The following is a 142,143-nucleotide window of genomic DNA, read 5'->3' as shown; positions in this document are numbered from 1 at the left end:
CCCTGGATCTGCAAATAATAATTAAAATAATCAGGGGGTTAAAAAGTCACTCAACCAAAACTTGGATATGTTAAACATATCAAGACTTTTTTTTTTTTGCTTACAATACTATTGGTATTTGCAGCCTGGTGACCTCTTATAGCCTACTTCTCCCTCTCAGAGAGCCTGGCAAGGTACCGAGAGCATCCTGCCCACACAGCAGAGCCTTGAAAGCTCCCCGTGGCATATTTGATATGCAAAATACAGTAACAATGATGGGTCTCATTCCCCTTACCGTGAAAGAGCCTCCAATGCGGCACCGCTGGGAAGAACAAGTAAAGAGAGGCTGCTAAAATCTCAGGGCTAGGATGAATGGAGACATTACTGGCGCCCACTCGAGAAAATCAATAATCAGTGGGATGACAGTGATACAGTGATACAATACTATTAATAATGGTTTCTCGTGGACATAATTCCAACACCACACTCATCACCAGTGTAGCCATCTCCCTCCCCTGAGGGCCACCCCACCCTTCTCATCAGACCCTCAACTCAATTGTGTGTGTCAGTTCCTCTCTTATGTAGCGTTTGGCTCTTTGGTGTTACCTCTCTGTATATTGATTTTTCTTTTGGGGGCCACAGCTTGTGATGTTCAAGGGTTACTCCTGGCTCTGCATTCAGGAATTACTCCTGTCAGTGCTTGGGGACCATATGGGATGCTGGGGATCGAACCCAGGCTGGCTGTGTGCAAGGCAAATGCCCTACCCACTGTACTTTGGCTCTCTGTGTATCTTTAAATCCCATGAGAGGGATTGTTTTGTACCTGTCCCTTCATTCTGGAGGACATTACTCAGCATGATAGCCTCTAATTCTGCATATCCAGACTCTTTTTGACTCTTAGCACTTGGGAAATTGCAAGGGTGTGAGGCCCACTATGCTAGAAATGAAAATGGAGACCAAATATATGTTGCTAACACAAATCACAGTTCAACAGCCCTCTACACCTCTTCCTTCCAATATGGACTGAGCACCTCTAGCGGTGGGGTTCCCTGGTAGATAAAACACAGCCCTGAACACAAACATCTTGAGATCTGGTGAAAAAACAGACCAATGAAAAAGTCACTTTCACACGGTTTGCGGCAAACCAGTGCATGGTGGACCAGAAGGGAATTCAGCCGAGGGCAAGGATAACCAATTTCTCCCCACAACCTCTTTGTATCCCTTCGGTCTCCTCTAAATGATTGCTGTGGGGGCTGGAGGATGGTTCAGCGGGTAGGGTGCTTGCCTTGCACGCTGTCAGCCCAGCTTCAGTTCCTGGCACTGCATTTTGTTCCAATCCCCGCTTGGGGTGGTCCTGGAGCATAGAGCCAGGAGCAAGTCCTGAGCACTGCCAGTGTGCCCGGCCGTCCCCCACCCCATAGAAATAAATAAATAAAAATAAGGAAAAAAATTGAAGAATTTGGAGGTTGGAAGCATACCTGGCAGTGCTCAGGGGACATTCCTGCCTGTGCACTCAGGTGTAATCCCTGGTGGTGCTCAGGAGACCATATTCAGTGCCGGGTATTAAACTAGGGTCAACCACGTGCAAGGCAAAAAACCTTAACTCCTGTACTTTCTCCTTAGCTGCATATTCCTCCCTCTTGAGCTGGCCGGAAATCTCAGGAAACATGGGGAGGGGGAGGGAGATGGTTCAGCGGGCTGGAGCACATGATTTACACATGTGTCCTGGGTAGAATCCCTGGCAGTGGCACCACAAGGTCTACTGAGTGTCCCTGGGCATGGCCCCCACCTCCAAACAGTAAATACCTTCCTATGGGAAGGGCCAGAGCAGGGTCCCAGACCTGTGATACCTCCTGGGAGATTGACAGGAGGCTGGACATGCTGGTCCTGCGGCCACCACAGAGGGAGCAGCGGGTTCCAGGCCGACACTGCACGAGTGTGCCAGCTTGATCATCGGTCATGCCAGGCAGCTGTCTCTCAAGGGGCAGCTCTACCATTCTAGGCCGTGTGTGTCTGTGGCCAGGAGGCTCTTCTGTGTGCAGTCACCTTCTTTTGATTGTGTGAGCCTCCGCCTAGCTTGGCTGCTGCTTGTCCCTGGGCCACATTCTGTGCTGAAGCACTGAGCTTTACCAGGGAACACCAGCGTCCTAGTGCCGTGCTATCATTTCGGTCCTCCCAGAGTCTCTTGAGGCTAGTTGTGACTATCTGTTTTAATTCTGACCAATAGGATATAAAGACAAGAGTGGCATGGTAGATTCTAGTAGTTGTTCTAAATAAACAGCATGTGTATACCGCCCGTATCTGCTTGGAGTGTACCCTCGGAGGCCCATTGTAGAACAGGAGAATGAGGACCATCCTAGGCAGGGAGCAACATGGAGTTAACAGCTTGGTTTCTTGAGGATTTCAGAGGATGGAGTTCATATATGAGCTTGAGATAATCTATCTCCCCATTTGTGTGTGTTTGGGGTGGGGTCGGGATGGGGTGTTTAGAGCCGCACCCAGCACTGCTCAGGGCTTACTCCTGGCTCAGTACCCAGGAATCACTCCTGGTGGTGCTCAGGGTACATATACAGTATCAGGGATTGAACCAGGTCAACAGCAAACAAGGCAAAGACCTTACCCACAATACTATCCCTCTATCCCAGTTAATTTTTTTTCTTTAATCTAAAAACCATGATTTATGTAGTTGTTTAAAATGGGTTTTCACTTCCTCTCTCCCTCCTTTTCTGTCTGTGGGTGTCTCTCTCCCCCCTCCCACCCCTGCCTCTTTCTGTCTCCTTATTTTTTGAGCAGTGCGCAGGGCTTGCTCCTGGCTCTGCGCTCAGGGTTTTTATTTTTTATCTTTTTATCAGTCTTTATATATATATATATATATATATTTAAAAGTATAAATAAAGAAATAAAAAAATTAAAATGGGTTTTCAGGGGCTGGAGCAATAGCACAGCGAGTAGGGCGTTTGCCTTGCATGTGGCCGACCCAGGTTCAATTCCCAGCATCCCATATGGTCCCCTGAGCACCGCCAGGAGTAATTCCTGAGTGTAAAGCCAGGAGGTAACCCCTGTGCATTGCCGGGTGTGACCCAAAAAGCAAATGTTTCACTGTATCACTGTCATCCCATTGTTCATCTATTTGCTCGAGCAGGCACCAGTAACATCTCCATTGTGAGACTTGTTGTTACTGTTTTTGGCATATCGAATATACCACGGGCAGCTTGCCAGGCTCTGCCATGAGGGCCAGATACTCTCGGTAGCTTGCTGGGCTCTCTGAGAGGGGCGGAGGAATGGGTTTTCAGGCATACAATGTCCTTACCTCCAATTCTACCACCCTATATCCTCATCCCTCCATTGTTCATGTTCCCTCCACCCTCAACCTGTCTCCCTGACAGTTTTTAAGTTGATTTCTTGATTTTTTTTTGGTGGAGGCCACACCCTGCAGTGCTCAGGGCTACTCCTGGTTCTACACTTAGGCATCACTCCTGGCAGGCTCTGAGGACCATATGGGGTGTCAGGGATTGAACCCAGATTGGCCATGTATACAGCAAACGCCCTACCCGGTGCACTCTTTCTCCAGCTCTGTGTTCCTAATTTTTTTTTCTTTTTGGGTTACACCTGGAGATGCACAGGGGTTACTCCTAGTTCATGCACTAAGGAATTACTCCCGGCAGTGCTCAGGGGACCATATGGGATGCTGGGAATCGAACTCGGGTCGGCGGCATGCAAGGCAAACACCCTACCCACTGTGCTATCTCTCCAGCCCCTGTTTTTCTAATTTTTAACAAAAGATTTGTTGCTTTATCGTTTTTGTTTTAGGGACGTACCAGGTAATGCTCAGGGGTTATTCCTGGCTTCGCATTCAGGAATTACTCCTGCTAGTACTCAGGGAACCATATGGGGTGCTGGGGATCAAACCCAGATCAGTTTGCATACAAGGCAAATGCTCTACCCACTGTACTATCTCCCCAGACAATTAAAGGCACCATCTTGCCTGCCTTTTAGACCTTTTTTTCTGGCATTGCCCAGGTTAAATCTTTCCTTGTAAGTCTTGGGGGTGACTTTGCTGAAGTGTGAGAGGAGACATGGTGCCTCAGAAGGGAGTCTAGGGGCCTCGGGGCTTTGAGGGCGTTTGTCCAGCATGTGGGAGACCGGGTTCTATTCCCAGCATTCCATATGGTCCCCCAGCACTGCCAGGAGTAATTTCTGAGTGCAGAGCCAGAAGTAACTCCTGAGCATTGCCGGTTGTGGACCCCTCTCCCCCCACAATAAAAGGGAGTCGACCCAGCTTGGTCGCATGGGGAACGGCTTGGGAAGTTTGTGCTTAAGAGAGTTCTCTAGAGCACCTGCATGGTGTGGCAGGCAGGGGTGGAGTGAGGGACGTGGGGTCAGGATGGGGGGCTTGTTAAAAAAAATACTGTCTGGAACCTAAACCAGCCCAAAGGAATGAAGGAAGACCTTTGCTTCTGGACCCATCTCAGGAGCCCAGTCTTGAAAACCTCTGAGATGCAGAACTGGTGGGAAATTGGTGGGGGAAGCAACACCCCAGAGGAGAGCAAAGGCCACAGTAAGAATATCAAAAGACCCTCCAGCGCTCCAGTGACTACCCTAACAACAGACTTGGTGGTGCAGTTTGGGAAACTGAATACAAGCTAACTTGGCTAACAGGGGTGCATTTGCCCACACCTCTTCCTGAGACTGGTATTTCTTTTCTTTTCCCTAAGGCCTCTTTGGCCCGCCTCTCCCCTTAAAACTTGTGCTTTCTAATATTAGGATGCATTTCCCCATTGTGGGGAAACGGCCCACACCTCCCTGCTTGGGATGTGTACTTCGCTCTTTCCATTCGGAGAAGCTTGTGTTCAATCTCTCTCTCTCTCTCTCTCTCTCTCCCTTCCTCCTTCCCCCTCTCTTTCTTTCTCTGTCTCTGTCTGTCTCTCTGTCTCTCTCTGTCTCTGTCTCTCTGTCTCTGTCTCTCTGTCTCTCTCTGTCTCTGTCTCTCTCTATCTCTGTCTCTCTCTGTCTCTCTGTCTCTCTCTCTCTCTGTCTCTCTGTCTGTCTGTCTGTCTGTCTGTCTCTCTCTCTCTCTCTCTCTCTCAGATTTCCTCTGCAGTTTTCAGGCCTTACTCCTGGGCCTACGCATAGTGGCATAGTGGAAGAGGAAGCCTCAGTTTCCCCTTGCCGGGGAGAGAGGAAGCCACAGTTTTCTCCTTCCAGATGTTCCATCTCTCCCCTATCAGCATGACACACTTTCCACCCCCATGGTTCTGTCTCTGCATTCCCCGGGCTGCCCAGGAACATTAAACTCTCCTCTGGAGCCTGGGCTGACAGGGAAATCAAGAGATTGAGACCAGCTGGAGAGATTGAGAGCAGCCAGACATCCCTGCAATTTTCTGGCATCTTTTGTAAATGCTTGTCAACCAATAAGGAATGCAAGGAGCCTTTAAAAGGGAGCACACAAAACTCCCTTTTAACTTAGTCCTAAAGAAGTTCCTCCCCCACTCAGGGAGCTTCTTTTCTCTTCTACTTTCCAATAAACTTTCCTACATTCCAACTGTGAGTCTGAGCATCTTTATTACTCAATATTTTCATTCTTGAAAAGTTTGAAGATCCTGGGAACCGCGGCTGCCTCTGACTCACCTGCATCAATAGTGATCATTCCTGGCAGGCTCAGAGGACCATATGGGGTGCCAAGGATTGAACCCGGGTTGGCTTCATACAAGGCAAGTGATAGCAAAGCAGATAGGACATTTGCCTTGCACGCAGCCAATCTGGGTTCAATCCCCGGCATCCCTTATGGTCCCCCAGGCATTGCCAGGAGTAATTCCTGAGTGCAGAGCCAGGAGTAACCCCTGAGGTGTGACCCAAAAAGACAGAAAAAAAAAACACATAAAAGAAAAAAAAATTACATAAAAGGAAAGCAGAACTGAATGTGTTTGAAAATTCTCAGCCTCACCAGTTAGTACATTATGTTAAAATTAAGAAATTACTGGGGGCCGGAGCGATAGCACAGCGGGTAGGGCATTTGCCTTGCACGCGGCCGCCCCGGGTTCAATCCCCGGCATCCCATATGGTCCCCCAAGCACTGCCAGGAGTAATTCCTGAGTGAAAAGCCAGGAGTAACCCCTGTGCATCGCTGGGTGTGACCCAAAAAGCAAAAAAAAAAAAAAATTAAGAAATTACTGGGACCACCAGAGAGAGTACAGAAGTTAAGACATTTATCTTGTGTGAAAAATCACAAGGGCGATTAGTCTTTCTAACCCCAGCAGAGTCCAAGTCTCGTCGTTACTTTTGGATCATGACAACATTTGTCTATGACCATGCTCTCAACTTATAGTTGAGTATTGTAGAGCTTTGGCCTGGCCCATTTCGATGTCAGGGTAGCTCACAGCTTGCCCTGGGTCCATTCCATCCCTCATCGGAACTCTGCTTTTGTTAATTTTTTTTTTTTTTTTTTGCTTTTTGGGTCACACCTGGTGATGCACAGGGGTTACTCCTGGCTCTGCACTCAGGAATCACCCCCGGTGGTGCTCAGGGGACCATATGGGATGCTGGGAATCGAACCCGGGTCGGCCGTGTGCAAGGCAAACGCCCTACCCGCTGTGCTATTGCTCCAGCCCCATCGGGACTCTGCTTTTAGGGTGCTAGGAACTAAGGGCAACTGAGTTGAGAAAGCAGATGCCCAGGAGTAAATATTATTGGAGTCAATCAGCTCCCAAGTTACAAAGCATATTATTAACTCTCTTTCTGTGTCCATACAGAAAGGACATTGCTTTATGGTAAACTAAGTTACCTGCGGCAAGGCTAAAAGGACAAACTCCATGTTATCCTACAATCCTGCATGTAGCCAACCCCAGTTCTATCTCCAGTACCACATAAAGCCCCCAGCCTTTGCCAGGAGTGACCCCAGAGTGAGGAGTAAGCCCTGAAGGGAGTAACCATAAAAATCAAAACCAAAGAAGAGGGACTGGAGCCATAGCACAGCAGGTAGGGCATTTGCCTTGCACGTGGCCGACCCGGGTTCGATTCCCAGCATCCCATATGGTCCCTTGAGCACCACCGGGAGTGATTCCTGGGTGCAGAGCCAGGAGTAACCCCTGTGCATTGCCAGGTGTGACCCCAAAAGCAAAACAAAACAAAACAAATCAAAACAAAGAAGAAAAAAGGAAGGAAAAAATTAATCACAGGTAAACATGCGTCTTCCAGCTAGATTATCCAATTCAGTAACTGAATTTTCTGTTTTTTTTTTAATTATTAAACCAAGTAAAACATAACAAAGCCTCTTCCTTCCTTCCTTCCTTCCTTCCTTCCTTCCTTCCTTCCTTCCTTCCTTCCTTCCTTCCTTCCTTCCTTCCTTCCTTCCTTCCTTCCTTCCCCTTTCTATCCTCTCCACCTTCTTTTCTTCTTTTTCTCAATCTTTCTTTCCCATAGCTTCCGACGTTCAGGGGTTACTCCTCACTCTGCACTCAGGAATTACTCCTGGCAGTGCTTGGAGGACTATATGTGATATCATACGGATTTAAACCTGGATCAGCCCCATGCAAGGCAAACACCTTACCTGCTGTAATATAGTTCTAGTCTCTTTATTCCAGTTTCTATTAAGATTTTTATGATTTGTGCCTGAGAGATAATACAGCAGGTATGGCGCTTGCTTTGTACAACATGGCTGATGAGTTCAATCCCCAACATCCTATATGGTACTCTGAGTACCACTAGGAGTAAGCCCTGGTGCCAAACAAAACCCAAAACCAATAGCTCCCCTAGAAAAAAATTATGATTTCCCCCTAAATCCTCACATTTAGTGTGATCATGAGACTTTGGTTCTACGACTACTTGAAAGCCAACCAAATGAGTACCCAGTCATGAGAAAGGGTTTACTCCTTGCTCAGTGCTCAGCAATCACTCCTGGCAGACTCAGGGAACCATATGGTGTTTGGAAATAAAACCCAGGCCAGCCATGTACAAGGCAAAACACCCTGCCTGCTATACTATTACAATTATTACTTTAATGCTGGCAGGTTTAAAGACAGTGGATTCATGTCCTCAAAGCAACCAGCTTGTGCCAGAGACATAGTACAGCAGATGAGTGGTTGAGGTGCTTACAACCACCTTGGGTTCAATTCCGGCACTACATATGGTACCTCAAGCATCACCAGGAATGATCATCCGGGAGGAAGCCCTGAGCTGGTTGTGGCCCACAACCTTCCAACCCCCCCCCCCAAAAAAAAAGCCACTTAATTGTCTTGTCTGCATGGCCATAACAATGAGATTTTCATAGGAAAAGGACAGAGAAGAGTGGGCTGTGGACATGAAGAACAGCACTGGCTGCACAATGAATAATCAAATTCCCCGGGAACTAGCCCCCCGAGATCCACTCTGTCTTATCTACAAACCTAAAGAGAGCAAAGGGTTCGGATTTGGGGGTAAACAGTACACTGAGGATAAGCTGTCCTTATCCTTAGACATTGGGGTATTTACCTAATCATGATTTTTGGCTCAGTTTCAGCAGCACCTTAAGGTCCATGAGAACTTACGTTTTGGAAGGCTCAAGGTTTCCCTTACACTTATGTCACTTTCATCCTTGTACAGTTCCAAAACCACATTTGAAAGTGTTTTTGCTGGGGGGAGGCTAGAGAGATGTTCCAGTGGGTAGAGCAGTTGCCTTTCATGCAGCTGATCCAGGTTCGATCCTTGGCATCCCACATAGTCCCTGAGCACCACCAGGAGTAATTCCTGAGTGCAGAGCCAGGAGTAACCTCCTGAACACTGCTGGGTATGGCCCCAGAACCAAAAATTTAAAAATTAAAAAAAAAGTTTTTTTGTTGGGCTGCAGAGATACTACAGCATGAAGGGAACTTACCTTGCATGCAGCAGACCCAGTTTCTATCCTCAACACCACCCCTACACCCCAAGCCCTGCCAGAGGTGACCCCCCCCCCCCAACACAGAGCCAGGAGTAAGTCCTGAGTACTGCTGGGTATGATTCCAAAACAAAAAAAAAAACAAGAAAATGTTTTGTAAAGGACTTGGAGAAAGAGTACATCTGGTAGGGCACTTGCTTTGCTCATGGGCGACCTAGGTTCAATACCCAGAACCCCAGATGATCCCTGAGACCTGCCAGAGTGATCTCTGAGCAGTCAGGAGTAAGACCTGAGTACAGCTGGGTAGGATCTAAAACAAAAACAAACAACAACAAATAATTTTATGTGTGTGTGTGTGTGTGTGTACAGTGTGTGAGATATTTGTCTTGCACAGTGCCAACCTGGGCTCAATCCCTGACACCACATATTTATCTCTGAGCCCTGCCAGGAGTGATCCCAGAGCACAGAGTAAGTCCTGAGCACCTAAGTAGCAAGTTTAGGTGATACACTATGTATAAGCTATCTGCTGCTGCATAACAAATTAGCGCCCCCCCCCTGCAATTTAATGTCTTAAAATAAACCTTAATTACCTCACAAGATCCCTGAAAGTCCAGGATCTGGCTGATACTGGGTCATGAAAGCCTAGTTTGTCCAGATGTTTCTTGGGGCCCTAATTGGTGGAAAGCTGACCTGGGACTGGAAGACCTACTCCAAGATGGGGCACTCAAAGCTGTTGGGAGAAAGTCTCAGTTCTTTTCCACTTGGCAGAAAACTTTTCCCAGAGCAACCGATGCAAGAAAGAATAAGCAAAAAGCTTCCATACCTTTGATCACCTAGACTAGGCAGCCATACATCTTCATTACTTCTTCATTCTATTCCTTGGAGGCAAGTCTTGGTTAGCTTCCACTCTTGAGGGGTGAATTAGGACACACATCTTGAAGGAAACCATGTTAAAGACTATGTCACTGTCACTGTCATCCCATTGCTCATCTATTTGCTCGAGCGAGCACCAGTAACGTCTCCATTGGGAGACTTGCTGTTACTGTTTTTGGCATATCGAATACGCCACGGGTAGCTTGCCAGGCTCTGCCATGCGGGCAAGATACTCTCGTAGCTTGCCGGGCTCTCCGAGAGGGGCGGAGGAATCGAACCTGGGTTGGCCGCATATGAGACAAACACCCTACCTGCTGCGCTATCACTCCAGCCCAAAGACTATGTAGGTATTTAAAAACTGCCACACCTAATATAGCTCTATTCGTCTCCTTCCTTCCTTCCTTCCTTCCTTCCTTCCTTCCTTCCTTCCTTCCTTCCTTCCTTCCTTCCTTCCTTCCTTCCTTCCTTCCTTCCTTCCTTCCTTTCTTCCTTCCTTTCTTCCTTCCCTTCTCCCTTTCTCCCTTCCCCCCTTCCCCCCTTTCTTTCTTTTACTTCCTTTTTGGTTTTTCACTTTTTGGGCCACCTGGCCTGCTCAGGGCTTACTCCTGCCTCTGCACTCATGAATCATTCCTGGACGTGTATGGGCGACCATGTGGGATGCCATCAACCATGTGAAAAGCAAGTGCCCTACGATTGTACAGAGCTGACAGATCTGTACAGTCTCAATGGAGATAACAAAGTTACCATTTTCCCCTACCCAGTAGATATTACTCAGATTTTTTTTTAACTTTAGGGTCACACCTGATGATGCTCAGGGGTTATGCCTTTCTGGCTCTGCACTCAGGAATCAGTCCTGATGGTGCTCAGGGGATGAGATGGGATGCCAGGAACTGACCCCGGTCAGGTGCTTGCAAGGCAAGTGCCCTACACAATGTACTATCTCTCTGGCTCCAGGTAGTTCTCAGATCTTGATCTTCCTGAGCTTACAATTTCAGTCACTATTATTTCTCCTTTACATTCAATACCCCTCTTTTTTTTGGGGGGGGTCACACCCGGCAATGCACAGGGATTACTCCTGGCTCTGCACTCAGGAATTACTCCTGGCGATGCTCAGGGGACCATATGAGATGCTGGGATTCAAACCCGGGTTTGCCGAGTGCAAGGCAAACACCCTATTCGTTGTGCTATCACTCCAGCCCCTCAATACCCCTCTTATCTTCACATCTTCCGTCAAAATTTAAGGACTTAAAAAAAAAGGTTTTTTACCTACCTTTCTACTAATTCTCTCTTTGCCCATAGTAGCTTTAAACCATGGCCTCAATTTCTTCGACATATTCCTTACTAGGAGAAGCTAGTACAGGGATGTAGCTCAGTGGTAGAGCACATACTTCAAATGTACGAGCCCTCGGGTCTGACCCCTCGAGGCCATGCTCAATATGCAGGAGGCCCAGGTTCAGTCCCTTTCTCCTAAAAGGTTCCATGAGCACTGCCAGGCGTGGTTCCTAAACAAAAATAAATAGATCCAGGCAGCAAGATCAAGAGATAGATCACATGCCTGACATGTTTGAAGCCCTGCATTCAATCCCTAGTACTGGATGCCTTGGCCCCACATAGCAAGGCTATAATCTCATGGCCCCTCAGCACATCAGATGTGTGCCTATTAAAAAACAAATAGATGGGGCCAGAGTGATAGTACAGCAGGGAGGGTGTTTGCCTTGCATGTGACCCACCTGGGTTTGATCCTCAGCATCCCATATGGTATCCTGAGCACTGCCAGGAGTAATTTCTGGCTGCTGAGCCAGGAGGAACCCCTGAGCATGACTGGGTGTGTACTCAAAACAAAAACAAACAAAAAGAGACAGGAGTGATAGTACAGCAAGTAGGGCATTTGCCTTGCATGTGGCGGACCATGTTTGATCCTGGCACTCCTGGTAGTTCCCTGAACCTACCTGGAGTGATCCCTGAATGCTGTGCCAAGAGAAACCCCTAAGCACTGCAAGGTATGGTTCCAAAACCACACACACACACACACACACACACACACACACACAAACACACACAGGACCACCCAGCTCCCTCCTACTTCTCTCTGAATACTCTCTGGGCATGTTCTCTATATAGACGGTTCTTTCTTGCAGAACCCAGACTGCAAGAGACTGACTGGCCATGTATATCTAGATTATGGCTGAGCCTGATCTTTAAGTGATCCCAACCTTGGTACCAGGCCTTTGAGGGAAGAAACTTCCAGATGATTCCTTTTCCCAGCAATTCAAGAACCCCTACTTCACCCCATTCCCTCAGTCACTTGAGCATTTGAGTCTTCCCAGCTGAGGCTCCAGACATGGTAAAACAGAGATGCGACCTGTCACATTATTGACCTATGGAGCACATGGGCAAACTAGAATATGTAACTTTGAGTTAGTTTGTTACACAGCTATAATAACTAAGACACTTCCTTTGCAAGAAAATCTCCAAAGAGTAGCTGAATAATGTTCTCTGAAGTTGTTACTATCTAATTTGTTAATTTGTTAAATCTAAGGAGCATTTTCTTCTAAGGCTATTAAGAGAACTTTTTATACTAGTCTCAAACTCCCCACTTTTTTTGTTTTGGGCCACACTCAGACTCAAGAGTCATTCCTGGCGGTGCCTGGGAGACCATATGCAGGATCCGGGGTCAGACCAGGTCAGCCGTTGCAAGTTAACATCTTAACTCATGTATTAGCTTTACCCACCCCCAACAATCCCTTTTGTATTTTTTTCTTCTATTTTCCTTTTCTTCACTTTCTTATTTTGGCTTTTCGGCCATGCCTGTATTGGAATTCATACCAGAGTTAGGGTCACAGCCACATGCTGGGCAAGTTTCTTTTTTTGGGCTTTTTGGGTCACACCTGGATATGCTCAGAGGTTACTCCTGGCTCTGCACTCAGGAATTACTCCTAGCGGTGCTTGGGGGACCATATGGGATGCTGGGAATCGAACCTGGATCAGCAAGGTAAACACCCTATCTGCTGCACTATTGCTTCAGTCCCATGGGCAAGTTTCTTAATTTTTGACTGTCTCTCTGGTCCCTACCTGGTTTTCATCAGCATCATCCTATCCCGGGTCCCTTTCTTACTCTCTGGCCATTTTTTAGTTTCATTTGCAATTTTACCTTTCTCCATCACAGAGTTGGGAACAGTCCCTGAACAACACCAGGTATGGCCCAAAATATGAAAACAAAATAAAATAAAGAAGTTTTGAGGGGGCTGGAGAAACAATGTGGGAGTAAGGCATTTGTCTTACATGTGGCCAATCCTGGCTGGATCCCCTTCAGTCCCCATAACAATGCCAAGTGATTCCTGAGCACAGAACCAGGAGTAAAGCCTGAGCACTGCAAGGTGTAGCACCACCAACAAAAACAGTGTTGACCATGACCATTATCACTGCTATGGGAGATTGGTAAAGCAAGTTCTCTACATTTCCTGATTTGATTGCAGAACGTATTCCTCCCTCCCCACCCCCAATTTTTGTCCACACCCTGTGATTCTCAGGGGTTACTTCTTGCTTGAGGGGACAATGTGGGGTGCCGGGGATCGAACCCAAGTCAGCTGCATTAAGGCAAGCGCCCTACACTCTATACTTTTTCTCCAGCCCCATAGCAGACATTTTCTGCTTTCCACCAATTAATCATAAGGTAAGACATTCAACAACTGCATAAAGGAGTTTTAGAAGCTAGGAGGGAGCATCTGAGGGGAAGAAATCCCATTACTTCTTCTATGCAACAAAGAGTTTATTACCCATCTGATGTGCTCTCTTAACGAATAGGTTTGTAAAACTGTTTTGCATATTTTAATTAACTAAGGCTAAAATAAAACATTGTGCCACAACAATGTCCAGGTTTCTGGGAGAATTCTCAATGGGGATGCTAATAGCAGTTTGAGTTCATTCAACACCTCCTTATACCTAATGGATTTTACACACATTTCCATTTAGCTGTTCAGAAAGTGAGGAAAGGCAACCAGCAAAAAAAGAGCAAAACATTTCTAACGTAATACAGAAGTGACTGTATGAATCGGTGGGGAATGTTTTGTATCCTTACAGAATATGATTCTCAAAACCCACACCTAAGATTAGAGGAAACCAAACTAAAAAAACTTTTTCCAATATGGCTTATTATGGGCTGGAGCAGTAGCACAGCGGTAGGGCGTTCACCTTTCACGCGGCCGATCCGAGTTCGATTTCTCCTCCCCTCTCGGAGAGCCTGGCAAGCTACAGAGAGTATCGAGCTGATGTGGCAGAGCCTGGCAAGCTACCCGTGCATATTGGAGATGCCAAAAACAGTAACAATAAGTCTCTCAATGAGAGATGTTACTGGTGCCCGCTCGAACAAATCAATGAGCAACGGGATGACAGTGGCTTATTATGACACTTATTATGGAGAGGAATCTATTTAAAAACTAAATAGTGGGGTGGAGAAATAGGCAGCAGGTAAGGGGCTTGCTTTATATGCTGCTGACAGGGATTCGATCCCCAGCACCTCATATGGTCCCCTGAGCCCCACCAGGAGTGATCCCTGAGAGCAGAGCTAGGAGTAAGTCCTGAGTACCTCAGGGTATAGCTCCCAAACAAAAAACAAAGCAAAAACCTAAATGGTGGTACGCAGCATTGCCTTGCATGAGTGACACCCTGGGATCTCCTGGTAGCACTGTAGTCCCGTTGTTCATCGATTTGCTTGAGCAGGCACCAGTAATGCCTCCATTGTGAGACTTGTTGTTACTATTTCTGGCATATCAAATACACCACAGGGAGCTTGCCAGGCAGGAGCTTGCCACAGGGAGCTTGCCACAAGGATACTCAGGGAGCTTGCCACAGGGTGCTTGCCAGGCGGGATACTCTCGGTAGCTTGTGGGGCTCCCTGAGAGGGATGGAGGAATCGAACCTGGGTTGGTCGTGTACAAGGCAAACACCCTACCTGCTGGGCTATCGCTCTCTCCTGGTACCAAACTAAAAATAAACGGTTTGAATAATTGGTGAACAACAGGATGACAATGATACTATGATTTATTCTAACAGTGAAAGTTCCGTGATTTAATACTTCAGCAAATACTCGTTTAATTTGAACTTAATATTAGTGTGTTTTGGTTTTGGGGCTACATCAGGCAGTGCTCAGGGCTTACTCCTGGCTTAGTGCTCAGGGATTACTTCAGGCAGGGTTCAGGAGACCATATGGGGAGCCAGGGATCTAAACCAGACACGCAGGAGCAAGGCAAACACCCTACGGGCTGTGCTTTCACTCAGACCCTTATGTAGGTTGATTTTAATTCTCTAAATTTATCAGAAGGGCTGATGTACAGTATTTATATTTGAAAACATAGAAACAAACTGGAACGATAGTACAGCAGGTAGATCAACCCGGGGTTTGATCCCCAACATCCCATGTGGTCCCCTGAGCACTACTAGGAGCAATTCTTGAGTGCAGAGCCAGGACTTGAACATCGCCGGGTGTGACGCAAAAAAAAAAAAAAAGAGAGAGAGAGAGAGAGAGAGAGAGAGAGAGAGAGAGAGAGAGAGAGAGAGAGAGAGAGAGAGAGAAAAGAAAGAAAGAAAAGAAAACACAAAACCTAGATTTTCCTTTTTTCTTTTTTACAATTTTGTATTTTCGCTAAACTTAGAATTTTCTCTGATTCAGCCTCTCCAAATCAAGTGCTATGACTTGTTGAGGTTTAAAAACGGTTATTTCCGACTGCAATAACGTTTCCATAAAGGCGGAAAAAACATCTATGGAAGTCTCTTACAGTTGACTGCTAAACTTCAGCACAATAATGTCACATGTACAGTAATTGCGGGCACGCCTAAGTCCCTCCCTCTCTCCTAAGCCAAATTCCCCAGATCCTAGAAATCCAGCCCTTCTGCCCTCCGGAGGCGCCTTTCCGCGCGTAAAGCACAATTTTAGATTTGAAGCTCGGGACTCAATAATGATCCCACAGCCCACTGCGAGGGAAGCCGGGCACCCCAGGGCCTGTGGAGGGTGCAGCGGGCTGTAGGCAAGGGCAGGGGGAGTGGGCCACGCTGCTGGTTGGTGCCTGAAATCTGTGCGTTGCCCCTTTAATTGTGTCCCCAGCCCGCGGGCGTTTCTGTCCAACGCCCACGTCAGCAAATACCTTTTGTTTCTCTCACGTTGGGGCTACTTGTTTTAGGGCGCCAAGGCACGGCCCCGGAAGGGGGCTCTTCCCCCCGCCGAGCGCCCAGGAACCTGCCCCCGGCCCGAGCGCGCGACCCGCCGGTGCTCGGCGGCCCGCGGTAAGTGGCAGCGCGCGGCGCGGGCGGCGGGCGGGCGGGGAGGGCGTCGGGGCCGCCCGGGACGGGCCCGCGAGCCGCGGCGAGCCGCGGGCGGGGGGGCGGGCGGGAGGCGCCCGGAGGGTCTCGGCGGCCGCGGCGCCCCTGCACGTCGCCGGCCGGGAGGCGGCGGGAGGCGCAGCGGCGAGCGGGCGCCATTTGCAGCCCCGGGCGCAGCGGCGGCGGCGGCGGCGGCTCCGAGGGGCTGGAGCGGGTCACCCGGGAGGCCGGAGCCGGGCCCGGGAGGGGCTGCGGGACAAAGGCGCGGCCCGCCCCGGCCCCGCGCCCGCCGCCCGCCCGTCCGCCGCGCGCCCGCCCGCTGGCCCGCCCGGGCGCGCCGGGCCGGGCGCGGGGAAGGACGCGGAGGAGCCCGCGCGGGCGGCGCCGGCCGAGCCGGGCGTGTCCGGAGCCGTCGGGCGCCGCGACGCGGGCTGCGCGCCCAGTGGGGCCCGCGCCCGGCTGCCCGCCCGGGACCCCGTGTCCGCCGCGGCGACGGGCGCGTCGTCGGCGAGGGGCTCCAGGGCGCCGGCCCGAGGTGGTGGTCGGGCTGGCTCCGCCCTTGGGTTTTCTCTCCCGACGCGGCACATGCCGGCTCCGAGTCGAAGGCTCGCGCCGCACCCGCGCGCGACGGGAGCTCCGGGGACGCGGCGGCCGCCCCGCGCGCGCGTGTCGCCGGCGCCCCGCGGCCCCTGCCCTGCCCGCGCGCTCGGGGTCCGCGCTGCGTACCGGCCGCCCGACTCCACCGCTTCCCGAGACGCGCCGGCGCTTTTTCTGTCCCTTCCATGAATTGACGTGGAATCGACACGGGACGCGTTTGGAACGCCGCAGATTTCGCTTTGAGCGACGCGCGGCAGTGTGCGTAAAAAGCATTTTTTAATTTGTAGAACTTTAGTGAATGGTGTATTTTCATGGGTATGAATGATTACACTGATTTTTTTTTTTCTTAACAACAGAAAACCATCACTCAAGCAGCCAGATAGGGTTGATTTCCACTTTCTAGAAGAGGAAACGCGGTAGGCAGCCTTCTCTAAACCGGGAAGCGAAGGATGGCAGCTCCCCTCCCATCGCTTCCAGTTCTAGCTCTGCATTTACCATTAAGAACAGTTTCAGAGTTTTCGGCAGAGCAAGTTGTTTCAGCAAAGTTCAGTTGTTCTCCTGCTTTAAAACCTTAACTTACTACTAATAAAAGAAAAAAAAAACCCAGAACCCCAGGTTCAAAGTTCCTTTCCTGTCTTGCCTCCCCAAGCTTGGGAGGATGGGTGTGTTTGTGGCCCCCTGAACAGCCCTGCACTGTTGACCAGGTGTCTTTATTCTTGGCCACACAACGTGGTCTAACCTGTGCCCTTAGCCAGCTGCACAGTGTGACAAGGCTAGGGCACCAGGAGGCTTTCTGAGTATCTGAGCTCTTTCCAGGTATGTAAAATCCAACTCCATAAAAGAGGGTACCCTGTCAGAATTATCTCATGGCTTCGAAACTCCCAGCCCTGATTTAGGCCATCAAAAACATTTTGTTTTATTTTGTTTTGTTTTTATTTTGGGGCCATGTCTGGCAATACTCAGAGGTCACTTCTGGCTCTGCGCTCAGAAACCTCAGGAGAACTTATGGGATGCTGGGGGTTGAAGCTGGGTTGGCCACGTGCAAGGCAAATCCCCAACCTGCTGTACTATTGATCTGGCCACTTTCTTGGCTACACTTGTCTGTCCTGAGGCTTACTCCTGACGCTGTGCTCAGGGATAATTCCTGGTGGACTTGGAGGACTGTAGCGAGTGCGGGGGATCCAACCAGGGTCAGCCTCCTGAAGGGAGGTGCCCTGCCTGCTGTATTATCACTCCAGCCCATCACCGCCCAGCAGAACCTTTCTAAGCTAAGGGTTAGGCTTTGATTTTCGCATATTTCAGATCTTTTTTTTTTATTGTTGTTGTGGTGGTGGTGGTGGGAGGGGCGGGCAATATCCGGCGATGCTCAGTGCTTTACTCCTGACTTTGCATTCTGGGATCACTCCTGGTAGGGTACCCGGGACTATATGGGGTACCAGGACTGACCCTGATCGACTGTGCAGAGTGAGTGTCCTAAGTATCTGGTGTAAAAAGCTCATGATTTTAAATAGCTAAGGCACAAGAACGGTTGGGTTGGAGCGGAAGCACAGTGGGTAGGGCATTTGCCTTGCATGCGTCTGACCAGGGTTCGATTCCTCCACCCTTCTCGGGAGCCCGGCGAGCTACTGAGAGTATCTCGCCCACATGGCAGAGCCTGGTAAGCTCCCCGTGGCGTATTCGATATGCCAAAAACAGTAACAAGAAGTCTCACAGTGGAGACGTTACTGGTTCCTGCTCGAGCAAATCGATGAGCAGCAGGATGACAGTGATGCAGTGATTCCCTCTCATAGGCTTATCCTAGTGACTTAGTTTTATGCTTGGCATATAGGAAGGATTTATGCTTGGCATATAGGAAGGATTTGATATGTTTATTTTTCTCCTGTAGGAAAGTTTTTGCTACTTCTTTTAAGTCAGTGATTCCCAGTCTTTCTCAGATTAAAACACATTGACACCAGCATGTACCACTGGTGGCTCATGCTTGAACGTTGCTTAGTTAACACAAATTGCAGAGTGCCAATATCAGTATGTTAAAAGCTAGAACCTCCCCCTCAAGAAAAAAAAAAAAGGAAAAAACCCTAAAACACCCAAACAAAAAAAGCTTAAATCCCCCTTGCCTCCCGCTCCTTCGGATACCCTACAAGGCCCTACAAGCTCAGTTTCCATAATGTCCTGCTTGTGTTTCCTTTCTTTCGGGGGCCACACCTGGCAGTGCTCAGGGCTTACTCCTGGTTCTGCACTCAGGGATCACTCCTAGCAGGGCTCAGGGGAACCATGTGCGGTGGTGGGAATCAAACCCAGATTTGCCACATCTCTGGCCCCTGCACTTCCTTGCTTATTCTGTACCCCATCCAATACCCCATTCTTTCCATATCCTCCCAGAAGCCTGCAGTTTCCAATGTTCTTCCTTAGCGTCTCCACATGTGCTGTAACATCTGCCTGAACACTTTCCCGTCAGACCACCAAATGACTCACCTTCACCCGGCTACTTAAATGCTGTCCTTTCAGTGAGATTATCCCAAGTATGCTTTTGATACTCAACCATTTTTACACTCAGTTATTACTGTTTTGTTCGTTTCTGGTTCACACCAGGTGGTGTTTAGGGTTTACTCCTGCCTCTGAGCTCAGGGATCCCTCCTGGTGGGGCTCTAGGGACCATTTGTGGTGCTGGGGATCAAACAGGGCAGGCATCTTAACCTCTACTGTCTCTTCATTCTCCTTCCCTCTTAAAGTGTGAATTCTCCCACTTCAGCTCTGAGAGACCTGTTTTCACTAGAGGATTTTTGCTTTTTTTGCCGGGGGCCGGTGGGGAGAGGGGTGTCACACTGGTGATACTCGGGTTACTCCTGGCTCTGCACTCAGAAGTTACTCCTGGCTGTGCTCAGGGGACCATATGGGATGCTGGGAACCAAACCTGGATAGGCTGCATACAAGGCAAGCGCAGCCAATAATAGCCCACTGTATTATCCCTCCGGCCCCAAGGACTTTTACTTTCATGACAAAGGCAAAAGAGAAAGTACTGTGTGTCCTGTGTTCCAGGGCAGCCCTAATAGAGGCAACACGCATGAGGCAGTAGACAATCTCCGCAAGCTCCTTCCTCGAAGAACATTTTACAAATACATCCTGGAAGATTAAGTTCCACTGCCCTTCCAGGAACAATCAACAGAGGTGGTGTTAAGGTCAATGAAGCTTTATTGGTAAAGGTTAATAAAACTATTTGTAATACAATGGCAAACTCATCTCCTCAAAACAGCTTTTTGTTTTGTTTTGTTTTCGGGGCCACACCCAGCAATGATCAGGGCTTACTACTCACTCTGCACTTAGGAATCATTCCTAAGGTGCTCAGGAGACCATCTGGGATATTGGGAATCGAACCTGGGTCAGCTGTGTACAAAAGGCAAATTCCTTACCTGCTGTACTGTCTTTCCCACCCCCAAAACAGCCATCTCATCTTCATGCACAGAGAATGGGTTTTTACTGGGAAAGAACAGTGAGCTGTTAAACCTCTGAGTGCAGAATGAACAATTACTGTGGTCATCTCCCCCCGCCACCCCTCACCCCTCCCGGAGCTGGTATCTGAGGCATACTCTTGTCTGCAAACTTAAAGTAAAAGTTTTTTGGGTTGTTTTTTTTTTTTTTTTTTGGATCACACCCTGTGATGCACAGGGGTTACTCCTGGCTCTGCACTCAGGAATTACCCCTGGCGGTGCTCAGGGGACCATATGGGATGCTGGGAATCGAACCCGGGTCAGCCGCGTGCAAGGCAAACGCCCTACCCGCTGTGGTATTGCTCCAGCCCCTGCAAACTTAAAGTTTTGGGGAGCAGGATAAATTGAGAACAAGCTGGCTTTGGTGCATGGACAGTGTTTACTGTCTAATTGATCTTTCTGTTTTGTTTTTGGGCCACACCCAACTGTGCTGAGGGCATACCTCAGTTTTTGGCTCCGGGATCACTCTTTAAGGTGCTTGGGACTATGGGGTACCAGGAATCAAACCCGGCCAGCCATATGCAAGGCAAGAACCCTGCCTGCTAGACTCTCTCCACCCCTCTAACCGATCTTTGGCCCTTGTGTTCTGAGCTGTGTATTTATCATATCAACCCTGTTTTTCCTCTATAATAGTGCTATTTTAGGGCTTCTTTGTTACTGGGTATGGCATTTTATTAGTAGGGTATTTTGGGGATCTGGGAATGCTCACGAAATTTCCATGGGCCTAAGAGATAGTTCAATGGGCAGCATCACGTGCCTTCCACGCTCACTTTTGCTCCCTGGCTCTGAATGGACCCCTGCAGAAGGACCTGGAGTAGCCTCTGAGCGCCACTAGGTATGCCCCAAAACAAATCCAGAAAAGTAATTGTTTTCTTCACAAGAGTTCATGGTAATTGTTTCTTGGCCTCGAGTATGCCTGTTATGGTTAGGGAAGGTTTTACTGGGAAGTTCTATTTTGAAACTGATTCTAGAGCTATTTGGTATTCTTCAAGAATTCTGCTCCTCCTGACTTGGTGATTCTTCCTTCTCCTTAAACTTTTTTTTTTGGGGGGGGGTCATACCTGGCGATGCTCAGGGGTTACTCCTGGCTCTGCACTCAGGAATTACTACTAATTCCATATGGGGGACCATATGGAATGCCAGGGATTGAATCCCAGTCGACCGCATGCAAGACTAACACCCTACCTACTATACTATTGCTCTGGCATCTTTCTGCTTAAACTTTGAGGCAAGTGACGTATTATGTCATCTGGATCCAGTTGAAGGAAAAAGAAAAACTCTGGGGCTGGGCCGATAGTACAGTGGATAGGGCATTTGCCTTGTTCGAAGGTGACCTGGGTTCGATTCTCAGCGTCCCATATGGTCCCCTGAGCACTGCGAGGAGTAATTCCTGAGTGCAGAGCCAGGAGTAACCCCTGTGCATCACCAGGTGTGACTCAAAGAGAAAAAAAATAAAAAGAAAAAGAAAAAGAAAGAAAGAACTTTAGTGTTCTGTTTACTTATTTTAATTTTAAAGAAAGAAAGAAAGAAAGAAAGAAAGAAAGAAAGAAAGAAAGAAAGAAAGAAAGAAAGAAACAACTTTAGTGTTCTGTTTACTTACTTTAATTTTATTGTTTTATTTGCCACACCCAGCAGTGCTTAAGAGCTACTCTTAGCTCTGTTCTTCAGGAGTCATGCCATGTTGGGAGTCAAACCCAGGTCTCTTGAATGCAAAGCATGTGCTCAAACTGTTTCATTATTTCTCCAGCCCCTACACTAGTATTTTAATTCTTTTCTGTGTGTTGGGGATGTGGGTGAGGCCCACACCTGTCAGTGCTCTGGGGTTATTTCTTGCTTTGTGCTCAGGAATTACTTCTGGTAGTGGTCGGGGGACTATATGGGAATGCCAGAAATCTAGTGTTTTAATTATTTAACCTGTCGAATTTGAATGCTTACAAAATCAGTGGAGAGGCCAGTGGCTAAAACATGGCCAGGAGTAATTTCTGAGCACAGAGCCAGGAGTAACCCACGAGCATTACCGGGTGTGGCCCTGAAACAAAAATAGATCAGTGAAAGGGGCCAGAGGAGTGACTTAAGAAATGATTCTGGGGTGCTGGAGAGGCTGGAGGACTGGGGTGCTGTTGCCTTTGCAGGCAGGAGCCCTGGGCTCAGTCCCAGTGCTGCACGGTCTCCTGAGCCCACCGTGAGCCGTCCCTTTGGATAGAGCCAGGCAGAGCTTCTATGCTCCACTGGGTGGGGCCTAAAGCACAAATAAAAGCGGTCTCAGTAACGTCTCCATTCGTCCTAGCCCTGAGATTTTAACAGCCTCTCTTTACTTGTCCTTCCCAACGATGCCACATTGGAGGCTCTTTCAGGGTCAGGGGAATGAGACCCAGCATTGTTACTGGTTTTGGCATATGAATACACCACGGGGAGCTTGCAAGGCTCTCCCATGTGGGCAGGAAACTCTCAATAGCTTGCCAGGTTCTCTGAGAAGAAGAACTAGGCTATAAGATGTTGCACGGCCGCAAAGCAGCCGCGCTTCCAGGAGCTTGGTTTTAAGTCTCTGGATGCTGGCCATTGGTCGGATTACACGGCTCCGGGGGCAATCCCTGGGTGTGACTGCCTAGCTACTGGAAAATGGGAAATCTGGGCGGAAGAGGCCCAGTCCCGATCTGAGCAGGCTTGGAGATCTCAGCCCCAGGTCCCACACACCTGGGTTCCTCTGCTGGTTCCTTCATGCGTGAGGCTCGTCTGCATGTGTGGAGAGGGGCCTCGGGCATGGCTGTGGCTAGGCTCCGGAGGTCTTCGGCCGCGGGAGCTCTGCTTGGGGTGGGGAGAGAAACTGAAGCCCACCCCTTCCGAGGGGCCCCGGGGAAGACAGCCAGGCGCGCGGGCAAGAGACTCTCTGAAAACAAAATAAATACCTAAAATTATTTCCAGGACCACACATAGGATGGCTGAGTTCCAGATGTCATGATTCGTTGTCATTTAGTGATCAAGAAATTCCCACCACGCAGCCACCCCTCAGCACTCACCAACTAGTGATGGCTGTCTGCACCCAGCTCCACAGCCCTCACGCTGCTCCCAAAGCCCCGCGTTTCCCTGATGTGGCCAATGTTCGCAGTCCAAACAGCAGAAAGATGGCGCCCGCCTCCTGTCTTCCCAAATCCCCCAGAGCACCAGATCACTGAAGCCAGTTCCACAGGGAGTAACCCAACTTGTAAATACGTCTGCAAAACACAGTTTCCACATTTTATTTTATTTTCGTTTTGGGGCCACACATCATGCTCAGGGGTTACTCCTGGAGGTGCTCAGGGGACCGTATGTGGTGCTGGGGATTAAACCAGGGTCAACTGTGTGCAAGGCAGTGCCTTAACATGTTCTGTCTCCTCAGTCCCAAATATAATTTTTTAATTTTCCAGAGGGAAGCTACATGTTAATGTACAAATCTTCTCTAGCTAGTATAGTCTAGGGAGGAATATGGTGGTTATCTCTGAAAATGACATTGTCACTTAAATACAAAAACTGTTGCCCAAAAATAAAACAAAACACGGTTTAGAGGACCATAGAGCACAGCAGGTAGGGTGCTTGCCTTGCACATGGTTGACTTGGGTTTGTTCCCTGGCACTGCATATGGTTCCCTAAGCCTCACCAAGAGTTATTCTTGTTTTTGCTTTTTGGGTCACACCCGGCAATGCACAGGGGTTACTCCTGGCTTTGCACTCAGGAATCACTCCTGGCTATGCTCAGGGGACCATGCAGGGAATCAAGCCCGGATTGGTTGTGTGCAAGGCAAATGCTCTACCCGCTGTACTGTCGCTCCAGCCTCCCAAGAGTTATTCTTCTTTTTTTTTTTTTTGCTTTTTTTTTTTGGGTCACACCCAGCGATGCTCAGGGGTTACTCCTGGCTTTGCACTCAGGAATTGCTCCTGGCAGTGCTTGGGGGACCATATGGGATGCCGGGGATCGAACCCGGGTCAGCCGCGTGCAAGGCAAACGCCCTACCCGCTGTGCTATCGCTCCGGCCCCCAAGAGTTATTCTTGAATGCAGAACTAGGAGTAAACCCTGAGCACTGCTGGATGTGGCCCCCAAACAAATTTAAGAAAAAATACAAAACTGGGGCTGGAGAGATAGTAGTGGGGAGGGCATTTGCCTTGCACATGGCCAAACTGGGTTTAATTCCCAGCATACCTTATGGTCCCCTGAAGACCCTCAGGTGATTCCTGAGTGCAGAGCCCGGAGTTAACATCTGAGAACCACTGGGTGTGGCCACCCCTCGCCCCCCAAACAAATAAAGGAAGAAATTATGTAAAATATAATGAACATACAATATGGTGTGCTTTTACTTTCTTAGGGAAGTAATTAGAGGGACTGGAGAGATAGCTCTGGTCAGGGACACATGCCTTGGATGTACAAGAATCCGAGTTTGTTTTCAGGCCTTTTCCCATCTTCTGTTTTGTTTCCTGCATCTCATCTTGGAGCTTCTTGATTTTGCCTCAGCTGCTGATATTTTGCTGCTTCGACCTCCTGTTGAGTTTTTTATATCACCTACCGTGCTCTTCAACTCTATCATTTCTGAATGTAGTTTTCTCGTTGCTTTCTTGTGCTTTGCTGGTAATCTATGCCATTGTTTCTTTACGCTCATTAAGCCTGTCACTCTAGTGTCACTAAAGTCATTCTCTGAGGATTTACCGAGCTGGCGGGTGTGGGTTGAGCCTTCTGTCACCGTTTTCCCTCGCTGAGCATGGTGGGCTTCTAGGCGACTTCCCCGTAGTGTTTGCTGTGCTTGTGCTGTCCTGAAGGTGGATCTTTGTAGTCAGCCTCGCTGGGAGTCTCTGAGGCATTTGTCAGTTTGCTTCTTTCCTTCCTTGCAGGTCTGCTCCAGGGATAGGAAGTGTAACTGAGCAGTGTGAGATTTGCTGAGTGGAGCTGTGGGGAGAGGTGGCACTGTGCCTGTCGATAAGATGGAGGTCGGGCATGGAGGTTGCTGATACCTAGCTGGAAGAGAAAGGATGCCACCTTGGTTGCGAAAGGCCCCAGAGGTATCAGCCAGGGATTGCTCTCACCTGGAAGGATGAAGAGCAAGCAGAGGAGACTGTGTTCCCTTTAAAAGTCACAGAGGTGCAGGCCAGAGAGTTCAGGGGTTAAGGCACTTGCCTTGTATCCTGCTGACCCCAGTTCTAACACCTGGCGCCACATGTGGTTCCCCCAGGCTCCATCAGGGGTCCCTCCTAAGCACAGCCCTCCTGCATGTGCTTCCTCCCCTCCCCCCGCCCCTGCTAAAACAAAGTCACAAATTGTCCCGGAGGGCATAGTGCCAGAGGTGAGGTGCTTGCCTTGCATGCAGCTGACCTCAGTTTCATCCTCAGCAAGTTTTATGATCCCCCGTTGTTTGCAGTCCAAACAGCAGAAAGATGGTGCCCATCTCCTGTTCTCCCAAATCTCCCAGAGCATCAGATCACTGAAGCCAGTTCTACAGGGAGTAATCCAATTTGTAAATAAGTCTCGGAATTGGGCCCAGAAAACTAGTGTAGTGGGTCTGCTTAGAGTCTTCGCTTTGCAGACCCCACATGTGCGGAGTTGAAGGTCTCATTGCTCCCTAGCACCCACATGTGAGTTCCAAGAATCCAGAGTGGCTCTGGTAGCACCCAACATTGCTGGGCCTAAGAAGTCCCAAAGCCACCCCCACTAAAACAATGATTCCACAGAGCAGTGATCACTAAGTCAGTGACAGATGGAGGGATAGTTCGGGGTGGGAGATGTGTGCTGAAAGTAGATAAAGGACCAAATATAATAGCCTCTCAGTATCTGTATTACAAACATAATGCCCCAAAGTAGAGAGTATGGGGGAAATTGGGACTGGAGTGATATTGGGACTGGAGTGATAGCACAGCGGGTAGGGTGTTTGCCTTGCATGCAGATAACCTGGGTTTGATTCCTCTGCCCCTCTCAGAGAGCCTGTCAAGCTGCCCAGAATATCCCGCCTGCACGGCAGAGCCTGGCAAGCTACCTGCGGTGTATTCGATATGCCAAAAACAGTAACAACAAGTCTCCCAATGGAGACGTTACTGGTGCCTACTCAAGCAAATCGATGAACAACGGGATGACAGTGCGACAGTGCTACAGTGCTGTGGGGGAAATTGTCTGCCATAGAGGCGGGGCGAGGGGTGGGATAGGGTGGGGGAATACTGGGGACATTGGTGGTGGAAAATGTGCACTGTTCCATCATTGTATGATTGAAACTCAAACATGAAAGCTTTGTAGCTGTATCTCATGGTGATTCAATTAAAAAAAAAAAGACTCCATTTTGGTGAGATTCTTAGTGTATTACATTGTTGTTAAAAATTGTGGTTAATGGGGCTGGAGAGATAGCACAGCGGGTAGGGCGTTTGCCTTGCATGCGGCCGACCCGGGTTCAAATCCCAGCATCCCGTATGGTCCCCTGAGCACGGCCAGGGGTAATTCCTGAGTGCAGAGCCAGGAGTGACCCAAAAAGCAAAAAAAAAAAAAAATTGTGGTTAAGGGGCTGGAATGATAGCACAGTGGGTAGGACATTTGTCTTGCATGTGGCCGACTCGGGTTCTATTCCCAGCATCCCTTATGGTCCCCCGAGCACAGCCAGGAGTAATCCCTGAGTGCAGAGCCAAGAATAACCCCTGTGCATCACAAAAAACAAAAATTGTGGTTAAATTGGGGAGGGAGGATTGGTGGGAAACTGGGGACATTGATGCTGGGAAATTATACTGGTGGAGGCTTGAGTGTTGGAACATTGTATGACTGAAACCCAATCCTGAACAGCTTTGTGATGCTCTGTCTTATGGTGATTCAATAAAAGAAAGAAGGAAAGAAAGAAAGAGAGAGGGAGGAGGGAGGGAGGAAGGGAAATTGTGGTTAACTGGTGCAAATTGTGAAAGTTATATTTGAACCATATGTAGACTCACATATAGGGGCCAGAGAATACTGAGGTGTAGGGCCATACCGCAGAGGCTGGAGCTCGTGCCCTGCATGCAGACCTGGGTTTCAGTCTTTGCACTACATGCTTCCTCGAGCACTGCCAGAAGCCCCGAGGACCGCCAGGTGTGCACTGAACACCAAAAGTAAAAAAGCTTTATAAACCCTGTATAAAGCAACTTTATAACCCCCCCGCAAAACTTTCCTCTTAGCCTATTTCTCTCTCTCTCTCTCTCTCTCTCTCTGTCTCTCTCTCTCTCTCTCTCTCTCTCCCCCTCCCTCTCTCCCACCCTCTCTCCCTCTCCCCTCCTAACAATGCTCAGGGTGCTGCCTTGAGGGACTCCCCAGCAGTACTTGGCCCGCTGGGCTGATGGGACTCAGTGCTAGAGTCTGGCAATCAGATGTTGCTAGAAGTGCTTTGAGGACCATGAGGTGCTGGGAACCAAACTCAGGTCTAGTCTTGTGAGGTCTGGCTCTTTAAATATACAGTTTTAGGATATCTTAACTTTTTCAAGTTGAATCTTTTAAGGATTTAAAGTTAAATCTTTAGGGACTAGAGAGATAGTACAGGAGGTAAGACACTGACCTTGCATACCACTATGGTAACCCTGACCCTGGTTCAAATGTCCCACACCACAAATGCTCATCACTCCCAAACCAGAGCCTGCCGGGTAAAAAGTGAAAATACAGTTAAATCTCGAAGGCTGTTCTATTTGGTTTGCTTACAAATCATATTGATGCCACCTGCAGGAAAAGGGCATTTGGTATCTTAGGTATCTCACTTGCTTACCTCGCTTTTAATAACTATTCTCTTAAGAATCGTTTTTTTTCAATATGGACGATTCTCAAAAAACTAGAGGTTGAGCTCCCATTTGACCCAGCAATACCACTGCTGGGAATATATCCCAGAGGAGCAAAAAAGTATAGTCGAAATGGCATCTGCACTTATATGTTCATCGCAGCACTGTTTACAATAGCCAGAATCTGGAAAAAACCCGAGTGCCCAAAACAGATGACTGGTTGAAGAAACTTTGGTACATCTAGACAGTGGAATACTATGCAGCTGTTAGAAAAAATGAGGTCATGAAGTTTGCATATAAGTGGATCAGCATGGACAGTATCATGCTAAGTGAAATGAGTCAGAAAGACAGAGACAGACATAGAAAGATTGCACTCATCTGTGGAATATAGAATAATAGGCTAGGATTCTAACACCCAAGAATAGTAGAAATAAGTACCAGAAGATTGACTCCATAGCTTGGAGGCTGGTCTCTCATTCTGGGCAACTCAGAGAAGGGAACACCAAGTAAAGTGGTCGGAGGTCATGCGAGGGAAGGGTGATGCGTGCCAAATGTAACTGGAGACTGAACACAATGGCCACTCAGCACCTTTATTGCAAACCACAACACCTAATCAGAGAGAGAGAACAAAAGGGAATACCCTGCCATAGTGGCAGTGTGGGGTGGGGGGAGATGGGACTGGGGAGGGTGGGAGGGATGCTGGGTTTACTGGTGGTAGAGAATGGGCACTGGTGAAGGGATGGGTTCTCGAACATTGTATGGGGGGAAACATGAGCACAAAAATGTATAAATCTGTAACTGTACCCTCACGATGATTCACTAATTAAAAATTAAAAAAAAAAAGAAAAAATAAGAATCTTTTTCTTTTTTTTTTTTTGTATTTGGGTCACAACCAGCAGTACTCAGGGTTTACTCCTGCCTCTGTGCTCAGGGATCGTTTCTGGTGGGCTTGGGGGACCATATGTGGTTCTGGGAGTTGAACCCTAGTTGGCCGCATGCAAGGCAAGCACCCTGCCTGCTGCTCTATCACTCCAGGCTCACAAGAAATTAAATTTTGTTGTTGTTTGTGCTTGCGCCGGACCCAGCTGTGTTAAGGGGTCTCTCCTTGGTGCTTGGGAGACTGAGTGGGGTGCCAGGGCCTGACAGGGTCAGCCACATCCAAAGAAAGTACCTTAACCCCTCGACTATACTCCAGATGATTTGTTTTCATTTTTATTAAATGACACCGGTGGTGTCGGTGTCCTTGTCAACATGAACTTGGCCATGAGTATTGATTCATTCGAATGCCTAACAACTCGAATTGGACAATTACACTTGAATAGATGTGGCTCACTGCCTGCAGTTTCTATCTTGGTCGTCTGTGCACCAACATCCAACTACGATGAAGAAGAAATTGAGAGGTTCTACATGGAACTGGAGAAGTTCTATAAAGAATACCACACCTTCTACAAGATCATTGTTGGTGATTTTAATGCCAAGATAGGTCCAAGAAGGTTGTCTGAAGAACTCCACATTGGGAGTGGAACTCCACCCATGGCCTAGAATGGAACAATCAGGGTGAGAGACTGTCTGAGTTCATCATGTCGACCAAGACCATCCATGGTAACTCACAGTTCCACAAGGCCAAATCTAAACTTTGGACATGGGAGTCTCCTGGTGGACAGTTCCACAATGAAATTGACCACATCATATTCAATCAAAGGTTTTGCCTGGCCGATGTCGCTGTTGTCCCAAAATTCCAAACGGGATCGGACCACCGTCTCCTTTGTGCAAAATTCTACTTCACAGAGTGGGGAGAAAGGTCTGCAAAATTTAAGTCTAAGAAGGCAACTCCCAGAATGACCACCAACTGGTTGCTCTTTGGCACTATTGCAGCAATGTGGAAAGATGCCGTCGTTGACAACATCGACGAGGAATATGATCGACTGGTTCAGCACCTCCATGACTGTGCAAAGAATGCAGAGAGTGAGAAAGCCACAGACGCCTGTCTTCGGAAACTCTCGAGCTCATTTGTCAACGTGGTTTGGCTCGAGCCTCAGGCAACCACAAGCTAACGTCCGAACTCACAAAGCTGTGCAGAGATGCGATAAAGGAAGACCTCAAAGAGAGAAGAGCAGCAGTGTTGGCCGATGAGGCAGAAGCCAGGAAAAGTATTCGCAATGCTCGCCTATACTTCACCAACTACAAGACCAAGATGACTGCCTTCCGACATCCTGATGGATCTATCACATCTTCCAGAAAGGCAATGGAGAGGATTATTCACGACTTCTACTTGGATCTCTTTGACAACCATGTCCACCTGCCCATATACCAAATTCCGCAGGATGGATATATTGTTCCCAATGTCCTCCCTTCCAAAATCCAACATGCCATTTTGTTGGTAAAGACACGTACAGCACCTGGTCTGGACAAGGTCAGACCCAACATCTGAAGAATCTGCCGCCAGTACTCATCAATACACTGGCTCGGCTCTTTACACGCTACCTGTCTGAATGCAAAGTTCCATCTCAGTGGAAAATCAGTAGGACCATTCTGTTGTACAAGAAGGGAGACATCCACAACATTGGCAACTCGCTCAATCTGCCTGCTGTCTGTCATCTACAAGTTGTTCACTCATGTCATCCTGAATAGGATAGGCAGAACACTAGACGAAGGACAACCACGCGAGCAAGCCAGGTTCCGAAGGGGATTCAGCATGATAGACCATATCCACACAGTGACCAAACTCATTGAAGTTTCGTGAGAGTTCAAGATGCCGCTCTGTCTAACGTTCATCGACTTAAAGAAGGCCTTCGATTCTGTTGAGATTGAAGCAGTCATCGAAGCCCTGGCCAAACACGGCGTTCAAACTCAGTATATCAAAATTCTCCGCGAGCTGTATTGTGGATTCACCACCAGGATCTCACCATTCTACAAGGAAGTGATCATTGATGTAAAGAGAGGGGTGCGGCAGGGTGATACCATTTCACCAAAATTCTTCAGTGCCACCCTGGAGAACATCATACGACAACTGGAATGGGAAGGAATGGGAGTGAAGATAGATGGTTGGCAATTATTCCACCTCTGCTTCACTGATGACATTGTTCTCATAACACCAAACATTAGCCAAGCGGTACAAATGCTGGCCGACTTTGACCACGAGTGTGGAAAGGTCGGATTGCATCTGAACAAGACGATACTCATGAAAAACGAACTAGTACCCGAAGCTCCATTTGCTTTCAATGGAACGAATGCAGCAGCTCTGTGTACCTGGGTCGAGAAATTAACATGATGAACAACTTGGCGCCAGAACTGCGCAGGAGGAAGAGAGCAGCGTAGAATGCCTTCAAGAGCATCAAAGAAGTGGTTAAGAGGACAAAGAAACTCTGACTCTGGACGATTCCACCGTTCTTCCTGCACTAACATACGCCTCGGAGACCTGGGCCCTATGTAAACAGGATGAGAACGCTATTCGGGTATCCCAAGGAGTAATTGAAAGAGCTATGCTGGGAATATCACATTTCAAGTGAGAGAAGGAATCCGGAGTTCTTACCTCCGTCAACGGTCAAGAATCAGGACGCTGTCTTGTTTGCCAAGGCATCAAAAATCAGATGGGCTGGTCATGTAATGCGATTCAGAGCTGTTCCGGGCTGGATTTCACGGGACGTCAGAAGACCGAGTGGCTGCCTACCAACTAGATGGTCAGATTTCTTTGTCAAATCCCTGAATGAACAATTTGAGGCTCTTTCTGTTCCTTGAGCAAGCAGGTATCATTGGGCTGCTCTAGCACGTGACAGGGACAAATGGCAACGTTACTGGCACCTGCTTGAGCAAATCGAAGATCAACAGGACGACGAGTGATACGAGTGATTATTATTGTTTCCTCTCCTTCCATTCTTACTGCTGCCATTGCAGTTGCCTGCAGCCATGTGCTTGGGGTGCTCGCACACTGGGCTGACGTTTGCACTGGGGGTTACACACTTCAGCGTGATTCTCACACATGCTCGCCAGGAGAAGGTTTTTTTGGTTTGTTTTTGTTTTTGCTTCTGGGTCACATGCAGCAGTGCTCAGGGGACTGTACAGTGACAGGGATTGATCCAGCTGGGATCCCACATTCAAAGCATGTGCTCAGGGTCTGAGAGATCGCACAGAGGCAGGACACTTGCCTGGTACGTGGCTGACCCAGGTTCAGTCCGCAGCACCCTGGATGGACCCCTGAGCCTGCCAAGGAGTGATCCCTGAACGCAGAGCCAGGAGTAAGTCCTAAGCACAGCTGGGTGAGGCCAAAAACAAAAACCAAAACAATAGCGTGTTTTGAATCCCCTCAGCCATAGACTGTACTTGCTGTACCTGCCTGTGTCCAGGAGACCTAAACTCAGTTGTGGGTCAGGAGTCCTGGACAGCAGAGCTGTTGGGGACTGAGGTACAGTGGCCAGCAGGCACCAGTCAAACCCATGGCCTCAGGCCTGTGAGGCTGCTCTCTCCTCTGAGTTTCTTATTTATTTTTACATGCTAAAAAAATGGTGCCTGATAAATGCTTCCATATAATTTACTTAAAGTGCATTGTAAATGTCTATTTTCTCTCCCTATAGGACAATCCTTCACACAGAGATTTGTGTTTGAATTGAAATTGCCTCCTTTCTACTTCAATCAACTCAGGATTTCAAGAGCAGCTTCATACATTTCCAGGTATGAAAAATTTAAATTTTGATCTGATTACCATAAGTAAGTCTTTAAAAAGTAGAATTTTGCCACTTTAGTTATATATTGTATATCACAAATTCTTTTTTGTTACTTTGGATTTGTTATTTGAATATTATCTGCATAGAGGCTTGAGAGACAGTACAGCAGGTATGTGCATTTGCCTTGCATGTGGCCAACTTGAGTTCTATCCCTGGCATTGCATATGATCTCCTGAGAACTGCCAGGAGTGATCCCTGAGCACAGAGTGAGGAGTAAACTCTGATCATCACCAGGTGTGGCCCCAAAACAAAGAAACTTCTTTGCATAAAATTTGCATAAATATTCTTTCAGTCTTTTTTTCCAAGTTTCTCCGATTATCATTAAGTACTTACCTCATTGCCTTTCTGATATCTTTGTCTTCCATTCTTTGTTAATCAAAGGCTCTATTACATACAAGCTGGAAATGATCTAAAATTAAGACTTGAGGGCTGGAGAGATAGCACAGCGGGTAGGGCGTTTGCCTTGCACGCGGCCGACCCGGGTTCAAATCCCAGCATCCCATATGGTCCCCTGAGCACGGCCAGGGGTAATTCCTGAGTGCAGAGCCAGGAGTAACCCCTGTGCATCGCCAGGTGTGACCCAAAAAGCAAAAAAAATATAAATAAATAAATAAATAAATAAAATAAAATAAAATTAAGACTTGAGAGGAGGAAATTAAGCATAGGGAGGTAAAGTGACTTGTCCAGTGACATCTTGCTGGTTTGATGGTCAGACTGTCAGAACTCAGATCTCCCTGCGTGCCCCACAGCAGTGGTGAAGGCGTTTTCATAGCAGTTACATTCTGGCAACTGTAGCGACTATCTGGGTTCATACATTTCTGAAATGTAGGGAACAATGTTTCATTTGCTCATTGAATGAATACAGGAGTTAAGGCATTTGCTTTGTATTTGGCCCACCGTACTTTAAACCCTGGCATTGCATGTGGTCCGCTGAGCACTGCCGGGGGTGATGCCGGAGCACTGAGCCAGCAGCAAGCCCTGACCATAGCTAGGTATGGCCCCCAAACCCAAAGTCAAAATAATGATGATGGTGCTGATGATACCTCGTAGCTGGCAGCTTGTTGCATTTGAGGATGAATGAATTGCTTCACAGTGCTCTCCGATTCTCCTCGCCCCCGCCATATCTCCTGGTGCTCTCCTGATGCTCCCAGTATGCCCGTGTGGAACTGACTTCTCTGCATCCTGCTCCACGGTCTCAGGCAGTCCTGCAGGTGTTAAGCTCAGCCTGTGTATTCTCTGCGCCCCCTCCTTTGCTTTTGCAGATATCTCCACACCTTTCTCTGCGAGTTTGACTTCCCATCTAAGCTTCAGGTCAGCATTCCTGTGCCCACGTGGGCGTTTCTACTTGTTCTCACACAGACTTCAGTATACTGAAAACCAGTCATTGTGGTGTGGTGGAGCATCAGTTAGAGATCCCAACTCAGGTATGTACAGTTTCCCTGACCCCAGCAAACTTGAGCATCAACTTGTGTTGGTCATGGGGCCGGAGGGATAGTACAGTGGGCAGGGGCCTTGCCTTGCACATGACCAGCCTGGATTCAATCTCCAACACACCAGATGGTTCCCGTTGAACTCAGGAGTGATCCCTGAGCCCAGAGCCAGGAGTGTGCGGCATCTGGGGTCCCCAGAAGGGAGGTTACCCTGTGGTGCACATTTTGGCATACTATTTATCTCCTGGACCTGATTTCTAGTCTATTAATCTAATGTAAACTCCTTCTCCCTTGTTAACATTCTTCTCTGTGGTATTTTTTTTTTTCCTTTTTGGGTCACATGCTTTGATGCTCAGGGGTTACTCCTGGCTCTGCACTCAGGAATTACTCCTGGTGGCACTTGGGGGACTGTATGGGATGCTGGGAATCGAACTCGGCCGCATGCAAGGCAAACGCCCTACCCGCTGTACTATCACTCTGGCCCCTCTTTGTGGTAATTTTGCAGTTGATTCTCTGCATATTCAAGGTATGTTATCCTGCAAGTGATGATAATTTGGCTTTCTACCTTCCAGCATCCTGTCTCACATTTCCTTCTTAGTCTTCCTTTTCTTTTTTTTTTTTTTGTACCACATCCAGTGATACTTAGAGCTTCTGGCTCTGTATTCAGTGATCACTGCTGCCTATGCTTGGAGGTGCCATATGTGATGCTGAGGATTGAACGCTGTGTGCAAGGCAAGCACCTTGCCCACTTTACTATCTCTCCAGCCCCTCTTAAGTTTTATTACATTGGCTAATGCCTCCAGAAAAGTTAAATTATAACGATAATAGTAATTATCTGACCATTCAGATAGTAATTATTCAGACCTGAATGTTCTGTGGGTGACTTTATTGAATTACTACCTCTATTCAGACGCTAGATTTTGGGCTAAAATAGATCTATTTTATCCAGTGAGTTTTGCTGAGCACAGGTAATAGATCAGACTCTGTCATAAAATGTGATTAAGCACTGACTAGTTTTTCTTTCTGTCTTTCTTTTTTTTTTTTTTTTTGCCTTTTGGGTCATACCCAGCAGTGCTCAGGGGTTACTCTTGGCTCTGCACTCAGGAATTACTCCTGGCTGAGCTTGGAGAACATATGAGATGCCAGGTCGGCCATGTGCAAGGCAAACACCTTACCCACTGTACTATCACTCCAGCCCCTGACTAGATTTTCAAACCCATGTCTTACCTTGAACACATATTTTTGCTTCTTTTTCCACTGTAGAGAAACCCATGTTCTTTCTTGAATACATACTTCCTCCTTTTCTTTCCCCTGACATCTTTCTTTTTTCCTTTTTCTTAGGGGTGGGCTTGGGCCGTACGCAGTGGTGCTCAGGGCTTACTCCCGGCTTTGTGCTCAGGGATCACTCCTGGCAGGCTCAGGAAATCACATGGAGGGTCAGGGATCAAACCAAGGTAGGCTGCGTGCAAGGCAAGCTCTCTACTCGCTGTATTATTGCTCTGGCTTTTCCCCTGACATATTTCTAATTAAGTTTAGTTCAACTAAAACTATGTTTTTGGGTTTTTTTGGGGCGGGGAAAGGATGTTCACACCTGGTGGTATTCAGGAGTTTCTCCTGTCTCTGCTCAGGGATCACTCCTAGCAGTCTCAGGAGGCCATGTGTGGCGCAGGGGATGTGACCTGGGTTAGCCGTGTGCAAGCACCCCTTCCAGGCCCTGCCAATAAAAAGTTTCTTGCTTCACTGGGAAAAAAAAAGTAACTAAATAAAGATGAGTATGATTGTCTTCAAAGAGATGTGGAAAAGCCAACACAAAAATTAGTATTGTAGCTTTCACAATAGTAAACAATGGAATCACAAAGAAGGGTGATAGCTAATCAGCTAGAGCCCTGGGTCAAGATAAAATTCCAGAGGACAACATACTCAAACCTTAGTTTGCCGTTGAAATGTTTTCATTTAATTAATTATAGGACAAGGACATCCTGGGCATGAGAGGCAAGATAGAAAAAGCCATATGAAGACCCTGTGTTCAGTAAGGACAGGTCAAGTTTCTGTGGATTAGATGTTTTATTTATTTATTTATTTATTTATTTATTTATTTGCGTCACACCTGGCGATGCTCAGGGGTTCCTCCTGGCTCTGTACTCAGGAATCACTCCTGGCGGTGCTTGGGGGACCATTCGGGATCCTGGGAATCGAACCTGGGTCGGCCGCGTGCAAGGCAAACACTCTACCCGCTGTGCTATCACTCCAGCCCCTGTTTTGTTTTATTTTTGAAAAATTATTTATGATTACTTTATTGGGGCTGGAGCGATAGCACTGCAGTTGGGCTTTCGCCTTTTACGCGGCCAACCCGTGTTCGATTCCTTTGCCCCTCTCGGAGAGCCCAGCAAGCTACTGAGAGTATGGAGCCCGCACGGCAGAGCCTGGCAAGCTACCCGTGCCTATTGCATATGCCAAAAACAGTAACAATAAGTCTCTCAATGAGAGACGTTACTGGTGCCTGCTCGAACAAATCAATGAGCAGCGGTGCTTTAGGAGTGAGCCCTAGCAGTGCTGGGTGACTGTATGTGATGCTGAGTACTTGAACCAGGATTGGTGGCATAGGGCCATGCATCTTACCTCTGTATTTTCTCTCCTGCCCTGGCAGGTGTTCTACTGAGCCACATCCCCTATCCTGAAGATTTTTGTTTTTTTTAAAGTAATTTTTTTTTTTTTTGTATTTTGGGTAACACCCAGTATTGCTCAGGACTTACTCTTTGCTCAGGGATCAGTCCTGGCGGGGGACCGTACGGGATACTGGGGATCGAACATGGATTGGCTGCATGCAAGGCAAGTTCTCTACCTGCTATCTTATTGCTCTGGCCCTGAAGATATTTACTGAATTCCTTGAGCATACAACATTAAACTAAGGCTGGGCAGACACTTAGACATGGTCTATATTAATATGATGCAGATAAATATACAATAAAACGAAGTGAAAAGACATACATTAAAGAAACAATAAAATGCTATCCAGCAGTCTCGAGGGTACCTTTCTCAGGTATAGTGGATAGAACAAATGGCAGTTAGCATCACCTCAGGAAAATCAAGGAAAGTTTCCCAGGGATGCCCTCCCTATTTCAGCTGATTCTGAAGGAAGAGTAAGAGTCGAGTTACTCATGTCAGGGGCCAGAGTGATAGTACTACACACAACAACCGGTTTGATCCCCAGCACCTCATATGGTCCCCTGAGCACTTCCAGGAGTAATTCCTAAGTACAGAGCCAGCAATAACCCCTGAGCATCACCAGGTGTGGCCCCCAAGCCAAACAAACTAATAAATGAATTACTCATATTGGAAGCTGGAGAGAGCAAGTACAGTGGATAGGCAGTTAGGGCACTTGCCTTGTGCATGACTGGCCTGGGTTCGATCCCCAACATCCCATATGGTCCCCTGAGTCCCATCAGGAGTGATCCCTGAGCACCAATGGGTGTGCTCCCCTCCTGAAAAAAAATTTTAAAGTTAACTTATATTAGCAAGGGTGGTTTTATTTTAGAACAGAGACAATATGTACAAATCTGTACAGAATCTTGGTCGCAGGAAGGACATAGTGTTCCAGGAAGTGCCATGTGGAATAAGAATGGGAGGTGAGGGCTGGGCAGGAAGATAATACATGGCACGAGGCACTTGCCTTGCATGTGGCCCTGTCACTCGTATTATACCACTTACATCTAGTGAGGTTGGCAAACCATAGCTCTCTGGCTAAAATTGATCTCTGCCTCCTTTTAAAAAAATGTTTCAGGGGGCCAGAGAGATAGTATAGCTGGTAAAGCACTTACCTTGTAAGCAGCTGACCATTATATGGCACCATTATATGGTCCCCTGAGAAGCTCCAAGAGTGATTGCTGAGTACAAAGCTATGAGTAAGCCCTGAGCATCACAGGGTGTGACTGCAAAACAAAAACAAACCAGAAAAATAAAGAGGAGGGGGTGTATGTCTGGAGAGATTGTACAGTGGCTAGGTCACTTGCTTTGCACCTCAGTTTTATCCTTGACACTACATACAGTTCCATGTACCCCAAAGCCCTGAGTACCTCTTGGTGTAACCCCACTCCCCCTCCCTAATAGACTTTTTTTGAAAAGGGCTGCACTTGATGGAGTTCGGCGCTTACTCCTGTGATGCTCTGAGGGGTGTGTGTGTTGGGGGGGTGGTTTGGGGTGCCAGGGATCAAACCCAGATTGGTCATATGCAAAGCAAGCAGCTTACCCCCTATACTGTCTCTCTGCCCACCTCCCAATTCATTTTCAAAAGAAATGGGGGTGTGGCAGAGTGGAAGGTGTTCATCCCATTTATAGAGAAAAAGGACTTGATCCTGTACTGTATCAGGACTGAGCTGAGCTCTTAAGAATTTGGAATGAGGGACTAGAGTGATAGCACAGTGGGTAGGGCATTTGCCTTTCATGCGGCCGACCCAGGTTTGATTCCCAGCATCCCATATGGTCCCCTGAGCATTGCCAGAGGTGGTTCCTGAGTGCAAAGCCAGGAGCAACTCCTGTGCATTGCCGGGTGTGACCCAAAAAGAAAAAAAACAAAAACAATTTGGAATGAAATCCACCCTGGAGCCATAGCACAGCAGGTAGGGCATTTGCCTTTCACACGGCCGATCCGGGTTCGATTCCCAGCATCCCATATGGTCCCCGAGCCAGGAGTAGGCCCTGAGCATCACCGAGTGTGACCCAAAAAAAAAAAAAAAAGCAAAAAAAGAATTTGGAATGAAATCCTGGAAAGACATGGACACCAGTTAAATATTTTATTGTATTGTTCCAAATATCCTTTACAGTGACATTTAATGTCTTTATAATACTTTTTTTGTTTTTATTAATTTTTTTATTAAATTACCATGAGATACAGTTACAAAGCTTTCATGATTGAGTTTCAGTCATACAATGATCGAACACCCATCCCTCCACCAGTGTACATTTTCCAGCCCCAATGCCACCAATGTCCCCAGTATCCCTCTCATCCTGCCTACCCCACCCCACCCGGGCCTCTGTGGCAGGCACTTTCCTTCTTACTCTCTCTAATTTTGGACATCATGGCTTGCAATACAGATACTGAGAGGCCATCATGTTTAGTCCTTTGTCTACTTCAGCACACATCTCCCATCCCAAGCGATCCCTCCGACCATCATTGACATAGTGGTCCCTTCTCTATCCCAGCTGCCTTCTCCCCCAGCATGAGGCAGGCTTCGAACCGTAGAGCAATCCTCCTGACCCTTGTCTGTATTGTCCTTGGGTGTTAGTCTCATACTATTGTTATTTTATATCCCACAAATGAATGCAGTTATGCTATGTGTGTCCCTCTCTTTCTGACTCATTTCACTCGGCATGATTCATAGTACTTCTAAGAGGACAAATTATCTTGTCCCTGCAAGTTAATGCCAGAAAAAGCTTTTTTCTATTAGATAAATGATGTAAGTACTATATACATTGTTAATATTTCTCTTGGTTTGTCTTGGATTCCAGGACATATAGTGTTAAATGTAAAAGTATAGGAACTGTCTCGTCTCCTAAATAACTCGTGGGGGAAGGGGAGTTTGCCGAACCAGAAGAGTTCAGAAGCTACTCCTGGCTGTGCACTCAGGAGTGACCACTGGTGTCTTGAGAGACCATACGGAATTGAACCGAGGTTATGTACAAGGGAAGTGTTTCACCTACTTCCTGTGCTCTTGGGCTCCCAATTCTCTTTTTTTTTGGGGGGAGGGGTGCAGGTGTGGGGGTTTGGGCCACACTTGGTGGGGCTCGGGCTTATTTCTGGTTTTCTGCTCAGGAGTTACTCCTGCTTTGCTCAGAAATCACTCTTGGTGGTGCTTGGGGACCATGTATGGTGCTGGGGATCAAACCCAGGCTGTCGCATACAAGGCTGGTTGTCTGAACCCTTATACTATCTCTCTGACTCCAACGACCTAGTTTTTAAGTGGGGGCACAGGCATTTTCCATGGTTCTCACCCCGCCCGCCAGCTCAGCACAGAGATGCAGGCAAACCCCATCTTTATCTCTCCCTGGAAGGAATTTGATTGTTTATGTTCCCCTCCAGTGCCTGCATTCTGCTTGGCCTGTATGTGGGTGCCAGCTGGGTCCTTCCAGGAGCCCAACGGATGTGAATATGTGTTATAATATTCATGTGTAACAGTTACCTTATAAACAAAATATAGAATTTTTTATTATCTAAAATTTTGGTTTTTTCTTTCTGAATAAAAAGCTCCAGCAGTGCTCAGTGGCTCTTCCTGCTACAGTGCTCAGGCATCACTCCCAGCTTGGAGGACCATATGGTTCTGGGATCGAACCTGGGGTTGCTACTTGCAGAGCATGCACTCCAGGGGCCAGAGAGATAGTACAACAGATAGGCCTTCACCTTGCACATGGCTGACCTGGGTTTGATCCCCAGCATCCCTTATAGCCCCGTGAGCCCTGCCAGTAGTAATTCCTGAGTGTAGAGCCAGGAGTAACCCCTGAGCATCGCTAGGTGTACCCAAAAGGCCAAAACCAAAAAAGTAAATATTTTGTGGAAGGGGCTGGAGAGATAGTATAGCTGGTAGGGTATTTGCCCTGCATTTGGCTGACACAGGCTAGATCTTTGGCATCCCATATGGTCCCTCAGGCACCACCAAGAATAATTCCTGCATTCAGAGCCAAGAGTAATCTCGGAGTATCGCTGGGTGTGGCTCCAAAGCAAAACAAAACCTGCTTGTAACTGGAATCACACATTATTGTTCATGTTATTGTGTGCCAGGGATTTCCTCCCTCCCTCCCTCCCTCCCTCCCTCCCTCCCTCCCTCCCTCCCTCCCTCCCTCCCTTCCTTCCTTCCTTCCTTCCTTCCTTCCTTCCTTCCTTCCTTCCTTCCTTCCTTCCTTCCTTCCTTCCTTCCTTCCTTTTTTTTTTTCTTTTTGGGTCACACCCGGTGATGCTCAGGGGTTACTCCTGACTTTGCACTCAGGAATTACTCCTGGCAGTGCTCAGGGAACCATATGGAATGCTGGGAATCAAACACAGGTCGACCGTGTGCAAGGCAAACGCCCTGCCCGCTGTGCTATTGCTCCAGCCCCTTTCCTTTCTTTTGTTCATTTGTTCTTTCTTTCTCCCTTTCTTTCCTTTTTTTTCGCGGGGGGGGTGGGCTTTTGAGTCACACCCAGCAATGCTCAGAGCTGACTCCTGGCTCTGCACTCAGGAATCACTCCTGACGGTGCTCAGGGGACCATATGGGATGCTGGGAATCGAACCCGGGTCGGCCGCATGCAAAGCAAATGCCCTACCCACTGTACTATTGCTCTAACCTCTCTTTCCTTTTTTTGGCGGGTCGTGGGCTGGTCACACCCAATGGTGCTCAGGGCTTACTCCTGCCTCTGCACCCAGGGATCGTGCCTGGCTGGGCTCAGGGAACTCTATGGGTGCCAGGGGTTGTACAAGGCAAGTGCCCTGCATGCTGTACTATCTCTGGCCCCCGAGGTTTGTTCCTTTCTGTTGTTAAATATTCTGTGGTATAGTTGTACAAGTAGTTTTGTGATTCTGTTTTTGTTTTCCTTGGGCATAAAGTCGCTTAACTACATTAGAAATGCTAAACAGTTTTCCAAAGTAATTGTACCACGTGGCATTCCCACCAGCAATGTTTAAAATCTAGCTTTTCTGAATCCTTGTAGTCTTAGTTACTATTTTGGGAGGGGGGGTTGGGGCCACACTGGCTGAGCTCAGGGCTTGCTCCTGGCTCTTTGCTCAGGGATTACTCCTGGTGGTGTTTGGGGCACCAGACGTCTATTGCATCATGGTCTATTTTGCATCTCCTGTTGAATAATGGTAGAATTTTCATGTGTTGATTTGTATATCTTTTGTGCAATGTCTTTTCTAATCAACTGCCAATGGTTGTTTGTTCTATTACTAAGTATTCTGTTGTTTGAGTTTTATAGTTTGGATATGTCTGTTCTATATATTCAAATATATATATGTATTGATTTTTTTAAATTCTTTTTTAATTTTATTGAATCACTGTGAGATAGTTACAAGCTTTCATGTTTGTTTAATTAAAGAACCAGGATTTACAAAGTAACTGATAGCTAAATTTTAGGCTTATATATTTCAACACCAATCCCACCACCAGTGTCAACTTCCCTCCACTAGTGTCCCCATATTCTCTCCCCACCCCCAACCTGCACCCATTTCCGCCTGTCAACTTGACAGGCACATTACATAGTTTCAATGGTTGCAGCTTAAATCTCATGTTTTCTATGTTGTCGACTCTCTGTCTTGGATATATGGCCCATATCACTAGTATAACTGAAGCCCTGATTCCTGTTCACCCCACATGATTTCTTTTCCTTCTCTGTCCTACTCCTTTCTAAACACTGGGGTCACGTGACCTAAGCATCCCCCCCCCCCGTTTACTACATTATATTTCCTCATCCAGTATTCTATATTCCACAGATAATGTGGAATATGATATGTATTGATATTTTATATATAAATGTATTATATACATTTTGTTTGTATGTCTTGGCGACACAAAGTGCTGGTTGTACTCAGCACTTCTGGCTCTGCACTTAGGGATCGCTCCTGGCAGGGCTCAGAGGTTCATACGGCATGCCAGGGATGGAACCCAGGTCAGCAGTGTGCAAGGCAAGCACCTTACCCACTGTGCTGTCTCTCTAGACCTATACTTTATTTATTTATTTTTGGTTTGGAGGCCACATCTGGCTGAGCTCAGGGTTTACTCCTGGTAGTAGGCCATACAGGGTGCCGGGATCGAACCTGGGTCAACCACATGCAAGCCCTGAGCTCTGTCAGATGTGACCCAAAAACAATAACGACAAAAATAAATCAGGTATGCAGTGCCCAGCCTTCACAACAACAGTAAAGAGAGGAGGGGAAATAAAAGTGGAGACAGACAACACAGAAATAACAAAATTGGTCAGTCGAGATGATAAGTGCATGAGCAGTCCTATATATTCTGCTCTGCTTTGGTGTTTAAAACCCCAGGAGGACGTTAGTGACAAAGACAAACACTGGTAAGAGGCCAGGTGGGTAACTGAGAGGGCAGGAGTTCATGCTTGGCATGTGGGACTCCCTGGTTTACCGCATGATTCCTGAAGCACCAGTGGAGTGACCCCCGAGGATTGTGCTGGAAGGGGTGCCCCAGCATTACCAGGTAGATCCCCAAACCCCAAAATTGAAGCAGTAACGGTAACAATGCAGTTTTGAATTGACTGTGGCTGTTCATGAGCAGTGAAAGGTCCGAGAGAGGCCGATGGGGCCACAGTGGGTGCTGGCCTTGTGCAGGGCCCACCTGGGTTCCATCTGGCACTGCATATGTTGCCCCAGCACTGCCAGGAGTGGCCCCTGAGCACAGAACCAGGAATAAGGCTCAAGCACTGCTGTGTGTGGTCTGAAAAACAAAGAAACAGATAAGAGAGGCCGAGAAGGACAAGTCTAGGATAGAGTCTTTTCTTAGCTGTTTTATCTATTTCTGGTGCTGGAAATCTTATCAGTAGGATCTTCTTAGGAAAACAGAAACCACTCTGGACGTTTCAGAGAGGGAATTTAATATATGAAATTGGTTCCAAAAGTCTCAGAAGAGCTGGAACAGCCACAGGGAAAAAGAGCAGCCAGGCCCAGGCGCGAGAGGCAGGACTCTAATCATAGCGTGGACTGGCACCCTGGGCCCGGGGCTGCGCCTGCAAGTTCGTGCCAGCTGCAGTGTCTTGGCGTTTCTGCCGCAGTGCACTGGGCTCTGCCAGTGAGGTGCTGTCCTACCAGAGATGCAAAGTCCAAAGGCTACTAGAGTTGAGTTCGCCCAGCCGTGCTGCCACTCCACCAGCAGCGCGCAGCCATCTCTGTTTCCCCTGCCCAAAGCAGGGAACTTCTTTTCTTCTCATCTCCTGACACTGACTCCTAGCCCTGGTCTCTGCTGGGAGGCCAGCTGCACGGAAGCCTGGAAAATGCATTGGTCAGGTTCCCAGTCCCATTGGTATAGGAGAGCACTGTACTCAGAGCCAGTTGAGCTGAGAGACAATAGGTAAAAATATCCAGTATAGTTCACTGTTCGGGCTGCTTGAAATCCACACACACCAATCTCTCTTTCCATAGATAAAGTTCTAAACCCTGGGCCTGGGAGACAGCTCAACAGGCTGAGCATGTGCTTTGCATCTGGGAAACTGAGGTTCAAGTCCCAGGACTCCATGATCCCTTGAACACTGCCAGGAATGACTCCCAGGCCTTGCCAGATGCGACCCAAACCCCACTCCTTCCCCCACAAAAATTTCACTATCACTATCACTATCATCCCGTTGATCCTTGATTTGCTCGAGCGGGCCCAGTAATGTCTCCATTCATCCTAGCCCTGAGATTTTAGCAGCCTCTTTTAACTTGTCCTTCCTAAAATTTTCAAACAAAATAAAATTCCATGTTGGGGGGTTTGTTTTTGGTTTTGGGTTTTTGAGCCATACCCAGGAGTGCTCCGGGCTCACTCCTGGCTTTGCACTCAGAGATCACTCTTGGCAGGGTTCAGGGGACCATATGGGATGCTGGGCATTGAATCTGGGTTGGCTGCGTACAAGACCAACTCCCCACTCTCCATACTATCACTCTTCCTTAATTAAATAAAATTCTAAACTAGAGCTAAAGAAATAGCTCAAAGGACTGAGCATGTGCCCAGGCTCAATCCTGAGTAGTGTATGATCCCCTGAACACTGCTGGAGTGATTTCCAAACACTGCCGGTGTGGCTCAAACCTTTATCCCCCACAAAAAAATTTGTTTTGTATTGTGGTTACACTCGGCAGTGCTTAGGACCTAATCCTGGCTCTGCGTTAGGTAACCCTTCCTGGTGGGCTTGGGGGACCGCTTGGGAGATGATAATGGGTGCCAAAAATCAAACCCAGGTTGGCAGAATGCAAAGCTAACGACTAGATAAATACCCTTTATCTAGTAACAGTGAAACAGGAGCCCCTCACACCTCGGCTCTAAGCCCATTCAAAGAGGTAGGTCCACCTGTCTCTCCCGCATGCCTTTTGGCCACAAATCCTTCACTCTGATTTTTTGCCAATCCTTGGCTCTCTGGCCAACATTTTAAGCATTGTCCATTGTCAGAATAGAGCCTATCCGTTTCTCTTTCCAAGTCAGGCACTAGTGGACAACCAACGGTTCACCCGCGAGAGCTCAGTCAGTGCCCAGTCTCAGGGATACTCCCAGTTGACAAGGTGGGTGGGTTTTGCCACCCACGTTCATCCCGGGCCTCATTCGGTGCAGAGTATTTCTAAGTGAAGCTCCCGTGATACTCAGGGGTTACTCCTGGCTCTGGTGCTAGAGGGACCATATGGGATGCTGAGGATCAAGCCGGGTCAGCCACATATAAGACAAATGCCCTCCTATCTCTCTGAACTCTCTCTATGGCCATGAAGCTCCACTTTTTCTTGCTCAGTAGCTTGGAGGAAATGCACCATGGGTTGGATCTGAGTTGGGGAACAGGCAGCAGTGCCTGAGGAGGGCTAATGGTTTAAGTGCCATTCTAACAACTGGCAGGGATGAGATGCAGGAAGAGTGAATGTTGCAGTTGAAGTCTAAAGACAGGGCAATACCAGTGTCCCAATTCAAGACCATCAAGCAGGAGAAAATACTCTTTTACTCAAAATACTCGTTAGTCTTTAACTAATTGACTGAGGTCTACTAATATTAAGGAGGGTAAAATGTTTACTCAGTTTATGAATTTAAATATTAAATATGAATTTAAACTCATCCAGTATCATTCTCATAGAGATACCCATATTATTGTTAGACAAAATTACTGGGTTTACATAGCTGGTTGTGGTGCACTAGGGTCTAACTTGTTTGTGGCACTGGGGACTGGATTAGGGTGCCTTTTCCCAGAAGAGCTTGCTCATTTTTTTATTGAATTAAGTTTTTTCTTTTTTCTTTTTTTGGTTTTGGTTTTGGGTTATCCAGCTGTGCTCAGGGCTTACTCCTGCCTCTCACTCAGGGTCACTCTTGGCAGGCTTCAGGATCAAACCTGGGTTGGCAGCATGTAAGGCAAGCCACCTTACTTGCATTACTATCTCTGGCTCCAGTAATATCTATTTTTTGAAAGAAAGCATCATGAGAAATAAAACTTTTAACTCAAATCCTGGGTGATTCTCGAGCTAGGAGATGACCCAGAGGGCTGGGCACATGGTTTGCATGCAGGAGACCTGGGTTCAGTCCCCAACACTGCAGGGTCCCCTGAGCACTGCTGGGAGCCACTGTCCCCAACTCCCGCCCCTTCCCCTCGCCCCCACTAAACTGTAGGGGATGGCTACAAAACCTCATCAAAAAATCATGGGTGAGTCTCAAAATTAGTTATTTGTTTTGTTTTGGTTTGATTTCGGTGCCACATCTGGAAATGCTTTTGCTTTGTACTCAGGAATTACTCCTGATGGTGCTCGGGGTGGGGGAGGGGAGTACCATATGGGATGCCAGGGATCAAACCTGGGCTGGTTACATGTAAGGCAAGTGCTCTCCCTGCTGTACTATCACTCCAGACCTGATTCTCAGGATTAATATAGGCATTTTCATTAAATTTATTTATTTATCTATCTATCTATTTATTTATTTATTTATGGGGGGGTCACACCTAGCGATGCTGAAGTGTTGTTACTCCTGGCTCTATACCCAGGGATCACTACTGGCTCACGGGACCATATGGGATGCCAGGGATTGAACCCGTAGTGGGTAGGACAAGCGCCCTACCCACTATCTGCCCCTAGAATTTCATTCTTAGTCCATTGTATGCCTGCACTACATTTTCTTGATACATTCATCTGCTGATGGGCCTGGGGGTTGTTTGCCATCGTTTGGCAACTGCAAATAATGTTGCTGTGAACATTCGTGTTCAAATAAAAACATTTCTTTCTTCTTCTTTTTTTTTTTTTTTTTGCTTTTTGGGTCACACCCAGCCATGCTTAGGGGTTACTCCTGGCTTTGCAGTAACTCAGGAATTACCCCTGGCAGTGCTCAGAGGACCATATGGGATGCTGGGAATCGAACCCGGGTTAGCCACATGCAAGGCAAATGCCCTACCCGCTGTGCTATCACTCCAGCCCCCAAATACACACATTTCTGATTTCACTTCCTTGTTTATATGCACTGCTGTGTTCCACCCCAAAAAAAACAAGTTTATTTTAAAATAAATTTATCTTTTTATTTTTGTCACACCTGGTGACTCTGTGTCACCATGTTGCTGAAACCAGAACTTTTTTCACTCTTTACCTGGTTAACATGACTTCATTTCTCATATGTTGGCTTACTTCTTACTTCTGAGCAGTCTTCCCTGCCTTCTCTATCCCCGCCTAAGCTAGTTCACTCCTTAGTCTTGTTCACAACACACTCCTTCCCTCTGTCTCAGCATTTGTCATTTATCATTTCACCTGCGTATTTTTTTGTGTGAGACCTTGTTGGATTCTTTGTAAATCAGGCTTATTTAATTCTGCCTCCAGCAGAAGGCCTGATTTGTCCAATAATAATATATATAATACCTTTGGACTGGAGCAATAGCATAGCGGGTAGGGCGTTTGCCTTGCACGCAGCCAACCCAGGTTCGAATCCCAGCATCCCATATGGTCCCCTGAGCACCGCCAGGAGTAATTCCTGAGTGCAGAGCCAGGAGTAACCCCTGTGCATCGCCGGGTGTGACCCAAAAAGCAAATAATAATAATAATAATAATAATAATAATAATAATAATATACACACACACACATATATATATATATATATAATACCTTGAACTCTATTCCTTCTTTGTGTTTTAGAGACTGTATTTTCTTTTTTCTGGCCAGGTATTATTGGGGCTTGGGGCCACACCCAGAGGTGCTCAGGGTCTGCTCTTGGCATTGTGCTCAGGAGTTACTTCTCACAGTGCCAGGATCGGCAAGTTGAGCTCCTAAAACCTTGTACTGTCTCCGACTCTTCAAGACTTTTCTGGAAGGAACACTATTTAAGGCTGGGAGTTCATGTGCTTTGCATACATGGCACTCAAAGTACCATCATTGGCACCACAAAGGAAAAGGAAAAAGAGAAAGTGTTTTTTTTTTTCTTTTTATTGAAACACCATGAGAGCAGTTACAGAGTTTTTGGTTTAAGTCTCGGTCATACAGTGATGAAACATCCAACCCTTCACCAGTGCACATTTTCCACCACCGAAAAACCCAATATCCCTCCATCCCACACCCTCCCCCTACTTGTGTAGCATACAATTTCCAAGTTACTCTCTCTCTACTTTGATTACATTCAACATTTTGACACCAAACCCACCATTATTATTTGGGATTTTACCCCAACTACTCAGATTTGCCGAAAAGGCAACATTAGACAATTTGTTTTCTATTGCTGATTATGAATTGCATATGATGATGGAATACTGATTTTGGAATACGATTTTGGAATACTGAAATCTAGAGGGATTTCTACCAAAATCTGCTGTGTTCCCAGCTTTGTTTCTGAGGCTCTGGGATCATGGCCATAAGCAGCTCGATCAGCAGCCAGAGGGCTCATTTGTGGGAGGCAACTTGGGGTCTGGAAGAAAGGGGGGAAGGGCCGACTCCGCCCCTAACCCTTAAGGCCCCACGTTCCTTGTCACTGCTGGCCCCTACCTGGCTGTCCCTAGGCCTCTGGAAGATGGCAGCGGCGACTGAGCCATCAAGGGAAACAGGCCAAGGCATGAAACCCATTCCCACCTGGGGGTCCTAATGCGTATTATAGACGCATTTCTGCCCAAAGCCGCATGGTTGATACGGATCGATCACCCAGCCCTCCACCAGTACAAACTTTCCACCAGGAAAAAGAGAAAGTGTTTTTATTTTATTTTTTTGTTTTGAGCCATCCCTGACACTGCTCAGCGGTTGCTCCCAGCAGTGCTCAGGGGACTGAACTGGCCTAGTGCAAGCACTTTAATCTACGTAGTATTCCTCTGGCCCCAAGAGAAAGTGGTTTTTGTTGTTGTTTTGTTCGTTTGGAGGCCGTACCCAGCAGTGCTCAGGGTTTATTCCTGGCTCTGTGCTCGGGATATTCAGGGACCGTATGTGGTGCCAGATATTGAACCCAGGTTGACTGCGTGAGTGCAGAGCCCTACGTGCTCTACTTCTCCCTGGGCCTGAGAAAATGTTTTTATTTTATTTATTTATTTTTAATTTTTATTGAGCCACCGTGAGACACAGTTACAAAGTTTTCATGTTTGATATTCAGCTGAACAATGATTGATCACCCATCCCGCCATCAGTGCAAACTTTCCACCACCAATATCCCCATTATCCCCTCCACTTCCATCCCAGTCCTTACCCTGCCTCTACGGCAGACAATTGCTCAGATACTCTCTCTCTAGTTTTGGGCATTATATTTTGCTCTGGTATTCCCACCATCATTCAAGCCTGCCTTCTAGGGGCAGATGCTAGATCATTTATTTCCATTGTTCACTTTGCATATCAGGAAAGGAGCTTTGAAGGAATAGTCCTGGTACCCACATACCGGAGCCATGCTTGTAGACGCTCATGGTCGCCGGGATTCCTTCTGGAGAAGACGGGGAGACTGCACCTGCTCCATCTGGGGCCTCCCAGTGAGAAAATGTTTTTAATGGAAAAGATAGAGGTTTCTGATCATTCCTTTCGTTGACTGCCCCTGGGAAAGAAGTGTCCTATCTTGTTTGATAACCACGTGTCTTTTCCTCTTTAGAATGGAGATCTCCTCTCATCAGTCCCATCTCCTGCAGCAACTGAACGAACAACGCAGACAAGATGTGTTTTGTGACTGCAGTATTCTCGTGGAAGGCAAAGTCTTCAAGGCACACCGAAATGTGCTCTTTGCTAGTAGTGGATACTTTAAAATGCTCCTCTCCCAGAATTCAAAGGAGACAAGCCAGCCGACCACAGCTACCTTTCAGGCTTTCTCCCCAGACACTTTTACCGTTATCCTGGACTTCGTCTACTCTGGCAAACTCTCCCTTACTGGTCAGAATGTGATAGAGGTGATGTCCGCTGCCAGCTTCCTGCAGATGACTGACGTCATCAGTGTGTGTAAGACCTTCATCAAATCTTCATTAGACATTAGTGAGAAAGAGAAGGATCGCTATTTCAGTCTCTCTGATAAAGATGCCAGTTCGAATGGTCTAGAGCGTTCTTTTTATAGTGGCGGCTGGCAAGAAGAAAGCAGTTCTCCACATTCCCGCCTGAGCCCCGATCAAGGAACAGGTGGAGTAAGTGGGAAATCTTGGAATAAATATAATTACCATCTACCTTCTCAAAGAAATATGCAACAAATTCTGGCCAAGCATGAACAGAGGAAGGATTCCATTAAAAAGTCAAAACACCTGAGGCTGTCAAAGCCTCCTGAAGTTGCTCATTTTAAGTCAAGTAAACGGGAAGTGCAGACCTCTGATTCTTCCAGCCACGTTTCCCAGTCTGAAGAACAAGCACAAACTGATGTGGAAATAGACTCTGCTCCTATTGGCTATCCATATGGTCAAGGATCTGATGGCATACCCAGAAGTTTTTCAGGTACCCTCAAAGAGAACGAGCTCCCACAGTCAGGTTTCAAGATTCCTACAAATATCAATCCTCTTTTCACATGCCCTTGTGTTTTTTTATGTCAGACCTCCGGGACTTGAGAGATGGGCCAGCAGGCTCGAGCCAGGTTTTGTGTGCAGGGGTCCTGATTCCATCTGCAATATCCCATGCTCCCCTCAGCGATGTAAGGAGTGAAGTTATTTAAATTGATAAGTTTAACAACAAAACACTAGAATTCAGAGGGTCAGAACCCATGATTTTATAAACCAGTCTGTTGGTGTTTAAATTACTGTTAAATATTTAAAGTTCTTGTGTAGGGTCTGGGGAGATAATACTGGGGGTCGGGAGTTTGCCCTGCATGCAGCTGGCTCGAGATTAATCCCAGGCATCCCAGCAGTCAGTATAATTTTTGAGCACAGAGCCAGGTGTGGCCCAAAACAAATGAGCAAAAAGCCTCTTATGTGTGATTCTATCCCTAAGACATTTTCATTTTTTTGCTTGCTTGCTTATTTTGCTTTTGGGCCACACCGTGCTGTGCTCAGAGTGTACCCCTGTTCTGCACTCAGGAACTACTGCCCATGCTCTGGGGGCCATGTGGGGTCTCAGGGATTGAACCCAGGTGGTCTTGTGCAAGGCCTATCTGCTCTACAGTCTTTCTGGTCCCTTCTTTGTTTTTTTAGGGGCAGTTTTGGGTCACACCAAGCAGTACTCAGTGCTAGGATTGAACCAGGGTTCACTACATGCAAGGCAAGTACCTTAATCCCTGCACCTTCTCTCTGGCCCTTTGAATAATTTTTTCCTCCTGAGAATTTACTCAGGGGGCATTATTTTTATACAGAAAAGTTAAGTAGGTAATAGGGATAGTACAGTTGGTAGGGCACTAGCCTTGCATCACAGACCCAGGAGTAACCCCTGAGCACAGCCAGGTGTGGAAAAAAAAAAAAAGAGTGAAGTAGTATCTGCAGAGATAGTACAGTAGGTAGGGCTTTTACCTTGCATCGGTCAACCTAAGTGATAACCTGTATCACTGCCAGGAGTGAGCCCTGAGCACAGCTGGTTATAATCCAAAAACAAAATTATCATATAGATGTTACTAAAGGTCATATGGTACTCTGTTAACCATGGCAGAGATAATAGAGCAAATCTGGCAAGTCTTCTTTGTACATTTATTATTATTATTATTATTATTATTATTATTATTATTATTATTATTATTATTATTATTATTATTATTGCTACTGCTTTGGAGTTTTAGGCTACACCCGGCCTTACACAGGGACTACTCCAGGCACATTACTTGGTGTTTGCTCCTGGCACGTTGGGGAATCGTGCTGGGGTTTAAACAAGGTCTGCAGCATACAAAGTCTGAATGCTAGTCCTCTAAGCTGTCTTCCTGGCCCTTTGTTGCTTTTCAGGGACTGAGAAGGTACCACACCCAGAGGTACTCAGGCTACTACTCCTGGCTCAGTGCTCAGGGCTCACTCCTGACTGGTCTCAGGGAGCCATGAGACCAGGCATCAAACACAGACCTGTATGCAGACCATGTTCATCAGCCACTCAGCCACCACTGACACCCCCATCCCGCCCCCTCTGTTGCTTCTTTTTTTGTTTTGGGCCACACCCAGCTGTGCTCAGGGCTCACTTCTTTCCCTGGTGGTGCTCAGAGGACCATATGGGATGCCGGGAATGGAACCCAGGTGGACTGTGTGTATGGCAGGCTAGTGCCCCGCCCGTATTATTGCTCCCGTACCCCGTTATATTTTTATTTATTTATTTATTTATTATATGAATCACCGTGAGGGTACAGATTTACATATTTTCATGCTTGTGTTTCAGTCATACACTGCTTGAGTACCCATTCCTCCAACCCGTTATATTTTTAAACAAATTTGCTGGGTGGCTAGCTCCAAAGACTGGAGGGTGTGCCTAGTATGCACACAGGCCCCGGGTTCAAGCCCTGGCACCACATGACTTCCCTGCACTGCTGGGTGTGGTTACCCCCAACACTGCTGGGAAGACCACCCCTTTCCCACAAAAATGAAATTTAAATTCAGTAACATTTAAAAAACAGCATAGGGCTGGAGCAAGAGTACAGCGGGTAGGGCGTTTGCCTTGCACGCGGCCGACCTGGGTTGATTCCCAGCAACCCATATGGTCCCCTGAGCACCGCCAGGGTTAATTCCTGAGTGCAAAGCCAGGAGTAACCCCTGTGCATCGCCGGGTGTGACCCAAAAAGAAAAAAAAAAAAAACAAATAAAAAACAGCATAAAAGTAGTCTATTTTTTTTTTCTTTTTGGGTCACACCCAGTGATGCTCAGGGGTTACTCCTGGCTCTGCACTCAGGAATTACTCCTGGCAGTGCTTGGGGGACCATATGGGATGCCGGGGATTGAACCTGGGTCAGCCACGTGTAAGGCAAACGCCCAACGCGCTGTGTTACCTCTCTGGCCCCCTAAAAGCCTCCTAAAAGTAAAATATCTTTTATTTTACTCTGTTCTTTTATAATTCTAGGTTATTTATTTTTGGAATCATATCCAATGATGCTCAGGGGCTACTTCCTGATCTATGCTAGTGAGAGGTCACTCTTGGCAGTGTTCAGGGGACACTGTCTGCATATAGGTCTGTGTTTGATAACCAGGACTCATACCTGGGCCTCCCACATATAAAGCCTGGGTTCGGCCCATTGAGCTAGCTCTCTGGCCCCTATCATTCTAGGTTATTTAAATCTTAAATTCAATAATGAACAGCTGTTCAATTGCTGAAACATGCCTTCAGTCACAAACATTTGAATACATATTTTAAAACAAGGGTGAAATATTGGGGCTGGAATGATAGCACAGCGGGTAAGGCATTTGCCTTGCATGCGGCCAACCCGGGTTCGATTCCCAGCATCCCATATGGTCCCCCGAGCACTGCCAGGAGTAATTCCTGAGGGCAGAACCAGGAGTAACCCTTGTGAATCGCCGTGTGTGACCCCAAAAAATAAAAGAATTGTTTTGTGAGCTTACCAGTGATTTCCTGCAACTGTCTCCTGACAGATGACCTGCCCCGGATGCGGTTTAAGTGCCCTTTCTGCACACACGTGGTGAAAAGGAAAGCTGACCTCAAGCGCCACCTTCGCTGTCACACGGGGGAAAGGCCCTACCCCTGTCAAGCTTGTGGGAAAAGGTTCAGCAGGCTAGACCATCTCAGTAGCCATTTCCGAACAGTATGTATTTGCATTTTCATCATTCTACTCCTTTTCGTTTTGTTTTTGAGCATAACTGATGATACTCAGGGCTTACTCCTAGCTCTACACTCAGGCATCACTCCTGGAGGGCTCAGGAGACCATATGGGGTTCCAGGGCTTGAACCCAGATCAGCTGCATGCAAGGTAAGCCCCTTCTCTGCTGTACTACTTCCCTGATCCCTCATTTTACTTAAGAAAAATGTGCAGGTTTGAGTGTAACTCAGTGGTAAACCTGTGCCTTGTATGTATGAGGCCCTCAAACATGCGAGGGAAAATAATTACAAATAAAAAACAGGGGCTGGAGCGATAGCGCAATGGGCAGGGCATTTGCCTTGCACACAGCTGACCTGGGTTCAATTCCCAGCATACCATATGGTCCCCCGAGTACCACCAGGAATAATTCCTGAATGCAGAGCCAGGAGTAACCCCTGAGCATCGCCGGGTATGACCCAAAAAGCAAAAAAGCCACAAAACAAAACAATGATTACTCAGTAGCATCAGATCACCCACTTATATTATTTTTGACCCAAAACTCCCTAGCAGGGCAGGAGAGATAGTGCAGAGCTTAAGGCACTTGCTTTGTACACCGTTGATCCCAATTCGATCCCTGGCACTATGTATGGTCTTTGAGCGCTACCAGGAGTGGACTAACTCCCCGCCCAATAACTAAATAAGAGGGGAAAAGAAAATCTGTTTTCATTGTTATTAAATTCCTACACAGATTCACCAGGCCTGCAAACTCATCTGCCGGAAATGCAAGCGCCACGTGACGGATCTCACAGGACAAGTGGTACAGGAAGGCACCCGGCGCTACAGACTCTGCAACGAGTGCCTTGCCGAGGTGGGCATCGACAGCCTCCCCATGGACCTGGACGCGCAGCAGCAGCTTCTGTCCCCGTCCGAGGGAGACAAGGATTCTAGGTGGCACATGAGTGAAGACGAGCATAGATCATACGTGGAGATCATTGAGGACGGGTCTGCTGATCTGGTCATACAGCAGGTTGATGACAGCGAAGAAGAAGAAGAAAAGGAAGTAAAGCCCAACATTAGGTAGCTGTTATGTGAAGCCACAGACCTCACACGTCTGCAGCTTTGTGTGACTTCCTGCATCTGTGTCTCTCCATGGTCAGAGCCTGGTTAACACTTTTATCTGACTGACTTCAAAGTCACCACCTGACATAACTTGCATGCTTTCTGAACGGGGCATTGTGCCCATTCCTGGACTGTGTTGCCCTAAAATATGTTGCTGCACTGGAAAGAAAGACATAGCCTGAGTTGGCATGGTAGGGGGACAATTACTCCTCTTGCTTCTATTACAGAGATATCTTTTTCCTTTTAATATTGGAAGTTCTACTTAGCAAACTTTTTTCAAGGGAAGTATTTTAAATAAAGCTACCACAATCAGACTTCATGTAAGATAATTTCAAAGTGTCTCAAAAATACATAAACTGCCAGTATTAAAATTTCACAGGGAGGGGCCGGAGCGATAGCACAGCGGGTAGGGCGTTTGCCTTGCACGCGGCCAACCCGGGTTCGATCCCCGGCATCCCGTATGGTCCCCCAAGCACCGCCAGGAGTAATTCCTGAGTGCAAAGCCAGGAGTAACCCCTGAGCATTGCTGGGTGTGACCCAAAAAGCAAAAAAAATAAAAATAAAAAATAAAATAAAATTTCACAGGGAGAGGCTGGAGTGATAGCACAGTGGGTAGGGCATTTGCCTTGCATGCAGCTGACCCCGGTTCGATTCCCAGCATCTCATATGGTCCTCCGAGCACTGCCAGGAGTAATTCCTGAGTGCAGAGCCAGGAGTAACCCCTGAGCATCGCTGGGTGTGACCCAAAAAGCAAAAGAAAAAAAAGAAAAAAAATTCACAGGGAACCAAGTAAAAGCACATTCAAGGGTCTAGCAACTGACCTGATTCACATTGTTTTTTTATTATTAACTTCAGTTCTAAAACAGCCTGTCATGGGCTAACGTGATAGTACAGTGGGTAGGGTGTTTACCTTGCACATGGTTGACCCAGATTCAATCCCCAGCTCCCTATATGGTCCTCCCCCAAGCACTGCCGGGAATAATTCCTGAGTGCAGAGCTAGGAGTAACCCCTAGGCATCACTGGGTGCAAAAACAAAAAAAAAATAATAATAATTTATAAAATAACCTGTCAGTAATCTAGTATCCTAAATATTTGGAATTATGCCAGAAGATTGAAAGAATGAAAATCTTTCATAGTTGAAATAATGCATTAAAGACAAAAAATTAATATTGAGGGGACAGAGTGATAGTTTAGTGGATAGGGCACTTGCCTTGCACACAGTTGACCTGAGTTCGATCCCTGGCACCCCATATGATGCCCCCAGCCCTGCCAGGAATGATCCTTGAGCATAGAGCATAGACTAAAGATTATATGCATGCACCATTTTAACTTTGGGAGGATGGAACTTGGGGCCACGCCTAGCGGTGCTCAGGGCTTACTCCTGGCTTTGCACTCAAGAATCACTCCTGGCAGAGTTGGGGAACTGTGGGATGCCAGGGATGGAACCAGCTCAGCTGTTTGCAATACAAGTGCCCAACTTGCTGGACTATCATTCCGGCCCCTCGGCCACTTAGTTTTACCGTACTGAGTTTGGAGGCTTTTTCAGTATTCCCCTAGTGGCAAATTTTCTAACTACTTCATGGCTGGATGTTGTGCACTGACTTCACTCTTTGCCCATCTGTTCCCAAATGGGGAGTCTTAACAATGAAAACTCCCGCATGTGGGTAGGAAACACTGTCCTTTGTCTCGACAGAATGATGCAAATTCCCTCCAAAACCATCCTCTGCAAGCCAGAGCGATAGTACAGTGGGTAGTGTGTGCGCCTTGCACTCTGCTGACCTGGTTTGATCCCTGGCACTCCATATGGTTCGCTGAGTACTGCTGGGTGTGACCCCCCCAAAAAAAAAAAAAACAGACAAAAATATCTAAATTATATTGGTTGGGACCAAAAGGACAATTGACTGATTGGAACTTTATGTACTGCAAAAAAGTAGTGTTGGCATATATATGGATTCTCTGACACTTTGAGTCAGCACTTTCCAGACGGTGGGAGCAGGGTGGCCACAGGGGAAAACCATGACAGGGGTGAGCTACAGCACAAGTCTAGGGCACCAACTGGAGGACAGATGTCACAGGGAGGAAACAAGGATGGAAGGGCACTCACGGTCAAAGCACAGATTTAGTCTCTGATCTAAATGCTCTTTTGCACTATTTCATGTACATGAACATTACGTGTATCAGTGTGAATAGCAGAGGCCCAGAAACACGATGCCAGCAGCTCTTGTAAAGAACTCATCTTTTGGGGCTGGAGTGATAGCACAGAGGGTAGGGCGTTTGCCTTGCACGAGGCCGATCCGTGTTCCATCCCCAGCATCCCATATGGGCCCCCAAGCTCATCAGGAGTAATTCCTGAGCGCAGAGCCAGGAGGAGCCCCTGAACAATGCTGGGTGGGACCCAAAAACAACACCAAAACAAATAAAAGGAACTTTGTTGCCCCGGAGTTCTTTTAGAAATACTGTTTATTAGTTTCTGAATAACTTCTAACTTAAAAGTGTTTGGTGGGTTGAAGATTTGCAAAAATAAAACTTCTCTACAGCTGGGCCTAGTATATGGGGAAACAAAATGGACAGGATCAGTAGTTAATTTTTTTTAACCCAAGAAAACTTTTCTACAAATGAATTAATTCATTGAGAAGTGTAACATTTAACAGAAAAACTAAAATCAGAGCTGCTCTGGTTAGACCCCTAGAACCTCGGTCCAGATATAGCTGCAAAGCTCTGGATTCAACCCAGAAAACTTGGAACTAGGAACTTTTACAATCCTTTGATGTGGTACAGTTACACTTCATTATTCCAATAACACATAGCTGCTGCATTCGGAGATGTTCGTTCCATTGAGGGCAAATGGAAAGTCATAAACTAGTCTGTTTCTCATGAACATTGTTTTCGTGAGATTCAGCTGCAGTCCAACCTTTCCACACTCACGGTTGAAGTCGGCCAGCATTCGTGCCGCTTGGCTAATGTTTGGTGTTATTAGAATGACGTTGTCAGTGAAGCGGAGGTGGTGTAGTTGCTGCCGACAGTCTATCCTCACTCCCATTCCTTCCTATTCCAGTCTTCACATGACGTTCTCAAGGGTGGCACTAAAGAGTTTCAGTGAAATGGTGTTGCCCTGCCAAACCCCTCTTTATGTCGATGATCACTTCCTTGTAGAATAGTGAGATCCTGGTGGTGAATCCGTAATACAGTTCACAGAGGATCCTGATAGACTGAATTTGAATATCCTGTTTGGCTAGGGCTTCGATGACTGCTTCAGTCTCAACAGAATCAAAGGCCTTCTTTAAATCGATGAATGTTAGACAGAGCGGCATCTTGAGCTCTTGCGAAATCTCAATGAGCTTGGTCACCGTGTGGATATGGTCTATCGTGCTGAATCCTTTTCAAAACCTGGCTTGCTTGCATGGTTGTCCTTTTTCTAGTGTTCTGCCAATCCTATTCAGGATGACTCAAGTGAACAAGTTGTAGACGACCGACAACAGGCCGATCGGGTGATAGTTGCCAATGTTGTGGTTGTCTCCCTTCTTGTACAACAGAACAGTACTGCTGGTTTTCCACTGGGGAGGAACCTTGCATTCAGACAGGTAGTGTGTGAAGAGCCGAGCCAGTGTATTGACGAGTACTGCTGCAGATTCTTCAGGTGTTCGGGTCTGACCTTGTCTGGACCGGATGCTGTACGCTACTTTACAGAAATGGCCTGTCAGATTTCGGAAGGGAGAATGCTGGGAATGACATATCCATCCTGTGAAATTTGGTATGTGGGCAGGTGGATGTGGCTATTGAAGAGATCCAAGTAGAAGTCATGGATAACCTTTTCCATTGCCGTTCTGGAAGATGTGATAGATCCATCAGGATGTCAGAAGGCAGTCATCTTTGTCTTGTATTTGCGAAGCACAGGCGGGTGTTGCGAATACTTTTCCTGGCTTCTGCCGCATCGGCCAACACTGCTGCTCTTCTCTCTTTAAGGTCTTCCTTTATCGATTCTCTGCACAGCTTTGTGAGCTCAGACTTAGCTTGTGATTGCCTGAGGCTCGTGCCAAACCACGTTGGCAAATAGCTCGAGAGTTTCTGAAGACAGGCGTCTTTTTGTGACTTTCTCACTCTCGGCATTCCTCACACGGTCATGGAGGTGCTGAACCAGTTGATTGTATTCCTTGTTAATGTTGTCAACGACGGCACCTTCCCATATTGCTGCAATAATGCCAAAGAGCTCGCAGTTGGTGGTCATTCTGGGAGTTCTCTTCTTAAATTTCTTAAATTGTGTGGGTCTGGAGCAGTAGCACAGCAGGTAGGGCGTTTGCCTTGCACGTGGCCGACCCGGGTTGGATTCCCAGCATCCCATATGGTCCCCTGAGCACTGCCAGGAGTGATTCCTGAGTGCAGAGCCAGGAGTAATCCCTGTGCATCACTGGGTGTGACCCCCCCCCAAAAAAGAAAAAAATTTCTTAAACTGCGCAGCAGTTGTGTGTACCTAGGTCGAGAACTCAACATAACGAACTACATGGCACCAGAGCTGCGCAGGAGGAAGAGAGCGGTGTGGAATGCCTTCAAGAGCATCGAAGAAGGGGCTGGAGTGATAGCATAGCAGATAGGGTGTTTGCCTTGAATGAGGCCAATCCGGGTTCGATTCCCAGCATATTGTGAGGTATCGACATTTTATTTTGTTATAGGAGTTTCTTATATATGCATGCTGATAAAGTCATGAGTAGATCTGAAAAGTAAAATCCTGAATAGGACCTAGGGGCTGGAGCGATAGCACAGCAGGTAGGGCATTTGCCTGGCATGCAGCCTACCAAGGTTGGACCCCCAACACCCCAGGTGTGCCACCAAGTTCGTCAAGAGTAATCCCTGAGTGCACAGCCAGTTATAAGTCCTGAACAATGCTGGGTGTGGCCCAAAAACAACACAAAAAAGGAAAAACAATACAGAGGATCTATAAACTTATCTTCCGACATTCCTGCACTGGAGTTAACTGAATGGGTTGAGCACTTGCTTTACCCACAGGAGGCCCAGGGCTGACGGATCCCCAGCACCAAATGGTCTCCTAGTTGGTAACCACCATGTGTGACCTAAAAACCAAACTTGTCTTATAATAATAACAAAAAATCCAAAAGCAACAATAAGCAATAAACCACAAAGAGAACCCAACAGAGTTTAATAGGTTGCTATTTTTGTTCTTGGGGGCGTGCCAGAGCTGAAGCCCAGCACATTCAAGGCAGCGCTGTACCGCTGAGCCATCTCCCTAGCCAAGGCAGCTTAACTTTTTATTTTGTATTTTTATTTATACCTGTATTCTCTCTAGGCCTCTAGGCCCTCTTCCTTTTCTTTCTTTCTTTTTTTTTTTTTGTCACACCAGTGATGCACAGGGGTTACTCCTGGCTCATGCACTCAGGAATTACTCCTGGCGGTGCTCGGGGGACCATATGGGATGCTGGGAATCAAACCCGGGTCGGCCGCATGCAAGGCAGACGCCCTACCCGCTGTGCTATCGCTCCAGCCCCGATCTTCCTTTTCTTTCACATGTTGGTTTGGGGGCCATACCTGGCACTGCTTAGGGGACTGTTCAGGCTCTGTTCATGGAGTACTTGGGGCCACACATGCTGGAAATTGAGCTGGGGACAGTAACAGGTAAGAGCCTAATGCCCTGTACTGTCTCTGAGTCCTGAAGCTTACTGATGTACTATCTCTCCAGCCCTGGACCACTTTAGTGCTTGGGGCATATGGCATCATAGATTGAATATGGGTCTTTTGAAGGCACCATGATAGTACAGCAGGCATGGGGCAGACCTGGGTTTGATCCCCAGCATCCCAAATGGTACCCTGAGCACTGCCAAGAGTAATTCCTCAGTGCAGAGCGAGGCATACTGAACATTACCAGATATGGCTCAACTCCCCCTTCTCTCCCCCAAAAAAAAACCAGAACAGGGGCCTTTTTAAAGCGAAGCATGTGTTCAAGCCTATTGAGCTATCTCCCAGTCCCCCCCCCCTCTTTTTTTCCCTTTTAAATGCCAGTAAATGTGATTGAATGTATCACTTTTTTTAAATACATTATTTTTTGTGTGGCGGGGGGAGACTCACCCACTATGAGTAAGCCAGCTTACTCCTGGCTCCGTACTCAGGAATTACTCCTGGAGGGGCCAGAGTGATAGTATAGTGGGCAGGGTGTTGAGCCAGCTTCGATCCCCAGCATCCTATATGTTCTCCTGAGCACTGCCAGGAATAATTCCTGAGTGAAGAGTCAGAAATAAACCCCAATGGGGCTGGGGCAATAGCACAGTGGGTAGGGTGTTTGCCTTGCATGCGGTCGACCCGGGTTCGATCCCCAGAATCCCATATGGTCCCCTGAGCACCGCCAAGAATAATTCCTGAGTGCAAAGCCAGAAGTAAGCCCTGTGCATCGCCAGGTGTGACCCAAAAAGCAAAAAAAAAAAAAAAAAAAAAAGAATAAGCCCTGAGAATCACCAGTGAACACACTGGGCACGATCCAAAAAGCATAAATAAATAAATAAATAAACACTAAACCTGGCAGGTTCAAGACCATATGTGGTGCCAGTGATCAAACCCAGGTTGGCCACGTGTAAGATCAGTGTCCTACCTGCTATACCCTTGCTCTGGCTGCAAATACTTCGTCACTTTCAGGTAAGAAACCAGTGAGCAGGGTAAAGCTGAAACGTCTTTACCTTTGAGCCTGATCAACTCATCTGCAAATACTATTACATAGAAATGCGTATTAAAAAATTACATTTTGCCTATCCTTTCAGACTTTTCCTTTTCTTTTTCTCTTGCTTTTGGATCACACCCGGCGATGCACAGGGGTTACTCCTGGCTCAGCAGTCAGGAATTACCCCTGGCGGTGCTCAGGGGACCATATGGGATGCTGGGAATCGAACCGGGGTCGGCCGCGTGCAAGGCAAACGCCCTACCCACTATGCTATTGCTCCAGACCCTCCTTTCAGACTTCTAGATACAGGTCCGTTCTATTGTTTCTGGAAGCACTTGCCTGGAATACGTTAGGCCCTGGAGTTTGATCCCCAGCACTGGTGCTCCCACCCCCGACTCAAATTTATTTTTCATTCAGCCGTTAAGGTAATAAAAAAAAGGGTACACTTCTGCCTACACCAATAGTTCTCAACCATGGTTTTGCATTAGAACAACTAAAGCTTTTAAAAATAGATTCTGGGGGCTGGGGATGTAGTTCAGCAGCAAAATGCACAACTCACATTCGTAAGATCTGGGCTCATTGCCAGCACAGTGAGGAGAGGGGTGTCATATGCTGGGCCAGAGAGATGGCTCAAAGGGCTGGTGCTCATGGTTGCACACCAGAGCTCTGGGTTCAATGCCTGGCACTGCACGGTTCTACTCCCGACCCCAGCACCGCCAGGTGGAACCCCCACCCTCCAAAAGTGGCCAGTCAAATCACAGTGACAGATGAACCCTTGCAGTCTTCAAAAATCTTACGGATTTCATTGTTTTGTTTTCTGGACTGTATCCTACAGTACACAGGGATACTCCTGGTTATGCTCAGGAGTGACCCCTGGCGCAGCTCTGGGGACAACATGCAGTGCCCCAAGGGCCACCTGCATAAAAGGCAAGCACCTTATCCCCCATAGTGTCTCCTGCCTAGGTTTTGGTATTTGGAGGGTTTGCAACCAGCAGGGCTGCTGGTGGTAGGGGTGCTACTGCCGCATCCGGGGTGGTAGGGGGTGCTTCCATTGGTGATCAGGGACCGTTCAGTGCTGGAGATAAGTCAATGCAGGTGCCACACATGCACTCCAGGCTGTTGAACTAGCTTCCTGGCCAAGTGGTGGTATTTTTGCTTGTTTGGGGGAGCCAGTGACTGAACCCAGGACCTCATACATGATGAACATGTGCTCAAGAGCTGAGTTCATAGGGCTGGAGTGATAGCACACTGGGTAGGGTGTTTGCCTTGCACGTGGCCGACCCCGGTTGATTCCCAGCATCTCATATGGTCCCCTGAGCACCACCAGGAGTGATTCCTGAGTGCAGAGCCAGGAGTAACCCCTGAGCATTGCTGGGTGTGCCCCCAAAAGCAAAATAAATAAATAAATAAATAAATAAATAAGAGCTGAGTTCATCCTGGTCTCTAAAATTGTCCAAGTGGTTTTTATTTTTTTATTATTATTTTTAAATCTTTTTATTTTTGGGCACACTTGGGGTGCTCAGGGGCCACTCTTGGCTCTATGATCAGGGGCCACTTTTGGCATGTGTTGCTGTGGACAGAAGCCGTCAGCAGCACACAATCCTGATCCACAAAGACAGCATCCTGATCCCTGTGCTCTCTGCACCTCCTGCCCCTCAGTGGTGGGTTTTTTTTTTTTTCAATGTGCCAAATAGGTTCTCTACTCTCTGTTTCTCAGTTCTCCCCAGAAAGATGCTAGAGATGGGCATCAAACATCTAATCTGACGCTAGAGAGAAAGCACAATGGTAGGGCTCTTTCCTTGCATGCAGCCAACCTGGATCAGTCCCCAGCACCCCACGTGGTTCCCTGAGCCCACCAGAAGTGATCCCTGAGCACAGCCAAGTGTGGCCTCAAAACAAAAGCAAAAAACTAACATTTCTGCTCGCTCAATCCTACCTTAGGGGAATTTTATTTTTTGGGGGGAGAGGCACACTGATTGCTGCTAAGGGGTTACTCCTGGCTCGAACTCGGGAAGTATTCCTGGCAGTGCTTGAGGGACCATATGAGATGCTGGGGAGCGAATCTGGGTTGGCTGCATACAATGCAAGTGCCCTACCCACTGTACTATTGTTCCAGCCTATGCTTATTTTTTAAGGGAAATTTAAAAAATTACACAAGCTCGGGGCCAGGGAGATCCAAGGTTCAAGCCTCAGCACACATAAAAACTAAAACCAACACCAACAAAAATCATTCCCAGCTCCAGAGAAAGCAATTTTTTATGAAATTTCAAGTTACTGTGTTTGCTCTCTTTATCTAGCACATCTGTTAGGGGCAAATAATATGAATATTCTAAATCAGCGGGAAGTCTTAAAATAGCCAATTTTTACTTTGGAATGCATTTGTATTTTATTTGATTATGGGAAATGCATTTTGGGAATTCACTCAGTACTTCAGACCATTAAAGAACTATATTAGGAACACATGACTGAAATACTATATCCTGCAATTTTGCAAGCTTTAATGTTTTCTTTTGAAAAAGAAAGCAGAGCACTCTCCAGTGCTATGTATGAAGCTTGATTGCTACACATCAGAATCCCATCAAGGCATTGCATTAAAACATTCCAATTCAAGTTACATTAGAAAAGGACACAGTACTAGGATGTATTTTGTTTTTGTTTTGTGGCCACACCTGGCGATGCTCAGAGGTTACTCTTGGCTCCGCACTCAGGAATCACTCCTGGCGGGGCCTGGGGAACTGAATGGAGAGCCAGAGATGGAACCCAGGTTTGCCACATGCAAGGCAAGCTCTACCTGCTGTACTATCTCTCTGCCTCCAAGACACTTGAAAGGGTAACTGTGACTACATGTGCTGACTTAAGGAACTGAATTTTTAGATTTTATTTTTATAAAGTTGTTCATGATTTATTACATTCAATATTCCAACACCAATCCCATCACCAGTGCACCTTTCCAGCACCAATTGACTTCAGGAACTTTTATGTAGTTTAGTCATACATTTCAATTTTGCCTAAATATTTCATCAAAACTGAAGACCCCATAAAGCAGAGGTCATACAGGTTGAATGAGCCCAAAATGTTGCTTCTAAGAGTTTTCAGTAGTACTGCAAATGGCCATAGTTGGGACTGGAGAGATAGTATAGCCAATCCGGGTTCAAAAGCTGGCACCCCATATAGTCCTCTGGCCACATCAGGAGTGATTTGAATAAAAGCCAGGGAGTAAGCCCTGAGCACTGCTGGGGGTGCCTACTCCCCAAATTAAAAGAAAATATTTAATATTTATTATTTTGTTGCTTTTTGGGTCACACCCAGCGATGCTCAGGGTTTACTCCTGGCTCTGCACTCAGGAATTACTCTTGGTGGTGCTTGGGGGGACCATATGAGATCCCGGGGATCGAACCCAGGTCGGCCATGTGCAAGGCAAATGCCCTACCTGCTGTACTATCACTCCAGCACCCCCCCCCCCAATTTTTTTAAAATGACCAAAGTTAACAGCTAGTAATCTGGGCTACAAAAACATGACCTACATGGTCTTTAGAGATGGTACAGCAGGTAAGAAGTTTGCATTGCCTGCACCGGACCCAGGTTTGATCCTTCATACCACATATGGTCTCTCCAGTCCCTCCAGGAGTGATCTGAGTGTAGTCGGGACTAAGCCCTGAGAACCACTGCCTGTGGCTTCCCGCAAAACAACAAAATACACATATACAGAATAGAAAGCTTTGTGGTTGCCTCGGTCTGGAAATGGAGGGGATTGTCTAGAAGGGACTGGGTATAGATATTCTTGAACTGGGAATGGTGATGGTTGCATATAACAAAACCCATTAAACTATACTGTTTAAGCCAAAATTAAAAAAAAAATTTGGGCATAAGTCAGGAAAGGGGCATGGAGTGATATAATACAGAGGGTATGGTGCTTGCCTTGCACACGGCCAACTGGGGATTGAATTTGGTACCCCATATAGTCTCCTGAGCACTGCCAGGAATGATCCCTTAGCCCCGTGCCAGGAGTAACTGCTAGGTGTGCCCCTTCCTCTCAACTCCGGCAAAAATATGAGGAAAAAGGGACCCAGGATATGGCTCAGCTTCTTGTTGCTTACATAGCATTCCATTGTTCCATTCTGTTCATTTCAATCAATAACTACCCACCCAGCCTGGCGCATGATAGCTCACTTGTCTGGAAATTCATCCTAACAACAGATACAGAGGTTCTTCTGAATGGTTTTTGCTTGGAGGGCCACAAATAACTTACCGAATTTTGGTGCTAGAGAGACAGCACCGCTGCCAGGGCATTTGCCCTGCATGCAACTGACCTGGGTTCAATCCCAGGATCTGTTAGCACCTTGAGCAAAATAGCCAGGAGTAAGCCCTGAGCATCACTGGGTGTGGCTCAAAATATGAAAACAAAATTTACCAAATGTGCTAAGAGGCTGAGGCCTGTGACTGAAAATGCCAGGCCTCAAGGGGTCGGGACTGGGCCACCCCTTCCCATCTCCCTGCCCTTCCAGGTTCCTGGCAATCATGCCCACAACTGCCCTTGGGTGCCATTTAAGCACAGAGCAGCCATTATGCAAGAGACTCACAAATGAATCTCAGAACTGAGCATCTTGCTGCAGAGATGGCTCCACACCCCGGTTATTTAAAGCTTTAAAATTCCAGGAGTGCACAGCTGCAAAAGCAGCCGCGCAACATCTCATACTATTTTTTTTTTTTTTACTTTTTTGTTGAATCACTCTTACAGACATCCCATACAATTAATAACAGGCAATGCAAAATAAATTATCTAGCATCTGCCTGTGGGGAAGGTTTGAGTGGTGGTGGGAAACATCTAAATAATGGTGAGACTGGTGTTGACATACTGAACATAATCAATTATTATGAGCAACTTTATGAAAAGAAAAATTTAAAAAAAAAGAGGCACTAATCAGAGTGTAATTAACATAACATATATGTAAATAACATATAAAGAGCTACTTTCAAAACTATAGGCTCTTACTAAGGGAGGGGGTGAGCCTAAAAAAACAAAACAAAAAACTATAGGCTCTTTGAAATTTTTTTCCACATCTGGCTGTTCTTAGGGATCACTCCTTGTGGGACTTGGAGACCATATGTAGTGCCAGAGATAGAACCACCAGAAATATTCTCTGGTCCCCAAACCACAGATCAGCCTAGACTTTATTTCCTCTACTTTCCATTAACCCAGAGATAAATAATGTAATACTCAGAAATACTCATAACAAGGCCATCTTTTCTCATGGAAATTAGAATATAAGCTTATAAATTATTTTGTTTTGGGGCTACGCACCTGGCTCTGTCTTTAAGGATCACTCCAGGTCATGCTCGGGGGCCACATGCAGTACCTGGAATTGAGCCTAAGTCAGCCACATGCAAAAGGCACCATAGGGCTATAGTATCACTCTCCCTACAAATTCCTGGATCGGGCACATGTGCTGCCTGAGTTCATGTACTGTTTGTGCTCACATGGCTGAGCACATGTGGTGCCCATATCTCCCCTCTAGAGATGTTCTTTCATGCTTTCCTATCTAATGCTGATATGCGTGTAGGGGCTCTCTCCGCCGTTGGAGAAGCCTGAGTTCTGTCTTGAGTGTGTTACTTTCTCACTTTCTCTCCCTCCATCCCCTTCCTAAAAGCCTTCACATAAAATGTTTTTACTTTAAAAAAAAAAAAAAGATACTGAATCTTAAGAATACCTCAATCATCACAGAGTGGGTGGTTACAAATCAAACAAACACACTCATTAGGTAAACACTTTTTGATTTATAAAAATTTTATTATTATCATAGTTCAGAAAATGCAGTTACAGTAGTGTTAATGTTTATGGTAGTGATTAGTTAAGGTCATTAAAATCACCGGTCAGGGATGCTCGGCAGTAGTATCTGCCTTGCAGCATGATGTTGCGCAAGTTTGACCCTGGCACTGCGGTTTGTGATCCTAGGCATGGCATATTCATGATCTCTGGTGCACCAGGACCAATGCTGGGCCCAACTCCCACAAGCATGGCAAAAATGTGTGCAACTGTTGGTCAGCGAACAGCAAAAGGCAAGGGCAGAGGAAACACTTTCTGTTTTGGATATTAAGCCTATATCCAGCTGTGCTCAGGGTTTACTCATGGCTAGCTCAGGGGACTACTGTACAGGTTGTTAGGGATTCAACCTGGGTCTGCCATGTATAAGCCAAGCACCTTACCCATGTACAAGCTCTCCAGCCCTGGAAGGGCCAGTTTATAAACACACTAAACTCTTATGGGAAAACCAGTGCATCAAAAGTGAGAGGGAAAAACTCAGGGCTTTTTCTAGAAAAGTCTTCAATTATTCAAATATAATTATCTCTTCTAAGAAAACCAAATGGAATATAGGTTGGTGGGCATTATCCCCCTCTATCCTACACAATTTAAAACTCAAGCTCGGGTTCGGAGTGATAGTACAGTGGGTAGGGTATTTGCCTTGAATGCGGCAGACCCGGGTTCGATCCCTGGCATCCCATATGGTTGCCGAGCACCGCCAGGAGTAATTCCTGAGGGGATCGCCAGGTGTGATCCAAGGAAAAAAAAGAAAAACAAAATTTTAAACTCAGGGACTGGAGCAATAGCACAGTGGGTAGGGCGTTTGCCTTGCACACGGCCGATCCCGGTTCGATTCCCAGCATCCCATATGGTCCCCTGAGCACTGCCAGGAGTAATTCCTGAGTGCAGAGCCAGGAGTAACCCCTGTGCATTGCCGGGTGTGACCCAAAAAGAAAAAAAAAATTTAAACTCAAGTTCTTTGGGGGCTAGACATGTAGTTTCGTGGCAAAACACTTGTGTTTATACATGTAAGGCCCTGGATTTGATACCCAGCACCAACACACATACAGACACACACAAAAACAAACCACAACTTGTTTTTAATGTCCATATAAATATATATATATGCAAATCGATGATCAACGGGATGACAGTGATACAGTGATATATATATCTCAAAAATGTGGAAGAAAAGTAAAATCCTAGGGGCTGGAGTGATAGCACAGCGGATAGGGCGTTTGCCCTGCATGCAGCCGACCTGGGTTTGATTCCCAACATCCCATATGGTCCCCTGAGCACCGCCAGGGGTAATTCCTGAGCGCAGAGCCAGGAGTAACCCCTGTGCATCGCTGGGTGTCACCCAAAAAGCAAAAAAATAAAAATAAAAATAAAAGTATATCTTAAAAAAAAGAAAAGAAAAATACTGGATGTTGGTTTTCTCAAATTATTCTTTCTCTAAAAATATTTTTTTATTCATTTCTTCCAAAGTGGATTCAAATGAGCTGGAAGGCTGTGTGGCTTCCTGGGGTGCTGCTTAAATGTGGGAGCCCTCTGGGGAGCAGGCTTCGGGGCTTGTGTTCCCACCAGAAAGGCAGAATGCTGCTGCATCTGAGAGTCAACACATGGGGAACCATGCTTGCCATGGGGGAATTTTTAAACGTTTGAACACTTGAGTAACATAGGCCAATGCTGTGCCCTGACAGTTTCACTTCTGAGAGTCACGCTTCAAATTAAAAAACAAACAAAATAAGAAAACAACAAAGTCCATTTCCACAATCAACTGATACAGTAGGAGTTATATTATGGTATCTTCTATAAAAGGAAGACTCTTTTCATTGGAGTCTCTTTCACGTTTTCTTATTTGGCATCTTAAATGTCAATGATGACAAAAACTTCTGGTTTTTCTTCATTATACACCTGCATTGCTGAGTATGTTATTGCCTTGACTTCCGTTCCCTATAGTAAGAGTTACAGAAAAGGGAGGGGGTGAACAGTGATATCAGTCTCATAACTTTTAGAACAAAATATTTTCATGTTATTTGAAAAACAAAAACCTTATGAAACAATAAGCAGTAGGGTTCTGTTATACACCGAGGGAATGAAAATGTGAGGCAGCTCGGGTATAGAAGAAAACAATTAAAAAAAAAGAAAAAGAAAGCAATGAATTGGAGTTGGGAGATGAATGCTCATTCCAGCCTCATCTCCATCCGGGTATGGCTCTCTTGACATTGCTCACTTAGTTTCAGTTTCAGAAAAGAATGTACCATAAATCTAGACACTACAATTTATGGTTGACGTTGCTAGCTCTACAGCAAAGGAAGTCTGACGATTTCCTAGAAGGATTTGAATGGTCATTGCCTTAGCTTTGTTCCCTTCTGCCATAATCACCTCTCAAAATCAAAACCCAAATCAAATTCCACGTTCTGGCACCACATACCGTGCGAGCTGGAATGGCCTTAAAAGGGAACCCAGCACCGACCAAGCATGCCACTATGGCCCCTAGTGACACTCCTCATTCTGAGAACATTCCACGACTCCACCTCTAGAATCCCTCCCTCATTCCCACTCTCAGTCAAAACTGTGATGAAAGAAAATGAGAACACTCTTTAGGAAGTGACTCATCTTAGATAGCACAATGGTTAGGGCGTTTGCCTTGCATGCGGCCAGCCCGGGTTCAATTCCCAGCATCCTGTATGGTCTCCCAAGCACCACCAGGTACTCCTGAGTGCAGAGTCAGGAGTGATCCCTGGGCATCGCCAGGTGTGACCCAAAAAGAAAAAAAAAAAAAGGGAAGTGCCTCATCTTCTCATCTTTCTCCAGCAAACCAGCAATCCCAATAAACCTGTACTCGTGGTATGTACTCTTCTCTCCCACAACAAAGGGGACCCTGCTCTACGGAAGGTGGGCCATGCTACTTCACCCTTGATCCTGTACCTCTCCTTACTGACTTAAGGTTTTTGCTCTGCAATTACTTTTGTCTAGCATGATCAAAATTTTCCGATTTCCAATATTATTTCCACACAGCATACAATAGTGCTATAGAGCGTCATAGCTAAAATAAGTCAGACAAGTCAAAAAACTTCTCCCTTTCTAGCCACACGCTCCTCTTGGTACTACTGTTTTGCCCAGATGTTGTTATCTTGTCCCTCAAGTTCTATTTGGGGGGAGGAGGAGATAAGTGGAGTTGGGCCACACCCGACCGTCTGGGGCTTGCTCCTGGATCTGTGCTCACTCCCAGGTCACTACTGGGGACTCAGGAGACCTTGTGGGGCATCAGGAACTAAACCAGGGTCATACACATGCAAGGCAAGTGCCCAACCCATGTACTATCATCTCCAGTCCCCTTGCCTGCAAATTCTTCAAAGAATCGCCCTCTACTTTCCTGTTTCCTCTTTGGTCATCAAAAATATTTACATTCATGGGGCTGGAGCAATAGCACAGCAGGTGGGGCATTTGCCTTGCACATGGCTGACCCGGGTTTGATTCCCAGCATCCCATACGGTCCCCTGAGCATTGCCAGGGGTGATTCCTGAGTGCAGAGCCAGGGGTAACCCCTCTGCATCGCCAGGTGTGACCCAAAAAGAAAAAAAATTATATTCATTACCCCACTCATTAGCAAATTCATAACCAATTTGTAGTATTTTTCTTCTTTTTTGTTTGGGACCACGCCATAAAGTGCTAGGAGGCTCCTCCAGGCTCAGTACTCAGAGGCGGCTGCTTAAGGGTGGTCAGGGGACCATGTAGTGACAGGGATGGAACCCAGACACGCTCAGCATGTCAGCAGGTATTCCATCCTGTAGAGCTATCTCCCTGGTCCCCACCTCAGAATCTTTCCGATCATACGAGCAATACCCACCATATTAGATATCTGGCTTCCAGGGAAACCTGGTTCTTTTAACTTTCTTTCTCTTCCTTTTATTTTAATTTTTAATTTTTTTTTTTTTTTTTGCTTTTTGGGTCACACCCGGTGATGCACAGGGGTTACTCCTGGTTCTGCACTCAGGAATTACCCCTGGCCGTGCTCAGGGGACCATATGGGATGCTGGGATTCGAACCCGGGTCGGCTGCGTGCAAGGCAAACGCCCTACCCGCTGTGCTATCGCTCCAGCCCCTTTCTCTTCCTTTTAGATCCTTCTCTTTTAAACTTAAAGCTGCACGCTCGGTCTTCTTACTTATACTTCCCCCTGTGTAATCCTTTCTAGTTCTAAGATTATAAGTATTTGTTCAACAACAACTCCAGCATTTATATTTCCAGGCACAACTAACTCCAGAATTTACAGGCAAATACTTTTAACTACTATCTCCATTTAAAGAGACACACATAGGGCTGGAGTGATAGCACAGCGGGTAGGGCGTTTGCCTTGCACGCGGCTGACCCGGGTTCAAATCCCAGCATCCCATATGGTCTCCTGAGCACCGCCAGGAGTAATTCCTGAGTGCAGAGCCAGGAGTAACCCCTGTGCATCACCAGGTGTGACCCAAAAACAAAAACAAAAACAAACAAACAAAAAAAGAGACACACGTTTTTACATCACTTGGACTATAGACTTCTAAAAGAACGTCTATACCCAACCATCCCCCACTACACACAGATTTTTAAATACTTTTTCCCCAAAGATCCCTCACCATACTTCACCTCATTATATTGAGTTAAAGAAATAATACCGCAGTTAATGGAAGCAACTAGGATTTCTCAGTCACTTCCAATTTAAGACCCATCAGCCTAAAATAATCACAAGGTGGGGAAAACAACAAATCATGAACCAAATCTGGCTTGCAATCTGGTTTTGTGTACTCTCTCAAACTAAAAAGTTCTTTCCGCTTCCAAATGGTTTGGGGAAGGGAATAAAAAAAAATTCCTCTCATAACATCTTTGTTCTGTTATGAAAATAACTGGAAACATATATAAGTAAGGTTCTACTTAGTAGAACATAAACAAATTCCTTTCCGTACACAAATGGTGGCTGCTTTTGTGTTGTAAGAAAAGAGCTGAGCAGCTGTTCTGCTGCTCTCAGCTCACAAAACTTAAAACATTATCTTGCCCATTTCAGGGGCTGGAGCAATAGCATAGCGGGTAATGTGTTTGCCTTGCACTCGGCTGATCCTGGTTCGATTCCCAGCATCCCATATGGTCCCCTGAGCACTGCAAGGGGTGATTCCCAAGTGCAGAGCCAGGAGTAACCCCTGTGCATCACCGGGTGTGACCCAAAAAGAAAACAAAAAAACACATTATCTTGCCCATTTTAGAAAAAGATTTGCCTGCCGAGTCCTACTGCAACAGGTCTGATCAGTATAGAGTGAAGTCAGACAGGCTGTCAAACACAGAAGCTAGTGTGCGCTTCAGGGGAAGCGCTTTTGGATTCCTTTGATAGCTCAGTTGGCAGAACAGAGGACTCTAGCAGCCACTGCCCAGGACCCCAGACCTCTGGAGATGGCAGAGAGCTTAAGGAGGCAAAGGAAATTTTTTGTTTTGGAACCACACCCTGCAGCACTCATGATCACTCCCGGTATGGTTCAGGGAATCATATAGGAAGCCAGGGATCGAACCTGGGTCAGGCATATGGAAGGCTAATGTCCTACCTGCTATACTATCGCTCCAGCCCCAAAGCAAAGGAACTTTTAAGTCCTACTGACAATCTGTAACAAACCTGACTCTTAGAACCCTAGTATTCTTAGGATGAAATCCTAATCCACCCAGCCAGGCAGGTGATAAAATTAGTTTCCAACATGGTATGTCCAGACAGGTCAGGCAGTGCAAGAAAAATTGATCATTATACAACAATTTATGAGGATTAGTTAGGTTTCGTCACATACAGGAACTTTATGGTAAGGAAGGATAAAATGTTTTCAAAACATACCTGAGGATGCTTAGATAATGAAAATTCTTCTCCCCACCTTGAGAAAGAAAATTAAAACATGGTCAGTATTTATCAAAGACTTAACGTTTGTTCTCTCTTTACATATTTCCTTTATTTTTTGTTTTTAGGTCACATCTGGCAATGCTGTGCTCAAGAGTGAGCCCTGGCAGTGCTCAAGGGATCATACATGGTGCCAGGGATTTATACCAGGGTCAAGGCTGACACAGACACATGCAACACAAGTGTCTTACTTCCTGAACTACTTCCCCAGACAGACAGACACACAGACACACACACACACAATATACTTTTTATTTAATGTTTTGGTTTGGGCCATACTGGAGGGTTTATTCCTGGCATTGCACACAAGAATTACTCCTGATGGTGCTCATGTGACCACATGGGGTGCTAAGGATCAAACCCAGGTCAGCCGAGTGCAAGGCAAGTGCTCTACCCACTGTACTATCTCTCTGGTTCCCTTTCTTACCTATTATTTTGTTGCTGTTTTGTTTGGGGGCCATACCTGGCAGTGCTCAGGGCTTACTCCTGGCTCAACACTAAGGGATCACTCCTAGTGGGCTTGGGGGGACCATATAGAGTGCCAGAGACCTAACCCGGGTAAGCAAATGCCCTACTCACTGTGCTATCATTCTAGTCCCTCTCCTTACATATTTTAAAATGTTATAGAGGGGGTTGGAGCGATAGCACAGCGGGTAGGGTGTTTGCCTTGTATGCGGTCGACCCGGGTTCGATTCCCAGTATCCCATATGGTCCCCTGAACACCGCCAGGAGTAATTTCTGAGTGCAGAGCCAGGAGTAACCCCTGTGCATCGCCAGGTGTGACCCAAAAAGCAAAAAAAAAAAAACAAAAAAAAAAACAGGGATTAAGGTGCTTGCCTTATATATGGCTAATTCTGGTTTGATCCCCAACACCACCATAGAGTCCCCTGAGCACTGCCAGGAGTGACCCCTGAGCACAGACCCAGAGCCAGGAGTAATTACTGAGTACTTCCAGATGTGACCCAATGCCCCTCCCCCAATAATAAGCTGTAAAAGTCTGATTGGAATACTAGAAAGTCCAAAGTGACGAGAGAGGAAGAGCTAAGATATCGTTAAGTGAATGAAGAAATCTGAGTAATACCAAAGTCAATCAGAGTAGCCTAACCAAGGGTTTGCAAACCCTAAAAGGAAAAGTGTAATCTGTAAGCAAATGGGACGTCTTTTAGTACAATGTGAGAATATACTAGCATCAGTGTTTCTCATTAACCAATAAAGATGTATGGGAATGAATAGCTGGGACACCTGTCAATCGCAAATGTATATGTGTGTGTTTGTGTGTATATGTTATAGATAGTGTGATATATCTATATATCATACACTATTTTTGTGTGTTTGTGCTGAAAGTCAACAAATTGAGAATCAGGTCTAACGATCAGAATCAACTCTGTTCTGACAAACTTCTGGTCGAACGCTACCCCTCCAATGCTGAGGTGAGGCCCAGTTCCCAGGTGTTCCCAAAACCTTAACCTGCAAAGCCCTACTGCAACTGGTTTTAACCTAATATATCTGTCATCCTGCCCACAGAACCTGGCAAAGAACACAACTGAAACATTCCCATGACTTGACACTTAAAAGAATTTCAAAACTTACCCAACTGACCGTAATTTGAAATTATTTTGATCAATACTAAGTACTTTCACTTCCTAAAGGGGACAAAAAAAAATTCATTAAAAAGAAAAAATTAACAGACCACCTATCAAAACATGTCTAAGTTTTTACCTTTTCTAGAAACAATAACCTATGTCTCTGAAGTGAAGAAATTAAAATGCTAAAACAGAATAAGAACTACATCAAGGAGTACAGTGTGTCAGGCGCTGGCTTTACACACCACCAGCCCATTTTGATTCCTGGTACAGCTGGAGCCCCACCAGGAACGATCTCTGCAAAGCCAGGAGTAAGCCCCGAACTGGCCCCAAAAATATGAGAGTAAGAGAGGGAGGGGGAGAGGGAGGGAAAGAAAAATGGAGGGACAGACAGAGAGAGAGAGAGGGAGAGAGAGAGAGGGAGAGAATTACATGCTAGGGAAATAAGGGGTTATTTTTGTTTTTCGGTTTGGGACCACACCTGGCTCTACGTTAGGAGCCATTCCAGGCAGTGCAGGGGACCATATATGGTATGAGGACTCAAACCAGCATTCAAGCCATAGCCAAATGCTAGGCAAGAGGCAAATGCAATTGTACTTGGGCACACCTTTGGTTTTTTGGTTTCAATTCTTGTGCCATTCCAATGATGCTGGGGGAACCTACTGAGGATGAGGATCCAACACATGGTATCCTGCATGCAAAGCACATGTTCTAGCCCAATAAGCTCTCTGGTAGATAGCTTATAAAGAAATAAAGTTTTAAAAATATATATATTCAAAGAAGATACTCCTGGAATATGTGCAAACTAAAACCATAAGTCAAAATAACTTCTCTGTAAGATAGAGATTTTAATTGCCATTAATTTTTTTCAGTCTTTCCTTTGTGGGTGACGAATAGTGCCCAGCTCAGGCCTCTGGGCTCTATGCTCAGGGGTTATTCCTGGGATCACTTGTCACTGTCACTGTCATCCCGTTGCTCATCGATTTGTTTGAGCGGGCACCAGTAATGTCTCTCATTGAGAGACTTTTTGTTACTGTTTTTGGCATATCCAATATGCACGGGTAGCTTGCCAGGCTCTGCTGTGCGGATGCAATACTCTCGGTAGCTTGCCGGGCTCTCCGAGAGGGGCGGAGAAATCGAACATGGGTTGGCCGTGTGAAAGGCGAAAGCCCAACCGCTGTGGAGACCATATGCCATACATGGGACTGAACCAGGATAAGTAATAAGTACGATAAGCTTCCTAACCACTGTACTAGCTCTCTGGTCTCCACAACTATGATGTAAATACAAAATGCATCATGCATGTGTATGTGCATGTGTGCATGCATACGTGCATGCATGAACACACTTACACATGTGCTCAGGTTAACCATAAAGTATCTATGGCTATCATGGCTTCTGCAAGTCATTATCATCTTTCATATCTACAGACTTGATTTTGCATCATGCTCCGTCCCTCTCAGAGAGCCCGGCAAGCTACCGAGAGGCGTGTTCGATATGCCAAAAACAGCAACAATAAGTCTCACAATGGAGACGTTACTGGTGCCTGCTCGAGCAAATCGATGAGCAACGGGATGACAGTGTCACAGTGATACAGTGGCTTGTTTTGAAAGACAAATGAAGAGGCCTGGGAGTGGCTCAAGTGGCGGAACACAGGCCGCGCATGTGCACGGTTCTGGGTTTGATCCTTGGCACTGAGCTCCCCTCCCCGCAGCTCCAGTCCTCAGACTCACCGGGTATGGCTCCCTTAATGAAAAACAGTCAAACAAAAAGGGGCCAGAGATCGTCAGCTAGTAAGGCATGGAAGGCGCTGACCTTGCACACACGGGAGACCTGTCTATCCCAGGAATGACATTGGGTCCCCCAGCCTGCCAGGATTGATCCCTGAGCACAGAGCCAGGAGAAAGCCCTGGACCCAGCAGTGTGGCCTAAAAACCAAAATGCCAAGCTAACTAACAACTAAGAAGGTTTAGTAAAAAACAAAATCCCTTGCTTAGGGCCAGAGAGCTAGTACAGGGGCTAAGGCGTTCGCCTTGCTTCTTGTCAACCCAGCTGAATCCTCAGCACCACATATGGTTCTGAGCACGTCCAGGATTGACTCCTGAGCACAGTTGGGTATGGCTCAAAGCCCAACCACCACCTCCCCCGCCCTGCAAAAAAAGAAAATGGCTTGCTTACCCGGGGTATGAAGTATTCGTCAGCACTGAACTTATAAAGCCATTCATCCAAAAAGTGAAAGAGAAGAGATTGTAAGTCATCTCCTGCACGGGATGGAAAAAGGAAAAAGAGCATAACAGCATGATATTTAAAACTCATCTTAAACCTCATTTAAACATTAAAGCACAATGAATTTCTTCACTGGGTCAAAGAAGAAAAAGAAGCTCTTATTTTGTTCCTATTGAGAACACACTAGACATTGCATGTTGGTATAACAATTTTTTCCTTGTGAGTGAAACGGTTACCTTGGGTTTCGACTTCGACTGTCTGGAGGGGCTCCACAGTGCCGGTGTCTGTCATGTAACCAAACATGGCCATCGCGCACTGCTCGAACGCTTCCTCCAGGGTGTCTCCCCAGGCATGTAACCTACAGAAAGACACCCGTGCCCCATGTGATCGCTTCAGTCACTAGAAAGAAAACTTGACTGCAAAATCAAACCAAAGCCAATTTCAGAATGAAATTAAAGGCCTCGAATTAGAGGCACTTTTAGAGTCATTTTTATGATGGAAGAGAACCAAATTAGAAAATTTAATAATAGGGGGGCAGAGCAATAGTACAGTGGGTAGGGCACTTGTCTCATATGCAGACAACCTGGGTTTGATTCCCAACATCCCATATGGTCCCCCGAGCATCACCAGAAGTGATTCCTGCGTAAAGAGTCAGGAGTAACCCCTGAGCACTGCAGCAGTGCCAGTGTGGCCCAAGACAAAAAAAAAAAAAAAAAAAGAAAATTTAATACTAGGAAAATCATGATTCAAACAAGCTTTCCTGGGTCAGGGAGGGCTCAAAGCATTGGAGTGCAGGTGCTACATGCGGGGTAGCCTTGGGGTCCATCCCCAACCTCACACAGTCCCCACCAGTGCCACTGTGACCCAAAGTCGGCCTTCCTGTGGAGGGACAGTTGCAAAAGCATTAACTCCAGCTATACTCACTGGACATCTGCTGTATGATCCAAATCTGAGGGAGAGAAAAAAACACCTATGTCATTCAACTTGACGCCCCAGAAGGCAACTAGTTCATTATTAAGAACATTATTCCCTGAAAAGCCGCAAAAATATACAGGGGAGATCATGTTATTTTGCTAACCAACATTACACAATACAGTCCACTGCTTTGCTAAGCTGTATTTCTCAAGAGCCAAAATTTATATCTGAATCAAAATCTCTACAGCGGCAGAACAAGGCTCTCAGTCCGAGTCGCTTAGAAATGCAACATGGGTGAGCAGCTGCCAGAAACACCTCAGAATGCCTTCTGCAGCTGATTTTGTAATAATTTTTAGTTACTGGATGTTCAGAAACTTTTTACAGTTGCCAGTTTGTCCCTGACCCATTCATTCAATTATGCAATCCCATATGTGATCATGATAACAGTGGATTTAGGCAGCACGCTTCAAGGAGACCGAAAAGTGTCTAATAAACACAGTATACTGTCTCCATAAACAAATGTCATTTCCTGTCATGAGATATCTGCGCTCAAAAATCAATAATCTTTTCTAAACTGATACTGTATGGGCTATCAAAGTTCTAGGAATTACTTCATCAAAATTATAAAATTTGAATTTGCCCTGTTTTATATTTTCATGAACAGCTAGTCAAATCCTAGTGGAAATTTAGTAAGTGTTAAGTGAGCATCAAGCTATTTTATTTTATTATTATTATTTTTTTTTTGGTCAATGCCCACCAATGCTCAGGTTACTCCTGGTGGTGCTCAGTGACCACACTGGATGACAGGGATCGAACCCGGGTTGGCAGCATTCAAGGCAAACACCCTACCTGCTATACTATTGTTCCAGCCTCTGGCAAATCAAGTTTTTAAATGACTCATTTCTTGTATCTGAAGTTTCCCACTTTTTTGGGGGTAGGGGGGCCACGCCCAGTGGTGCTCAGGGCTTACTCCTGGCCCTCTGCCCAGAAATCACTCCTGGTAGATCTGCAGGTCCATATGGCATGCTGAGGATTGAACCTGGGTCAACCATTTGCAAGGCAAATACCCTAACTCCTGTACTATGATTCTGGCCCCAAATCCCATAATTTTTGGCAGATCAAATAGGATTCTCGGGGCTAGAGCAATAGTACAGCAGGTAGGGCGTTTGCCTTGCACGCAGTCAACCCGGGTTCGATTCTCAGCATCCCATTTGGTCCTCTGAGCATCGCCAAGGGTGATTCCTGAGTGCAGAGCTAGGAGTGACCCCTGTGCATCACCAGGTGTGACCCATAAAGCCAAAAAAAAAGGGATTCTCCCCTGCCCCACTTCCCCCAGTGTGTGTGTAGGGGGCGTTCAACTCAGAGTCTCACACACACAAAGCAAGCATTCTACCAGTGAACTATGTCCCCGGCCTCCTACTGTAGCTTTGTGCATTTTTTTCTGGAGCAGTGTTCCTGGGAGGCAGCGTGTCCTAGCACTGTGCTCAATGGTCACTCCTAGTGGTGGGTGCTGGGGCGGGGGGGGGTGGGGTGGCCAGTGTGCCACTCATCGAATGTGGGGTCCTTGCAGGCAAAGCAAGTGACTCCCGGTCTTTTGAACCAGGTAAAATAATAACTTCCAGTTCTAGGGTGGGGGATGGCTGAGTAGTTGAGTTAATCTGCCTTGAAAACATGAGTTCAGTCCCACCCCACAGCCTACCATGATACTGGAGGCATGGCATTGGTGGCTCCCCGGATGACAAGAGTGCATTTCCTGGAGCACAGCCAACAGCATGCAAGCCCACAGCCGAGTGTGTGAGGCCCCCACTCCATCACCACAGCAGCAAAGCAAAGGGAAAGGGGGGGAATAGCTGTGATCTAACTCTAGGTATGAACTCGCCCTCCTGCGATAGCCTCCTGGGATCTCCTGCTCGCAGACAACTGGAAGTACAGCAAGCTCCCGCTGGATCTGCCAACTCGTATTTCAGACTCTGCTCTTCACCGGGATCGTAATTTCCCAGTCTAGGAGCACAGAATGTTCAGGGTAGAAGGACATCTTGGAGATCACTTCTTTACCTACAAGAAACTTGATCTCCAGCAAGTGTGTGACAGGCTTGGGATTACACTGCTCATAGGGGCAGGGGGATCACACAAGTTGTTCTGACTTCCAGGGTAATGTACGCGCACATAATCATCTTCTGGTACCACTCAAAACTCAAAATTATCTCAAATCTATAAATATATCACTAAGGACTTAATGTTTTAGGCACAAAGGCAGGGGTGGAGAATGGCCTGTATGTGAGCTGTACTAGGCCCCGGAAGTCATGGGCCTGTCCCGGCCCTGTTCATAACGGGACACATGTGCTTTTCACTGGCTGCCTGCGGCCCGTCTGCCTATAATAGATGGTCCTCGAACGATCTTATAAAGGTTTCCCACCCTTGCACTAAGGGGCTCGATAGAGAGAAGAGATGGCAAACAAGTTAAGAGATAGCAACAAGTATTTAATCACCCAAAATGAAGAGCTAGTACAGGGGTTGAGGCACTCGCCCTGCTGGCTGTGGCGGTGGTGACCTTGGTTTGAATTCCCAGCACCACCTATGGTTCCTTGAGCACCACCAAGGGGTCACTCCTGAGTCCAGAGCAAGAAATAGCACCTGAGCACAATGAGGTATGTGTCCCCCTCAAAACAAAACAAAATAGGGACGGAGCGATAGTACCGCAGGTAAGGCACTGCCCTAGCATCCCATAGGGTCCCCGAGAACCGCTAGAAGTGATTTCTGAATGCAGAGCCAGGAGTAACCCCTGAACATCACCGGGTGTGGCAAGAGCAAAACCCCCAAAACCAAAAAAACCAAGCCAGGTGTCAAAAAAACACAAAAGTATGTTTCACAGCAATTTTATTTCATCAAGTTAAAAACTCAGTGTCTTGAATGGAGAGATGTAAGATATGTGTATTGAAGAAGCCAACTCAAGTTCACTCCTCAGCGTTGCATACACTCCCATCTCATCTCAGCCCCATCAGGAGTGATTCCTGAGCGCAGAGCAAGGAATAAGTATAAGCCCTAAACACAGCCCAGTGTGGGCCAAACACCTGCCCCAAATAAATATAAGAACAACAACAACAAAAAGGCCAGTAGGGTACTTGCCTAGCACGCTGCTATCCCCTGCATCACTGTGACTGACCCCTGAGCACAGAGACAGGAGTAAGCCCTGATCACCGCCAGGTATGGCTCCCAAACAAAACAAGAAAAACAAAAAGTCACCCCCCCACCCTCAATCATTTTAGTATAAAATTGAGTAATACAATGCTTTATTCTTGGTAGGGCAAACTACTGATACATGTACAAACATAAACTCAAAAACATCAAGTGAAAATTACACCGCATAACTTCACCCAAATCCCTGCACCAGAGATCTGACCTACAGATAAGACATGTGATACCAGAGGGCATATTCCTAGTGTACCCCAGCCCACCCCTGCCCCACTGCAGTGCGTGAGGAAGTTCAAACACCAAAAGGAGAATTTTCTTTGTTCCAACCAATGCCTAAACACTGAAAAGGCTTAACTGTGAATATGTATCTCTTCTAACTCAGAAAGTTCTTTCCTCCAGGACTCCAGAATGTAATCATCAGAATACCCAGTCACTGGGCTGGGGACAGAATCCTAACTCCCATGACCTTCAACTAAACCTCCCTAATGGAACAGACACCTTTTGTGATTCACTTCTTTTTTTTTTTTCTTTTTGGGTCACCCCCCCCCCTGCAATGCTCAGGGGTTACTCCTGGCTCTGCACTCAGGAATTACTCCTGGTGGTCCTCAGAGGACCATATGGGATGCCAAGGATTGAACCAAGGTTGGCCGCCAGCAAGGCAAACGCATTACCCACTGTACTATCACCCAGCCCCTGTGATTCACTCCTGAGGCTCTGAAGAGGCTGTGGCAGAGCACAACCCACCCCTCATTCTCCATCTGGGGACAGAGCTCAATAGAGTCCAACCTTGAACACAAGCTTTACTAATGCAGGAGGCAATGTTCAACGCGCAACACTGCAAAGGCACAACCTTAGGTTTTTCTGCCAGGAATATGATCCCGGCCTAGAGAGGTCCTATAGGATGTGGCCCCAAAACAAAAGAAATAGGAATTTACATTTAAAACATGCAGCTATGATTGCAGTGCTGCTCCTATCCTATAGCTCTCTGACTTTAAAGTAGTTTCTGTTCAGGGTGTGGGTGGGTGAGGAGGTCACTACTACTGCCATGGTTTTTACAGATACCACAGAGATGGGCTGGAAAGATAGTACAGAGGTTAAGGCACTTCCCTTGCAGCATGCAGCCGACTCTGGTTTGAACCTTGACACCCCATATATGATGGACCCCACCCCACCCCCAAACTGCTGGGTGTGGCTCAAAGTAAGTGAATAAATAAAGATACCAAAGAGGTTGCAATTCTTGGAAATCATATTCTAACTAGTTCTCAAGTGAAATCTTTGGAGAAAGTGTGCAGTGACCTAATCACAGAAGCAACAGTCAAAGACCAGTTTGTATGCTATCAAGACCCTAAGAATCACAAGAGCCCATGTGGTCATAGAGTCTAATATTTTGGCATCATTTTCAACAAACTCAGAGCAGTGCAGATTCCTTCTCTCATAGTGAGGTTAAAGTCATCAATGTATTTCTATATATTTTTAAATAAGATGATGATCACTTGTTTAATGCATGTTTGTTTGGGGTGCCACACCACTCTGCTTGAGTCACTCCTAGTGGTGATCGGAGGGGGCATACAGTGCCAGGGATGAACCCAAGGTCTCTTATATGCAAAGCATATACTCATTCTGTTGCGCTCTCCCAATAATCTTGTTTTGTATATATATATGTATGTATATATATACACATATATACACACATGCATACATACATACATATCCCAAGAGAAAATGTTTGTGTGTACATATATATGTATATACGCACATGGGGGTGCATGTATATATCACACACATACACACACATATCCCAGAAGGGTAAATACAAATAGCTCCAACTATACTATGTTCAACCTCACTTATAAATAAGAGAAGTACAATTACTATACAAATTTTGATTTTTCAAGTGGTGTATAATTGTGAGCCAAATGACACAATTATACAAGGCTGGTATGAGTTTAGTTTAAATTTGAACCTGTAAGGAAAGCAATTTGGCAAGAATTTTCTTCATATGGGATACCTGAGATGGAGCTGGGTCTGCCAAGTGCAAGCAAGCACATTGCCCTGTACTCTGCCTCCAGCACCTGAAAAAATTTTCAATGTAGTCTCTGACAAAGCAGTTGGCTTTTTTTTTTTTGGTGTGGGGAGGGGAGGGCACAACCGGCAGTGCCCAAGGCTTACTCCGGGTTTTGCACTCAGGGATCACTCCTGGCGGGTGCTCAGAGGAACATACGGAGTGCTCGTGATTGAACCTGGATTGGTTGTGTGCAAGGGAAGCACTCCACCCACTGTACGATTGCTCAGGCCTGCAATTTATCTTGTAAAATATATGCAACAGATAAGAAAACCAAGGGATATACAGTACAATCACAACTGTATTGTTTCTAATAAGAACAGAACTATCCTAATGTCCATCAAATGTTAATTGATTAAATAAGCTAAATTCGAGAATAACTTTGCATAAACACAATGAACTAACATGGAGGGCTGGGTCTTCACCAGAAAACTACTTGTGTGGAAAATCGGAACTCAAAGATGAGCACACCTCTAGTAAATATTGAATTCTGAATTACATGTTTCGTATTACTTTTTGTTTGTGGGTCACTCGGAGCTGCCCCCAGGTGCAGGGAATCCAAAAGAGCAAAAGTTCTTCCACTAAAACTCACCCTCCTTCTATTAATTTTATTTGTTTTTGTTTGGGGGCCACACCCCATGGTGCTCAGGGGTCGTGCCCGGCTTGGGGCACCTCATGGGATGCTGAAGACCCAATCCTGGTGGGCCGCGTGCAAGACAAGCAAGCGCCTTACTCTCTGAACTATCTCTCTGGCCCTAAGTTTCTTTCTTTCTTTTTTTTTCTTAACATCTTTTATGGGCTTGGGTAGGTGGCTCAGAAGGCTGGTGCGCAGGCTTTGCTTCAAGTGCCCCAAATTTGGTACCCAACAACACCAGATCCCCCAGCATCACGTCCAGAGTAACTACTCTCAACCCTGGGGTTATGTCCCCCAAACAAAAGAAAAAGTAAAAAACTCTTATACCGAAAAATAAACTAGGGAGATGTGCATGGCTCTGAGAGTTATAGAGCTTGGTATCTTATGCAAAAAGCTGTACTTTACAGAGGACAAATTTGAGCAGAGAGAGCTATTTCTGCTCCCAAAGAACAACCACCAATAAATATGATAGTTTAACGTTTATAGAACTGTCGAGTCTGCATGGTACTTAAACATTCATTAGCTCGTTTATTGCTCAGATAAGAAACTGCGACGCAAAGAGCTTACGTTGTTAGCGTGAAGTCACTAAGAAAATAAATGGCAGGGTCCAGGCTTTTTTTTTTTTGCTTTTTGGGTCACACCCGGAGATGCACAGGGGTTACTCCTGGCTCTGCACTCAGGAATTACCCCTAGGAATCGAACACGGGTTGGCCGCGTGCAAGGCAAACGCCCTACCCGCTGTGCTATCGCTCCAGCCCCAGGTCCAGTCCTTTTTATCAATAACACAATCCAGGTAAAAGACCAAATCAGAAGAGCCCCACTTCCCTTCCTAGTCCTTCCCTTTCCGAGTCCTCTAACCTACCCTCGCCACCCCAATTTTCGAGACACGGAGCTGAGAACCCCACAAACTCTTGCAAACTAGATTACCGTCAGAACAAACTAGTAACATTTCCACAAGATAAATGGGACCGGGCACACGTGGTTAAGTTCAAGACCGTCAATGCGTGAGTCCATGTTTCCGAACTCTCAAAGCGGGCGTATTTTGAGGTGTTTTTTTTTTTTTTTTTAGCACCAGAGACTAATGGGATGGGATCATGCCTGAAGCCCTCACCCGGCAAAGTGGAAAGCCGAGGCCGAAAACCCCGGGTAAAGAGGGGAGAAAAGCGAGCTCCCTACTCACATTCATACTTTCGATTGACTGGAGGATATTTGGCCTTAATCGCCTTTTGCTTTTCATTCAAATTATAATCTCGATCGTCTTGGACTTCCTGCGCCATGATTGCAGGGAGGAACACACCACTTCCGCCCTCCCGCAGCCCTACTTCCGCCCTGACTTACGACTTCCTCCCGCAGGCCCGGGTTGGCACATCCCCTTTAAAGGACTAGCGCGCCTTTCTCGGGCCCTGCGCCCCTGTGCGTGGGACGCATCTCCATCGGTCTGGGTCCCATTTTCTGCGCTCACTTCACCAAGAGTCCTAAGGACTAAAGAAACGAATAAACTGGGAGGGCCTAGGAGCAGGAGCCCTTTGAATTAACGGATCGCTCCGCTTCACCTCCAATGTGACGATTAAGCTCGAAAGCAGCCTAGATTTCTCATCTGAGAGATAGGGTCGCATGTGGAACCGGTTTTGAGAAAATGGCTGCCCCCAGGAGCCTACGGGGAGGAGGAGGAGGAGAAGGAGGAGGAGGAGGAGGAGGAGCAGGAGGAAAGCCGCTGGCACGTGACCTCGGGCGGGCGCACGCCCGTCAACTCCGCGCGCGCGCAATCCAAGAAAATGGGCTCCGGGCTGTGGCGGGGGGGTAGGGGCGGAGCGTGCGCCGCGGCCCCGCGGAAAGCGATTCTGCGCTTCGGGATTGGCTGCCGACGCCGCCTCCCCGCCCCCTTCCCGTTCGCTGTGTTCTGATTGGCCGGTGTTGGCGCGAAGGTACGCGAGTCGGACCTCACGCAGGGGCCGTAGGAAACAATAGAGGCCGTGCGCGCAGAGCGAGCGCTCGCAGCCTCCCCGCCCCTCCCGCAACGCTCGACCGGGGGAATCTCCGCGGCTCGCCTGCCCGCCATGGCCGACAAGGAAGGTGAGGGTGCTCGGGCCTTGCCAGGCGGTCGAGTGTGCGTGTTTGTGTGCGAGTTGGGGGGAGGGGGCGGCCTGCAGGCGCGGCCTCGACGCGGCCTGACTGTGGGGACGGGCCCGACCCCTGCGGAGCCCCTCTTCCCCCGCTCGAATCCGCCCGAGAACCCGCGCCCGAGCGCGCTGTGCACCCTCGGACCCGCGGCCTGTCGAGACGGGGCCGAGTCGGCGGCCGGGCCCGCGCGGGCGTCTGGCGGGTCGCCGTCGCCCCTCTCCCGGGCCTCTTTGGCCGGAGGTGGTGCTCCCCACCCACAGGGCTTGGGCTCGGGCCTGCTGGCCGGCCCCGTGGGCTTCGCGGAGGCGGAGACTCGCCGCCGAGCCTTGGCGCCGTCGCGCAGGCGGCTAACGGCGCGCCGGGCCGCGGTGACGCGAGGCCCGAGCGGACCTGGGGGGGGGCCTCGGCCTCGGTGTAGGGGGGGCGGCTGCAGCGAGGCCCCCACACCCCGCATCGGGCGCCCGCGGCCGCGACGGGGGCTTGGGACACGCTTCCTCGGTTTCCATTTGCGTTCACGCGCTTCCTTTGGCCCTAATTTTTTTAGCAGCCTTTGATGACGCAGTCGAAGAACGTGTGATCAATGAAGAGTACAAAATATGGAAGAAAAACACCCCTTTTCTGTACGATTTGGTGATGACCCATGCTCTGGAGTGGCCCAGCCTCACTGCACAGTGGCTTCCAGATGTGACCAGGTGATGATCCGAACCGCCCGTTAGCGGGCTCTCCTCGGCGTGTTTCTTACCTTGACTTTCCCCCTTTTCCCTCTCTCCGGCCCCCCCGGGGAGGGCGCGTCAGCCAGACCTATTCCCAAAAGGAAGGCAAAATGCGAAATTGTGTTGTCATTTATGTGATAACAGAAAACTTTTTTTTTTTTACTGATACTGCAGTGAATTGCCTTCTTGTTCGAGCTGTAACTGGTGAGATAATAACGCAACACTTACTGAACCAGCTTTCAAATAGCGGGGTGGGGGCGGGGGACCATGAATGATACAGACACGGTGGCCAGAGGAAGGAAAAATACTGCACTTGGAGTCTGAGGAATGACTTCCTAGAGCGAAGTGACAAGATGACAGCGAATTTAGGGAGTAGGTACTGTTGTGTTTTCGCAAAACTGCTGCACTATTAGGAAATCAGACGTTTTTTCACTATAAATTTCGAGTATTTTAGAAATCAAGATATTGCAAAATGTGAATTCTTAGAACTCTGTTTTATTTATATATATATTTTTTAAGCAAAAACTTGATAATTCACGTTAAGTTTAAACTGATAATGCTATTTTTACCCGGGCGTTGAAAACCAGGAACTGTGTTCTACACGTGTGAAAGTCATAATACCTACATATTTAGAATTGAATGTCTTTATCATGACCATGAGTTGCCATGTTCAACTGTCACCAGAATTACTTGCAGCATTCAATATCTGTTTCTGTCAGGAGTTCTCACTGTTCAAATATTTTGGGAACTTACGCAGGGTACTTGTTGAGAAATAGATGATTGATGGGTCCAAATCTATAATTGGTGTATGCTAGACAGTGGATTCCAAATACTGGCCATCCTATGCTACCAGTCTACTACTGAGCCTTTGGCTCTGAAACCCAGTTTTTTGGAGAGGGCACAAATGAGAAATTTCCCATTTAGTACTGTGATAAGTCAGACTTGGGAAATACTGAATTAGACTACCACCAAAGTGAAGTCTTAAGGGTTGCAGAAATAGTACAGCAGATTGGGCACTTCCCATGCACCTGGCCAACCTAAGTTCCTTCCCCGGCACCCTATGTTCCCCTAAGCACCACAACCAGCGACTTTGTACTTTATTAGGTAAATAAACTTTACTATGTTTGGCATTGCTCCAAATATTTTTCTTTCTCTTTTTTAAAAGAAAATATTCCACCTAAAAAGCAATGTTAGGGTTTTGCTTATTTTCATGTGTTTTTTATAATATTTTAAAAGCATCTGACGGGGGCTGAAGCAATAGTGCAGGGAGTAGGGCGTTGCCTTGCACGCAGCCGACCCAAGTTCTATTCCCAGCGTCCCCTGAGCACCGCCAGGGGTAATTCCTTTTATGGGGGGAAGGGGGGTCACACCCAGCTATGCACAGGGGTCACTCCTGGCTCTGCACTCAGAAATTCTCCCTGGTGGGCTCAGGGCACCATATGGGATGCTGGGAGTTGAACCCGGGTTGGCCGCCTGCAAGGCAAATGACCTACCTGGTGTGTTATCACTCCAGCCCTGACAGGAGTAATTCCTGAGTGCAGAGCCAGAAGTAACCCCTGTGCATTGGCAGATGTGACCCAAAAAGCCAAAAAAAAAAAAAAGAAAGAAAAAATGACAGTGCTCAGGGACTTCTTCTCTCATTTGGGGTTCTCCCAATGTTGGCTGAGGACCATGTAGTGCCAGCGTTCAAACATTGGGCCTACTATGTGCAAAGAAAGTGTTTATCCTGTTTTATCTGTTGGGGAGAGGGATTTTTTTTTTTCTGTTTCCTTTTTGTGTCACATCCGGCGATACTCAGGGTTTATTCCTATTTCTGCACTCAGGAATTATCCCTGGATGTGCTCAGGGAACCATACGGGATTCTAAGGCTTGAACCCGGATCGGCTGCATACAAGGCAAACATCCTATCCACTGTACTATCTCTTCAGCCCCAAGAAGCTGTTGAGTGCGCTCTCTGGCACCTTTTTTCCCCCCTTGAATTTTCAGATGTTCAGCCTCTAGATTATCTTACTGACTTCCCTAATATTTTGTATTTCAAATTTATATATTTGGAATATGTATTCTGTCTATGGGCTAGAGTGATAGCACAGTGGTAGGGCGTTTGCCTTGCACGCAGCCGACCCGTGTTTATGATTCCTCTACCCCTGTCGGAGAGCCCGGCAAGCTACCGAGAGTATCATGCCTGCACGGCAGCCTGGCAAACTACTCGGGGTGTGTTCTATATGCCAAAAACAGTAACAACAAGTCTCACAATGAAACGTTACTGGTGCCCACTCAAGCAAATCGATGAGCAGTGGGATGACTGTAACTGTGACTGATTGTTTCTCTGAAGATCTCGCCCCAGCTTTCTCCTCCTTCTGATTTTGTTTTGTGGTTTTTGTTTTTGGTTATACATGCATTGCCATTTCCCGGGTTTTTCTTTTCTAAACTTGAGGGTTCATTTATAAGGATCAGTGAATACTTGTGTAGTAATGTCTCTGGGCCAGGCATCCTCAAACTTACCATCAGCTGACAGAATAGTGAAACTCTGAATGCCCACTGCTCTGCCACCCCACATTGCTTCTCATTCTGGAGTAGACATGAGTGAGAATTCCTGTTGAAAACAAACAGTCAGATACTAATACTATTGGTTCTGATGCAGAGCCAGGAGTAACCCCTGAGCATAGCCGGGTGTGACCCAAAAAGAAAAAAAAAAAGAGCATCTGCTTTACCCTTTATACTGAAACTAATTCTGAAATAAATGATGGTGTGTTCTTTAGAAATTTTATATGTCTTCGTGTAGGGAATTATTCAAAGTGGAGTGTCTTTTAAATTTTTTTTTAAACATTTATTTAGCTTTTTGGGCCACACCCAGTGATGCTCAGGGGTTATTCCTGGCTCTGCACTCAGGAATTACTCCTGGCAGTGCTTGGGGGGACCATATGGGATGCTGGGGGTTGAACCCGGGTCTGCCGCGTGCAAGGCAAATGCCCTACCCACTCTACTATTGCTCCGGCCCCGAAGTAGAGTGTCTCAAAACACCCTATATATATATTACAGTACCACATATCACCACATGGTTGTTGCAGATTTTATAATGTTATTTTGCAAGGAAAGTAGTTTGCTACTATTAGGTGAAACTTAAGTGTTTAAATGATATGATATCCTTAGGCAGTGTAGTAGCTGCCCTTTATAAAATCATCTACTTTGCTCAGTTCCCTTTTCTTAGAATATCATCTTAAAGAGCCCTTGCCCTATTCATTTGATTTTTATGTTTGAGACCTATTCATGTATCACCTTCATGAACTTAATTCTGAAGGGATGCTTATCTGTAAAGTCCCTATCTTAGTGTGCTTTCATGTGTTGTGTTTTTCTATTTTGGCTGTTTACATAACTGATAGTTCCTGTTTGTTTTTGTTTTGTTTTTATCCACCCCCACCCCCCCATACCTGATGATGCTCAGAGTCTACTCTCTTTGTGGTGCTGGGGTTAAAGGATACCATGCAGTGAAGAGGAATAGAACCTGGGGCTTCTGCATGCTAAGCATGTGCTCCAGTTCTTTGGGCTATCTCCCTGCCCCCTAAATGTACCTAGTGTATTTGTTTTTTTCACCCATACCGAGCTACAGTGCTACCCAGAGCAAAACCCACCCAGGTATCTCCTTAGGATGTTAAGACCTAATCTAGAGCTCTGACATGCAGAGCAGGGGCTGGAGCAATAGCACAGCGGGGAGAGCGTTTGCCTTGCATGTGGCCAACCTGGGTTCGGTCCCCAGCATCCCATATGGTCCCCCGAGCACCACCAGGAGTAATTCCTGAGTGCAGAGGCAGGAGTAACCCCTGAGCACCACCGGGTGTGACCCAAAAAAGAAAAAAAAACATCCAATAATATGCAGGGCAAAACTCTACTCTTTGAGCTTCCTCCTTTTCTCAGGTCCTGTTTGTGTTCTGGGACCACACCCTATAAATCTTAGTAATACTGGCTTGATGGTTGCTCCCAGAGGTACTCTGGGGAATATCAAAGAAGCCTCCCACGCATTCTGCATGTGTTCAGCCCACTAAGCTATCCCTCTGTGGGTTTGGTGAGGGGTGGGGGGGTGCTATTCCTAGCTCCATTGAGACCTTAAGCCCTGTAACATTCAGCAGCCATGTAGTACCAGGGATCCAAACAGGATAAACTGCATGCCTTAGCACCTGTACTATCTCTCCCATCCCCTGCCCTTGTTTTTTTGTTTTGTTTTGGGGCCAGATGTGGGGTCACATCTGGCGTTGCTCAGGGGTTACTCCTGGCTTTGTGCTCAGGAATTATTGCTCAAGGGCTTTGCGGACATATGGGATGCCCATGATTGAACCCATATTGTCCACGTACAAGACAAGCATCTTAACTGCTGTAATATTGCTCCACTCCTGTTTCGGGTTTTTTAAGGACAGAAATCACGTCATTTGAGTTTGGACTTACACAGTATTTGGAGTAAAGTGTCTGTTTTTCAGGCACTTGTAATGTTTAAACAATCAGTTTACCTAATATTGTTTTTCTTTCCCCTTACATGAAGTTAGTGTGGTGAAGTTACCTAAAGCATATGATCAGGGATATAGCTCAAAGGACTAGCAGTGCACATTAGTAGCCCCATGCTTTTACATGCATGGAAACTTGGGTTTGATCCCAGGTACCCTTTTGTCCCTGGGCACTTCCAGGAGCAACCCTTGAGCAAAGTGCTGAGATTAGCCCCTGATCTTTATCAGGTGTGGTTCAAAAACAAGTATTATGGTTGGATTTTTTTTTTTTAATCTTGCTGTTTTGTTTGTGCTGCTCTTTTGGTTTTGGGTCACACCTTACTTGGTGCTTGGGGAACCATGTGATGCCAGGGAATGAACCCAGGTCTCCCACATGCAAAGCAGCATCTGCCCAGCTCCTGTATTCAATAACTTTTTTCTTCTTTTCTCTGCAACTTATTTGCAAAGGATGAGTTAATTTATAATTTCATTAAACTTTCCCCCGTGTATACTGTAAATTTTTGATAAATAATTTTAAACTTAGTATGCTGCGTATGCATTTCTTACTCTTGGTTTTATGAAAGATTAACAGAAATTGTAACTCTTAATGACCTTATTGTCTCAGACCCTGATTAGAATTATGCCTTTTGCATTATGTCATAACTGACTTTGTGGTCTCTTGGTGTTGTTAATTTGAATAGTGACCATATTCTTCCTGTTACAGACCAGAAGGAAAAGATTTCAGCATTCATCGACTTGTCCTGGGGACACACACATCAGATGAACAAAACCACCTTGTGATAGCCAGTGTGCAGCTCCCTAATGATGATGCCCAGTTTGATGCTTCACACTACGACAGTGAGAAAGGAGGTAAGACTCTAAAAAGGGAAAGGGGTGGCATATGTATGCCCACACATATATAGATTATACTGATTATGTCTGCATTAATGCTAAAAAGAGTGTAGACTTTGATAGAGTTGCTTCTCAAGTTAAAATCAAGATTAAAATCAGGACTTTGAAAGCCTGCATTTCAGCGTAGGTCCTGCGCCTAATTTGATCGTGGGAGTATATCTAAAATTGAACAAAGAAGAGAATCTCTGATTTATTACTGGTCATACTTTTTCCACTGTGAGACAGTATTGAGAATCAGCAGTGCCCCGTAGGGATGTGCTGTAAATTGGACTTTCAAAAGAGTTGGATTTTTGCTTTGGGCCACAGCTGGCTATGCTCAGAAGGTTTGGTTTGGGGGCCAAACACTGCAGTGCCTGAACTTAGCTTTATTACTGGCACTATCTGGTTCTCCGAGCAGCACAGCGGGTAGGGCGTTTGCCTTGCACGTGGCTGACCCGGGTTTGATTCCCAGCATCCCATATGGTCCCCTGAGCACCGCCAGGGATAATTCCTGAGTGCAGAGCCAGGAGTGATCCCTGTGCATCACTGGGTGTGACCCAAAAAGAAAAAAAACAAACATAAAAGCAAAAGCCCCTGAGCACTATTGGATGTGTCCCTGTCCCTCCCTCACCCCCATCCCCAAAATATATATTGAATAAAAGCTTTTATGTTTTGTGTTAAGTTAGACCTAGCAGGGTTGGTGCGGGGCGGGTACAGCATACCTTTCAATGCTTAGGGCTACTCCTGGCTCTACATTTAGGGATCCAGCTTTCCCAGGTTTAATTCCTAGCATCACATATGAACTCTTGAGCCTTGCCAGGAGTGAACCCTGAGTGCCAAGCCAGGAGTAAGTCCAGAGTACTGCCAGGTATAGCTCAAAAACCGGGGTGGGTAGAGGATGCTTTTACTGTAATTGTCCGTTTTATGGTTGTCTTCCATATGAAAGATAGAAAATAGAATATAGTTAGACCTTGATGATTTTTAAGTAGATAAGTCCTTATTTTCATAAGTATTTGTTTGGTATTAGTCATTTATACTATGTGCTAACCTCCCTGTACTTGGACAAAATGTCCCTTGTGTTATCTTTTTTCTTTATAGAGGTTTTTGATACAGAATTCTGAAGGGGAAGTTGATTTATTGCAAGAGGGATCTCCTTTAAAGTCTATTTTGAACTAAACTTTGTTTTTATTTTTTGGTTTGAGGACCATTCCTGGCTGTGCTCAGGGCTTTGTCCTTGCTCTGTGCTCAGGGATCATTCATGGGGACCATATGGGGTACCAGGATGCCAGGAATCGAGCCCTTGTTGGCTTGTGCAAAGCAAGAGCCATACCAATTTCACTATGGGCCCTGAACTTTGTTTTTGGGCCACACCTGTGAAGTTTGGAGGCTTCTTCCAACTCCAGGGTCACTTCAGGCTAGTGCTGGAGTAGAACTCAAACCTCCCACATGAAAAGCGTATTTAACTATCTGGCCTTTGTTTTCAGGTTTTTTAGCCTATTTGAAACATTTGCTTTTCAATGGCAGGGGTGGGTGCTCCCAAACAGTGCTCAAGAAATCCGGGTAAGAGCTGTACCCTGTAATGCTTGGTGAGCCATGTTGTGCCAGAGATTGACTCATGGTTGGTGGCATGAAAGGCCTACCTGCATCTTAATCCCAATATAATCTCTTTGACCCCCAGCTTTTCAGTTTTAGAAGTTGTCTAATATTCCAGCCATGTTATCCATCTTATTTTTGCTTTTGGTGGGTGAATTCAGGGCACCCTTGGCAGTGGTCAGGGGCTATTCCCAGGTCTATGCTTTGGGTTCATGACTGGCACTGCCTGTCATTCACTCCTGGTGGTGTTCAGGACCATGGAGAGCCAAGAATCTAACCCAGGCAGCCTCCTTGTGCTTCCCTCTTTGAAATTGAGGCCAGGAGAGATAGCACAGTAGGAAAGGCTCTTGCCCTACATGTAGCTGGCCTTAGTCTCATCCCCAGCACTGATGAGCCCCCAGTGTGGCCCTAGACCACTCCACCCACACCCACTCTCAACCCCCTCTTATTTTAAGAAATAACAATTTGGAAATCGAAGCCCTTTCACAAGTCACCAATCTCTAGTTCAGGTTGCAGAGCCAGTTAGGCTAAGGCCTGACTTCTGGCTACCTTATCAAACAGTCTGTCTGACTAATCATTAACTACCTTTGTTTATACATTGCTTTGCCAAGATTAAGTAATCACAAATTAAATTGTTACGTGTCTTAGAAGGGCACTCAGAGAACTCAAGTGCTTACAGTTATACTTGCCTATCTGGTTTATTTCAGCCAAGGTTGGCACATGTAAGTGTAGAGTGAAAAGATGGAACTGACTATTGCAGCTCTGTTTTCCCTCACCAGACTAAGAGAAGTGATACAGGGAGAAGAATGATTATTGCAAACCAGAAGTTCAAATTAGTGGTGTAAGAAGAGCTTTTAATGCATCTGTCTGATGCACTGATGACTGAGCATTTAATATTCATCAAACTAGTACTTTTATGGGGCCAGAGTGATAGTATGGTGGATAGGGTACTTGTCTTGCACCTCTTATTCAAGGGTTTGATCCCTGGCATCCCTTATGGTCCCCCAAGTCTGCCCGGAGTAGCTCTGAACACCTCTGGGTGTGGCCCAAAAACAAAGCAAAAAAACTTCTTTGGCAGTGCCAGTCATTGAACCCAAAGCATCACACTGGCTGGGAATGCACTCTACTGCAAGCCATGTCCCTGACTCCATTTTCAGTAGTAGTTTGAAAACCTAACTTCATTTAGGGAGCACACCCAGCAGTTTCACTCAGAATTCTGATGTTCTGTGTACTGGGAAGCAAATCTGGGCTTCCTCTGTGCTAAGTATGCATGCTAGCTCTTTGAGCCATCTCCCTGGCACTGAAACCCTAGATTTGTTGTGGGGAGTGGGGGAGCCCTACATACATGGTGCTCATGGATCAAGCTTGGCAGGTCTTGGAGGACTGTATATGGTCCTAGGAATCAAACCCAATTCAGCAACATGCATGGCAAGCACCCTACCTGTTAGACTGTCACTCCAGCCCCTGAAACCATAGATTTTTAAGTGGAATCAATATTTCTTACTTTCACAAAATTAATGTAAGTTATTTTACAATTAGAAGACTCTTATGTTTTATAGAGAATATAAAACTTACTAAGTCAATAGCTCCCTATAGTGATTGTATCATCATGTAGGTATAGTTGATAGTGTTCCTGGGTAGAAACATAGGACCTTAATGTAGGAAATTCCACAGTCATGTCACCACAAATTAGGGGGTTTTTTGTGTGTGTTTTTTGGCCACTCCTGATTGCACTTGGGTATTACTGCTGGCAATGCTGGGGAACCATGTGGGATGCTAGGGATCAAATCCAGATGGCTTCATGCAAGGTAAATGCCCTGCCTGTACTGGCCCCTGCAAATTAATATACTCAGCTGTTAGCCCATATAAAAATTCATAGATGGGGCTGGAGCAATAGCACAGTGGGTAGGGCGTTTGCCTTGCACGTGGCCGACCCAGGTTCGATTCCCAGCATCCCATATGGTCCCCTAAGCACTGCCAGGAATGATTCCTGAGTGCATGAGCCAGGAGTAACCCCTGTGCATTGCCAGGTGTGACCCAAAATGGAAAAAAATAAATAAATAAAAATTCATAGATGATGACTGTCTTCTCTACTATGTACTATTGTGGTGACGAATCAAATGAGGGACCCTGAGCAATAGTGGTGGGTAGAGCACTTGCCTTGAACATGACTGACCAGAGTTCAATCCCCAGCATTTCATATGGTCCCCTGAGCATCGCCAGTTGTGCCACTGCCGCCCCCCCCCCCAAAAAAAAAAAAACCAGAATGAAATAAAGGACTGGAGAGATAGTACAGCAGGTTGGGCACTTGCCTTGCACGTGGCTCATGGAGGTTGAGTTTCTAGCATTCAGAGCCACCATCAGGAGTAATTATGAGTGCAGAGCTAGCAGTAACCCCTGAGCATCACCAATTGTGACCCCAAAACCAAAATTAAAAAATTGAAACAAAGGATACAAGAGTGCTAACTTAATAGTGCTAACACCAGACTGGGGTACTACTTGGTATTACACTAATTAGCTGGCTAAAAGGCCTTGCCTGTATCACACTTTGTATATTGAGTAGTTCTTTGTCTTTATTTGCAACTTGTCTTATTTACAGAATTTGGAGGTTTTGGCTCAGTTAGTGGAAAAATTGAGATAGAGATCAAGATCAACCATGAAGGAGAAGTAAACAGGGCACGTTACATGCCTCAGAACCCTTGCATCATTGCAACAAAAACTCCATCCAGCGATGTTCTTGTCTTTGACTATACAAAGCATCCTTCGAAACCAGGTACTTGCCCCCTTTTGATAGAAATTATGAGTCACTATGATCATTTCTCCTAATTGTTTGCTATTCTTTGAGTAATGTACTGTCTTGTGGTTCATATTGATACATGTGGATAGTGGGGTGGGGGGGGGGCGTTGTTTGAGCACTAGGGAGACCAGAGTGTAGAATAGGATGGGCTGCATAAAAAACAAGCACCTCAGCCCTGTACTATCTCTGGACCTGTGTGGATATTGTTTTATTCTTTTTTAGGTGGGAAAAATGCTCCATTTAGATTGTTTAGCTTGAGTAGTATATATTTGGTCATAATGGGTCTGTGTTACTTAAAAGGAATAGAACTTTCAGCCCTCTGATAAAAATTAGGTTCTGCTTAACGTAAGATCCAAAGAGGCAGTATACCGAATAGTATTGATGTGACTATTACTTTTCAGACCCTTCTGGTGAGTGCAACCCAGACTTGCGTCTCCGGGGACATCAGAAGGAAGGATATGGGCTTTCTTGGAACCCAAATCTCAGTGGGCACTTACTTAGTGCTTCCGATGACCATGTGAGTATATTGTTTTGGAGTAAATTGGTTGGTTTCTTTGCTGGGGTATGTTGTAAATTAAGACTCTTCCTTTTTATTTAATCACTAATTTTACATTTAAGACCATCTGCCTGTGGGACATCAGTGCTGTTCCAAAGGAAGGAAAAGTTGTGGATGCAAAGACCATCTTTACAGGCCACACAGCAGTAGTAGAGGATGTTTCCTGGCATCTGCTCCATGAGTCTTTGTTTGGTTCAGTTGCCGATGATCAGAAACTTATGATGTAAGTTAAATCCATTTAGATAGTTTTTGTTTTACCTGTATTATGTTTAATTGCTCACTTAAAAATCTTTTTTCTTGTTCCTCTTTTATAACTGAAGTTGGGATACTCGTTCAAACAATACTTCCAAACCAAGCCACTCAGTGGATGCTCACACTGCTGAAGTGAACTGCCTGTCTTTCAACCCTTACAGTGAGTTCATTCTTGCCACAGGATCGGCTGACAAGGTCAGTTTGCTTTAAAAGAAAAGGGTGAATTTCTCTTGACTTTTTAAAAGTGGTGATCTGGGTTTTGTGTGTTATTTATTTATTTATTTATTTATTTTTGAAAGAAAAATGGTGAAATGGTATTTCCTCTCGCTTTTCCTTTTCACAGACTGTTGCCTTGTGGGATCTGAGAAACCTGAAACTTAAGTTGCATTCCTTTGAATCACATAAGGATGAAATATTCCAGGTAAGAGAAACCAGTGACTTTATTGCTGTTTGTTTTGTTTTGTGCCACTTGGTACTGCTTGAGCTTTGTCCCTGGCCCTAATTTTTTGTCTTCTTGAAAGCACTGTTGTATTTTCAAATATGCTAATATTAAGTTTTGAGCAGCCTATTTCCAAACTCACCACTATCATCAGTCTTAGCAGTCTCTTTTTAGGTTTTTTTTGGGGGGGGGAGTGTCACACCTGGTGTTGGCACAGTGCTTACTCCTGTCTCATACACTCAGGAATTACTCCTGGCAGTGCTCGGGGACCATATGGGATGCTGGGAATTGAGCCTGGGTCGGCCGCATACAAGGCAAACACCCTACCCTCTGTGCTATTGTTCTAGCCCTTTGTTTTGTTTTGTATACTTTTTTTTTGGGGGGGGGGTCACACCCGTGATGCACAGGGGTTAACTAGGCTCTGCACTCAGGAATAACTCCTGGTGGTGCTCAGGGGACCATGTGGGATGCTAGGAATTGAACCCAAGTCAGCCGCATGCAAGGCAAACGCCCTACCTGCTATGCTATTGCTCCAGCCCCTATATGCCTTTTTTGATAGCTATAAAAATTAGGATTGCTCTGTCTCTTTAATTTTCATGCTCTTTTGTTTTACCTTTTTTAAATTTCATTTTTGGGTTATGCATGGCATGTTTGGGGCTACTTCTAACTTGGTGCTATGGGACTGTAATGTTAAGAGTTAAACCCAGGCCTCCTACAAATGCCTAATTGCTATACCATCTCTCCAGCCCTCTTTGGCTTCTCCTTCTCTCCCCCCCACCCCCGCCTTATATATATATATATATATACATAAAAACACATTTCTGGGCCTTCAGTGCTGCTAAGGAACCTTCCTCTTTTCCTCTTCCCCCCAAAAAAAAAAAATTTTTATAGGGGTCAGGGATATGGCACAGTGAGAGTACATGCTTCATAGGATGTGATCCCTGGCACTACACAAAAAAAGGTTGCTACACTGTGTTTGAACTTAAAAGAGTGGTTAGAATTGTGGGTACTTGTGACATCTTTTATTAAAATTTTAAAAAAATGTTAAATGCAATTGTAGGAGGCCAGAGAGATGGTACAGTGGGTAGGGCATTTACTTTGCTCTCAGCCAACCTGATTTCAACCCCCAGCATCCTGTATGGTCCCAAGCCTAAACAGGAGTAAGCCCTGAGCACCCCCAGTTGTCCCAAAAACAAACCCAAAAAGTAACTGTGATTAATTTTCTAATTGGTATATTTTCCTCTTTATTCTTACATGCAGGTTCAGTGGTCACCTCACAATGAGACTATCTTGGCTTCCAGTGGAACTGATCGTAGACTGAATGTTTGGGACTTAAGGTAAGCTTTGTATTAGTATCTTTTCTGCAGTTAATCTTTTGTTTATGTTCCAATATTTGTTGGAGTGAATCTTGTAAAAATCTTTTTTTGTGTATTATAGTAAAATTGGAGAAGAACAATCCCCAGAAGATGCAGAGGATGGGCCACCAGAATTACTGGTATGTTCTAGACATTGATCAATATTGGACTAAGCTATACTTTATTATCCTTTATCTACTTCTCATTTTGGTTTTTCTTCCTTGTTTAGTTTATCCATGGTGGTCACACTGCTAAAATATCTGATTTCTCCTGGAATCCCAATGAACCTTGGGTGATTTGTTCTGTATCAGAAGACAATATCATGCAAGTGTGGCAGATGGTAAGCATTTTGTCATTTATTTTAGGGAAGTTAGAAAAATGAACAAAATATCACTTAATTTACTGGCATCTCTTTCCGTTACCTCTGCTTTTGTGCATGCTAGCATTCCCTATACCTATTCTTTACGATAACATGATTGTCTGCTTGTATCTGAAACACTATTCCCCTTTCTATACTGTTCGTTTCTACAATTTTACTTTCTCGTCTTATAAAAATGAATATGTCTTGGGGGCCGGAGTGATAGCACAGCGGGTAGGGCGTTTGCCTTGCACGCGGCCGACCCGGGTTCGATCCCCGGCATCCCATATGGTCCCCCAAGCACCGCCAGGAGTAATTCCTGAGTGCAAAGCCAGGAGTAACCCCTGAGAATCGCTGGGTGTGACCCAAAAAGCAAAAAAAAAAAAGAATCTGTCCGATCAGCTTTTCTGTTCTATTCCACACCTTAGTGGTTTGGTCTGGCTGATCTCTTGACAGACTGGTATTTGAGCCAGGAATAATCTCAATTTCCACAGGGAAAGTTTGGGCTTAATTGGAGGAAATTTCTGAGCAGTCAAACCTCTCTTACAGAATAATAGTGTAATGGGAATTGTAGTGGTAGTTCAGTGGGTAGGGCCCTTGTCTTGCATGGCACCAACCTATGTGTGATCTCTGGCACCCTATAGGGTGCCCAATTCAAAACTGTGTTACAGGGGCTGGAGTGATAGCACAGCGGGTAGGGCATTTGCCTTGCACGTGGCCGACCCAGGTTCAATTCCCAGCATCCCATATGGTCCCCTGAGCACTGCCAGGGATAATTCTGAGTGCAGAGCCAGGAGTAACCCCTGTGCATCGCCGGGTGTGACCCAAAAACAAAAACCAAAACTGTGTTACAGTAACCAGAAAGATATCAGGGCTGAAGTGCGTGTGAGGATAACTGGGTGTAGATTCATTCATGTCGTTCCTCCCCCTACCCCTCAGAAAACTACTGGTTACACACGTGAACTAGGAAAGTGAAATGGACCCCATGGACAAGTATACTGGTAAAATGTTCTAGGGGCTGGAGAAATAGTACAGCATTCGGGCACTTGCCTTCGAGCAACCATCCTGGATTTGATCCTAGGCATTCCGTGTGTGCCCCCTAAGCACCGCTGGATGTGGCCCCCCAAGAAAACCAAAAAGAAATAGTAAATACTTATTTCCACAGATTTTGTAAAACTCTTGGGGTTTTCTGACTAAGAAAACGGTTGCTTTTTACAAGGAACCACTTCTGGGGACCATATCTGAGTTTAGGCTAAGGAGGTGACTTGGGGAATTTTTCAGTAGCCTCAAAATTGGAAATAATCTCCAGAAAGACCAATCAATCACTTCAGCATTTAGCATTCCTGATTCCACTGTGCATTGACTGGGGGTGTTGAACTCTCTATGAAGAAAAAAAAAAGCTCCAAATTTCATGACTTGTGACAGTAGTGGCTATATCCATTTGCTGGTACTGTGTCACCTCCAGAGAGAAGATGCATACTTGTCTTTCCCACCGTCTCTCAGCTCTGCTATTCAGCTATTCCTGGTTGTAACCTTTATAGTGAATCAATAGTAGGTAAATCCTTTCCATCCTGAGTCATTCCATTGAAATAGCATATATGTGTGGGTAGTTTGCTGAATGATCCCAAAATTAGTAGCTGAATTGCATAGTCCACAGCCTGAATCCTCAGGGCTTTTTACTGGCCTTTTTAACAGTTTTGTTGTTTTGTGGTTTGGGGGATCCAGGGCCAGTCCACATGCTTTACTCCAGAGCTACATGTGGGCCCTGTACAGTTTTGGTGGTCATACTTTAAGCTCTTGGAATCTGCTGCTGTAGCTAAGTAGTGTTGGGATTGGCAGTAGATGATCAGAAATGAGAATTGGTGTCAGGGGACAATAGACCATATATGTTACAGGGGCCAGGAATTGTAGTCAGTGGTAGAGCACATGTATAAGACCCTGAATTTGAGGGGCCGGAGCGATAGCACAGCGGGTAGGGCGTTTGCCTTGCACGCGGCTGACCCGGGTTCGATCCCCGGCATCCCATATGGTCCCCCAAGCGCTGCCAGGAGTAACCCCTGGGCATTGCTGGGTATGACCCAAAAAGAAAAAAAAAAAAGACCCTGAATTTGATCATCAACACCACGAAAACGGTTGTGCTCATATGCAAATGTTTATGGACCAGAGGTTAGGTAGTACAGTGAGTAGGGGTGCTTGCTTTGCATGTACCTGACTTAGGTTCTTGAGTTTGATCCATGGCACTGTATAAGGTGTCCTGAGCACCATTAAGAGTGATCCCTGAGCACAAAATATTTGAAACAAAGCTTTGGTGGGAACTTTGTTTAGGGGGAATATTTGAAGGGGCTATACATGGTGAACTTCAGGGACTCGGCTACTGAGTCATTCCTCTGGAACCCAGTAATGCCAAGGGTTAAACCCAGGCCGTCCACATGTAATGCATGGGGTCCCAGCTATTAAGCTGTCTTTCCAACCCAAGGATTCTCTATCTCTGCCCTCCTTCCCCCACCCCTATATCTCTCCCTCTCCTACCTCCCCCCCCCTTCTGTATTTGGGCCACACCTGACAATTGTTTGAGGTTGCTCCTGGCTCTGCATTCAGGAATCAGTCCTGGTAGTGCTCGGGGACCGTATTGGATATCAGATTGAACCCGGGATGACTGCATGGAATGCAAGCACCTTACTTGCTGTACTATAGCTCTGGCCCCATCTTCCCCCCCCCCCCATGACTTTTTGACCACATCCTGTGGGGATCAAGGTTTACTCCTGGCAGTGTTGGGGGGACCATATGGAGTGCCAGGGATCAAACCTTGTATGTGGTTGAGCCACATACAAGACAAATGCTCTCTACCTATTGTATTCTTTTTCATCCATATTTTTTATTTTTTATTTTTATTTATTCTATATTTCAGTGGTAGTTTTTTTCGGGGGGAGTACTGTTTTTTGGGTTTTGGTGCTCTGGGATGGAACCCAGGTTGGCTTCATACAAGGTAAATGCCCTTCTGGTGTACTGCTGTACTCTGATCTGCAGTGCACTTTTTTATTGCTATTACACTCCCCCTGCCCCCTCCGTGTGTGTGTGTGTGTGTGTGTGGTGTGTGTATGTGTGTGTGTGTGTGTGTGTGCGCGCGCGCGCGCATTAGTCATCACCAGTCAACTTTCTTGATAAACTTGCCTATTCTGAACACTCATGCAGAGGGGTTTTGTTTGTTTTGGTTTTTGGGTCACACTCGGCAATGCACAGGCTCAGGAATTACTCCTGCAGTGCTCAGGGAACCATATGGTATGCTGGGAATAGCCGCGTGCAAGGAAAACGCCCTCCCTGCTGTGCTATCTCTCCAGCCCCAAATGCAGTTTTTTGACTGTTACGAATAACATCTGGTTAAAGGATTCACAGGTGACAAAAATAGAGTTTTGTGGAACTGTCTAAATGTAGCAGGATTAGCCTGTTTTCTCTTCTTTTTTCTTTTCTTTTACGACAACCATGATTTTAATAAATACAAACCAGCATAGGAAAAACTCGAAACCGCACATAAATCAAAAACTGGAATGCCACTGGTGGGGACAAAAGGCAGCTTTCTGACCCTTTGGCTCAGCCAGCCCCCAAATAAAAGCCAACAAAGGACAACCCAAGAAAATAACAAAGATTCATGCCACGCTATTAGGGGCATGTGAGGTGGGTGTGGGTAGGTGATGTGTGTCTGTCACACAGTGGCCAGCAGAGTCTCGGCCTGTTTCTTTTGGTACACAGCCATGCTCATTTATTTGTAGATGGTGTTACTTTGGGGTGGGGGTTCTGTTTTGTGTTTACATTGCTGTTGCGATGCTGGGGCTTCATGTGGTATTGGAGATCAGACCTGGGGCTCTTGTATGCAAAGTATTTGAGCCATCTCTACAGCCTCAACTGCATCTATAGTCTGTGCTTGATTTCACCCAACAACTGTACAGTTGGATATAATTAGGCATCTTTGGGGACATTTCAGCAGTGCTCAGGGGCTGTTCTTGCCTCTGTGCTCAGGTCAGTCACGTGGTGCTTGGAAATGGGGTATATCGTTGGGGAATGAAGCCTAAGCCTCATGCAAAGCATTCACTCAGCCCATTGAGCTAGATAGACACTTTTATTATTATGTTTTCGGCTTTTGGGGTCCGACCCGGTGATGCTCAGGGGTTACTCCTGGCTCTGCACTCAGGAAATACTTCTGGTGGTATTCATCAGACCTTATAGGATGCCGGGGCTCAAACACTGGACTGCTGCGTGCAATGCAAACGCCCTATTCACTGTGCTACTGCTCCGGCTCCTGAGCTAGATAATCTGAGGATTAATTATCTGTGCAACTGTCAGGACCATAGTTACACAAATCTAGCTGGTGTTGTCTCCTGGAAACCTAGGTGGGAGCATGATCATTTATGTGTTTGAAGCTTGAATTAAGAAATGAAGTTGCTGGAGCAATAGTACAGCGGGTAGAGCGTTTGCCTTGCATGCGGCCAACCCGGGTTCGATTCCAGCATCCCATATGGTCCCCCAAGCACCGCCAGGAGTAGTTCCTGAGTGCAGAGCCAGGAGTAACCCCGAGCATCGCCGGGTGTGACCCAAAAAGCAAAAAAAAAAAAAAAAAGTTGTAACAGACTTTATTTTTGAAGCCTCTAGAAGTCACCTTCAATGTTTAAGTGCTCTCTTATGTTTGTTTCTTGGCAGGCAGAGAACATTTATAATGACGAAGACCCTGAAGGAAGCGTTGATCCAGAAGGACAAGGGTCCTAGATATAATGTCTGCACTTGTGATTTTAGACTCCCCTTTTTCCCTCTCAACCCAAGATTGATTTAACACTGGTTTTGAGACACAGACTTGTTCGGCTATCTCTCTTTTTAGGTACCGTCAACAATGTTATTAGCTCAAACAGAGGGTATTTTCTAAATATTAACTGGGGGGCTTGATTCAGTAAAGCCACAGGCATATTTAAACTTTTTTCTGGAATTTTCTAGTAACATAGGTCTGAAGTAGCAGTGGAAAGGGGGGGCGTTTTGCGTGGTCATTTTTCTTTCATACTACATCCCCAAGTTTTTCAGTGAAGGCTGGAGTAAGGAAGAAAGCCAAGTGAGGTAGGTGTCTGAGCCATTAAATAGAAAATACCTGAAGATGTCCTTTTTATTCAGGAGAGGGGAGATTTAAGACACAAATTTCTACTCTTAAAATATTCACAACAACTTTCAGATGCACATTGTCCTATGTAGACCATTCTTCGTTTCTTCAGTTAAGTCAAATTTACATGTTTCTCTCCCAATGTTTTGCTTGTTAGTGTATTTCTTGAGCTGTTTTCATATTATTTTCCTTTCTGTGAAATGGTTTTTTGTTTTTTAAAACTTGGGACCACCAAGTTGTAAAGATGTATGTTTTTACCTGACAGTTTTACCACAGGTAGACTGTCTTGTTAAGTCAAGAAGAGTGAATCTCAATACCTTGTATTTGTTTTTAAAATTAAATTAATCCTGCATAAAAGTTGCTTTTTTTTTTTTTGCTTAGGAGTTAGTCTTTGACCACTAGTTTGATACCATCTCTATACTGAGTGACCAGTTTCACCAGCAGGCCTGTTACACTCCGTGACTAACTGTGTAAGTGCTTATAATGGAATAAATTGCTTTTCTACGTAACCCCATGCTGATGGGTTTCATTTAGTATATAAACATCCATCAAACACCTGTTTCTGGCTCTTAGAAAAGTTGTGTAAATGACATTTGTTTCCCATGGTCTTTGACTATCAAAAGCAGAATTAAATATAATAGACTCAGTGCTGTATAAAAGAGCTTTACTCCTTCCTAGGGAAAGCAAAAGACATAAAACATTGAATCAGAGGCACACGGATGAATCTTGAACAAAATACTATCTTTAGAAGTGTTTTTCTAGAGGTCTACATGACTGAAGAATGTCAAAGGCAGCATGGCAGAAAATTTAAGGCAAAATTTAATTTGGAAAAGGTGTTTGAAACTTCTCTCAGAGAGGTTGAACTTCCCCCAGTCTGTTGTTCACTGGGGCCTGTCATTAGAGATTGAAAATAATAAAATTCTTGAAAGCAAGCTCTTACCACCAAGTATAAAAACCAGATAAAATTCTGGTTCTTTGCCAATCATTTGATTTAACTGAGTAGATCTTTTCTAACACCGGATCTTGTTTTGGGGCCGTACCTGGCAATGCTCGGGGGTTACTCCTGGGTTTACACTCAGGAATTACTCTTGGCAGTGCTTGAAGAACCATATGGGGTGCTGGAATTGAACTCAGGTTGGCCACATGCAAGGTAAATGCCCTATCCGCTATGCTGTAGCTCTGGCCCAACCGTAAGGTTTAAATCTGGATTGGCTTCTTTCCAAAACAGCAATCTCTTAGTGGATAGTGAAAGTTACTATGACATAAGAGTATACCACATGAGACAGTTTAGACTTCAAAATATGCTGTAAAAGGATTCATTTAAAGTTAACCCATGGCACAAAAGAATTGAAGTTGTTAGTCTAGAAATCTGCCTTTTTTGACAACCCCCCCCCCGTGCTGAAAAAAAATTTCTTTTTTATTTCTTCTTTGGTTTGGGTTCATAGCAGGTAAAATACATTCTTGGCTGTAAGATGTGTCCATACATTCATCCTTTGGCGTATTAGAGGTTTGCTGTAGGATGGGATACCCATTTCTGTCTGCTTTGAGATCAGTATCAGCAGCTACAAAATAGAATCTAGCCAAGAGCTGGTATTCTCATCTCTAGCCAGCCCTAATATCTTTTTAAACCAGTCAGCATTATTTGTAACTTTCCCAGGGTGAATTGCTCGCCAAAACCCCAGCACTCCTTTCTGTTAGGATAAAAGTACATAGAGATCCTTTGCAAAGAAGGCTTTGTTGTTTCTGGGTTGCGACTTTTCAATATGTTTCTAAACAGCCCCTGTAAGATTGAGAGAAAAAAGTAAGTTTGTACTTGTGCAACTTGCCTAAAATACATAAAGTTTAACAAGTAAATTTTGAAGTTAGTTTGGACAGGCTATGTTGGGGAAGAAATTTGAGAGTACTTAGGGATGACTTTCCCAAACAGTAAGTATAGTTAGTTAGGCCTGGATAAAACATAGATAAAGGGGCCGAGTGATAGATAGTACAGTGGGTAGGGAGTTTGCCTTGCACACAGCTGATCCACGTTCAATCCCCAGTATCCCACATGGTCCCCTGAGCAATGCCAGGAGTAATTTCCTGAATGCAGAGCCAGGAGTAACCCCTGAGCATCATTGGGTGTGGCAGCAAAAGCAAATTGTGTATGTGTAATAAAGTTGTAGGAAGTTAGGGAAAAAACATCAGTTGTAATAGTTATTTGTGAATTCTATAAAACTAACAAGATATAAAATTAATGAAAATTTATGAGCATTTATCCACTGCTTGACAAAGAAATCCCCAGCTTCCTATGCTCAAACCCCAAGACCTCACACAAGCAAGACATGTTCTGCTGAATCCCCAGCACTACACATCCCCTTTTCAGCCTTAATTTCATTGTCTGAGAGGATCTAGAACTCAGTAGTATGCGAACATACTGATGAATAGAGTTCAAGGGAAGATAGGTTGCTTATTTCATATATTTCCAACCCTCAGATTATATACACTCTGGGTTGGTAGTTTGTTGTTTTGGGTTGTTGCTTTTTGTTTCTTTGAGGGTTTTTTGTTTTGTTTTTGTCTTTTTTGCTTGTTACAAGTTAATTTGTCCTTGGTCTCCTTTGTCAGTAGTTTAAATTAGATAGCAAGACTGCCTTCACTGCTATTCTAGGTAAACTATTTATGAATAGTGGATAGAGTAGAGTGAGAAAAGTTAGGAATACATGGAACCTACAGAATCCCTGGTGGTAATTAGGACTAGCTTACAGTCCTGTTAGAAATGGAAACAGTCCAATGAATTCTGAATACTTGAAGCAGTCAATTTTGAGGTATGTCTGTTTCATCCTTAAATGACTTTTCATTAGACACATGTGTTTTTTCTCTGGGTTTTGAGACACACCTGGCAGTGTTTGGGGAGCCCTGTGGTTCTGGGGAGAACCTAGGCCACCCACATGCAAAGCATATGTTCTAGCCCTTTGAGCGCTCTCCCCAGCTGTATTTTAAGATAATTAGTATTGTTAAGGGAGCAGTCGTAACACAGAAAACATTCTTGTACCCAGAAGGATCACCTTGAGATTGTGACTCAGCTTCACTTGTCTGAGAAGTGGAAGCATTTGCTTGTTCAGGGCTCTTGGGTAGCATAGCCCTTTAAAAGAGGAAAAGAGCACTGTTTCCATCTGTTTCAGAGTGAGCATACTTAGAAAATTGTCAAGAATATTGTGAGTGATATTTCAACTCAGCAATGTCTGCTGTCCTCCCACCATCCCCTCACCCAGTGTGGAGGTTTAGGTAGTAGCGAAAACTGACTTATAAGTTGAGAGCTCTTCAGCCAGGCTGTTCCTTAGTTGCTCCATCTCCTTGTTCTTCTGTTGCTGGAGTTGCACCCCGCTTCTTAACTGCCTTTGCCGTTCTTCCATCTCCTCCAGCTGTTCCTGTGCAACATGACCAAGAATGGTTTTTGCTTGTTCTTTGTCTGGGGGCCACACCTACCTCTGCACTCAAGGATCAAATCAGGGTTGGTTGCATGCAAGGCAAAACATCCTCACTAATAAAACATTACTTTGTAAGGGGCCAGAGAGTTAGAACAGTAAGTTAGGTGCTTGCCTTGCACATGTCCTTTCTGGGCTCAATCCCCAGCATCCAGTATAGTGTTAATTCTCTATATCCTTTATTCCCTAGACAAAGATCTGTTTCACCTAAATTTTGTTTACTTTGTTTTTAGTTTGGGTCACACTAACAATGCTCAGAGGCTATTCCTGGCAATGCTTGGGGGACCAGAAAGGGGGTGCCAGGGATCAAATTCAGGTCAAGGCAGTGCAAGGCTTGTGCCTTACCTGCTGTGCTCTCTCCAGCCCCTTCTCATTTCACTTAAAATCACGTAGGGGCACATACTGTAAACTGTCTGCGTGGAATCAGTGCCCAAGAAATTAGGCTTTGTTCACTGTTAGAAAATGAATTTTGATTTAGTTACTGACTGACGTGAATCCTTAGGAAGCAGAGGGAGTTTGAAGGCATATATTGAAGGGGCAGGAATTTTCACCTTTTATTTTGAAGAATAAGATAAAAACAATCTAGTTTGGGTACATGCTATTATTAGAAGGTTCTAAGTAATTTGCTCTGAGTCATCCTTGCTATGCCTGTGGCCCATTAGTCTGCAATGTTTGATGTGCTGACTGAATCTGTTTACATCAGCATTGTTTAAAGGTCCCCTTTTTTATAACGTGCTTGGGTATACTTTGGTACTTGAGAGTAGGCCATCTGAAGGAAGCAGCAGCAATCTTCTGCCCATTTCCCAAGCCTTTCTGAAACATCTGTTACTTGGTTTAGAGGTACATGCTAAGGCCAGAGCGATAGTACAGCGGGTAGAGTGTTTTTGCCTTGCATGTAGCCGACTCAGGTAGGTTTGCTCTCCAGCATCCCAAATGGTTTCCCAGCCTGCCAGGAGTGTAAGCCCTGAGCACCACTGGGCATGCGCATCCCCACCCCCAACAAAAATAAAAGTACATGCTTTAGAAAGGTAGTGCCCCATCAGTGATGAGTTTTGACAAAGATTGTCACAGAATGTATGAGATTACTGCAACAAGGAATAACTTGAAGGTTTTATCCTCTTTCTTACTCCTTCATAGCAGCATACAGACTAACTTCTTGATTCTCGTTGGGGCCACACCCAGCAGTGCTCTAAGCTTATATTACTCGAGAAGCTCAGGAGACCATATTCAGTGATGGGGATCACAGTTCGGTCAGTCTCAGGCAAAGCATGTGCATTACCTGCATTCCATCTCCAACCAAGACTGACCACTTTGGAGAGGCCTCCCCAGTGATGCCCATAAAGGATTTGGTGCCAGGGGCTCTCGGGATGATGCCCAGTAGGATGAGTGGAGGGCATTTAGTGCCAGTGATCCAGCTCTGCTTCTTAGGACATGTGAACTGTGCACTTCAACCCTCTGAGCTATTCCCTGGCCCCGCTTTCCAGTTTGGATGTGCCTCTCTTCTAGTTTGACTCCCACCCCTTTCTAGAACCTCCCATTTTTTTTCTAACCTGCTCTGTCCAGTATGGAAGGCACTGCTCATATGCTGTATGAGACTGGAAATAACTAAAATTAAGATGTATTGTAAGTTTAAGATACACAGCAGAGCGGCCAGAGAGTACAGCAGACAGGGCACTTGCCTTTCATGCAGCCAACCTGGGTTCAGTCCTCAGTCTCATAAGGTCCCCTGAGCACCACTTAGTGTGTACCCAAAAAAGTACATATATATTTTTTTGTTTAGATGTGTATGTATATATGTGTAAAAGATCAAAGCTGGGGCCTGACATATACCTATGTATGTATACATGTCTCTTTAAAAGTATGTATACTTGGGGCTGGAGTGATAGTACATTTGCCTTGCACGCAGCTGACCCGGGTTCAATTCCCAGCATCCCATATGGTCCTCTGAGCACCCCCAGGGGCAATTCCTAAGTGCAGAGCCAGGAGTGACCCCTGTGCATCGCCAGGTGTGACCCAAAAAGCAAGGGGAAAAAAGTATGTATACTTTCATACATAAATACGTGTGTGTATACACACACGTACTGAAGAACTGGAAGAGAGTACAGTACGTAGAGTTTCTCCTAACCAAGTCTAGTCCCCAGCACCACATATGGCTCCCCCCAAAAAATAAAAAAGGAAAAAATACACAGTACCAGATTTGGCACACAAAAAAGCTTGATACCTCAAATTTTGATGTTGATCACATTAATGTTTTTGTTGCTTTTTGGGTCACACCCAGTGATTCTCAGAGATTACTCCTGGCAGTGCTCAGGGGACCATATGGGGTGCTGGGGCTTGAACACGTCGGCTGTGTGATAGACCAACACCCTACCCCTTGTACTATGGCTTTGGTCCTGTTTTTGAAACCTGAGTTAGGAATGTGACTGGTAGAAGGATATGCCTTGTGTCTGCTGAAGCCTGGGTAAAAGTGGAAGGTACAGACTTTATTAACTTTACCTGGGGCATTTGTGTTCTTTGGGCTGGAGCAGTGTGCAGCAGGTAGAGCATTTCCCTGCATGCGGCTGGCCCTGGTTTGATTCCCGCACCTGAGCACAGAGCTAGGAGTAAGCCCAATACTATCTTTGTTTCTGTGGATTTTATTTTTGTGTTTTGGGTCACCCAGTTGTTCTCAGGGTTTTTGTGTCTGTGCTCAAAGTTCCTTGTAGGCTTGCAAGTGCCATATGGATGCTGGGAATCAATCCAGTCAGTTGTGTGCAAGGCAAGCACCCTACTACTATCCTGTCTCCGGTAACCATGGCTTTGGCTTTTGTTTTTTGGGTCATCCAATTTAGCTACTAGAAATTGGATGGGGGGTGAGGATGCCACAACCACTGGCACTCAGGGGCTACTCCTGGCTGGGTGTTGAGCAAACTGCTGTGCCAGGGATCAGCCCCTAGGTTAACCAGTTCTTTTTTCTTGTTTGTGGCCACATCCAGCCTTACTCAGGCTTCACTCCTTGGCTCTGTACTCCAATTACTTCTGGCAGGATTGGGGAAACATGAGATGCTGGGGGTTGAACCCAAGTAGGCTGCTTGCAAGGCAAACATCCTACCCACTCAACTATCTCAGCTGGCACCCAGGTTGAGCAGTTTTATCCTTCCATCAAATTTTAGTTGCATTTGTGCGTGCATCTGTACAAATGGCATGATTAGATCTCATCTTGCCCCATTTTTGTGGGGATGGAGGGATTATTTGTTTTTTTTCTGGCCACACCTGGTGATACTCAGGCCTTACTCCTGGTTCTGTGCCTAGAGATAACCCCTGCCTGGTGGTGATTAGGGAGCTATATGCAGTGCCAGGTCAGCTGCTGCCCTGCCCACTGTACTATCTTTTTAGGTCCTATTCCCATTTTTCTTTTTTTTTTTTTTTTTTTTTTTTTTTGCTTTTTGGGTCACACCTGGCTATGCACAGGGGTTACTCTTGGCTCTACACTCAGGAATTACTCCTGGCGGTGCTCAGGGGACCATATGGGATGCTGGGAATCGAACTCGGGTCGGCCGCGTGCAAAGCAAATGCCCTACCCACTGTGCTATTGCTCCAGCCCCATATTCCCATTTTTCAAATCATTTTTTACAGAAGTTCATCAGTAAGGATTAGGTGAACTACTACATGTAATTTTGGAAGTTGGAGGGTTTGGGCCACATCCTGTGGTGCTTGAAAACCAATGCTGGCAGTGCTGGGCATTGAACCTGGGCCACACAGGGGATTGACTTCACCTCGGCCCTATGCATTCAGTACTTGGTTTATTCTGCACTCATTTCTTCTTGCAATCTTCTTTGTTCTCATTAAAAATAGCTGCTCTTTTCTGAGTGGGAGAGCACTCCCAGTGGTGCTTTGGGGACCATAGAATCCAGGACTCCTGCATTGCTTAAGCCCTTTGAGCTGTCTCCTCAGCCTCCCTGTAACAGCTTCTTAATTAGTCTTCCTAATTAGTCTCTGATCCAACTCCTACCTGCACTTTTTCTAATAATAGATACTCATGTTCCTTTAAGTGACTATAATGTAACTACTGAATAAAGTCTAATAAGCTCCCTCCCTGTTTAGATTTCAAAGTCTGTTGTGATCTGCTCCAACCTACAGTTGAGCTTACATTTCAGCTTGACTTTTTCCTAATCTTTCACTGCAGCTGAGTAACTAATTATATTTTTGGCTTTTGGACCATACCATACTTAGTTTGGAAGGTGGGGGGAGGACCATATAGTGTCGGGGGTTGAACTTGAGCCTCTAGCATACAAAGCATACAACACTGGGATTATAGCTTGGTGGAAGAGTGCATAGTTCACATATGTAAGGCCCTGGATCCAGTCATTGACATTTAGCATGGCTTACACTATTTCTGATTTGCACTAGTCTAGATCTCCCTATGCCAATTCATATCTCCCAGGGTTATGATTGAATCATCTAGAAATAACCTTACCCATAACTTCGTTTGGGGGGGTTATTTGGGACTGTAGCAGCAATGCAATGCTCAGGGCTTACTCGTGGTTCTGAACTCAAGGCTCACTCTTGGTGGTGCCCCATGGGCCACATGTAGTGCCAGAGACTAAACCCAGATTGGCCACATGTGAGACAAGTGTTTCAGCCACTTGTTCGGTCTCTCTGACCCCATCCTATAGCACTCTTGCCTACACCTCTCTTGGTCATGTTACTTCTCTGGGTCACAATATTAATGGATAAAATAGTAGAATATAGGGAAATAGCACAAAGAACTGAGCACGTGCTTTTTGTTTTTGAGGGGGGCAGTTGGATTCAGTGCTCAGGAGTGATCCTTGTCAGTGCTCATATATAGTGCCAGGGGCTCAAACTAAGGTCAGCCATGTGCAAGGCAGGTGTTTTTTTGGGGGGTTGGTTTTTTTTTTTTTTCTTTGTGGGTCACAACCAGCGATGCACAGGGGTTACTCCTGGCTCTGCACTCAGGAATCACCCCTGGCAGTGCTCAGGGGACCATATGGGATGCTGGGAATCGAACCTGGGTCAGCCTGGGTCGGCCACATGCAAGGCAAGCGCCCTACCCGCTGTGCTATTGCTCCAGCCCCCCAAGGCAGGTGTTTTAACAGACTTTGCTTGCGGTAGACCAGGTTCCTCAAGCACAACCAAAAGCATCCCCTGAATATTAAGCATGGAGTAGTTTTTGATCAGCACTGGTGTGGTATAAAAGAGCCTTGCTAGAAATAGTATTGGGCGGGGGGCATGTCTTAGTGGTAGAGTGGGTGCCTTGCGTGAGGCCCTGGGTTTAACCACCGATTCCACACAAACACAACTATGTATAAATGCCTTTTCACTAAATTGAGAACCAGTGAAAAATAGTGGGCCAGGAAGATGGTACAGCGGTTCTATCTTTAGGAGCACTTGAGATGAAACCACTGAGCTGTGTGGAGTCTCAAAGCCCCTGACAACTTGCAGGTGGCCCTACTGGTCCCCGGTATCACAGGGGTCCAAGCAGAAGAAGATCCTTAGGACCTGGTATTCATCCATCGGGCCCACTTCACTGAGATTTGCACCCCCTGAGCACTACTTGGGAGCCCCACCACTACCAGAGGGAGCAATGTGGGAGGAATCCAAGGTTTGATTCCCTAGCTCATGTAGTCGTCTGATAGATAGCCAGGGCCAGAGAAACTGGGTAAGCTTGCCTTGCATGTGGCCAACCACACCCACCAGTGCTCAGGACTTACTCCTTGGCACGCACTTGTAGCAATTCTAGGGAGACTGTAGGGTGTCAGAGATTGAACTCAGGTTGGCTGCATGCAGGACAAGCTCCCTGCTGCTGTACTCTCTAGCCCCCTAACTCAGGTTTGATCCCTGGCACAGCATGTGGTCCCCAAACCCAGACAGCAGTGATGCAGAAAACAGCCTGGAGTCAACCCTGAGCTCAGCCAGGTGTAACAAAGAAATGCAAGTGCCCTATTCACTGTACTATTACTCCAACACCCTCCACCCACCCCCACTCCCACCCTTCACTATTGGCATAATACAAGCTACAGGTAACTTGGAAGGAAGTAACTATAACCAGTTTGGCAGAGGGATGTGTTTTAAGGATATATCAGTGTCTGAAAGGATCTAAGAGTTTCAGTTGACTCCGAGGGCACATGTCTCATACCAGAGAAAGCTCAAACGACTGGAGTGCATGATTTGCATGCAGGAGGCCGGGGTTCAGTTTCTGCCACTACATGATACCCTGAGTATCCCCAAAGGATCCTTCACCTCCGGCATCACCAAGTGTAACCGCAAAACCCATAAAAAGCAAGATAACTGTCTTTGGACTGGCTAGAGGTCTAAAGCACATGCCTGGAGGTACAGGGACAGTGTTTCGTTTCTTGTTTTTGTTCGGGGGAAGGGCACACACTAAGAAGTGCCTAGGGGCTATCCCAGACTGCTTAGGGTTTCACACCTGGTGGTGCTCAGGGCACCATATGTGATGTTGGGGCCAGCAGGGTTGGACACAGGCAAATCGAGCACCTTAACTCCTATGTTACCTGGCCTCTAGAGGCACTGAGTTTGATTCCCCAGCACTGAGAGGGACCCCAGGAAATAAATGCCCTAAGTGTGCTAGGGATTTTGCTCCATTGTAGAGCACATACCTCACTTTGTTCAGTCCTCAGCATTCCTTAGCATAACTAAATCTGCCCGAAGAGGCACCACGGTGGCAGTTCTCAGCAGCACTGAAGTCAGGGCTTAAGCAATGTGTGCTCTGAGCCTGAGTGGCAAATACATGTAAAACAGTATGCCAGTGCTAACTAACAGTCACGTATATGAATATAAAATGGGATGCCAGGCATTGAACCCATGTTGGCCGCTTGCAAGGCAGGGACCCTGCCTGCTATACTGTCACTCTGGCCCTTAATGCTCCCTCTAAACCAAGTGTTGCTTGGTTTAGAAACATTTGACTTTTGGCCCATACCTGGCTTAATCGTGGCTCTGTTCAGGGATCACTTTTGGTGGGGCCTGGGGAAGGGGCCATATGGAATACTAGGGATCAAACCCAGGTCAGCCACATGGAAAGCAAGCACCATACCCACTGTTAACTCCAACTCCATGTTACCCGGAATTGGGAAATCATGGAAAGAGCCCCAAGATGTTTGGGGGTGATCAGACCAGGTTTCAAATGATTCTAACTCGGGCTGGAGCAATGGCACAGCGGGTAGGGCGTTTGCCTCGCACGCAGCCAACCCAGGTTTGATTCCCAGCATCCTATATGGTCCCCTGAGCACCGCCAGGAGTAATTCCTGAGTGCATGAGCCAGGAATAACCCCTGGGCATCGCCGGCTGTGACCCAAAAAGAAAATAAAAATTATTCTAACTCAATTTCTTTACCTATATAAGACTTGTGACTTGTGACTGAAGCAATAGCACAGCAGGTAGGGCATTTGCCTTGCACGTGGCAGACCTGGGTTCAATTCCTTTGTCCCTCTTGGAGAGCCCAGCAAGCTATCAAGAGTATCCCGCCTGCATGGCAGAACCTGGCAAGCTACTCATGACGTATTCAATACGCCAAAAACAGTAACAAGTCTCACAATGGAGACATTCCTGGTGCCTGCTCGAGCAAATCGATGAACAACGGGACGACAGTGCTACAGTGCTACATATAATACTTGGGACTAATTAGAATATCAGGTGAAGTCACATGTAAAAGTGCTATATACTAAGATAAACAGGTAGTTTACTCCTGATTTTGGGGGCCACACTACTGAGCTACATGCACACACGCAGTCATTCCTACAACTACTGTGTATCCTTCATTCAGAGAACCTTTGGCTTGGTCATCGTGTCCTCCCCAGCCTACTGGAGCATTTGGTCTCCCGCCCTCTGGACAGACCTACCTTGTACTGCTGCACCTCCTCATCTCGCTTTTGTCTCACAAGTGTGATCTGGTCCTCCAGGTTTCGGTTTTGCAGATGGAGCTGCTGGGCCTCTGCTTGCAGGGGCCTCAGGGCCTCCTTCATCTCCTGGATCTCTGCCTGGGTTTTCTGGAGCGCTTCGGCAGCAGCTTCCTTCCGTTCCAGGAGCCGCAGCAGCTGAGGTTCATACTCCTCCTCCAGGCCCTGGCGGCTCTCTGCCAGGAGGGTCTCAAACTGCGCAGAGATCCGCCGGCTCTCCTGGAGAAAGTGCCCGTCCCTCTGGCTTGGCGGTGCCTCGAGTTGTTGCTGTAACAGCTCCTTCTGCTTCAGATAGGCCTCCTTGAGATGGGCCAGCTCTTCCGAGAGCTGCGCTGCCCGCGTAGTCAGCACTTCCTGGAATTCGGCAAAGTGGGCCACGTCTTGCCGGCGGCACTCCAGCTGGTACTGGTAGGCCACACATTCCTTTGTCACCTTGAATAGCTTCTGCTTGACCAGCCGGATCTCCTCCCTTATCCCGTCCCTCTCCAGCTCCGCCTGCGCGTGCAGTTTGTAGGCCGCCTGGATGTCTTGGTGGACTTGCTGCACCTCCTGGAGGGCTGGTTCCCGGAGCAGCACCAGCTCATGAACAAGCTGATCCCTTTCCTCTTCCAGCTGGGACACGGCTTGGATACACTGCTGGAAACGGCCTTCCAGCAATTCCAGGTCCTCTACACTCAGGCTCTCCTCAGTGCACGGACTTGACTCAACTCTGGGGCTTTCCTCAGGGCTCAGTTTCTCCCCACTTGTGCCTGTCTCTCCTCCATCAATGATCTCTGGGCTTGTCTTTTCTGATTTCATGGGATCTTTTATAGACTGTATCTCCTCTGGCTTCACAGCGTCCTCCACAGCAGACACTCTCTCCTTGGCTTTCACAGTCTCCTCCAGAGACTGTATCTCCTCTGGAGTCACAATCTCCTCCACAGACAATATCTCCCTGGGCTCCTCCAGAGACTGTATCTCCTCTGGAATCATGGTCTCCTCCACAGATAGTATCTCCTTGGGCTTCACAGTCTCCTCCAGAGACTGTATCTCCTCTGGTGTCACAATCTCCTCTACAGACAATATCTTCTTCGGTTTCACAGTCTGTATCTCCTCTGGAGTCATAGTCTCCACCATTGACAGTGTCTCCCCTGACTTCACAACTTCCTCCACAGATAGTGTCTCCTCTGGCATCACGGTCTCCACAGAGAGTGTCTGCTCTGGCATCACGGTCTTCTTTACAGACTGTGTCTCCTCTGACGTCACAGTCTCCTCCACAGCCTGTGTCTCTGATGTCATGGTCTTCTCCACAGACAGTGTCTCCTCAGGCTCCCCATATTGTGTCTTTAGTTTCACAGTCTTCTCCACAGACTCTGTGTCCTTTGGGGACATAGTCTCCACAGACTGTCTCTCAGGCTTCAAACCATGCTCCACAGACAGTGTATCCTCTTGTTTCACAGTCTCTTCAATGCACAGGGCCTCATCTGGCTGCCTGGTCTCCTCAATATACAGTGGCTCCACAGGTCTTTTGGTCTCTTCCACATACGGTATCTCATCAAAATCACCTGCGCCCCCCAGATAGAAAATATCCTCTAAGTTCAAATTCCCCTCCAAAGGGAAAGTAACTTCTGGATACAAGGTCCTTTCCTCATTCAGGGATTCAGAGTTCTCCTCATGAGGAGAACTGGCCTCAGCTCTTGTTCCCCTGCAAAAGAAATTATCAAAGTGAGAGGATATCCGCAGCCAAGGATAATTTTTTTGTACTAGAGCCAGAGACCTACATAATACCAATTTCTGGGCTGGAAAGATAGCACAGCGGGTAGGGCGTTTGCCTTGCACGCGGCCGACCCGGGTTCAAATCCCAGCATCCCATATGGTCCCCTGAGCACAGCCAGGGGTAATTCCTGAGTGCAGAGCCAGGAGTAATCCCTGTGCATCGCCGGGTGTGACCCAAAAAGCAAAAAAAAAAAAAAAAAAAACCAATTTCTAACATCTTGGTATCTCTGTGCTCTCTTCTCTCCATCAGTCTATTCCCACAGCAGCCTATAGCTTAGATCCCCTGACAACATCCTATGCTAGTGCCTAGTCCTGTTTCCATACCTTCAAGGTCAGGAATCTCACATCTGAGCCATCACTATAGATTCTACTATCATAAGAAAATACTAGTATTCAGAGGCTGGAGAGATAATACAGGAATTAAGAAAGAAGCTTGCCTTGCATACAACTGATCACAGTTTAATCCTTGGCATCATATATGTTCCCCATCACATATGAGCACTGCTAGGTGTGACACCCAAAACAAAAGTTATTGTGTTCAGGGACCAGAGAGAGAGTACAGCTGGTAGGGAATTTGCCTTGCATGCCGCAAACCTAGGTTCAATCTTTGGCATCCCATACAGTCCCCTGAGCACCACCAGGAGTGAGCCCTAGTGCCAGGTCAGGAATAAGCCCTGAGCACTGCTGCTTGTGGCACAAAAAACAAGGGCCAGAGTGATAGTCAATTGGGTTGGGTGCTTGCCTTGCACACGGCTAACCTAAATTCAATTCCTGGCACCCCATATGTCCCCCTGAGTACTGTTGGGTTGTCAAAACAAGTAAATATGGAAGTATGGTGCCACCAGCAGATCAACCTGTACCTGCGAGGCAAGTGTATCAGCAGCCTGATGGTGCCTTCAGACTTCCTGATACCCCCAAATTGCCACTGTGCCTTTGGCTGGACCCCAACAACTTGGGACCAAGTTTCCCTAGAAATTAAACGGCCAAAAGTTAGGTATGTGGGAGCCATGCCCACAAACCACCTCTGGCCCAGCTATATAAGCTCATTTATTGGCTTTATTCCAGAGACTATAAATTAATCTTGATAGAGATCAAAAGTCACAGTTAATTTCAGACCCTCTGATGGCTGAACAGACCTAGGTAAATCAGGAGGGTGGGTCAGCCTGGAGTGCGCCCAAGTGGAGCCCCCAGCAGCCGCTTGCTTCCACAATCCAAAATCACCACCATACCCCTGGCCTGACCACCGTCTCAGGACATACCTCACCACGATATAATCGCTGAAAATTCAGTATGCGGATTTTGTGACTGAAATCTTCAGGCTTTCTCGGGGTCAGGATGGGCTACCTCCCCACACTTCCCTGTACTTCCAGAAGCCTTGGCAGTCACATCCACACCTCAAAGCTGCCACCCAATTTAAAAGCTACTCCAGGGGCTGGAGCAATAGCACAGCAGGTAGGGCATTTGCCTTGCACACCGCAGACCCAGGTTCGAATCCCAGCATCCCATATCCCATATGGTCCCCTGAGCACCGCCAGAGGTAATTCCTGAGTGCATGAGCCAGGAGTGACCCCTGTGCATCGCTGGGTGTGACCCAAAAGGAAAAAAAAAAGCTACTCCAGCCTCACTGTCCTGATAAAACTACTGAATGCCCTGAACAAACACTATGACCTCTTAGCACCTGTATTGCAAACTATAATGCACAAAAGGAAAAAGAGCAAGAAGGAAAATGCCTCTCATGGAATAGGGGACATTGCTGGTGAGAAATGTACCCTGGTGGAGGAATGGGTGCTGGATCATTATATGACTGAAACCCAGTTATGAACAGCTTTGTAATGGTCTATCTCATGGATATTCAATTTTTTAAAAATTTTTAAAAAGTAATGTGGAGTTCATACCCAATTCAATCAGCTTAATCAATGGCTGAATAAATAGCAATACTACTACATTTTTAAAAAAACAAAAATAGGGCTGGAGCGATAGCACAGCGGGTAGGGTGTTTGCCTTGCACGCGGCCGACCCGGGTTCGAATCCCAGCATCCCATATGGTCCCCTGTGCACCGCCAGGAGTAATTCCTGAGTGTAGAACCAGGAGTAACCCCTGTGCATCGCCGGGTGTGACCCAAAAAGCAAAAAAAAAATAAAAATAAAATAAAATAAAAAAACAAAAATATTTTAAAAGGGGATTAGAGAGACTGATATCCCACAGTCATGTAAACAGTGGCCCTGTAGTGCACCAAATTCTGTAATACTGACAGCCCAGTCGGAGCACACCAAATTCGAGCATAGAAGCCAACTAAGCTCAATAGAGCAACGCAGAAGGCTCAACTAGCAACAAACAGCTCAGTACATATTGTTTGAAAATGACTAATAACATCATTGTCGGGGCTGGAGCAATAGCACAGCGGGTAGGGCATTTGCCTTGCACGCGGCCAACCTGGGTTCGATTCCCAGCATCCCATATGGTCCCCTGAGCACCACCAGGAGTGATTCCTGAGTGTACAGTCAGGAGTTACCCCTGTGCATCACCAGGTGTGACCCAAAAAGAAAAAAATAAAAATAACACCGTTGTCAGTTATCACTGAAGCACTGTCATTCTGTTGTTCATCGATTTGCTTGAGCAGGCACCAGTAATGTCTCCATCTTGAGACTTGTTACTGTTTTTGGCATTTTCACAAATTTTATTTTACTGAACTTTTGATAGTTTCGTTTTCCATCTTGCAGTAACAAGCAACATAAATTATTTTGTGCCTGCTAAGGGGGCAGGCCTGAGGGGTGGGTGGGAAATTGGGGATAATGGTGGAGGGAAGGTCATACTAGTAGTGGGATTGGTGTTGGAACAATGACTGCCCAAATCAACTGTATTATGAACAACTTTGTAAATTACAGTGTTTAAATAAAGTTAAAAAGGGGTGTGTGTGGGGGCTGGAGCGATAGTATAGCGAGTAGGGCATTTGCCTTGCATGCAGCAGACCCAGGTTCAATTCCCAGCATCCCATATGGTCCCCTGAGCATTGCCAGGAGTGATTCCTGAAAGCAGAGCCAGGAGTAACACCTGAACATTGCCGGATGTGACCCAAAAAGCAAATAAAGAAAAAAGGGGCGTGGGGATACCATTGATTATCACATAGGCTTAGTTCTTGCTTGCATGCAGCCAATCCTGGTTCAAGCCTCAGCCCTACATCTGTGCCCCCAACCACTGTCTAAAATGATCCTTGAGCACTGCTGGGTATAGCCCAAACGTGAAAAGGAAAAGAAAAGGAAAAGAGGAAGGAAGGAAGGGAGGGAGGAAGGAAAGTAAAAGAAAGAAAGAAAGAAAGAAAGAAAGAAAGAAAGAAAGAAAGAAAGAAAGAAAGAAAGAAAGAAAGAAAGAGGAAAAAGAAAGAAAGAAAAGAAAGAAAGAAAGAAAGAAAGAAAGAAAGAAAGAAAGAAAGAAAGAAAGAAAGAAAGAAAGAAAGAAAGAAAGAAAGAAAGAAAGAAAGAAGCTGGAGAGATAGCACAGCAGGTAGGGCGTTTGCCTTGCACACAGGCGCCCAGCATCCCATATGCTCCCCTGAGCACGGCCAGGGGTAATTCCTGAGTGCAGAGCCAGGAGTGACCCCTGTGCATCGCCAGGTGTGACCCAAAAAAAGCAAAAAAAAAAAAAAGAAAGGAGAGAGGAAAGAAAGAAAGAAAGAAAGAAAGAAAGAAAGAAAGAAAGAAAGAAAGAAAGAAAGAAAGAAAGAAAGAAAGAAAGAAAGAAAGAAAGAAAGAAAGAAAGAAAGAAGAAAGAAAGAAAGAAAGAAAGAAAGAAAGAAAGAAAGAAAGAAAGAAAGAAAGAAAGAAAGAAAGAAAGAAAGAAAGAGAGAGAGAAAGAGAAAAAGAAAGAAAGAAAGAAAGAAGCTGGAGAGATAGCACAGCAGGTAGGGCGTTTGCCTTGCACACAGGCGCCCAGCATCCCATATGCTCCCCTGAGCACGGCCAGGGGTAATTCCTGAGTGCAGAGCCAGGAGTGACCCCTGTGCATCGCCAGGTGTGACCCAAAAAAAGCAAAAAAAAAAAAAAGAAAGGAGAGAAAAAGAAAGAAAGAAAGAAAGAAAGAAAGAAAGAAAGAAAGAAAGAAAGAAAGAAAGAAAGAAAGAAAGAAAGAAAGAGGAAGGAAAAGAAAGAGAAAGAAAGAAAAGGAAGGAAGGAAGGAAGGAAGGAAGGAAGGAAGGAAGGAAGGAAGGAAGGAAGGAAGGAAGGAAGGAAGGAAGGAAGGAAGGAAGGAAGGAAGGAAGAGAAAATAGATTTCAGGGGGGAATTATTTTTTTTTTCTGAAAAGGGGACAGTAGGACAAGTAAGTTTGTCCTCTATCAAGTGTGTCAAAGGCTTTTGAATTTGGAGGCCAGAGGGATAGTACAGCAGGTAGAGTGTTTGCTTTGTATGCGGCAGATCTTGGTTTGATCCCTGGCATCCCTTATGCCCCCCGCTGGGCACTGCCAGGAGTAATTCCTGAGTGCAGAGCCAGGAGTAACCCCTGAGCATCGCTTGGTATGAACCCAAAAAGCGAAACAAGGGCTAGAGCAATAGCACAGCGGGTAGGGCATTTGTCTTGCATGGGGCAGACCTGGGTTCGATTCCCAGCATCCCATATGGTTCCCTGAGCACCACCAGGGGTAATTCCTGAGTGCAGAGGCAGGAGTAACCCCTGTGCATCACCAGGTCCAAAACGAAAAAAAAAAAAAAAAAAAGCAAAACAAACAAAAAAAATCTCCTGAATTCATGTTTTGTTTGGGGGCCACAGCCTGCAGTGCTCAGGGCTTACTCTTGATTCTGCGCTCAGGGATCACTCCTGGTGGGCTCTGGGAACTATATTGGTGCCAGGGATTGCCAAACCCAACTTGACCACAAGCAAGGCAAGCACCCTACCTGCTGTACTATCACTGTGACCCCCATGTTTCTTTTTGTAAACTTGGTGTTTGGGTCATAACCAAGCAGTGCCCAGGGATTATTCCCAGCTCAATGCTTGGGTCACTCTCCACAATGCTGGGGATCAAACAAACCACGGCCTCAAACATGTAAGGCAAGTGCTCAACCACTGAACCACATCCCATACCCCAACATTGTGATTGTTTTTTCTTTTGTTTTCTGGTTACTCCTGGCTCTGTACTGCAAGTGTGAGGCAAGTACATTTACTGGCTCTCCAGTCACCTAGACTTTGTGATTTTTTTTATTTGGTGGGCGGGGGGGGGGGGGCGGGGGGCGGGAATCACATCCTGCAGTTCTCAGAAATTACTTCTGGCTCTGTGCTCAGGAATTACCCTGGGGGTGCCCATGGGACCCAGGGGACCATATGAGGTGCTGGAGATCAAACCCAAATTGGCCGCATGCAAAGGGAGTGCCCTACTTGCTGTACTATGGCTCCACACCCCTAGACTTTGTGATTTTTTTTTTGCTTTTTGGGTCACACCCAGCGATGTTCAGGGGTTACTCCTGGCTTTGCACTCAGGAATTACTCCTGGCAGTGCTTGGGGGACCATATGGGATGCCAGGGATTGAACCTGGGTCGGCTGCATGCAAGGCAAATGCCCTACCCGCTGTGCTATCGCTCCGGCCCCTAGACTTTGTGATTCTTAAATCTGACACTTACTTCTTGTTAATCAGTTCTGAATTCGCTTCTGCTTCTTAGGCCCTACCAGCCCCTAGGAGTAATTCTTGAGTGCAGTCAGGAGTAACCCCTGAGCACTGCCAGGTATGGCCCAAAAGCAAAGGAAGGAAGGAAGGAAGGAAGGAAGGAAGGAAGGAAGGAAGGAAGGAAGGAAGGAAGGAAGGAAGGAAGGAAGGAAGGAAGGAAGGAAGGAAGGAAGGAAGGAAGGAAGGAAGGAAGGAAGGAAGGAAGGAAGGAAGAGAGGGAGGGAGGAGGGGGAGGGAGGAAAAGAGAGAAAAAAGAGCTTGAAGGAGCAGGGAAGCAAAGAGATAGAGATAAACAAGGGAGAGATGTGTTCAAGAGAGAACACAGCCTGCAGAGCAATCCTGTTTCTAGATTTTTGGTTTTGCTCTCTTGGGTCACACCTGGTGATGCTCAGGGTGGGGTTACTCCTGGCTCTGCATCACTCCTGAAGGGCTCGGGGGACCATATGGGATGCTGGACATTGAACCCAAGTCAGCCACATGTAAGGCAAACAAGTGCCTTACCTGCTATAATACCACTCCAGCCCAAAAGATTTTAAGTTCTTTATTCAGTTCCCATAAAGATTATTTTTATTAGAAATATTTCTGTACTCCGTCTTTCTGACACCAAGAACCCCTAGCTTCCCTAGCTTCCCTAGCTTCCCTTCCCTTCCCTAATCTTCTCGTTATGGCTCTCCAGAAGCCATCACCACGTGTCTTCAGGCCAGGGAGACATCTCAGGGGGAGGATGCACACCTGATTTGTACAAGGCCCTGAGTTCCATCCCAGCACTGCAGGGTGTAGCCCTGGGGGCTCTTAGCCACCAACCCTTTAGACCTGCAGTACCAGGCCCAGCATCAATACGCCTGACTTCTATTTAAAAGGAAAAAAAGTGTCTTCACCTCATCCCAGAAATCACTGGCCTGCTTCAAACAAACACCTGCAACAAAGTTAAAAGCTTAACGTCAACCTCGGCCATTACCAAGTCCATTCACAGCATTTTACCTGAGAGGAAGTATTTTTAGATATTTCTCCTGAAAGTCACTGTCCCCTAGTGATCCTCCCCAAGTTTGTTGCACCTGGAGGGTTCCTGCTCAGCGAACCCATCGCCATAGACCATGTTGACTAAGCAAGAAGTCTGTAGGCTATTCTCCCTCCCTGAGAAATGACCTTTCTAGGAAATCTTTAGTCTCCATCATAGAACCAGGGTCCAGATAATATAGTCTCACCTGCGGGGACTGGAGTGATAGCACAGCAGGTAGGGCGTTTACCTTGCACACGACAAACCCAGGTTCGAATCCCAGCATCCCATATGGCCCCCCGAGCACTGCCAGGAGTAATTCCTGAGTGCAGAGCCAGGAGTAACCCCTGTGCATTGCCGGGTGTGACCCAAAAAGAAAAAAATTATACACACACACACACACACACACACATATAGTCTCACCTGCAACTTTTTTTTCTTTCAGGGCACACACCATGGGGCTACTCTCTCTGAGTGCACAGGGTACCATGGGGTGCTGAGAACTGAATCTAGACCTCTTGGATGTTTTTTGTTGTTGTTGTTTGTTTTCTTTTCTTTTTGGGTCTTACCCAGTGATGCTCAGGAGTTACTCCTGGCTCTGCACTCAGGAATTATTCCTGGTGGGGCTTGGGAGACCATATGGGTTGCTGGGGATCAAACCCAGGTCTGCCACCTGCAAGGCAAACGCCCTCCCTGCTGTCCTATCGCTCTGGCCTTGGACCTCTTGTTAAGCAGCATATGCACTCAGCTCTTGGAACTCTCTCCAGCTCACACCTGCACTTTTTGTTTGTTTGTTTGTTTGCTTGCTTTTCGGGTCACACCCAGTGATGCACAGGGGTTACTCCTGGCGGTGCTGGGGGACCATATAGGATGCTGGAATCAAACCCCGGTCAGCCGTGTACAAGGCAAAATGCCCTATCCGCTGTGCTATCACTCCAGCCCCTCACACCTGCACTTTTGTACTAACAGACTTTTTCTTCTCTCAGCCCAGTCTTATTCTCTAGAGTGTGACAGATAGCCAATGCAGAACATAGACTGAAGGCCCTAAAGATGAGACCCCTGAGTCAGGGGTACATTGGGTAGGGTGCTTGTCTTACTCACAGCTGACTTGAATTTCATCCTCAGCATCCCACATAGTCCCCTGAGCCCACCAGGAGTAATCCCTGAGCACCACTGAGTATGGACCTCAAAACCAAAAGATAAAATTAAAATTATTTTTTAAAAAATCAAAACATAAAGATGAGGCTCCAGGGCCAGAGAGATAGTACAGAGGTTAGAGCGCTTGCCTAGCGTGGGGCTGCAGCTGCAACCCTGTTTTGAATTCCTGCATTGCATATGGTCCCCCAGCACTGCTAGGTGTGGCCTCTGAGCACCGTGGGGTGGGGTGTGACCCAAACAAAGGGTGAGGCCCAGAGTGTACCTTCCAGCGCCATCTCACATTACTCCCCAGAGCCCACCTGATGCTTAAGCTCTCAGAGCATGCAATAGCCCTCCTCTTCGCAGCCCACAATGTTCAAGACCCTGCTGGGGACAATAGAGCTCACTGCACACTAGCTGGATCCCCCAGGAAGGGAGAACTCCTGGTACCTCACGCAGATGCTATGGAGACTGGCTTACCCAGCAGACAGTCCCTTACACCTGGAGTGACAGCTAAGCTACTAATTGGGGTTTTTGTTTTTTTTTTTTTTTTTCAGTATTTTTAATTCTCTCTCTTTTTTTAATGGGTTTTTCATTTGTTGTGGTTGATTTGCTATTTGTTTTGCAGCCACGCCCAACAGTGCTCAGAGCTTATTCCTAGTTCTGCTCTCAGAGACCATTTCTGGCAGACGTGGGGGACCATATGGGCTGCCAGGGCTTGAACTGGGTTGACCGCATGCAAGGCAAGTGTGCTGCCACTGTACTATGGCTCCAGTCCCCTAAAAATGTTTTAATCAAAGCAACATTGGTTTGTAGAACAGACTTTTTTTTCAGCTTTCTATTTCGGCATCAGGACTGAGCCTTTCCCTTGAATACTCATTTCAATTGTGCTCACTGAGTATCCCCGTTTCACCCATGAGGAAACCAAAGGGCAAGCACAGTTCTACTCTGGCTCCCGAGCTCCAGCCTGACTTCCTAGACCAGGCTTGAGGTCTACCAGAGGTAGAACTTGTCACATAGCATCCCCCAAAATCTGTCTACCTAACAGATGTCTTCTTCCAGCCCGGCTCAGATTCCATCTCCTTGGTGAGCTGCTTCCCAGACAGCCCCCACCTGGCATCCGCAGGGCACTTTGCATGCAGCTTTGTGACAAGTGTGCGTGTCTGTCTCCCTGCAGGACGAGGACGGCTATTCTCTCTAGATCGCAGGGTGGGGCTCTCTGGAAGGCAGGCAGAAAGGGACTGAGATCCAAGGAGGAAGCTTGCCCAAGGTCGAGTGGCCAAGCTGGAAGTAGAACCCAGGCCTCCTGCCGTGTGACCACACACCATGCTGCCTCGTCACCCACCCTCCGTGCCAGGCCTCTGCCAGGCTTTGCCTTTCCAAAGAGCCGATTCAGGGAGGCACCCTGACAGGGGCCCCTGACCTCAGGCAGCCCGTCTCTGCCACTGTCCCAGCTCCCAGCTCTTTCCAGCAGCTGAAGTGTCCGTGACAATGTGCAGGCGTGAGCTCTGTGTGTGTGCGTGTGTGTGTGTGTCTGTGTGTGCGGGGGGTGAGGGGGGGGCACGGATGCATGGTTGAGCGAAAATATGCCCAGCATTGTGCTGTGACCGTGAACGGGGCCTCACGGTGGGCATATGAGCATGTCTCCCTGGGTGCTGGGAAGGCTCAGGGCACAGTCTGCCCCTGGGACCCACAGGAGGGCTCCCCAGTCCCCTCAAACCCTTCAGCCACAGGTCCCTTCCTCCTGAACCAAGGTGGGGTGGCTGTGTGTGGTTGGGGTGAGGGTCCCCTCCAGGACCCTGCCCTGGAAATGTAGTCTTCCTCCCTCGCCCCCAAACCCAGGACCAGACCGGAGGCAGTTGCCTGGACGGCCTCTGGTTTTAAGCTGGCCGGCGCCCCAGCTTCCACCAAGCGCCTTGGGCCCCAGGATTCAGAGTTTAGCGACCGGGATGGTGGCGGGGGTCTCCCTGCCCGGTTGACTTTTGGGGGCGCCGCGGAAGGAAGAAACCCAGTGGACGCCCGCCAGTCCGGCTGCGCCCGGCCGCGGCGGACAGCGGGGAAGATGATGCGGTCACTGACCGGCGGAGGCGGCAGGACCCAGGACTCCCGGTCTCCGCGGCCGGTGGCTCCCCCGGTGCCCCGGCCCCGCTAGACCACCGCCGCCGCCCCCACCCGGGCCCCCCAGGGTAAAGGTGCTCGCGGGGCGGTTGGGCGGGGAAAGCGCCCGGCACCCCCTCCCCAAAGGGGCGGGCCGCGTCCTACCTCGCGGCCCGGGCGGCGCCGTCCCCGCCGCGCCGGGGCTCCGGGCTGGCCATGGCTGCGCGACCCCGGCTCGGCCGCCGCGTTATTAATAGCCGGGCCCGCCGCACCGCCAGCTGCAGCCGACACTGGATCCGCGCGCCGGGCGCGCCCGCTTGGCCCCGCGCCGCGCGGGGGAGGGGAGGCGGCCCGTGCGGGACCCGCGGCGCGGGGGCGCGGCGCCACCTTCCCGAACCTTCCCTCCCTCGCCGCCGGGCCCGGCGGGGTGGGGCCGAAGGGGCGCGGCTCGCCCGGCCTCGCTCGCCCGCTGCCCTGAGTGTCGGGGAGGGGCCGGGCGCCCTCGCCCCCCAGTGCGGGAGAGCCTGGGGCGTCCCCCGATGGCCATCCGCGCGGCCCCCAGCGGCCGCAGCTGTCGCGCAGGGCCGGGAGGAGGGTAACGGCCACACCCCGGGTGCCAGGGGACACTCGGAGCCTGGGCGCCGCGAGGGCCAGCCGGTGCGGTGCGGTGGGGACCCTGGGGAACGCCGCTTTCCATCCCCTGTCCTGGCCCCACCGGGCACCCCAGCCAGTGCTGCCGTCCACACCTGGGCTTGACCCTGTCCCGAGCTCCGCCCTGCGGTGGGCTCAAGTCCTGGACCGTGGACGCTGCTCCAGCCGCTCCTATTCGTCTTGGCCCCTTGCCCTTCGGGAGATCTTTGGTTCCATCGCCCAGGAACGCAGGACGTTTAATCACGCACCCCCACACACCGCAGCTAGGAGTTGGGGTGCCTCCTCCCCATGAAATTGGGGAGTCAGGGGGCCTCTACCGGCTGTGTGGACACCATGTAGCTGTTCATGGGTGCAGCAGGTGGAGGGTACGCTGGGGGCAGGGGTGTCCCTGGTGGCTCTGGGCAGTGGGATTTGGTGGTCTGGTGTGAGCATGTGATGGTGTGGCTGGAATCAGAGCCGACATTCCTGTCTGTGGGCCTCTGAGACAGTGGGTGAGGAGGGGTGCTTACAGCTGAAGGGGTGCATCGGTGCCAGGACCCGAGTGGATGAGCTCATCTATCCTGGCCTGGTATTTCTTCTTGCCTGAGGCAGGGGGTGGGCGAGGAGCCCAGCAGCCAAATCCACCCTTGTAAGGGCTGCAGGAGAAAAAGTCCGGTTTGCGAGGCTGCTGGGGGTTTCTGACTTAGCCCTGAAATATTCCGAGGAGGAGGTTGGCAGAGTTTCAGCTGCTGGTCCTTTAACAGCTGCTGCATCAGGGGAGAGGGGAAGCAGGCTGCCAGCTGCGATGGCCCGGGGTGCCTGGCAACAGGCCATCACTCACCCTCCAGCGCCCCAACCAGAGGGCGGCCTGGGAAGTCCCCAAGACTAAACCCTGTGCCCCTCCTCAGCTCCCCACAGACCCTTCTGTAGGCAGAAACATGGCAACCCCTGAGTCCAGAAACTCTTTTCCTTCTGGTTCTTGTTCTTGCTGCTCCTCTGCTTTCAGTACCCAGTGCTCCACAATCCCAGCATCATGAAAAAGACCTTCCTGAGCTGAGCCACAGTGAGCGGGCAGGGACTTGCTTTGCATGTGGCCGACCTGGGTTCGATCCTTGGCATTCCATATGGTCCTCCGAGCACCACCAGCAGTATTTCCTGAGTGCAGAGCCAGGAGTAGCCACTGAACATCGTGTTTTTGTTGTGACCCCAAAACCAAAAAGGCCTTCCCTGAGAAAGCTCCCTCCCAAAACACACACACACACACACACACACATACGCGCGCACGCACGCATGCACACGCACGCACACTCGTGCGCGTACACGCATGCATACACATATACATATGCACACAAATACACCTACTAATCATTTATTGTCACCTTTTCCTTTTTTGGTGGAGGATCATACACAGCAGTACTGGGGCTACTCCAAGCTCAGTGCTCAGGAGACGATGCAGTGCCAGGTACAGGCCTGCCTCTAAGCATCTCCCAGGCCCCGCATCACCTAGTTTGCTTTCTCTTCAACACCACCTGTTCACGTCTGCACTGGAGTCATTTCCAATTCCCTCTTCACTGCTTCCACCACCAGAATGGAAGCCCTGTGAGGGCTGGCACTTTGTCTTCCTCCCTGCTGTGTCTACAAGATTTGGCACATAGTAGGAGCTCAGAACATTTGAAGATAGCTTTGCATGCCCGGGCCCAGGTTTTACCCCCAGCACCACCAGCAACTACCCCAGGGTCTCCGGAGCATAACCAGTAGTGACGTCAAGCACTAAGCCCTGATTGCTGCTGGGTGTGGCCCTTCGCAAGTAAATTGTTAAAGGAAGGGAAGTGAGATGATGAGATGGTCCTGGCCAATGCAGGCCACATTTGATATTGGCTGTTTGCCTCTCCCCACCACAGAGCCCATGGACTCAGGGAGGCAGATACACGGGTGCCCAGGTTGGGTATGCCAAGGCAGAGTGACGTAAGCGAGGACGCAGGAGTCAGTTCACTTGGCAAACGTTGCCACTTAGCCCGCACTGGGCCCTGTGTCAGCGCTGAAGGCCTTATTTGGCTCAGGCCTCTGCCTGCAAATTGCCCAGGGTGTAGATAGAAAATACTAGAACCGTCTCCTGGGGAGACCAGCCCGTGCAGAGAATAAAGTCAATCACTGAGCTACAGTGGGAATCATCACAGACAACAAAGAAATGTGTGTGTATGTGTGTGTGTGCGCGCGCGCGCGTGCGTGCATGCTCGTGTGCATGTGGGGGTGGGGGGCGCTGGGGGTGGTGAGGGGACTCCAGCACTGGGGAGAGCTGGGGAACAGAGTAGCCCAGCCTGAAAGAATGAAAAAAGCTGAAGGTACCAACGGCTTTTAAAGTCAAGCCAGTGCAAGAGAACAGTGCTCAGGGTACTTGCTTTGCACATGACTGACCCAGGTTCGATCCCCGGCATCCCATCTGGTTCCCCCGAACACCACCATGAGTGATTCCTGAGTGCAGAGCCAGGAGGGACCCCTGAGCATCGCTGGCTGTGCCCCGCCGCCTTACCAAACAGAAAACCAAGCCAGCCTCCTCCCTCAGCCTCTCCCCTGAGCCAAGGCCAGGCCCCAGAAGCAAGGAGGAGCCTCTGCAGGAGGCCTGCAGCCTAAAGTCCATTCTCAGGCTTCTCTGTCCTGGGCGTGTCCTGTCCTGGGGCTCAGTCCTGCTGCCAGTCTCCCCCAGACCTTTTTTTTTTTTTTTTTTTTGCTTTTTGGATCACACCTGGTGATACACAGGGGTTACTCCTGGCTCATGCACTCAGGAATTACTCCTGGCAGTGCTCAGGGGACCATATGGGATGCTGGGAATCGAACCCAGGTCGGCCTCGTGCAAGGCAAATGCCCTACCCGCTGTGCTATCGCTCCAGCCCCGTCCCCCAGAACTTTTGCTCTAGAGTTTCAGCCGATGTTCACCAAGGGGAGACCCTGTCAGGAAATGAGATGAGGGGAGGAGAGTGAGAACATGAGAGCTCCCCTCCCCCCACACATTGGCGTCCTCCTGGCCCCTGAAACCGCAGGCCCTGTTGGGGGGCCTGGGTCCCACAGGTTCACCAACAACGCTCCTCCCCCATCTCTTCAGTGCGCATGTGTGGGACAGCAAGGATGGGGACTATCCCAGGGGCTCAGCCTTCCTGCCCACACCCTCAGGAAGAGCCCCTTCATTAAACCCTCTTCTGGGAAACAATACTGAGTGCCCTGTTTCCAGATGACAAGCATGCTTGGAACTAAACTGAGGGACAGTGAGCAAAAAAAAAAAAAAAATTGGGGGGATGGGGTAGGAGCAATAGTAGCAGGTAAGGTATTTGCCTTGCACACAGCTGATCCAGGTTTAATCCCTGACATCCCACATGGTCCCAGGCTGGCAGAGCTCCCAAATGGTGTTTTATAGGGGCTGGAGAGAAGGCTCTGAGGCTGGAGTGTATGCTTCGTATGTGGTTTGACCCCTGGCACTGCATGGTCCCTGAGCACTGCCAGGAGTGGCCCCTGAGCATCACTGCATCTGGCTCAAAAGGAAAAAAGATCCAAGTTATCGATCCATGGGCCATACCCAGTGGTGCTCAGGGCTTACTCCTGGCTCTGCACTCAGGGATCACTCCTGATAACGCTTGGGGTACCAGATAGGGTGCCAGGGATCGAATCTGGGTTGGCCATATGCAAGACCAGCACCCTGCCCGCTGCACTATCTCTCCAGCCCCTGGTTTTGAAGGATTGGAGGCAGCAGGTTCAAGCTGGAAACCTTGGCACTGCCTCATTATGTGCCTCAGGAGAGCCCCTCCCCTCAGACATGGTTATTTTCTCCGTCATCTTGAATAACGCTCTTTCCCTCACATATTTGGTCTAAGGATGAGCTGGCAGCACAAAAGGCATTTGAAGAGGCTGCAGAGATAGTACAGTGGGTAGGACACTTGTCTTGCATGGAGCTGATCTGGGTTCCATCCCTGACACCCCATATTGGTACTCCAAACACAGTCAGGAATGATCTGTGAGCACAGAGTCTGGAGTAAGCCCTGAGCACAGCCTGGTGTGGCTCTGAAACAAAACAGAAAAATAACAAGCACTTGGTCAAGTGCCTGATGAATTATAAATGCCCAAGACAGGGTCTGTGGCTCACTCAGTGGTTGAGCACCTGACTTGCAGGCATGAATGCTGCCCTTAATGTCAAGTAAAGCCCCAGAAACATTGCTCTTTGGGATTCCTGATACCACAGCCGTGTGTGTGCAAGCACCACAGCTAAGATAATAAGTGTGCATGGAGGGGGGAGGGGTTGAGGAAGGGCCCCTGAGACAATGGAGAGGGAAATGGACACTCTGGGGCGGGGGTAGTGGGGAGGGGGTGGTGTTGGAATGCTGTATGCACGTAGTCCTGTCATTGACAGCATTGTAAATCAAAGGAAAGAAAATGAAAGCGGAAAAAAAAGGGAAAGATGTGTGCCGGGGCCAGAGAGACAGCACAGGGGTGAAGGCACTTGCCTTGCAGGTGCCAGACCCCTTGTTCAATCCCCATTATCAATAATGGTCCCCTAGCTCTGCCAGGCGTCACTCCTGAGCACAGAGCCAGCCAGGAATAGCCCATGAGGACTGCTAGATGTGGTTCAAAAATAAAAAAGAGGGGGCTGGAGCAATAGCACAGCGGGTAGGGCGTTTGCCTTGCATGCGGCCGACCCGGGTTCGATTCTCAGCATCCCATATGGTCCCCTGAGCACCGCCAGGGGTAATTCCTGAGTGCAGAGCCAGGAGTAACCCCTGTGCATTGCCGGGTGTGACCCAAAAAGAAAAAAAAAAAAAGAATTATTTTTTTAAAAAGAGAAAGGGAAGGCTGGAGAGATAGCACAGCGGGTAGGGCGTTTGCCTTGCACGCAGCCACCCCAGGTTCGATTCCCAGGATCTCATATGGTCCTCTGAGCACCGCCAGGAGTGATTCCTAAGTTCAGAGCCAGGAGTGACCCCTGTGCATTGCTGGGTGTGACCCCAACAGCAAAATAAATAAATAAAAAGAGGAAAGATAGTGTTCGAGTTGGGCCAGAAAGATAGTACAGGTATTTGCCTTGCACACAGCCATTCCCTAGTTCAAATCCCAGGCACTGCATCTGATCCCTCAAACACCACTATGGTCCCTGAGCACTACTGGGCATGAACCCTAAATGAAATAATAATAATAATTAAGTAGGCAAACACCACATCCAAGTATACAATCCCCAATCATCACAGCAATAAAGGGAAGTAAAGGAACAAAGGGATTAAAAAGGTAAGTTCCGGGGGCCGGAGCGATAGCACAACGGGTAGGGCGTTTGCCTTGCACTCGGCCGACCCGGGTTCGATCCCCGGCATCCCATATGGTCCCCCAAGCACCGCCAGGAGTAATTCCTGAGTGCAAAGCCAGAAGTAACCCCTGAGCATCGTTGGGTGTGACCCAAAAAGAAAAAAAGAAAAAGGTAAGTTCCCAGAGGGTCTGGGGAGATGCATCAGCAGGCTGCCTGGGGAAGATCTTGGGAACAAAAAGAAAAGGAAAGGAAAGAAAAATGTGTCCCGGAAATGTTAACTATTATTTTATTTATTTTTGTTTTGTTTGTTTGGGGGTCACACTCAGATGTGCCCAGGCCCTGATTGGATTCGGGGACCGTGTGGGATGCCAGGGACTGAGCCCGCTTGGCCATGTGAAGTCCCGGCTGCTTGTACTATTGCTCTGACCCCAAACTGCTTTATTTTATGGAGTGTCAGGGATCACACTCAGGGTTGTTTTTTGTTTTTGTTTTAAGCCGAGGGTCTTTTATTTGAGGAGTGTATTCTGTACCAGTGAGTTATATTCCTACTCTCCTTGAGTAATACTTCTTTTTCTTTTTTTTGGGTCACACCCGGCGATACACAGGGGTTACTCCTGACTCATGCACTCAGGAATTATTCCTGGCGGTGGACCATATGGGATGCTGGGAATAGAACCCGGGTCAGCCGCATGCAAGGCAAACACCCTTCTCGCTGTACTATCGCTCCAGCCCCCATTTTTTTTTTCCTTTTTGTGTCACACCCAACAATGCATAGAGATTACTCCTGGTTGCTCCAGCCCCTCCCCCAATAATTTTTTTTAAAGTAAAACAGATTTCATTTGAAGGTTTTTGAAGGTGAAAAGGGAGGGAAAGTGGTGGGGGGGAAGAGAGAGAGTAATGCGCTCAAGGGAGAACTCGGGCTTCTCCTAGGGCGGAGAGAGCCCCTACACACACCTCAGCATTAGATAGGAAAGCATGAAAGTCACATCTCAAGAGGGGAGATGCGGACAAGACACGTGCTCAGGCACCACATCTGCTGGGCCACCGTAGGCACAAGCAGCACATGGGCTCAGGCAGCGTATGCGCCTCCTTAAGTAATACTTTAAAGGCTTTCTTTTGTATGGGGCCTGAGATTCAGTGATACGTTGCATGTCCTTTTTTGGGGGGGTTATTTTTTAGATATTTTTGGAGAGGTTGCACCAGGCGATGCACAGGGGTTACTCCTAGCTCTGTGCTCGGGAATCATTCCTGGTGAGCTCAGGACTCTGCATGGGGTGCTGGGGATTACAAGTGGGCCACATGCAAGGCAAATGCCCTATCCACTGTATTGTCTCTCTGGCCCAGTATGTCTTGTATGCATGAGATCTGGGTTCAATTCCTGAAACTGCAAAAAAGTAAAATTAAGGAAATAGGGCTAGGCCAGAGACATAGTACAACGGGTAAGGCACTTACCTTGCCCACAACATATGGTCCCTTGAGCACAGAGTCAGGAATGATTGAGAACTACCAGATGTGCTCCCCAAAAAAGAATAGAAAAAAAAAAAAACCAAAAAGTTCCTATCCCCAACCATTCTCTCTCCAAATTTAACTGTAACTAGAAACTGATTTACTAAGTATGTCTCTTCACTTATTCATGTATTCCTTTATTCATTCATCTTATTCATCTCAATAATTATTTTTATTGGTTTTATTTTGGAGACACAACTGGTGGTGCTCCTGTAGATAAAGCCTATGGTCCAATCCTTGAGCTTTTTCACTCAGCCCCTCAACCGTTATTAATATTAAGCTCTAGGTCCTAGGGAAGTCATTGAAGCAAGAACACTCGCTGTTTCTTTTTTTGGTTTTGTTTGTTTGGGGTATTTTTGGCTGGGGGTGGGGAGGACGCCACACCCAGCTGTGCTCAGGGCTCACTCTTGACGCTGCACTCAGGGATCACTCCTGGCAGGCTCCAGGGACTGGGTGGTGCTGGGGATTAAGGGAGCAGGACCGGGGACCCAACCCAGGTCAGCCACACGCAGGGCCAGCTCTGGACCCACCGTGCTATCTCCCCAGCCCTGCGTTTCTTCATTTCTGGATCCTAGCACCTTGGTTTTCAGCAGTGTAAATGATAGGAGTAAATGATATTAGCGGTTTTCTTAACACCAGCAACATGCCTGGTTCTAATCTAAGCATTAGATCTCCATTCTTGCAATTAATTAGCAAAACAGCCCTATAACATAAGGCCTGTAATTAAGTTCATTTACTGATGGATGAAGCCTGGAGGGGGAGGAGTGAGCCCTCACTGGGCTGGAGTATGTGCGGTGGAGGCCCGAGGGCCAGGATGTCCTGCCCCAAGAGCCACCTGAGCAGAGTCAAGAGAAGCCCCCCGAACACCTCTGGGTGTGGCTTCAGAACCCCCAAGCAAAAAAAAAACTGAGGCTTAGAGGGGCTGGAGTGATAGCACAGCGGGTAGGGCGTTTGCCTTGCACGCAGCCGACCCAGGTTCGACTCCCAGCATCCCATATGGTCCCCTGAGCACCACCAGGAGTAATTCCTGAGTGCAAAGCCAGGAGTAACCCTTGTGCATCGCCAGGTGTGACCCAAAAAGAAAAAAAAAAAAAAGAAAAAAACTGAGGTTTAGAGAGGTGAAGTAACTTAGTAAGGCTAAAATCCCCCAGGAAGGATGGTGGTGGCACCCCAATTCAATTCACTGTCTCCACTAGTGAATCTGGTATTGTGTTCAGGCTTAGGGGACCATACATGGTGCCAGGGAGGGAACCTCAGCTGTATACAAGGCGAGTGCTCTACCCTCTGTACAACCTCTCCGGACTACATGTTCTTATTTAAATCACCACCCAACCTCATTTCCCAGAAATGGGGAACCTGCCCAGAGATACAGAGCTGGACTTAAACCAAATCTGGGACCATGTGTGGGCCCCTCCAGTTCCTCCTAAATGTGAGGAAAAACAGGGCCAGAGCAATAGTACAGTGGGTAGGGCATTTGCCTTGCCCAGCCTACCTGGGCTCTATCCCTGTCACTCCATATGGTTCCCTGAGCACTGCCAGGAGTGATTCCTGAGCACAGAGCTGGGAGTAACCCCTGAGCACTGCTGGGTGTAGCCTATGAAAACAGGGGGCCAGGGCAATAATGCAATGGGTAATGTCCTTGCTTTGCATACAACCTGCCTGAGTTCAAACTCTGGCACCCCATATTGTCTCCCAAGCAGGAGTGATCCCAGAGTTCAGAACCAGGAGTAACCCCTGAGCACTGCCAGGTGTGGCCCAAAAACAAGAACAGAAAAAAAGAAGAAAGAATAAAAGTAATAGCCACCCAGACCCTCAACAGACTAAGTCTTGAGTATAAAATAACATCACATGAGGCTGACACCCAAGGACAGTAGATACAAGGGCCAGGGGGATTGCCCCATAGCTGGAAGCTGCTTCATGAGCGGAGGGGAGAAGACAGATGGAATAGAGAAGGGATCGCTAAGAAAATGATGGCTGGAGGAACCAGTTGGGACAGGAGATGCATGCCAAAAGTAGATAATGGACCAAACATGATGACCTCTCAGTGTCTGTGTTGCAAGCTATAATGCCCAAAAGGGGAGAGAGAGTATGGGGAATATTGTCTGCCATAGAGGCAGGGGGAGGGTGGGAAAGAGGGGGGTATACCTGGGATATTGGTGGTGGGGAATGTGCACTGGTGGAGGGATGGGTGTTTGGTCATTGTGAGATTGTAACCCAAACATGAAAGCTTGTAACTATCTCACAGTGATTCAATAAAATTTAAAAAATTAAAAAAAAAAAAAACACAACAGACTAAGTCTCTGGCACTCAGACACACTGATCACGAAAGGCTGGAGAGAAAGTGCAGGAATTTCAGTGTTTAATCCACATGTAACTGACTGTGGTTGGAGTAATCCCTAAGCACAGAGTCAGAATAGCCCCTAAAAAATTATAAATTTTTAGAAAAAAAAAGTAGAGGGGTGGAGCGATAGTACAGTGGGTAGGATGTTTGCCTTGCACGCGGCTGACCCGGGTTCAATCCCCAGCATCCCATATGGTCTCTCCAGCACTGCCAGGAGTAATTGCTGAGTGCAGAGCCAGGAATAACCCCTGAGCATCGCTGGGTGTGACCCAAAAAGCAAAAAAAAAAAAGTAGAAAAGTAGCCTTTGAGTAACCACAGTGTGGCCTGAACTCCCAAACCAATAATAATAGATTCACTATCGAGGCGGTTGTTGAGTTTGGATGCCACCATTTCACCATTTCCTGTCTGCTGAACTTTAATCTATTAATTACTTAACCTTTCTGTAATAATAATAGTAACAATTATTATTATTATTATTATTATTATTATTATTGCTTTTTGGGTCACATCCGGCGATGCACAGGGGTTACTCCTGGTTCTACACTCAGGAATTACTCCTGGCAGTGCTCAGGGGACCATATGGGATGCTGGGATTCGAACCCGGGTCGGCCGCGTGCAAGGCAAATGCCCTACCCACTGTTCTATCTAAGTCAGGAGTGATAGTACAGTGGCTAGGGTGACTACCTAGTATACAACCTACCTAGGTTTGATCCCCAGCACCCCATATGATCTCTGGAACCTGTAAGAAAATGTGGAGGGGGCCAGAGAGATAGCATAGGGGGTAGAACATGTCAAGGATGGGATACCTATGGACCCTAAGTCTGGCCAGTGGTGACCTCTGCACAGAATCGGGAAAAAGCCCGGAGCAGCGCAGTGCGTGGCACCTTTTCCCATTCCTCAAAAAACAGACAAAAGGGGCTGGAGCGATAGCACAGCGGGTAGGTCGTTTGCCTTGCACGCAGTCAACCCGGGTTCGATTCCCAGCATCCCATATGGTCCCCTGAGCACCGCCAGGGGTGATTCCTGAGTGCAGAGCCAGGAGTAACCCCTGTGCATCGCCGGGTGTGACCTAAAAAGAAAAAAAAACAGAAAAAAATATCCGTACAAGAATTTCCCAGCACTTTGCCCAGTATCCAGGAGTCATGTGGTAGGAGTTGTTCTCATTATTTGCCTCCTGGTGAACTGCGATGGTTCTCCGCCCGGCGGGCCTCCCGTCGGCAGTGTCCAGCACTCCCTCCAGGGGGCGCCACCACACCGCCCCGCCACGTGTCCCCCGCGCCCTGAGGTGGGGAGGGCGGTGGTTCCCGCCGCGGCCGCGCGGGGTCGCCTGGGCCGGGAGTCCTCGGAGACGGAGCCCGCGCCACTCTAAGACGTTTCGGTATCGCACCGATGACGGATGATAAGGAGTCACAAGAGCAGTAGCCCAGCCCAACGACCCGAGGGAAGGGGCCCGGCCCGGCCTCGGCCGCGGGTTCCAGGCCGCCTGGGCGGCGCGGAGCCTGCTGCCCGGCTGCAGAGTGGAAAATGCAATGAGTTCTTAGGGAGACACAGGAGCTCGCGGGGCCGCAGGAGAGCCTCCCCGGGAATGCATTCGCTGCAAGTCGCATCTCCACCGGCCTCTATTAAGCGCTGGAAACGGAGGCTCGCGGTCTCCCGGTCTCCCCTTCTCTCCTAACAGCCCAGCGTCCTGGGCCAGATCCCCGAGCCTGCCCGCCACACCCCACCCAGCATCTTCCTCCGGTTTATTCCCCTCACGTTCTTCTGCTCCCTCTGGACCCCCACGTGTGACCTCAGGCCAGGAAACGCTTCTGTGTCCCCCACCCCCGCCCCCCGCTGTGCCCCTTCCTCTGCCTCCCTTCAGAAGGGCATTTGGTCTCCCCTCCGGAAAGCCTTTTCTGGGCTCTCTGTCCTGGTCTGCAGTCCGGGTCGCTTCTATTCCCTCTACCTGAACACCCTTCTCCACAACCCTCTTACTCAGGTTAAATATTGCTACTTCCAGGAAGCCCTCCCTTCCCCTCTGTCTGTGCAATCCTCCTGGACTTCCTCTAAAGGGGTCACAAAGTGGTCAGAGAGATAGTATAGTAGTAGGGGGCTTGCCTTGCACACAGCCGCCCTTGGTTTGGTACCTGGCACCCCATAAGGTCCCCTGAACCTGCCAGTCATGATCCCTGAACACAGAGCCAGGAGTAACCCTTGAGTGTCGCTGGGTGTGGCCCCCAAACAACAACAATAGAAAAGGGGGGTCCATAAAACATAGGGGAGTGCTTGCGCAGTGCCTCATTTACCTCCAGGACAGAGTGATGCGGCCCCAGCAGGAAATGCACCAAAAGAGGGCTCTGTGGGGAGACCCAGGACCAAGTTGAGGCCCATGACCCTGTTAGTGTACTCTCAGGAGTGACTGATTCAGCCTAGCTGGGAGCATGCTCCGAGCCTTCTCAACAGCTGCTGCTCACGGCACGTGCTCAGTCCCCGACACAGAGGCACAGTCACACACGGAGCCTCAGGTCTCTGCGGCACACAGGGTCGCATCCTAAACGCCTGTACACACCTCGATCCGCTGACGCACGCTTTCCAGTTGCCATGATCTGGAAACAACCCCCAAGCCCCACAAGAGATGAGTGGGATGGGTGCAGTGTGTAAATAAACACAATGCAGCATCACTGGGTTCTAAGAAGGGAAGAAACCTCCCTTTTGTGACAACATGGGTGGGACTGGAGGGGGTCATGCTAAGCTGAATAGACAGAAGGAGAAAGTCAAATACCTGATGATCTCACTCCTGAGGAGTATAAAGAGACAAAGCAGGGGAGAGACAATGGCCACTGGAGACACACCTTTAGACTCCAACCACAGAAGGAGGTTACTAAGTGGGGAGGGGCAGGAGGAGTGGGGAAGGGTCCTACAGGCTGTGGTGGGTGGATACTAGCACTTCAGAGGAGGATGTAGTAACCTTGTACCTCTAAAATGTAAACATTTATACTCTTGTAAACAATGTTACATCAGTTAAAACTAAATTTAAAAAAATCTTAAAGAAAGAAAACAAAAAATAAATAAGGGCTGGAGCGATAGTACAGCTGGTAGGGCATTTGCCTTGCACACGGCCAACCCGGGTTCGATTCCCAGCATCCCATATGGTGCCCCGAGCACCACCTGGAGTGATTCCTGAGTGCATGAGCCAGGAGTAACCCCCTGTGCATTGCTGGGTGTGACCTCAACCCCCCCCAAAAAAAGAAAGAAAACAAAAATCTAATTTCTGGGGCTGGAGTGATAGCACAGCGGGTAGGGCATTTGCCTTGCATGTGGCAGACTCGGGTTCGATTCCCAGCATCCCATATGGTCCCCTGAGCACCGCCAGGGGTAATTCCTGAGTGCAGAGCCAGGAGCAACCCCTGTGCATCGCCGGTTGTGACCCAAAAAAAAAAAGAAAAAAAAAAAGGAAAAAAAAATAAAAATCTAATTTCTTTTGGGGGAGTCCACCCCATGGTGCTTGGGGAATCATTTCTAAAGGTGCTCAATGATCAAACCGGGAGGATTTCCTGCATGTAAAGCACATGCTTCCACCCTTTGAACTATCTCCGTGGCCCTAAAATGTTTAAATTCTTTCCTTTTTGTGCCTGTGTGATGGGGGGGAGAGGGAGGAAAACATCTGGCAGTGTGCTCAGGGTCAACTCCTGGCTCTGCACCCAGTGCTCACTCCTAGTGGGGCTTGGGGAACCGTATGTAGTGACAGGGATGGAGCCCAGGTTGGCTGCATACAAAGAAAGCACCTCAACCTGCTGTGTGACTTCTGAGTGGATGCTGTGCCTTCTTAACAGCCTGGCTGGTCCCTAAAAGACTGGGAATGCTAGGGTGAGGCTGTCTCCCCGTCACACTTGGAGCCCAGCGGGGAGGTTGTATCTCAAAGCTCCTCTAACAGCCTGGAGCCACACAACAGTCGGCAGGCGGTTGTGGGCCTACCTGGCTTTGATCCCTGACACCCTAAAAGTTCCCCTGAACCCCACCAGGAGTGATCCCTGAGAGCAGAGCTAGAGGTAAGCTCTGAGTACCACGGGGGATGGCCCCCAAATAAACAAACAAACAAACAAACAAACAAACCCCAAACTCAAGCCCCTCTAACCGGAGCAGAGGGCCTGGGATCTTCCCAATCCATGGACAGCTTCCGGGGGGGGGGGGGGGTGCTTCCCGGCCTCCTGCCCACCACCCCCACCTCCTCCAGGCTGCCCTAGCGGGCAAAGGAAGCAAGAGCAAGCCTCAGCGCTGACCCCGCTCCCACCTGGGGGACCCCTCAGACATGGCAGGACCTGAGCTGCTCCAGCAGGGCCCGTGCTGGCCCGGCTTGCAATGTCCTGGAGACACATTCAGAGTCCCGGTACTATTGGGTCTGCCTGAGCCCGGGCAGCCCCTCCCCCACTCCCTGCTGCAGTTCTCTTGTGTTCAGATCCTCCTGGGTCGATGTGATCATCGCCCCATTACAGGTGAGGGAGGCAGAGCTGGGAGCACAGGACTCCCCTCTGCACTCTGCCTTTTTTTTTTTTTTCTTGGATTTTGAGCCACACCCGGTGGTGATCACTCCTGGCGGCGCTCTGGGGACCATGCGGTGTGCTAGGAATTGAACCCAGGTTGGCCACGTGCAGGGCCTGCTCAATATCGTATCTCTCCCGGGTTTTGGCAAACACTGGAGAAAGCCGGAACAGGTGGCAGCGGTCCTCCAGGTGTGGTCGGTTCCGTGCGCGTCTGTGTGGGTGTGTGACGTGCCCAGGTTTCTGGCCCGGGTGCTGGCTGTGGTGGAGGCTGGGAGTGTCTCCTGGGGCTCCGGGAACAGTGCGGACGAGCAGGTTCTGCAGGCGGG

At 47.3% G+C, this 142,143-nt stretch overlaps 4 protein-coding genes across 11 annotated transcripts; 2 read left to right on the top strand and 2 right to left on the bottom strand.

The window, feature by feature from the left end:
• Window positions 1-15,616: 15,616 nt before the first annotated feature.
• ZBTB8A (zinc finger and BTB domain containing 8A) lies at window positions 15,617-55,165 on the top strand. Of its 2 annotated transcripts, XM_055139489.1 has the most exons (6): window positions 15,617-15,979; window positions 32,403-32,499; window positions 33,815-33,976; window positions 49,703-50,523; window positions 53,571-53,740; window positions 54,483-55,165. In XM_055139489.1, exons 4-6 carry the CDS (start codon window positions 49,704-49,706, stop codon window positions 54,813-54,815), a joined length of 1,323 nt encoding a protein of 440 aa, XP_054995464.1. In that variant the 5' UTR covers window positions 15,617-15,979; window positions 32,403-32,499; window positions 33,815-33,976; window position 49,703; the 3' UTR covers window positions 54,816-55,165. The 2 variants fall into 2 exon arrangements, with proteins under 2 accessions (XP_054995464.1, XP_054995465.1); XM_055139490.1 differs by lacking the exon at window positions 33,815-33,976.
• A 12,650-nt stretch (window positions 55,166-67,815) lies between these two features.
• On the bottom strand, window positions 67,816-85,474 carry ZBTB8OS (zinc finger and BTB domain containing 8 opposite strand). Of its 4 annotated transcripts, none has more exons than XM_055140524.1 (7): window positions 85,181-85,474; window positions 77,964-77,988; window positions 77,276-77,397; window positions 76,992-77,074; window positions 74,821-74,873; window positions 73,171-73,207; window positions 67,816-69,268 (listed from the first exon to the last, which is right to left on the bottom strand). In XM_055140524.1, the coding sequence occupies exons 1-7, from the start codon at window positions 85,209-85,211 to the stop codon at window positions 69,182-69,184; spliced, it is 438 nt and encodes a 145-aa protein (XP_054996499.1). In that variant the 5' UTR covers window positions 85,212-85,474; the 3' UTR covers window positions 67,816-69,181. The 4 variants fall into 4 exon arrangements, with proteins under 4 accessions (XP_054996499.1, XP_012787105.1, XP_054996501.1 ...); XM_012931651.2 differs by lacking the exon at window positions 85,181-85,474 and adding an exon at window positions 85,023-85,158; XM_055140526.1 differs by lacking the exons at window positions 74,821-74,873; window positions 85,181-85,474 and adding an exon at window positions 85,023-85,158.
• A 282-nt stretch (window positions 85,475-85,756) lies between these two features.
• On the top strand, window positions 85,757-105,035 carry RBBP4 (RB binding protein 4, chromatin remodeling factor). 2 transcript variants are annotated; one of them, XM_004603575.2, is made up of 12 exons: window positions 85,757-85,915; window positions 86,508-86,655; window positions 91,873-92,018; window positions 96,232-96,405; window positions 96,831-96,946; window positions 97,048-97,208; window positions 97,306-97,432; window positions 97,581-97,658; window positions 98,937-99,013; window positions 99,114-99,171; window positions 99,261-99,371; window positions 104,082-105,035. In XM_004603575.2, the coding sequence occupies exons 1-12, from the start codon at window positions 85,900-85,902 to the stop codon at window positions 104,145-104,147; spliced, it is 1,278 nt and encodes a 425-aa protein (XP_004603632.1). In that variant the 5' UTR covers window positions 85,757-85,899; the 3' UTR covers window positions 104,148-105,035. The 2 variants fall into 2 exon arrangements, with proteins under 2 accessions (XP_004603632.1, XP_004603633.1); XM_004603576.2 differs by having other exon boundaries at window positions 85,768-85,915; window positions 86,511-86,655.
• Window positions 105,036-105,173: 138 nt separating this feature from the next.
• Window positions 105,174-127,833, bottom strand: SYNC (syncoilin, intermediate filament protein). 3 transcript variants are annotated; one of them, XM_055138605.1, is made up of 5 exons: window positions 127,704-127,833; window positions 115,844-117,584; window positions 107,806-107,930; window positions 107,568-107,644; window positions 105,174-106,306 (listed from the first exon to the last, which is right to left on the bottom strand). In XM_055138605.1, the coding sequence occupies exons 1-5, from the start codon at window positions 127,754-127,756 to the stop codon at window positions 106,296-106,298; spliced, it is 2,007 nt and encodes a 668-aa protein (XP_054994580.1). In that variant the 5' UTR covers window positions 127,757-127,833; the 3' UTR covers window positions 105,174-106,295. The 3 variants fall into 3 exon arrangements, with proteins under 3 accessions (XP_054994580.1, XP_054994579.1, XP_054994581.1); XM_055138604.1 differs by having other exon boundaries at window positions 105,174-107,644; XM_055138606.1 differs by lacking the exon at window positions 107,568-107,644.
• Between the last annotated feature and the right edge of the window lie 14,310 nt (window positions 127,834-142,143).

The sequence above is a fragment of the Sorex araneus genome, chromosome 5, assembly GCF_027595985.1.
Source record: "Sorex araneus isolate mSorAra2 chromosome 5, mSorAra2.pri, whole genome shotgun sequence".
NCBI lineage: Eukaryota > Metazoa > Chordata > Mammalia > Eulipotyphla > Soricidae > Sorex > Sorex araneus.
Note: the sequence above shows the minus strand (reverse complement) of the source record. Positions and strands in the feature narration are given on the sequence as shown.

Excerpts from the sequence above, each read along its gene's own strand:
- ZBTB8A (XM_055139490.1), top strand. The coding sequence starts at position 49,704 with ATGGAGATCTCCTCTCATCAGTCCCATCTCCTGCAGCAACTGAACGAA. Across the intron at positions 50,524-53,570 it reads CATACCCAGAAGTTTTTCAG|ATGACCTGCCCCGGATGCGG; the intron begins GTACCCTCAAAG and ends GTCTCCTGACAG. Across the intron at positions 53,741-54,482 it reads TCAGTAGCCATTTCCGAACA|ATTCACCAGGCCTGCAAACT; the intron begins GTATGTATTTGC and ends ATTCCTACACAG.
- ZBTB8OS (XM_012931651.2), bottom strand. The coding sequence starts at position 85,119 with ATGGCGCAGGAAGTCCAAGACGATCGAGATTATAATTTGAATGAAAAG. Across the intron at positions 77,989-85,022 it reads AGTCAATCGAAAGTATGAAT|ATTTGGATCATACAGCAGAT; the intron begins GTGAGTAGGGAG and ends TCTCTCCCTCAG. Across the intron at positions 77,398-77,963 it reads GATCATACAGCAGATGTCCA|GTTACATGCCTGGGGAGACA; the intron begins GTGAGTATAGCT and ends GTCTTTCTGTAG.
- RBBP4 (XM_004603575.2), top strand. Across the intron at positions 96,947-97,047 it reads TTAGTGCTTCCGATGACCAT|ACCATCTGCCTGTGGGACAT; the intron begins GTGAGTATATTG and ends TTTACATTTAAG. Across the intron at positions 97,659-98,936 it reads ATAAGGATGAAATATTCCAG|GTTCAGTGGTCACCTCACAA; the intron begins GTAAGAGAAACC and ends TCTTACATGCAG.
- SYNC (XM_055138604.1), bottom strand. The coding sequence starts at position 127,756 with ATGGCCAGCCCGGAGCCCCGGCGCGGCGGGGACGGCGCCGCCCGGGCC. Across the intron at positions 117,585-127,703 it reads GGCGCCGCCCGGGCCGCGAG|GGGAACAAGAGCTGAGGCCA; the intron begins GTAGGACGCGGC and ends TTTCTTTTGCAG. Across the intron at positions 107,645-107,805 it reads GAAGAGCTCTCAACTTATAA|GGCTATGCTACCCAAGAGCC; the intron begins GTCAGTTTTCGC and ends CCTCTTTTAAAG.